The following is a 119302-nucleotide window of genomic DNA, read 5'->3' as shown; positions in this document are numbered from 1 at the left end:
GACGAGCTATTATTTGAACCAGAATGGCGAGATCCATCTAATTTTTCCTGAAAAAATTCTATTGGAACCGGGGTTAACTTCAGGACTGGATGAAAGATTTCTTTTCAGTGGACTGCTTATTTGATCACAATCCTGGAATTTTTTGTTATTTGTACTGTCAGGATATAAAAACACAATTTTGAAGTTATTATTCGAAACAAAACATTGATTTTACTGCTTACGTGCCAAAGAGTACCTATTCTAAAAGCCATAACTTGGGTAACTAATTTAATTGAAGTTATTATTTAAAACACAACATTAATTCTACTGTTTACCAATCAGAGTACCTAATCCGAATGCCATAACTTGGGGGTACTAATTTTCTTCCCAACAAAGTTACAAGAGTTTATGAGGATGACAAAAATATTTTTGCCATGTCATAGTGGTAGATAATGAAAATGACGGCCAGTTCAAGATGACGAATGTTGACACCTTTGAAACGGGAAATAATAGTCCGATCTAAAATTTCTATTCCTCAATTTTTTTTATATTTGCAGCCGTTAGTTCAACCTCCACAAAAAGTATTGTTCTTATTTTGTAAATATTTTTCTTTTGCATTATTTATGTTTGATCAATTATGGGTGGTTCTAGAAAAGATGATATTTATAAAATGAAAACAACAGATTGTGAGGACGTCAAAATAAGAAAAAAATTTTTTATGAAAATCTGTTCGCAAGTTATTCGTTTCTGAGATACACACTGTCAAAGTTGAATTCTTATTTTTATTTTTCATGAATAAATTACAAAACAATCGTTATATCCAGGATAAATTTGATATGTGAGGGTATTTTCCAATAACAAAATCAAATTTGATGCTAGTTTGTATCTTTCGTGGGCATGGTGCCACCTACATGTCCTTTTAGTCATTTGAAATGTCATAACTTTTCTTATACGTACTTGTATCACGTTTTCCAGTGAAAAAATTGTGTCTGAAAGATGTTCTCGTTAGAGGTCGCTACGAGCAACATAATTGATGCCTTCGAATTATTTCTGTGGGGATATCGGTAAAGATATGACAATACAACTGTCTTATTTCAATCAATGGTTTTCTATATTCAACTCTTGAATGTAGTCTACAAATGATTCTTGCTTTTATAACAAAGTTTTTTCGGACCACTCTGTATCTCAGAAACGAATAACTTTTTTCTATTTCGACGTCAGCAACATGCTCCTGAATTTTCTACACGTACTAAAGAAATACCCTGTATATAAAAAACCACTAGAAATATTTTTCTAAAAATTTGTGCAGGAGAGTTAAACGAGGAGCATGTTTCAGCATTTGTTCCTTATCAATTTTTTCCAAAAATGGCTTCTGATAATTCAGATATATCTTATAACCATCGGGGATAATTTTCATCTATTTTAGTTTTTTCAAATTCCTACAAAAAACCTTTAATTTAGATATGAGGTATAAACTCCCCCCGTTTTTCACCGTATGAGAAAACATGAGGTTGCGATTTCAAAATAACAGGTAACGCAATTTTCGAAATATCAGTTTCTTATATATTCTTATATATTTTAAGATTCAAGGAACTTCAGAAACATTTTAGCAATTTTTGACCTGACCCTCTTCATTTTCAAATAAAGGGCTGTATCTGTCAATATAAAAAAATTGAATAACTGGCAACTGGAGCCCTTTAGACATATGATGTTTCGATCGAAGTTAAATTGAAATTCATCGTAAATTCTAAAATTCAATAAAAAACAGGAAATTTTACTTAAAAAAAAAAACAAATTTGGGGTCCACTTCTTATATAGTAATTCCTAAGTCGTAGACAATTGAAACGGGCTCCTCGGAAAACTCCCGTATACACATACAGCTCAACTCGCAAAAAAATATATTCTTCTTCCAAGTATGTTGGTACGTGCACACAGCTTGATAATTTTCACTTATATTCATATTGTCGTGAATGTAAAATTTAGCAAGTATCGGTTGCTATGTAGAGGTTGGCGAGTCCGCCTTTAAAGCGGAAGGCCGGGGTTCAAATCCCCGCCGGACCACCGTGCTGGGATTCACACGTTAAAAAGTAAGGCGTCGTTAATTCATTGCTCGTACAAATTTCGCCTTTTGAGGGTTGTCGTTCATCAGCTGGTTAACGGAACGAACAATTTTTAAATATGACACTTGTTATTTGACTGAAAAAGCATTCAATTCTCATTGTTCAAATGTAAGGTTACATTTTTTTATTACGAATCGTTATTATATCACTTATTTTGCATTTTCCTTGTAATGGAACATATCAATGAAAGTAAATAATGATTTCATTATCCACTAGTGATCAATGGATATCGTAATGCTTGAAGAAACACGTGCATTATGAATATTTTATACAATAGTCGTGGACAAACTATAAATTCCAATTGAATTGAAAAAATTCGATGAGCTTCCGTGAAGTATCATATTTTTGGTATAATACTTGCTACTTTCTAGATTCATATCATCAAATCGATATACCGAATTTGAAACATCCATTCAAAATAAAAACGAAATAAAAACGGTTCTCAGAGTTTCGCGCAAAAATAGATAACACGTGTTCAGGCAATTGCTGAATCCGTAGGAATAGTGAAACTATATAAAAAATAAATAGTCAATACTAACCTCATCCTTTTCTTTTCCTAATATGATTTTTTTCGCTAAACTAACACATAGTTTACCTTTGGAACCACCAGTACTTCATATAACTTTTTTTCCTAAAAGTCTTCGTAACCAAGTTACGGGCCCCCGAAGTTACAAAATGAAAAATGTTTTTCTTTGATAACTTTTCAAGTGAATATTCAAAATCATCCAAATTTTGGTAATTGACTAAACAAATGAATTCCGTCGATGAGCTTTCATGCAGGAGTCAGTTGTTTTGCTACAAAGTCAGGAACGGACTACCCCCGATGGTCCACACCCCAAAACTTTGAAATGACAGATATTTTCCAATATTTTTCAACAAAATGAGGTTACTTGGACAATTTTATGAATAAAAGTACTCGTGTGGAAAGTCGATCGGAGCAACGAGTCTTGATAAAAATGTAGTTCTACTCGACGACATCAAACCCGCTCGTCCACCATTATTTGAAATGAATAATTATCAAAGCAGAAATAATAATTATAATTTTAATTCAACAACATTTATAACAGGAATAATACAAAGTATGCTAAAATGAAGTCGTAAACAAAAAGTACAGTACCTATATGGAAGTTTAAGTCACAATTGTGATAGCAGATATTTTTTCAAAAGAAATATCAAGTTCTGTAGATTCGTGGTGTTTTAAAACTAACAAGCTACTCTACTATGAAATATCGAATTCATTCCATATTTTGTATGTACATAATACGTGTGGAATAATCACGTTTCGTGTTGATCAGTTATCTGAATCTCATGAAACTCAACATTCGAATGTTTCAAATTCTTCTTCACAGCTAAACTGTTGAGGAGTTTCACTGATAATTATAATTTTATGGGAGAAATTCTTTAACACGAATCTAAATTTAGCTGAAAAAACGCACATCGGAAAAAATATTTACTATACTAATAAAAAGCAAACGAATGAACTACAAAAACGGCTGCACATAATCAGGTGAAAAATATCCAGGGAATAATTATGTTCCATTTCTTTCACAGATGTTGACAAAAAAACCTTTTAGAAAGTTTTGATAAAAAATGAGAAACTGGAATGCGATTTTGTTTTGTTGAGTGGTGCGTTGTCATATGACTATCATTGTATTGTCAATATTCTATAGGATATTTTGAATTTTTTTGATATGGCCGAACAGTTTACATTCAATGAATATGCAGATATGCATGTATTTTATGGACGAGCATTTTGTAATGCTGCAGAAGCTCGTCGTCTGTATTCCGAGCATTTTCCCAATCGAACGGTACCGTCAAGAGAAACATTCGAGCGTGTCGATCGCAGTTTGAGGGAGACAGGTATGTAATAATTGATAATTAATTTGAGCACGTTGTTTTATTTCGATATTATTGTAGGTACAGTTTTGCCAAAACGAGGTGGTGAGGGCGCTCCTAGGACTGTACGTACCGTTGTATTGGAGGAAAATATTTTGGAAGCCGTCGCTGATGATCCTTCAATGAGCATCAGAAATCTATCAGAACAGTTCCATACATCCAAGTCCACTATTCATAGAATAATTAGGGAACAACTGCTCCACCCATTTCACATCCAGAAGGTACATGCCATGACACCTCAAGATTTTCCAGCACGACTGGAATATGCCAATTAGTTCATGGATAGGCAAAGAGAGGATATGACTTTTATTAATCGAGTTTTATTCACTGATGAAGCAGGTTTCAGTAGAGATGGAGTTATCAACTCTCATAATCTCCATATATGGGCCGAAGAAAATCCCCATGGGATATTGCAAACCAAACACCAACGGAAATTCAACGTGAATGTTTGGGCTGGTATCATAGGAAACCATCTTATAGGACCATTCGTTCTACAGGACCGATTGAATGGAGAACGTTATTTGGAGTTCATTCAGAACGATTTGAATGGACTTTTGGAACATGATCCATTGCAAACCCGAAGAGATATGTGGTTTATGCATGATGGCGCTCCTCCTCATTTTAGTTTGATTGTGCGTGACCATCTGAACCATATTTTCTACAATAGATGGATTGGTAGAGGTGGGCCATATTCATGGCCATCGCGGTCTCCGGATTTAAATCCATTGGATTTCTTTCTGTGGGGGCATCTAAAAAGCCTTGTTTACGCTACACCTATTCACACAAGAGATGCATTGTTGAATAGAATAACATTACATTGTGAAGCCATACGAAACGACCCTGGAATGCTATTTCAAGTACAGAGAGGGTGTCTTCGCAGACTAAGAAAATGTATAGAGAGAGAAGGTGGTCATATCGAGCAGTTTCTGTAGCGGATTTTTCATCCCTGATAAATGTTGTTGAATTAACGTTATCATCATTATTTCTGCTTTGATAATTATTCATTTCAAATAATGGTGGACGAGCGGGTTTGATGTCGTCGAGTGAAACTACATTTTTATCAAGACTCGTTGCTCCGATCGACTTTCCACACGAGTACTTTTATTCATAAAATTGTCCAAGTAACCTTAATTTGTTGAAAAATATTGAAAAATATCTGTCATTTCAAAGTTTTGGGGTGTGGACCATCGGGGGTAGTCCGTTCCTGACTTTGTAGCAAAACAACTGACTCCTGCATGAAAGCTCATCGAAGGAATTCATTTGTTTAGTCAATTACCAAAATTTGGATGATTTTGAATATTCACTTGAAAAGTTATCAAAGAAAAACATTTTTCATTTTGTAACTTCGAGGGCCCGTTACTTGGTAACGAAGGATTTTAGGAAAAAAAGTTATATGAAGTATTGGTGATATTTTGACCCCATCTATACATTCTCGAGAGGAAAAGAGGAAGTCCAGGGACACCCTTATATATATATATATATATATATATATATATATATATATATATATATATATATATATATATATATATATATATATTCATTCATATATATCACACGTCAAAAGGTAAGACCTCGTTAATCCTTAGCTCGCACAAGTTTCGACTTCTGAGGCTTGTCGTTCGTAGGGGTGTGACAGCTGGTTAACGGATAACAGAATCATAAAATATTTTTTTCTCTGATATGAAATTTGTATTTCCTCTTTGTTGGAAATAGGTCTAGGATTATATGTAAAATGTGTACGAGATAGAGTTGACATAGGTGTAGGTTTATTTGTAGGTTTAGGAGAATTTTTGGGGTCACATACGTTTTTAGGTTTACCGAAAACTTGGGCATTGGTATGGTATCGTTGCTATTGTCTGGGATTTGTCGCGGTTGAATATTTATTGGTTCACCAGGGAAAGTTTGTCTGATATTTCAAGGTTCATAAGAATTTTGTGTCTGTGTCATTTGTTGTTGATCTACATTATGCATATAGTTTGGTCGGTTATAAACATTTTGATTAGGTTGGTAGAAATTGTTATTTTTATTGTTGAATGTGTCTCTGTTTGTGTGATTATTTGTTCGTGATCTGTTTCTATTTTCACTTTGTGACGAATTTATTCTTTGTTCGTTATGGAAGTACCTATAAACAACTTCATCAGCTTGTGCTAATTTTTGAGGGTTTCTAATGTCGAGTAAAAGTCTAAGTTTATCGTCTTTTCATCGTTCGATGGAGAAAATCACGAGTTAGTGTATGTCTGTCAATTCTATCTCCGTAATGTTCTCTTAGAGCTGTGCGAACTAAAGGCCAGGTGATCAGGTCTACACATTAGGAAATTAAAAACGTCATCTCTTAATTTTGAGCAAATTGCATTAAATGTAAAATAATTTAAATCATTGTCATTTGTATGACCGTAGTTATTGAAAAATTTATCACATCTAATGGAGCTTCCTAAGTATCTACCGAAAATATAGGTAGAAAATCTTCGATACCTTTTGCCGCTTGAATGGTGGTTTTTTGGATATTCACTTGTCCTGCGTGTTTCTTGAAAGATTTGACAATTCTCCCGTTTTGAAAATATTGAAGTAATTTCAAACTTCGGTATTATGTGAATAGAGCGTTTTAAGAAATTATTTTCGCCATGAAAAGTCACTATTATGCTATGAAATGGTTCGGTATTATTTAGAGAAGATACGATTTTATACGAAAAGTTTTCGAGTAATAATCAAAATTCAACACTTTTGCAAATATATAAGGTAAATACAGGAAAGCGAAGGAAACTCAACACTTATTGGAAGAAAGTAGTCTGGTAATTATTGAAAATAATATTGTATTCAAAGGAGGATATTCAAAATTGTTTGATTGTTTTATATTGAATTATAACATAACATAACATATATAAGGGAACATACTCTAAACAAATTGAATACAAACTCCAAGAAGAACTTAAAAAAAATCACTTGGGTCTTTTTTGCAAAAATGAATTTTGAAAATTCATTCATCTTCCACTTGAAAATTCAAGTTTGTATTGTAACCTTCTACGTCTTTCTCGATTATTCTATCACCTATAAGGTTGAGATAAAACGGATGGTCCGTAGAAGGAATCAAATGCATCGCCATAATCGTATTTCGTTTTTGTAAATATTCTTCTTTCTTATTTCTTTCGAAATCTTCATTTCTTTCATTTTCAGGCAGTTAATCTTTGTATTTTCGCAGCTTATTTTTCTATTTGTTACTTGCTTTTCTAGTATTTCCGTGCTTACAAAGTCTTCACTCTTCATAGAAATTACTTTGATTGGATTTTTTTTCGGCAGTTTTCCATTACCTCCACGTAGTCTTGGAGAGAGAATAATTTGGGCAGTTTCTTGATGGCACATTACTACGTTGCCAAAATCGCTATCGTTTGGCAAGAAACTGTGCCCCGAAACTAAAAAACGCAATCTGATGGTTTCTAAATGTGTGAAACGTTCGAGTATGCATTTCAGCATTAGAACCATTTTTATGTAACGGTTTTGGCCGCCGCATGAATCACTCCACAATATAAGATTTTATACTGTTTTCGCAATATTGTTCTCAATGTACATCATCAAACAAGAACCAACTTCTTTTGACCCTCGACCTGCCTGTCCTTCCAGTCACAAGTTGAAATCTGACTTTGATTCCTTTCCCCCATAAATCCCGAGGTTGTAGAGCCACAAAATATAACTTTCGGATGTCAAAGTCCTTTTTTAAAAATTAATTTTATTAACAAAAATTGATGTTAACAGTATGAGAGCAAAATTATAACTGAATTACAAAAGTATTCTTCCCATGAAGATAAGAATGCTTGCACATCAGTTTCCCAGAATCGCGAGATTCTGCTTCAGCATGGTCAGCGGTTCACATGGGAACGGGCGATATAATTCACAACTGTCTTTTATAAAATATTATGTTAGTAGTTAGCCGCGGTAAAGGAAGGGTTATTTCCATGTCATAAGTCAATGTTTCTGTGGCGTCGTTTTCACTTACATTTTTGAGGTTAATGTTCATCGCGTTCCTAGCTTGTTCTGCTTCTTCTAGATGCATATTGTGCTTTAAACTAGCTATCTCTTTCTCATCTCCTTCGGGTGAATTTTTAATTTTGGCGTCATATGCGTCGCACTTGTTACAAGTATCTTTTTTTGGTTTCTTCAATTTTTAATTGAATTCGCTTGAAAAAAAATAAATATAAAATATGAAGCAAAGCTCACTGTGTCCGTATTTTCATTTTTATAAAGTCTATACATTTGTGTAAGTGTTGTTCCTGCAGTCAAAACCTCTTGTTTGTCTTTTTTCCCCTGCAGTAATGAGATATATATCTAGGAAACTTACTGATATGACTAATAACGGCATTTTTTTGGTACATTGACATTTTGTCGTGACCTCCAGATATACCTCGTCGATCAAGTGTTTCTAATGTTCTTTTTTTACGCAGTGCGCTTGGTAGAAATCCTCAACATTTTGATGAACAGTTCTCTACAGATTACGAATTTATTGAGTGAATATACTCTAGAAAATTGTCATTTCTCTGGATTTCTTGCCGCTGTATTTTTCCTCATTGCTTTTGCTTCTTTTACGTATGCACATAAGAATGAAGTCTGAACATTATAGTTCCCTAAATGCCAATAGTGTTCATAAAACTTGTTTCTTTCTTCAACAGAAATTCTCTTATGACACTTAATCACACGTGAACAAAACCAATCAACAAACTCTTTCGGTTCTACTAATTTTCCTTCAGCTGAATAATATTGCTGATTATTGTTTTTACGTATCTTCCTCCGGTTTCTATTTTATTGTTCATATTTTCTTTTCTTTCCTTTTTTCGAATGGCCTTTACGATCAAGGGTGATATTATCAATATTTTCTGTCATTTCTGATGAGCGTATGATATTGTTCTGTTGCATCCGAGAATGCATCATTTGAATGAGGCTCATAATCTCTGTCCTTCACAGAATCATCGGAATCTTCAAACTCTTGTGAAGAATTTCCTTCAATATTACTATTCAAACGTTCAATAGTAGTAGGGCTCTCCTGTTTATAATCTGTTCTATTTTTCATATCAGTAACAGGTTCAGAATTTGTGTCCATGAAAAAATTCTCAACATCTTCAAATTCCTGGAAATCGTTAATTTCAAAATGTTCACTTGAACTTTCAATACTTTTACATTTCTGAAAAGATTCTGCCGTTTCTACACTAGGACATTTTTCAATAGGCTCATTATTGTCATTCGTTACATCCTGTTCTGAGATCTATAAGAACAGAAATTTTCAATAAGGAACCAACTGTGTCACACAAAAGTAGACTTAATAATAGGTATCTGATAAGTAACGGAACTCGCTAATTATATTGAATAACATGCAACTCTCGTTTTCTTCACAGGTTAACAATAAAAGGCTTGGGAATAAGCCAAGTTTTTTTTAATTTGAGGTTAGAATAATATAAAAATCATAAACATTATTCGGGGTTCAATTATTCATTGAACCTTAGGGCAGAGCCTTCGGCTGCACAATAAATGGAGTCAACTTACTAACTGTCTGATCTTGGAAATATCAGGGTTTTTATATGCGAAGGGAAAGTTTATTAACTCATTATCTTCCAAACATTTGGTCTTTTCATGTACTTATCTAAATGATATATGTATGAATTAGTAAACATAATGTAATTATATGACTACAAAACTCATTCATCGTTACCTTATGTACCCAGTTACTATTTCAATACGGTCTCTAACATCCATATTATCTTTTTATCTTAATCCTATACAGTATATATAGAGTTCACTCTCTGTACTTTTCTTCACTTTCATCGCTTGCGGGCCGTCTTCTAATAATTAACAGATTACCATCCGATCCATTCAATACTTGTCGTGACGAGGTGGGCAATGGCTCAGGCAGTGGAATATCTCCTTGTTCCGTACCAGAGACGACGGAGGTGGTCCGGTGGGAGTTCAGTAGAACTCCGGTGAATTCGGCGAAAACACAACCGGAAATGTCGTGGGCATGTCATTTGTTAGTTCCGTATAGACCGCAGACGGGTCTCTGTCTCTCGGTCGATGTCGCTATTCTCGACATCTGTGGGCAAATCCGGTCCATGTCAGTGATCAAGCGGGAACATTTCTAATTTCCCTGCTGAATCCTGGCTGCGGTCCTGTATCTCGCGTTCTAGCTTTCGTCCACCTGTGCTCTGGCCGGCTGTATGAGTTCTATCTGGCGACTGGCTGATGGCGTACTGCATGAATCGGTCTCATCGGGTCTGCGATGATTATTCAATATATCGGGGATCTGGTCGATTTCCATCACCACAAACTTCAGTACTACCTGGAGTATTTCTCTCTTACATTCCGGACTCGCCACGTATTTCAGTGCGTCTAATAAGGCTTCCCTTCTACTTTTAATACTGAGCTTAAGTTTTGACTCCTGCTTATCAAATAGGGATGAATTTTCTAATCGTATGCGTTGATTATCCGTTGAGTTTCATCCTATCAGGGATATGGTTGAAAAAAAAAATATATTTTTTAAGAAGGTATTTTATATGGCATACAAAAACAACACATCTTTAAAAACATTTTATTGGTGAAAAAGCGCGAATAAATTTCTGTCAACGGTACAAAAAAGATAAATATTGCATGCGTTACATTTGGCAAACGTCAATTTACCACATTTTGCAAATCGACATTTTGATCTTGTTTTGTTCTTGCTTCGTGAATACTGATAGGTATATGATAGAAACGGTCGGTCCTGACTTTTCTATCCAGAACAGGTTGTTTCTTTTTCTTTGTTACTGCGAAATCAAAAAAGTGGTAGATTGCACGTATTGTCCATTTTTTGGTACGCCCACGCATTGCATATTTTCCAAATCACTGTCTGGTAAATCAACCCACCCCTTTCTGCATTGTAATCGGCTACAATTGCTGTAGTTTTTGTCATTTTGGAATTCATTAGCCCGCCTCACACACAGACGTTTGTCTGAGGACTTTATCCAACACGGTTTCAGTCTGCGGTCTTTTGCGGATTCGGCATGTGACAGACTTGTGTCACATGCCGAATATGTGTTGTCAAAGATAATAAGCGGTCGGCCTCTCGGTGGATTTCGTTTAGCTTGTCTAGAGGAACGTCTTGGAGTTTTAGAACTGGTACCACCTGGGTTTTCGGGATTTGAGGAAGCATTATGTCTGGTAGAAGTAGGGGTTGTTCACCTATTTCTGTTGCTTGGTTGACATATTCGTCCGTGGGGGTTTTGAACTGTCATTCAAGAGGTACGGTTATCAAGTGTGCTTCCTTGAGAGTGGTTATGTCTGTTGTTCCACACATAGTCTGGATACGGGTGGCATTCTTGAAGATACCAATATAGTGGGCTTCATCTACTTGTTCGATGATATTTGATTCCAGTTGGATTGGTATCAGCTCGCAGTTAAGTGGGTTACTGTCGATGCTCAGGATTTGGAAGATACAATCGCTCGTGGTGGATCCCGGCAGAAGGTTGTTCCAAGGACATCGTGCAGGTCCAGACAGGGCGTTGTGGAATATTGAAAATACACTTCATCCGTTGTCAGATAGGGTGAAGGTGGTATAATGGTGGTTCCATTCAAGGTAGGAATCGAGTGTAGATGGTAAAGGGTAAATATATGTGGAAGTACCAAAGGAAGTTTGATGATAAAGACGATTTTATTATGTCTTTGATATGTACCTATATCGATGATATCATATCATATCATATTATCGAGATGTATTTACGGGGTCTAATTCAAACAACAAATTTTCAAAAGAATAATGTTCTGATAAAAATGTTATCATTGTTTCAAGATCTTTTATTTTCAAAACGCTAGGGTGCGTAGTATGTAATTTTGCAAAAGTTATTGCATTTTCTAGATCTGTTAATATTTGGATTAGAAGGTGTAAATGGCACTTAATTGATCGAATGCTTCTTTTGTTTCAAGGAAATGATTGAAATCAAAAACAAAGGTTGAGAGTTCTGAAGCAATTTTTACTATTCTATTTGCAATTACTTGTTGATTATGTTTCACCGTAGCAGTTGTTTCATTGAAAGTTTCAATTATATGTTTTGAGAGTGAGATCTGATCATTCACCCTAGAAATAATGTTGTCCTGGCTGTTTTGCAATTCTATAATGGCTTGGTCATACTTTTCAGCGTCTTGAGAATCTAGATTACCACTAATACTCTTAATTATACTGCCTAATCCGTTTATAAGGCCTCGTTTTGATATCCTGATGGGTGTAAGTGTATCAAATTTAGCAAATGATAACTGGAGCTGAAAGAATATCGACTGATTGATCGCTTTCAACTCTTGAAAATATGGGTGTGATAGCCCGCTATTGACTGCTTCAAGTAATTTTGAATATTGATTTTGTATAAGGATAAGTTCGTCAGCGATAGGAGTGAGGTCAAAGTAATGAATGATTCGTGCGGTTCCTAATTTGAAGGGTAGGATACCTGGATTTTTATTTAGTGACTGTATTTGAACTTCCTGGCTCATTGTCAGCAATAGGACGAACCTGAAACAATGCTCTTTTGAAAATTGATTTGTGTAGAGTATTTTTAGGTAATTTCAATTTTGCCCTTTGGTCTTTCAAAACTGTTACTCTTTTAAATTTTGAAGCTAATTTGTTACGTGCCTCAGTGCGTTTGTATGCCGGTGTTTTTTCTTTGTAAGTGAGAGGGGGTTCGCGGTTTGCGTTCCGTTTTTCAATTGGTTTTTGTTTCGATTTGTTGAGTTTTTCATTGAGGTGCCTATAGATCTCGGATGTCTTGTTTTTATGAGCTGCCATGTAGGCGCTTTGTACTCGATTTTCAATATTGATATTGAAAGGCTCTGAGGTAGATAGATGCCCAGTTATGACATCAATAGGTTTCATTCCTGTTGCGGAATGTATTGAATGGTTATACCCCATTATTGCATAAGGCATTTGTTCAATTATGTCAAGCTGTTTGTGGGTAGTTTGAAGAATTCTCAAATGCTCAATAATCATGGAATGGAATCGTTCAACGATTTCCTTAGATTCAGGATGATCGGGGGTAACATAATGTGATTTTATGTGGTGCGTGTTTGCAAATTCTTGGATAAGTTCATTTTTTAGTTCAGTTTCGTTATCTGAGCTGAGTGATTCAGGAACACCATGATGATTAATATAAGTGAGTAAGTTATTAGCAACGTCAACAGCGCTAAGGTTGAGAAGGGGGTACGCTTGTCCATATTTGGAGAAAGCGTCAACGATAGTCAAGAATTTTTGATTCTTTACTTGAAATGTGTCCATAAAACTGTTTCGAATGGCTTAGTTGGCGTTGGACTCACTTGGAAAACTTGTTTGGGGGGGATTACGGTCATATTTATTAGATTGACATACAGGACAATTGTTAATGTATGCGCGGGTATCGATTCCTAATTGTGGCCAATAATAAGTTTCTCTTATTCGTTTTTCCGTTTCTACTATGCCTCTATGGTTTGTTTTGCCTTCGTGATGTTTTTGTATTGTTAATTGTTGATCGTCAGCCCGAATAACATCTTTTAGCACTTTTGTACATCTAACTTATTTATACGAGGGTGTTTCGAATGTATTTTTAATTATTTCACAAAATCGGGTTATCATATTTTCGTCTGGCAAATATATTGCGTACGTATTATTTGGATCAAGAAAATCCTTGAGCAGTTTGATAACGTCTTGTTCAAAATTTTGCAATGATAACTAAGCAAATATTCTCTTTTTATTTTCAAAAATTTCTTTAATTTTCGGTTCTGTTGGTAAATAGAACACGAGATCAATATGGAGTTGGTGGTCAAAATTATTCAAGGGTTGTTCCGAGATTGGAATGGTGAGTACAGGGCCTTCGGCGTTGGAGTGGACGGTTTCACAGTTATTATTGTCAGATATGTTCACATTGGGTATTTCATCACTGACACCTGTGTTAGTGACTTCGTTGATAAGGTCTTCAACATCAGTTCGGGCTATGTTATTACTGCTAAGATGATTTCCGTCGTTGTTGGCTCCATTGTTTGTACTCACATCTATGATGGGAGGTACAATAGGAGAGTCCGTAAAATTGATCGAATCAAGTGACGATGGGGTTTCAAAATATGATGAGGGGGGATTTTCGTCACTATCGACGTCATTTAGATTGGGATTTTCATACATCTGAGGGATGATTGATTCCTCATCTCTTGATCGATTTGGTCTAATAGGAGTGTTATTGGAGATATCCAAAATATCTAAAATTTCACGATGGTCTCCGTTGGAATCATCTGTAAAATTTTGTAATTCGTTTGTATGTTTTTCCACTCTGGATAGTGCGTCCGCGTTGGTGTTCGACTTTCCCTTAGATGACTTAGATGATTTCATAATCGAACTTCTCTAGTTTGAGGCGCCATCTCACTAAGCGTGAGTTGTGTTCTTTGAGTGACATCAGCCATTGTAGGGGCTTATGATCCGTGAAAATTTTAAATTTTCTGCCATACAAGTATGGTCTAAAATATTTTGTAGCCCACACGATTGCTAAGAGCTCCTTCTCGATAGTAGAATAATTTTGTTCAGACTCATTGAGTGTTCTAGGCGCATATGCGACTGGTTTGTCAGAACTAATTGGTCCTTGTGAAAGGACGGCTCCTAAGGCAAAGTTGCTTGCATCAGTCGTTAAATTAAATGGCTGTTCGAAGTTTGGGTATGTCAGGATTAGTTCATTGGTAAGCAATGTTTTGCAATGTTCGAAACATTGTATGAACTGAGAATTGTGGACGATTTTTGCACCTTTCTTCAGGCACATTGTGAGAGGTTTCGTCAATTTGGCGAAGTCTTTTATAAATCTCCGGTAATACCCTAAAAACCCTTTTATTTGTTTTGTTGTAGTTATGACGTTATGACGTGTCCCAGATAGGCGGTTTCCTTTTTGAGATATTCTGATTTATCCATCTGAACTTTGAAGTTTGCTTTCTTCAAGCATTTAAGTATTTCAGAGAGGTTGTCTATGTGCTCCTGGAGTGATGTTGAGAACACGATAATATAATCTAGGTAAACTAGACAAATTTTGTTAACGTAATCTCTGAGGATGTTGTCCATACAGCGCTGAAACGTTGCTGTACTGTTCTTGAGACCCATTGGCATCCTCAAGTGATAGTTATGTGAAGAGATTTTGCAGACTATCCAAGGAAATGCAGTGCTTGCAGATTCCCACCCCGGATCCAGAAACGATTATCATCATAACTTTTTACTCATTCATTTTGCAGATCTCGATGTGAGAAGTTCTCTAGAAATTTTATATTGTAATTTTGAGAAAAATAAATTGTTTTTAAACACGGTTTTCGACTTCAAAGTTACTTAACTGGTGCAGTCGCTGTAGGATTATTTCGCAGTTCGTTTTCGCGAAGTTCAGGCATCGGGCCGATTCCGAAAATTGAACGTGAGTTTCAACTCTTTGGCGTTTACTACCTACCTCTGGAGTTCACACGAGGAAGCAGAAGAATCACATCAAAAAAAGCAGCTCTGAAGTACAAGTAAGTACCGAGTTCCTTTTTTACCCATTTCCCTGAATAGGAGAACATTAGATTTAGGCAAACATATATAAGTATTTTTTCTTGATTCTCAAATCCAATCCTGAATAGGATATTACATTGCATAATAACGTAAAATTTTGATGAATCTTGATTCAGAAATTGAAAATTTAATAAATAACTTTAATACTACTGTGGTTTTAGAAGGAACAATGCCTAACAGAAACCCAGAACAGATTACCGTTAGTATGCTTAGATTATATGTAGATATGATTACGCCATACGATGGCAATCAAAACGGATTAAGTCAGTTCATTTCAAATTGTGATTTTCTAAATTCAACTTATTCAAATTCAACAGATCCTATTTTCAAGCAGTATTTACTGAAGGTCATTCAATCAAAATTAATTGGTAGAGCCAATCTCTTAGTAGGAAGTAGAATAGAGTAAAATAACTGGGCCTTAATTGAAGAGGCGCTCATTCAATGATTTAGAGATAAGTGAAGTTTGGAGTGTCTAGAACAAGACCTTCTTGTAGCCAGACCTTTCAAAAACGAACAACCATTAGATTTTGCAAAAAGACTACAAGTTCTTCGTAGTCATTTGATCCAAAGAATAAATTCTTATAGCATTCAAGAAATGGATGAAGCAACAAAAATTATTTATAGGCGGCAATATCAAGTTATGTCATTGAGAACTCTTATAATAAATCTCCCGGCACCTTTACAACAAACAGTTAGATTTAAAAATCCGTACAGTATTGAAACTGCTATTAGTTATATGATAGAAGAAGAAAACTTTTTCTATACACAAAATAATTTTAGACAACTCAGTAACCAAAACAATTTACCGAAAAATACCCCAGATCGTCCTAGACAGCAAACAACCTATTTGCAAAACCCCATTTCCAATACACAGCAATATTCTCGAACATTCCAATCAAATCAATCAAACCCCCCAATACAGCGGTACACGCAGACAGTCCCTAACCACCAAATTCCACCTAGTTTTCAGAATTTTCAAAATAACCCAAACAGATTTCCTAGTAAACCCATACCGATTCAACCTAGACCCACTGTCACAAAATATCCGACAAATAGACAAGTATTCGGTCCCCCCAGAAATGTATTTAAGCCCACCGGACACGTTCCGAATTATAATCCAGAACCAATGTCAACAACTTCAAGGAATACATATAAAACTTCCAACATTCCCAAATTTAATCAATTTAGACCCACGGGCCCTCAAAATTTCCAATCTGAGGAACTTTACCAAATTGACAGTAAAGAAACCTCACCCGAAAATGATGACTATCTTGACGCAACTAATCAAATTGCCCAAAACGAAAATATATACTTCGGTAATACCGAAGGCTATGATTACGAATATCCAACACACAATGATAATATCGAAGAAAAAGATACTGGACCCTCTCAACCGAACCCGGATAAAAATTTTTGGTCAACATCTCAAACCGATCCCCCTGTATAAACGAGATTTTCTTGGATGCCCACTCAACCGACCTACCGTTCATTGAAATTAAAAATCCGCATATCAAATTACTAATAGACACCGGTAGTATGAACTCTATATTGAATCCAGCCATTGCAGAAAAATATTTTCCAGAATTTATATACCAAAATCCAACGAAAATCAAAACAGCTATCGATGAGAAAGAATCCTTATTTAGAGCCGAAATACCGGCCTTTCTTGAATTTAAATCTTCCGATAAAATGAATTACATATTATTTCAATTTCATAATCAATTTGATGGGTTACTTGGCCTTAACGATATTCGAAATTTAAAATTTTCTATTGATTTTAAAAGAAACCGACTTATTAATGAAAATCTATGCATTCCAATTTTTTATAAGTTGAATAGACAACATTTCACAATCTCAGTGGATTCGCATGAAATCGCGGCTATTAAAATTCCTGTTAATTTCTATGAGGGCGATGACATTATACCCGAGATGAAACTTGACACTCTTTATTCACCGAAAACCTCATTTACTGCGAAACACGGATTTGCAAAGACAGAAATTATAAACAACACTGATACACGAGTTACCGTAGTGATAAAAACACCTATTGAAGTAATTCCTTTACAGGGTGTCTCAAAGAAAAATTTGAATTTTTTCACGTTGAAAATTTTTTGCCTGAAAATTCAAAAATCACCTCAAAACAAAATATAGAACATCTAACTAGGGTCGATCACTTGAATTTAGAAGAAAAACAAGCAATTATTAGGCTACGTAAAGAATACACTGATATTTTTCATAAAAGCAATGAGAAACTTTCCTTTACAAATCAAGTTAAACATGAAATTAAAACAACGGACGAAGTCCCGGTCCATTCGAAATCATATCGGTCCCCCTCTATTCATAAAGAAGAGGTGCAGAAGCAAATTTCAAGAATGCTAGTAGACGGAATAATACGACCCAGTCAGAGCCCATGGAGTAGTCCAATTTGGGTAGTCCCGAAGAAGACAAACGCAAGTGGTAAACAAAAGTGGCGAATTGTGGTAGACTACAGGAAAGTGAATGAAAAAACTATTGAAGACCGGTATCCCTTACCTAACATTAATGACATTCTGGACAAACTTGGACGTTGCCAATATTTTTCCACACTAGATTTGGCATCTGGCTTTCACCAGATTGAAATGGACCCCAACTCAGTTTCGAAAACTGCTTTCAGCGTTGAGCAAGGTCACTACGAGTATCTGCGCATGCCTTTTGGTTTGAGGAACGCCCCATCTACATTTCAACGTGTGATGGATGACGTCCTAAGAAATCTTTAAGGAAAAGTCTGCTTAGTTTACATGGACGACATTATTATTTTCAGTTCCAGCCTCGAAGAACATATCGCAAACCTCAAACTAGTGTTCCAACGTCTCAGAGAAACCAAACTGAAGATTCAGCTCGATAAATCTGAATTTCTCCGCAAGGATGTGGAATCCCTTGGACATGTAATCACTCCAAATGGAATAAAATCGATTCCGAAGAAAATAAAAGCCATAAAAAATTCAAAACTGCAAAAGAAATTAAATCCTTTCTCGGACTTTTAGGCTACTACAGGAGATTTATCAAAAACTTTGCCAAAATCACTGAACCATCCACACAATGTTTGAAAAAAGGTGAAAAAATCGAATACAATCCTGAATTTTTAGAAACCTTCGAACTTTGCAAAAATATCTTGACTAATGACCCAATACTTCAGTACCCAGATTTTTCCAAACCATTTGATCTTACGACCGACGCATCAAACTTCGCAATTGGAGCAGTCTTAAGCCAAGGAAAAATCGGAAACGACCTACCAATAGCTTACGCCTCAAGAACACTCAACCCATCTGAGATAAATTACAGCACAATTGAAAAGGAACTTTTAGCTATTGTTTGGGCTGCCAAATACTTCCGCCCATACCTATTTGGAAGAAAATTCAACATTATAAGCGACCATAAACCACTCAAATGGTTGTTTAGTCTTAAAGATCCCAATTCAAAACTTATTCGCTGGAGGCTCAAGTTGGAAGAGTACGATTATGACATCCATTATAAAAGTGGCAAACAAAACACAAATGCTGATGCTCTTTCACGTGTTGAAATAAATGCTATTGGGAACGAATCCATTATTTGCAATCCAGGTGACATCGATGAAGAAATTGAAAATTATATACGGGATGCTTTATTAGGAATAGACCCGAATGAAATTCCACCACCAATCGAGAACAATACTAATAGTCAACCCTTAGACGAGAGACCCAACAAGAAGAAATACAAGAGATCCCCGAAAACCCCGTTGAGCAGGAGGTTACCACTGACGAAACGGTCCATTCAAATACAGAGAATCCTGTTCTTGAAATACCGTATACAGAAAGTGTCACAAATTCATATAATAATCAAATAATAATAAGAAAGATCGAATCTAAAGCTTTCTTCATGATAAAAAGCAAACCTTTCATTTCAAAATCTCGATTGACATTAAACTTCACCAAAAACCTCGAGAAAGAAATTATTGACACCTTCAAAAATTATATTGACCCGAAAAAATTTTTCTGTATTTATGTCAAAGAATCAATCGAACATTTTATTCCAACGCTTGTGAGAACACTTCAAAATACATTTAAAAATAATTCCCATCATTTGGTTATTTCAAAGAAATTCGTCAAAGACCTAACAAACTCAGATGAGATAAAAAGAAATTTGAAATACCACCATGAGAGTAAATCTTGTCACCGCGGCATAAACGAAACATTCCAAGCATTAAGAAATAAATATTATTGGCCGAATATGAAAACGGATATCATCCGGTATATAAATGCTTGTGATATCTGCCAACAAGCCAAATATGATAGACACACTCCGAAAATAAAATACTCCATCACTCTCACACCCACTAAACCCTTCGAAATAATACATATTGATGTATTTCAGATTCTACAGACGAAATTTCTAACAATCTTCGATTCCTTCTCTAAGTACGGATAAGCATACATCTTAAATAGCGTCAACACCGTGAACGTAATAGAAGAACTATACCTCTTCATCACTCATTTTGGCGTACCATGTTCCATTACTTGTGATAGTGGAACCGAATTCAAATCAGAACTCTTTATGGAATTTTGCAAACTTCACAAAATTCAACTTCATGTTACTACCCCACGCAATTCGAACAGTAATAGCCCTGTTGAAAGATTTCACCTATCTCTTCTTGAAAATACTCGCGTCCTGAAACTACAACATCCCAACACACCCATAAAACAACTAGTCCAACTAGCGATTATAGGGTACAATTCGTCAATCCATTCCGTGACAAAATACTCCCCTTACGATGTAGTCTTGGGTAATACAAAATCACTAGACCCTTTTGACTTAACGGACGAACACATAATCAATAACTTCATAAATGACAGGAAAAGTAGGTTGGTTACCCTTTACGAGAACATCTAGAAACGTTGTCAAAATAATAAAGAACGTGTCATCAATAAAAGAAACGAGACTCGCGAAGACCCTGTAGTGTTGTGCAAAACCGCGAAGCTGCTCGTAACAAAGCCAAACCTAGACACATTAAAAAACGAGTTTCTAAAGACTTAGGACTCAAAATTAAAACAACAGAAGCAATAATTCATAAATCGAAAATAAGATAACCACCTATTCACTCTCGACGTTCTTTAGAACTAGGAAAATCGAGAATCATTCAAACAAAACATACATTTTTACATTATATTGAAACCCCTCTCTTAGAAATGCAACTCAGAAATATTGAATTTTTCTACGAGAGACTAATAATATCGATCAATAATAAAACTGCATTGGAAAAGAACTAGATCATTCTGAATGATTCGTTTAATCAAGCTAAATATTTCCTAACCACTACAAAAACTAAATTGAGTAATATAATTTCAAGTAATCGCAAAAAACGCGGACTAATTAATGGTCTAGGCATAGCAAGTAAATGGCTTTTTGGAACGTTAGACCATGATGACGAAATCAAATACGATTCACAAATTGAAACACTATTTGAAAATCAAAATTATCTCAATCATCAAATTAAACTACAGACTTCTCTTAATCAAAAACTGATCAAAAACTACAATGAAACCATAACCGAACTTCACGATAATCAAATCCTATTGAGAGATGAACTCAACCAACTAAGAGAAGAGCTCAATAACCGAACTAATAATTTATATTCATATTTTGCATCCTTGGGGGCCTTTAGCCAAATAATAGAAAATTGCCAAAGTTTGATAACATTTCTTGACAATTTAGAAAATGCTATTATGTTTGCCAACTTAGGTTATCTCCATCCTTCAGTAATTCCACTTAACGATTTAGTAAGTGCTATCGAACACATGGCCAATATCTATGGTCATACAAAGATCCTCAAAACTCAAAATGCATACCTTTATTACCAGCTGGCAGGAACTCAAGTAAAAATTGAGAAATACAAAATTATTTTTGCAATACATATACCAATTTGCCTAGAAGACGACTTCCGAACCTATAATCTTATTAGTTTACCATACCAAAATACAATCATCACCCCCTATAAACCTTTCCTCATACTCGGTACCGAATATCACCAGTTTGAAGATAAACCATGCCCTCAAATAGATGGTGTGTTCCTGTGCCAACATCATGACGAAATATAATCGACACCTGTATTATTGCTCTGATGAAGGACAAAAAACCCATTTGCCTGACGAATGAAGCCATTCTGAATCACCCCATAATAGAAGAAATCAATGACCAATTTCTCCTTATCCTGCCATCCAGTGAATCCGTTATAGCCCAAGCGGATTGCGAGAAAAGAAATGTACACAGAATCGAAACAAATATTCTTCTGAAAATTCCAGATGGCTGCAGTGTCGTTGTGAAAAACTTCACCTATAGAAACGAAAAAGAAACTATTTTGGGAAACCCACTTATTCTTCCGAAACTGAGATGGAATATGGCTTCCAAATCTAATGGTGACCAACACGAAAATAAGCCGTTGATACTGAAGTCAATCAATTTCCAATCCATACGAGAACTTCAAACAGAAGCCAAGCTACTCCAAACGCCATACCTTAACCAATTAATACACCCAGCAATTTGGAATATACCCAATGTAACTATATGTGTTCTACTCCTTACCGGATTCGCCATACTTTGATTTTGGATGAAAAAGAAAAATGGCCATCGCAATACCAACCGACAGAAGGATCCTAAAGAAAACAACCCTTTATCCGTATTGTTTTCTTCTGAGGAGGAAGGAGTTATGTGAAGAGATTTTGCAGACTATCCAAGGAAATGCAGTGCTTGCAGATTCCCACCCCGGATCCAGAAACGATTATCATCATAACTTTTTACTCATTCATTTTGCAGATCTCGATGTGAGAAGTTCTCTAGAAATTTTATATTGTAATTTTGAGAAAAATGAATTGTTTTTAAAAACGGTTTTCGACTTCAAAGTTACTTAACTTGCTCATAGTGACCTCCTTCAACATTGAAGGATGTCTTCTCAATGTCAGAGGGATTCATTTGAATCTGGTGGAAACCAGATGCCAAATCAAGTGTTTTGAAGTACATAGACTTACCTAGTTTATCTAAAACATCTGTGATGTTAGATTGGATACTTGTCATCGATCGTCTTCTCATTGAGCTTACGATATAATCGATGACTATTCGCCATTTTTTCTTCCCAGATGCATCTTCCTTTTTGGGCACTATCCAAATAGGAGACGACCAAGGGGACTTGCTGGGTCGTATTATATTCTGGTCCAACATTTTACGAATTTGGGATTGAACTTCCTGTTTATGGATGAAAGGATAACGGTATGACTTCGTATAAACCGGAATTTCATCCTTAGTTTTTATTTCGTGTTTTATTTCAGTTGTCGCAGTTAATGGTTCACCTTCTCTGTAGAAGATGTCTGAGAATTGTCTACACAGTGTTAGTAATTGACGTTTCTCTTCAGAATTAAGGTGGTCTGTCCGTATTATGTTTTGAATGTCACATTTAGGTACACCCTGTAAGTTTTCAGAGAAGTGAATTTCTAAGTTATTTTTTCAGTCATGTTCGCTTATGGCGGGGAACTCTGGAAGCTGATATGTATTATCGTTTTTAAGGCTTGGTATACAAGCCGCTTGCTTTCGAAGTTTTCACACAAGTTTGGCAGTAAGTCCCGAGAATTGTATGAAAATTGTTATGGCTTGTTGTATTTTGCACACTTTTTTACGAAGACATAGTGTGTCTTATGTAAAAGCTACTACCGTTGACAGAGAAAATCCAGTTGGACATGACACTGAGAATGGGAAATTGCGTTCGCCAGGTGTAGAATTGCCAAGACTAATAAAAACAAGTACTGTAATTATTTTAATGGTAAAGAAAAAGTTGAATGGTAGCTACCGGGAAAGCATGATAGCTACCGGGAAAGCATAAGTTTTTATATGTAAAATTAATTACATTTTTATGTACCTCTCGATGTTTCTATGTATTATTTGATTAATGTATTAATAAATGTACTTACCTCCATCGATTCCTGTGTATTTTCATTAAAAATGTTTTCATTCTCATTTTGATTTGCATTTTCCAATACATCTTCGAATTCTCATCTTCAACTATTGTTTCAACTGAATTTGGACTCGCCAGTTCCTCTAAATTCTCACTTTGGATACTTTGCATGGAAATTTCGTGATCAGTTGTGAAGATTAATAGATCAAAGTACCATAATTTAGGCTCTTATATGTTGTCTCTTTCTGGCCCTGTAGACTTGGAGCTTATAAATTATTTAGTTCCTTTCTAAGGCACCCCCGTAAATTTTGAAGTTTTTTAGAAACAAAATTCCGGTCCGCACCAGGATACACGATTTTTGCAATATTGAATAATAGCTTCATAACCCTTATTCTTTTAATTTTTATTGACATAGTCATTTGACTTTATTTTCCATAAAGCTGGATGACTTTTATACATTTCTATGAACTCAGTTAAAAACTCTTTGCCCATAAAACGAGTGTCTATGCTTTCCGTCATATTTTCTCATAACAAGAATTTAAGCCCGCTTGCTTAACCCGTCACAGAAAAAACTGTAAATGTATGGTACCAAAAAACAACTGTCAACCTCAGTCAAGTCTCTGCATGATAAGACCGCAGCGTGCCTGGCCCGTGCTCAACCACTAACAGAGAGACTGAAACTGTGCTGGATAGATAAAATCCTCAGACAAACCTCTTTGTGTATGGTGGGCCAATGGAGGTAAATATTTTTTGAAGTTGTATTCGAGGATATAGTATTTGTTTTATTTTCACAGAAATATTGTATATCGTTTTTTATTTTTTTTTTTCAGGAAATCATTACACTTGCACAATTTTGGCCAATGGAGCTTTCTTTCTTGAAAATTTATGCAGAGTCGTTTTCATTATTTCTTGATTATGGTAAATTTTTTCGAAAATGAGTTGCATGTAGTTGAATTCTCCGACAATATATAAGTTTTTCTATGAAAAAGTACCACAATGGAGAAAATATATGGAATTCAGCTTCAATTATTTTGTTGAACTGGGATTTCAATACTTTGTTACTTAGTTTCTACAACAAAAATTAACCTTACCTAAAAATAAAACGTTCTTTAACAGAATCAATCTCGCCTCAAAATATAAGCCTTTCAATTTGATATGAATAGATGGGTGCAGAATTTATGGTATACCCTCAGAATATTCCGGGAAGGGAATGTATTGAAAATGAATTTCATAGAGAAATGGCATTTTCATAGAGAAATGTACCCATGTTGACCTCTTGAAACCACCTGGCGATGAATATAATTTCATTAATAAAAATAGTATTATTTGATTTTTATATTGATGGTTCATCAAAACTATTTTCGCAGGACTCAGGTTCAAGGGATACTGTTACACACACAGGTACACCACATTCTAGATTATTTAATTCCGCGAAGTTTTCTTTTAATAAATCCAATATTTTCATTTCCAATTCAATCAATGGTTTCTCATCATCAAGTCCACCCCCCAGTGCGAGATAATGAAGCTCTCATTGCAGCAACCTTTTTTAATGAATATTTTGGATCGGAACAAGACTAAAAATGAAAGTTATATTTAATAAGTTATGAAAAATCTAAATATTTGATACTTTGGTTTACCTCCAGCCATTTTCAGAAGGTTTTGATCCATATCCTATAGCAGGGGTTCCCAAACTTTTTTAGGCACTGTACCCCTTTTTAATACCAAAAACTTTTGAGTACCCCTTCTCAGTAGTAAAAATGAAACTATATTAAAAGCTTCAAAGTTTTCTATTTAGTATAGATTTAACCTGTGTAACTCAATTAGAGATGTTTGAATAAAAACAAAGATATATTGCATACGTAATTTATATTTATACATTTTATTTTGATTGCATTGAAACAAACAAGACAAAATAAAACTATCAAAAAGCGCTTGATTCCAAAACCCAATATTGGGTTTTAGCTTGGTTGAATACAATCCTAAGTCATCTTCAACATTTAATTCATTTCTGTATCTATTTTTAAGAAAAGTTAAACTTGAGAACCCTTTCTCGCATAAATACATGGTGCAAAACCCAACAAGGAATTTAATAGCAGTGTGAGACAGTTCTTTGTGCTCCTTGCCAACACAGATCCAAAAATCTAACAATATAGTACCAGAATATTTGTGAAAGCCACCGTACCTCAGTATGAAGCAACAAGTTTTCATGAAGGCTCCCCATATCCTGGCATAAAATTTTGAAGAAACCAGATTTTTGAGGTTCACAATTTTCACACTCTGATCAAGGACTTCTTCAGGGAGGTGCTTAGCCGCCAAAGCTTCATGGTGAAGGACACAATGAGTGAACTTACCCTCAGCTGAAACTCTTTCAATGTGGCCTACCAGCCCTGTGATGCCACCGCTCATAGCCTTGGCACCATCCAATCACACTGATACTCAGTTTTTCCACTCGAGCTAGTTTTCAGAAAAAAAAGAATCCAACAGTTTGAAAATATCTTCACCTTTTGTAGATTTTTCAAGTATCCTATAAAATAAAAGGTCTTCAAACACTTCATTATGAAATATGCCGCGAACAAAAACAATCAGTTAGCCTAGGCCAGCGACATTCGTGGTTTCATCCAGTTGAATATCAAAGCAAGGGCTACATTGAATTCTTCGAACAAGTTGGTCTTCCGTATCAAACGTCATATCGTTGATTCTTCTCAAAACCATATTATTTGATAATGGAATCGTTTTAATTTTTTTGCCTCTTTTTCTCCAAACATGTAAGAAACAATTTTTACTGCGGCAGGGAGGATGAGATTTTCGCCAACAGTATGGTTTTTTCCAGACTTCGCTGATCAAATGACTAACTTTATATGAAGCTTTTAGAGCCTTTTCATTTTGTTCTATACCAGAAAACTCTTATTATGTTTTTCCTACTTTTAAGGTCTTCCAAAAGACGTTCGAAGTACTGCAACTCCTTCACTAAATTTCCATGTTTACTTTCAAAATGGCATTTAAAAAGAGATGGTTTCATGGAACTATTTCATAAAATTGCCGAACAAACAATGAACTGTGTATTTGGCTCGTCTGAGCTTCCGGTCCAAGTTAAACCTACAGGTCTGAACACTTTTTGTTCAAACACGATTGAGTAACCACGAAATTAACAGACAACACTGACTACTGCACCGTACTAATCGGATGGTGTGTTTACCATAAGAAACACACTGATAATCATTGAAAACATTCAAAAAATGTTTAATGGGTATGAGTATGTTGAACGTTAAAGACGCAGTTTGAATGATGCCGAAACTTTTGGGATATGTCCATCCTGAGATAGCCAAGTGCTTGATATCTTTATCGGTGTAGGTGAGGAAACCTCTGACAGTACTAACAATTCCAACTTCACGAACCGCTTCCAATTTTCTACCATTCTGCTCATAGGTAGCAGATTGAAACATGAAACCACCAGCATTGTTCATGAAGGTCACCCGACCATCTCCTTTGGTCCTCTCAACTTTTCCGCTGATAAATAGCAGGCTATCGTACAAAGTATCTTAGCATCGGTCCAGCACTCGCAATGTGATGTTGTTTATTTCATTTGTATGACAAATGGGTAGATACATAAGGTGATTAGGTGTTTCGTCAATTGCGTAACCAGGATCCACATCAACGGCAAATTCGTATATCATATGAGACGGTGTGTCGTTGTAGAAGGCTCCAAACGTAACGTTGATATCTATGTGTATGGTACGTACTTTAATGATATCCACAGGTAGATCGGATGCGTAATGCAAGTTGGACTTGAGAAGAGTAGACGAAAATCCCAAAATGTGAGCCGAGCTATTTGCAGGTCGGAAATCAATCGAGTGTTTGAAACAAAATATTTCACTTTCCAGCGTAATATTGTTCGGTTTGAGATAGAAAAATTCTTGGGAGTTTTGCTTATACGAACCCAAAGCTGAAAGACCTGCAAATATGGGTATGAGTGGTAGGATTCCTCCAGATTTTGCTTCAAATGGAATAACTCTTGGTGTACGTATCTTTTTACGTCCTCCAGCTTTATGGACGGCCATTTTTGCCGCCTTTAGAGCCGATGCTACGGATTTCTTTACGTCATTCATCGTAGGCTATCAGTTTTTGATTATATTTTGCAAAATGCTCCGTTGAGGATTTGAAGCATTTGGAGCATTTGAAGAAACACAATTTTTACCATTTGAAGATGTTGTTGAAACGGGAAAAGATTATGATGAGATATTTCACGAGTCACGACCATCAATAGAAAATATTTCAGAGGAGAGTATGATGGAGTATCTCGGGCAATATCCACCTATATCACATAAATATGTAATGAAACACTGGGCTAGAGACAATTCCATCGATAAAATATACGGGCCAGTTTATGACGAGTCCTTTTCAAAATGGATCCTCGGTATATCGATTTTGATAAACGTGGAAATATTACAACTGAAGGACTCTCTTTCAAAGGACTATATTATTTAATCTTTCTCAATTAACCTGAAGACTATAATGAAGAGGATAAAGCTTCTTATAAACGTCTTTTAGAGGTGACGCAAGCCCACCTGAATGCCAGAGGATCCATGAAGGAAAGTCAAAAATGGAAATGGTCCGATATAATTAGACCCATGTTCCGTACTCAAACACTTGGTACGGGTAACGATAATCTAGTGAGCAATGATGTTGTTGGTTCTAGCATTGTACACTAGAACGCCATCGACACTCATCGTTGGATATATAATGAGAAGCCCTTCGAATGTGTGTATTGGGACAATCCGAACGAGTTATGTGATAGATTGAAACTACTCACAGCTTCGAAAGAAGCTGGAAATTCTTCTCACGACAATGGAATTACAGCTATATTCAATGAACTCAGAGAAGCCAATATTATAATGTAATAAATAATTTTATTGGAAGGGCCTTTTGTGAAAAAATATTTGTATGCTCAACAAACACACACAATATCTGAAATTGACCACGTGATCTGAAGCTATAAGAGCGCATGCAAACACAGATGGATATTCACTTTTTAGAAAATGTTGTTCGATAGTAATTATGTCAGTGGTTATGATGAACTGTCCGATTGTGCTAGCAGTGATTACGAGTCAACTCTCTTGATCGAGCTTTAGAATCAACTCGACTATTGAGAAGCGGGGTATCTCCGGCGACTCAGCTGGTTGGGCTACTACGATAGTAGCCCAACCAGCACCGAAGAAGTGGCGTTGTTCGACAGCGATGATGATGGTGATATCAATTAAGCTTTGAATATGAATGAGAATGCAGTTCAACTTCATTATGATAATGATGTTGATGCGGCATTGAACAGATATGAAATTGAAACCCAAAGTGAAAATTCGTTGATACTGATGATGTTTCCCATGGATACCATCGAAATTCGATGTGGTCTAAGTCCAACGAGATATTTTAGTGCCTGTGTGATCCTGAATCAAAAATATTCACCTCGACCCATCTCTTTTACCATCTACGAATGGGCCACCCTCATCAATCTCATCAATGGCTTGAAGATTGATTTCTTCATAGGCGACATCGATGGATATCCAGATGAGTTCGAATCTGTCACTGCAAGTTGCAAGTCACTCATTTCATTGAAAGTGACGTCAAACAAGTGGGAATATCCAAAGGTGACGTCGACATGGAACTGTATGAGCAAGATATCAACCTGATTCTACGAACTGACATGAGTGTAGTGTCGGATCGTATTGCCATGTTAGACTCTTTGAATTCTTGTGAATATTATCATAATATATTCAATATGGTAAAGACATGACATGGCTAAGTGGAAATATACAATTTTATCCCATACAGAAATAATGGGTGGATTTTGTCAAGAATCGCATGTAGGCAGTGTGTATGCAAATGCCTTGCGGGAATATTTATTTTATTATAGTGATCAAATATTGTTAGCTTTGATGAATAAATGATACACTGAACTTTGCTTTTTTACTTGGAATCTTTCAAAAATAAAACACATACATATTCTAATAAAAGTATAATGGAATAAAATAAATGCATATATACATTGATTACCATAAGAAAAAATGAATGAATGTGTATAAATTGAAATATATACATGACTAAAAATGAAACACATGAAAGGCAACATAGTTACATTAATGAAAAATGAAGAATAATTACTATTGTAGAAATTTAAAAAAATGGAAGCATGCAACTCAAACAAAAAAATCATTTCATCAAGCTAAAATGTCCCCATGGAAGCGTGTCAAACGAACCTGGGAAAATTTTTCGCTTATCATCGTAAGGACTAAACCCAATTTTACATTGTTCAATGCTGAACACATCATGGGCCTAGGAACGAATTGTTTGCTGGGTTACGTTTCTTTCTTTTTTTCTTTCAAATAATCAACATAATCATCGAACGTGATTTTATTCTTCACAACGCATTTTTTGACCGTTTTGACTTTTTTGTTATGCCAAAATTTTCCAACTCTCGATCCAATCGTTCTTTACTGTAACCTTTCCTTATTAAACGTTTTCTCTCATTTTCAATATCATCATCAGTTATATTCAATTTATAAGTGTACATTTTGGACCGTAGACCGACTTTTTCGTTCATTAGCGGTATCTTATGAACATTATCTGGAATATAGTCAGATGTGTCGAATTTTTCCAAATTTGGTAGAAGTAAGTCACGGTAAACTTTATCACAGGAAATTTCGTATATAAAAGAGTCAGTGTCGGTGTACATCAACTTGCAATTTGAAAATCATACATAACGATTTTGGACGAATCCAGAATAGTAATACCAACATATAGAGGTTCATTAAACATCAATTCAGCCTTTTTCATCTCGACGGCTACAAAGTTCTCATCGAGAGGCAACCAAATTTTTCAAGTCATAACGGCCTTCATATTTTGGCACCAATTTGACGATGCGGTGGTTCCAGATGTTCTCCAACGTTTTGCCAAAAATGGCGTTAATCATTAGTTTTCGCAAGTCCTTTTCGAAAGAACTCGTAGGTGTGGTCCTAAGTCGAGTATTCAAATCGATATAGGGTCGCAGCGAAGCCAATTGTTTAAATTTCAACACTTTATGTATTTTTGTCAATCTGAGTCTGCGTTCGGGAGCCTGTTTCAAATTTCGGTAATTTGTAATGTCGTCATCAAATTTGGTAATTTTGAGATGGGTGGGACGCGGTGTTCTGGGCAAAACGGAAAGTCTTTGTGTAGGTCGTGTAGTGTGTCGGATTACTCTAAATCGACTTGAATAATATACCCGTATTTGTGTCACTTCAATGTTGGTATCGTCCACCCAAGTAAAGTCGTCATACGGTAGAAACTCGCACATGGCTTTCCATACAAGTTATTTACGTCTAGATAAAGTAGGAATTTGGATGGTTTCGTAGGATCATAATTTGGCATATAATTATTGTTAGCTTCAATTTATCTATTAGAGCATACCGATATTCCTCCCCTTATAGCGTTCTCTACAAACATTAGCATATCTACATTCTTCAAGACGCCTTATTTGCAACCGGTATATTTGAGCATACAATCTCACGTGTAGCCCGGCAACGTAAAATACCACGCAGGATCTAGAGAGTACGTTTGTGTGGATAATTCTCAAAAATTTTCGGTCTAAAAGCACGGTCTAATAGAGTCTTGATGACTTTGGGCTTTGGACTTTTGGGCTTTGTAATACAAAGGAAGGTCTCGAGAAGGAACTAGACATCATCAAAAGTGATCTTCAGCGGAATGGATACTCCAAAGCGATGGTAGAAAAGACTTTGGCCAAAAGACAGCAGGAGCCTCGCAAGGAAGAGAAGCCGTCACAACCAGTGCTTGCACTTCCCTACATCAGAGGATTATCGGAGAGGATAAGAAGAATTGGTTCCAAGTACAACATTAGAACCTGTTTCAGATCCGGTAACACTATCCGTAGCAGCCTCACGAAAACCAGGCCCCCAAACGCGGACTGCGATTCCAAGAATTGCATTTACCGGATACCCTGTGAGTGCGGAAAATCCTATATTGGTGAAACTAAGAGGCCATTGAATATTCGCATTGCCGAGCACAAGAAGCACACACAGCGAGGAGAAACCAGCAAATCAGGAATAGCAGACCATGTTTGGACCCGTCAACACAACATCGAGTGGTCCCAAGCTGAGATCTTGCACAGAGAGGAACATTGGTTCAGGAGAAAATTTAAGGAAGCCGCATACATGTTGTCTAACAACGTATTCAGCCAGGCCAGCGTAGATATACGAAACATATGGAAACCCATCATCAAACGAGAAATGACCAACTCCCGCCAAATCGGTCATCTCTCACGAAATCAGTGAAGCGGAAAATGGAAAGTAGAGAAAGTGAAAGTATTTCGACGACCTATAAAATAGTCATCTCTCGGAGGAATCAGTCCAGTCATCACCCGAAGACGATTGTAGATACCAACAATCGAAACGTCGTGAACTAACGTGACTTGGAATCTCTACACTTTTTTATTTTTTTTTTTATTTTTTTATTATTTTCTTTTTTGCATTCCTTTAATTTCTATTTATTCAATTATTATATTTTTACTTGTAGGTTATTTTACTATCATTTCATTTCAGGTTTATTGTTGCTTAATATAATTGTTATTTTCAACTATTCTTTTTTAATTATTCTTTTTTACTTGTTTCAGGGATTTCAAATCATTTTTAATAATAGACAATGGAAGTCCGAACTAGTGAAATAGATGTTTTGAATCAGAAGCAAATTTACATGACAGTTCAGTTTATGTTTGATTAATCGTAAAGGTGCCACAATATAAAAAGACTTTTCATTAACTTTGTTCAATTCTAAAGCATAAACATTGATGTAAATATTATTCAACTTTTCAAATTTATAAATTTCGTGTAGAGGCATGGGTACGTCAAGATCTTGTATTTTCAGCACTGTACTGAAATGAGTTTATGAGGAAGTTCGTGTTACTTTTCCTTTAGCTGGAAAAAGAGCACTTACTATGCTCCAGTAGAATTTCGTCATCATTTCGTACATTAATGCAGGCCTGTCTTTACGAATTTATTCAGGTAACCTGATGAAGGAAGAGCCGCTTCCCACCTCATATTTATTTATCGCTACCTCTAATGATATAATTTTATATAAAGCCCATCCGATGTCTTTTTCCTGAAATTCGCTCGATTTGTTCATAATTGAATCAACAACGTTTATTTTGAACCACTTTCCCAAATCCGTTCCTGCATCTATGATGCTATCAGGTGTACTGAAATACTTGCGATCAACTATCTCAGATTCGTTTGATTTTTTCAAAAAATCACCAAAAAGTGTACAATCAATCTTTAGGCAAGGATATTTCTTTTAAAAATTTGGAAATTTTATTTTGTAGCAGCCTAAATGAGTCTTCAAAAAATTGTTTATGTCCTTATGTCTCAAATTCAAAATAAGTCCTGTTCGAATTCTAGATTCAAAAATAGAATTTACTAATATCCACTTCACTGAACGCTTCAAGCCAGAACCAGCATGATCTTTATCCATTTTTTTTTCAATGCTTGCGTGCATTTTTGAGTAATAATAAATTTCAATACGAAACTGGCCAATTGTTAGGAATAGTTATTTTTAATTTCTATAATGGTCGCATCAATTTTACTTAACATATTTCTGAAATTCTCCATTTTTCAAATAAATGTAACTCACCGAAAGGGCTGTTGTGATGTAGTGTGACGAGGTGTGAAGCGTGAAGCTGTTATAGACTGCTGTTGTGATGGAGCCTGGGCTGATAATGCTGCTACGGTGTACAACTTGCTAACAGATGTCTTGAGGTGCGTTGGAGGGACAAACAATCGTCTGAAATCAAGAGAAAATACTATTAATTTTGAGAAAATATGAGAAGGATTTATTTTTAATTTAAATAGTTTTTTATGAATAACTCATCCTCACGATCTCAAATGAAACATCTGGATTCGTTTTTACAATTTCCAAGAATCCTCTGAATATCACCGAATTGGTAGGAATACGACTCGATTCTCAAATTCCAATATAACGATTTCTTTGGTTCTCACAATTTCGGCTTTTAATATTTCATGAGACTTTTCCGACCAGATCCTGCAGCTTCACAACAGACTTGGCGGCGTTCTTTTCTGAAATAGAAAATAAGTTTAGAGTATTGAAAGGAAAAATAAAGATATTTCTTAGTCAACTATATTATATATTTCGTTAACAAACACGTTGAATTTATAAACGTTCAAACTAATTATACATTTGAGGTAGGTAATTCTTGGAAAACCGGTATAGAATGTTGAAATTTATTTTAGAAATTAATACATAAACTTTTGAATTGAAAAGAATAGTTGAATATACGCACAAACTATAAATAGAGATATACAAATTACTGTGGGCACAATTGACTGCACAAACTGCTGTAATGAAACTGAGGCTCGCTGTTAATATTTTTAATGAATATCTAGTTCCACTCCCTGTATGACGTTCATATAAGACATTTTTCCCGATGAGCACAAACCGTTTTTGTTTATCAATTTGGCCTTTAATCGTATTGCGGTCAATTGATTAGCAAACAATCATTTGTTAGCAAGTTATTCATTTTATTAAATGAAATTTATGAATATTTCACAGAGTTTTATTCAACTGTAGAAGAAAACTGAACAACATATTTTTATTAAATCAGTGAGAGCAATAAAAAAATTCCGTGCAGAAGAACCATTTTGTTGAGGATGAATTCACCGCAATGGATAAATTGTTGGGTTTTTTCTGACAACGTTTTCTTTGTCTTCATAACATTTGTTATCTTTGGAGAGTTCTCGCAGTTGTCCGCCGAAATCTGCGAGGAGTTGTCTGTACTTTTCAGAAGACATTTCAAAAATGATAATTTGAAGAGAAAATGCCTTACTGATCAAATTAGTTTAGAAGGGGGAGAGCGGCGCTTCTTGTTTTGTAAAAAATGAACACAATAATTGTGGGGTATATGTCGTCATTGGTGTGTCACCACTAATTTTAAAAATTGTCAGCTATTGTTTTTTTTTTCTCTTACTGACGAACGGTCAACGATGTACATTTGAGATACCCTGTATACATCTCGATCAGGTCTTGAACAGGTCTCGAACAGGTCTCCAACAAGTCTTGAACAGGTATTGATCTGCTTAGCAGTTTGAGGCGTTAGTCTCACCCTCTTGTCATCACCCCAAAGTAGTAACCTAGGCCCATTTGCCACTTCTTCGGCTACCAATTCTTATATACACCAACAGGGTTGCTCAAGAAGTTACGTCATTCCATTGTCTTCTCTCCCTCCTTCTCACCGTTTATTAAGGCATTTCTGGCACTTCTCTCTCTCTCCCTTCGTCATCGACGACCACACCCTTCTGATCATTGATGATCTACAAGAACTAACAGGGGTGCACAAGAACTTACGTCATTCCATTGTTCTCGAAGGTACATTTGAGCCTTTTTATTGCAACTCTCCATGTATCTACGTTATCCCTACAGCTAAGGGTGGAGAGAGTGCAGTGGTTAGATAACCAGCAATTATTCAAAACTTGCATCTTTTTCTTTGAGGCATCCGTTACATCTTTCCTATCTTTGAAACAGCAATTATGTAAACAAACTGCGACCTCCAAGGTCACGTACAATAATTATTCCAATCAAAACCTTGAAAATGCAACAAAATTAAAAATTATGTTAACAAATCGCGACCCCTAACATGACGTTGATTTCCAAGACGCCATAATCGGCTCTCTCTCACATTGAATTACATATCTCTGCCCCCATACGAACGTAGTTCTTCTACTACCTCCTTAAGACAAATTCCGACCACAACCGATCATTTCTCCGTGAGAGAGTAAGAATAACAATGTACTATCGTTTCGATTTACGTCTCGTCTCACCGATACGATACGAGCAATTGTTAGCATTCAACCCCTAGATTGATGTCTAAATCTGGATACCGCAATAATGGTGTGTCCTTTGGCCACCGCTTAGGATGTTCCTTCTCCAACGTTGCAACCCTTTCTTCTAATGCTTTATATTTTTGTGTCATTGCAGTAGTAGCGTCGGATATTTTTATTTCGATATCACTTTTCAGATTGATGTATTTGTCAGCCAATGCTCTTCTCCCTTCAGCTATCTTATCTATCTTGACGAGCTCCACGTTCTTCATTACCTATTGTAGATTGTATTGCAGCTTGGAGAGCCAGGAGGGTGAGCTCATTAGTTTATTGATTTTTTTTCTTCGAGATATGATACAGTTACACCATCACAAATCTCCATTGGTTCTCCTGTATAAAATTGCTTTTCAATTCTTGATGATGTTGTCTTTTTGTCTGTTGAATGCCGATTTTCCCAAGATAAAGCAGCTCTTAAGGAATATTTCAAATTGGAACATCTATTATAAATTTTTCCTCTTTCCCGTTATATAATATTCCTAAAATATTCCCATTGAACGAAACACGATTCTTCAGTTTCTTATAATGAACATACCAGCTTTTCTGTAGGAAATCTCTCAAGAATTTCCTTTTCTAATATATAACTCGTAGCCAAACTCAAGTGAATGAGTTTGTCTTCATAAAATCCAACAATTAATGAAACAAGAAGGTACCTTTGTTGATCATGAAGTTGACCCGAATTTTTTACATAATATTCACACAGGGCGAGTCCTTTCGGTTATTCGTTCAATATTATGCTCATTGATATATAGTTATCATCAGGACTATTTGATCTTTCATAAGGTGAGGATGTATGTCGCTATTTCTTCAAACTTCTGAATTGTGATCGAACATGATTAATATTTCCATATCAAAATTCTTCAACAAACTCTCTATGTGATGGCGCTTTGTTAATATTGTAATATTTTGTGCTGAAAGATAAACGAATATGAAAAATAGCTAAATGAGCACCTTAATCCTAATATTTAGGGTCACAGTATAAGCAACGTTTGGATTATTTGTGACGTCAAATTCAGTATCAATCAAAATTTCAACCCCAATATAAAAAAAATAACTGCTAGTCCAAAGAAGTCTCGGAATACGAAATACCTCAATGTATCAACGGTTGTTGAACCATCTAAATTCGCGACCTAGTCCACAAATGCGACACAATGTTCCTAAGTATATACAATTATTAAAGTACCAAACTTCGAAACTAGTAGAAACCGAAAAATATGTTTAGTCCGAATAAATTTACAAGTGCCGAAATATTTTAAAGTATCCACAAAGTATCAAAACTCGGGAAAATAATACAAATCGAAAAGTATTTTCAAGTCCTAAGAAATTTCAAAGTGCCGAAATATTCCAAAGTATCAACAATTGTTAAAGTGTCAAAAATTCGGGAAAATAATACAAATCGAAAAGTATTTTCAAGTCCTAAGAAGTTTCAAAGTGCCAAAATATTTCAAAGTATCAACAATTGTTAAAGTGTCAAACTTCGGGAAAGTAATGCAAGTCCCTTGTATGACAATTCTTTCAATTTACAATTTCTAAATACTTTAAACGGAACAATGATCCACTAAGGGTCTCAAAACGCCAAAATGTTAAAAAAAATGACTATTTTTCCGATATGGTCAAAGTCGGTTCAGTTGAAAATAATAATTCAATACCAGGAGTAAACATCAGTAATGGTACTTTACTGGGCCACAAAGTCCATATTTTGTGCCCTGCACTAGAACCCTGTGAAATTCATACACTTTCACGAATAGTTGAGAGAAAAATGAAAAGAAATCGATATGATTCTCACTTAATTAAGTTTTTTAAGGAAACCTATCTATAAGGAAGCAAAAAAACGACTAACCTAGAATAACGTTTTGTTTTATATACAAAATATCATAATACCTTCAAGAAGAGCAGAATTCTCTCTCCTCACGGCTTTGACAACAAATAAGTCCGCTAAGGTGAATCAAATGGTCAATACTTATCCAAGCCTTTAACAAATGAGTGATGGTGACGCTACTAATACCCAAAATGTAGGAAAATAGACTCATGTGATATGCAAAATGATCCCAGCTAAACTGGACGCGCAGTCACCTCAACCAAAAATTTTCGTCACTAAAACTATACGATTCAAATGCCGACAACTTGCCCAAAGTTATACAGGCGAAGTGAAATCCTGGAATCCAATTCCAGAAGGTATAATACAAAATTATCATCAGCACTTCAACACCTGTTGCATACCAAAATCACGTTTTTTCGTCGAGAGAGGCCAAACTTTTATTTTTTCACTCTCGAAATGTCCCCCCACCAGTCCAATCTAGGTTGGCGTGTACGCCCACCACCTTATTAATTTAACCTGAGAAACTGCCCACGCCATCCAGCAGTGACTAGATTACTCACCTATTTAGCGAAAACAGTATGCTAGCAACGCAACCCTTCATTCAGGCAGAAACTAAAGGGTGTTCTACACTAGGGTAATTTACGGTCATGAAGACAATTGCAGATTGTAAATATAAAATGGGTGATTCGTCCTAATGCGAAAAATAATAGTAACATATTGATATAATATAGTAATTGAATCGGCAAATACACTATTAATAAAAAATATATCCGCAAGTGTAGGAATAGATATATTCAAATTAGAAAATAAAAGGAAATATCATATTATGTTTTTTTATTTATAATGCTACTTAATATGTTAATGATATATGAACTGAACTTCTGGCCTTCTAATTATTTATCAACTCTCAACCTCTTCATCACATCATGAAGTCATCAGCTTCGGAATCCCAAGAGGTGAGCTATAGCTAATAGTGAGCCTTGTAAATTCTCAAATACATTTCTATCTCTGGTCGCAATGGAAGTGGGATATTTTTTTAGTTTGACAGTATTGCCACCACAACTTGTATGTTGTACCATACTGACTGACTATGTTTTGACTTAAGGGTACTAGCATCGTTCCTATGGAATTTTCAGGCACTCCCTTTCTACGAAATGCTTCATAGATAGTTTGGCTGCTATCAGGATAAGGTCCCGATAGAGTGGATGATTCTCACCGCAAAGATTTGAGTTGGGTCCAAACTGAAGAGGAGTGCTTACTATTTGTTTTGAAAATAACGGAAACCAGGGTTGTGATGACAAGAGAGGAACTATTATTATCCCTTCTGCCTTGTCATTCATTATTTTTTGTAGAACTCTTGGTGACTGCAAAAATCGGGGAAATGCATAAAAATATATGCTTCCCCAGTGTACAGAAGCGTCAATATTTTCTGACTCTGGATCCTTCAACCACTAAATATATCGTTAGCATTTATCGTTGTTCACTGAAGCAAATATATCGATTTCTGGTTGTCCAAAGTATCCTGAAATATTATCGAAAATATTTTGATATAGAGCCCACTCTGTTTCGGACCGTAGTTAACGGGATGCCCGATCAGCTTGAATATCCCTTGGAGAAAGATATACGCTGGCAACACCTTGATCAGGCGAGTTCTTTCCATTATTTCTATTGCTTTACTTATATCAATATCACACCTTTTGTTGTTAGTCAATTATCCTGTTTATTGGTTACATTTGAATGCTGCTTTTTGGCTGTGAAGCCTTATCTACCAGTGATTCTGGAAGAAAGAATACAACTAACTAAATATCACAACTCTGAAATTATATTTACTTACCACTTACTAGTTTATATATATATATATATATATATATATATATATATGTTTTCAGGATCGTCTGGTAGTATTTTTAAGATTTCGTCCGGCAACGTTGGCAAGATAATGTCATTATGAATGACAAGTTCATCTCGTTCTAGGCTGTGACCTCCCGACACCTTATCTGGTATTACTGAAATGTTACACACATTTTCGTGTTGTCTGTTATCTTCAGTGTTAGTCAGTCGCTACACACAGCAACGCTGAAAGATCTAACCCCGCACGAGTTACAGGTGAACGTTGGCTGTCATTACTCGATTGAGAACATACGTCAAAAACTACATGCTTCAGAGACTGTATGCGATTACGATAATTATGGCGTGAATGATACACCCGATAAGATATCATTGATGGTGATCTGGACCTATGTTTCAATTCGGCTTCTATCCTTTCAAGTCTTTCCAGTAATGCAGCGGAATCAACACGACTCCTCTTTTTGTTCCCTTCGTCTGAAGACGCTGACGAAGTTCGTCTTCTCCTACGTTTTTTGTTTCTCTAGCGATTAATTCGCGATGTAGGTATATACAATGAAAAATCCACTGATGAGGGTTTTTTATTGATGATTTCTCATTCACCTACATCATTGAAATACCTAAATGATACAGGTTTCGACTATGTTTTGTTTATAATTTGAGTCTCACCTATATAGCTTTTCGTATTTCTTAGATTAATATCATTTAAATCTACTGTTCTGTTCCTAAATGTCAAAACATAGTATTTACCACTTTTATTTCTGAATTTAGCGAGTGTGACAACGAGAGAATAAAACGAACCTTACACACGAAGCACAATAAACATAATGAAAACATTTATACGCGCTATGTGACGGGCCGGCTGGAGGGACAGGACCGTATTTTGCCTTTCTTTGAACCTTGTGCTGTGAAGTGGAAGAAAACATATTACATACTTATGAATATTGAGGACTGGATATGAAATATAATAGCTATTTACATTTTGACTCACACAAATCGAATCAATAATAAGCGGTATAATGGCGGCGCATGCATTTCAAGACAATGGCACGTGAATAAACAGGAGTATTCTAATAAGGGATTAATATCCTTTACTTACCTATAAATCTTGATAAAAGTGATTCCAAACTCCAATTGCTTAACAATTGCTCCATAATTATTCACAAAACACTCGCCACTCGACAAATTCGATATACCCCTGATACCTATGAACCTGTTCAATCTCATAAACCTAATGAAAATAAAATATTTGTAAGAATGTAGGAAGCAGGTTCGGATCGTCTTCGACATCGCTTCACCGCTTAGGTTGATATGCAAGTTTATGAATTTTAGTTTATAACAGCTTATGCTTGAAATAAGTAAAAGAATATTGTATCAAGTATAATTTATTTACTTTAAGGAACAAAAAAATTTGAATGAATGTTATGCAAGTCATGCGCATATTTAAAACAAAGTAAAAACTACTCTAAAAAAATGTTTCATATAAATTGGTTCAAGATTAGGACTTGAAGAAATGACATTGAATCAAATTCATTTATTTCTTTCATATAACCTGTTTATTCTACTTGAATCAAATTTAAAAATTATTGAAATAAGTAGAACGGGAATAGAAATTTAATAACAGATGATTTTTGAGCGAAGTTTGTCACGTTATTAAATTATAAGTTTATTATTTTCTATCGTGAAAATGCACTTATTTTTATTTTTGGATAAGTAAGACTTGGCGTACTGCTGGAAAAAAAGGACAAGGTATGTAATCCATAACAGAGTACCTATTTTACTTCAGCACGTGGTCTTCTTTCAGGTATAATAAAACCCTAACCTTCTTCAATAGCGTTTTTGTTATGAAAAAAAATACCGTCATTTTGAATTTCCGAAAGAAGTTTCATTCTCTCTTTTGACTTCATAGGCAAATTCAATATTTTCACTACCTCGTGTTCTTCTTTATGATGACTGTATAAATGCCGAGGAAGTTTTTATATGAATGTTTTTACAGTACATGCAAAAAATGTCTGGTCACATCTTCTGGTATTTGAATTAGTCACTGTTGCCACCATACATACTTCTGCCGAAACTGAACTATTATTGTTTAGTTCAATATTATTCAATAGTGTACGGAAACATATTTGGTTCAGCTTTCCATCAGAAGATTTAGAGTTCTTATCAAAAATGATTGTGTAGGAGGCAATATTTTTGGAATTCTCATCTTCGTTTCTTGCCATAAAGACATTAGGATTTGTTTGAAGGGTCACATCACTAGTAACTGATTGCGGTGAACAGTTATCAAACATGTATGTACTAATTATATCCAGAACTTTGGGGTTTTTACCGGGTTCAACTTACGAATGTGTCTTATTACGGAATGAATCACCATCTGTATCACCACTGTAGCTATTACTTGGTCTATACTCTGATCCTGAATCAATGAAGGGTTCTTCTTCTGAAAAGCTATAAACATTTTATATTATGTTTCACTTTCGCAACGACTTCTCATTGGTGTCTTTCAAAAATGAATCATTTTGATCCGCGTTCGTTATGTTTAATTCTGTCTGTGAAATATTCGTTATATTCTGAAGTGGTGTTATTTTTTTTTGGTAAAAGAGCATCTATATGAGTCAGTCTGCTGACTTCATACTCACTACGATGGTATACATTCATATTTTGATTGCTTGTAGGAACTTGTTTTGGTAATGATATACCACTTGTCATGATTTCGAAAGTTGAATCTGCTCAATTACCTATATCATTGGATAAATCACTTATATTTTCCATTCCTTATTTTATTATGAATGATTGATCGATTTGCCTAAATATGGAAATGTGGGAAATAATGAAATTTGTTAAATTCATGGAATTCAAGTTTTGTTCCACTTCTGTTTTTTTTTTGTTTTTAATTACCATTATAATTTAAAAATTTACCTATATATTTATATATGTTTGTGTGTGTATATGTAATATGTGTTTGTATTTATGTGCTGTATATTTGACTGATATTTGATATTGAAATAATTTATTCAATCATTATTTTAAATTTTATCCCTGTTATAAATATTCTTGTTTCTTGGGATTAATGAAGACTATTATTATTATTTCCGAATCTAAGGTTTTTGTTTGAAGGTGGTTGACAATGTTTCGTGGTGTATTTCATCAGTTCGGACTTCCATTATCTAATATAATCCGCTTCATTGGTTTTAGCGGGAGATGACCGTTTGGCGGGAGTTGGTCGTTTTTGGCTTGATAAGAGGTTTCCATATGTTACGTATCTCTACGCCAGCTTGACTAAATGCGTTGTTGGACAACATATACGCGGCTTCCTTGAATTTTCTCCTAAACCAGTGTTCCTCTTTGTGGATGATTTCAGCTTGAGCTCACTTGATATTATGTTGATAAGTTCAAACATGCTCTGCTATTCCGGATTTGCTGGTTTCTCCTTGTTGTGTGTGTTTCTTGTGCTCAGCAATGCGAACTTTCAATGGCCTCTTAGTTTCACCGATGTATGATTCTCTGCACTCGTAGGGTATCCGGTAAATGCAATTATTGGAATCGCAGTCCGCGTTTGGTGGCCTGGTTTTTGTGAGGCTGCTACGGATAGTGTTCCCAGATCTGAAGCAGGTCCTGATGTTATACTTGGACCCAATCCTTCTTGCAGGTTTTGCTTGCTTCTAAGGTTTTTGTCCGAGCGATTGTTAGATGAAGAAGTAGTTGAATCGATAATAGATGTTATTGTGTAGGATGGAACTGCAGGGTCTTCGCAAATTATTAGATCTGGCTAATGAAGGACTGCGTTTGTTTTCACCTGATTCTATGGAATGTAAAATAGTCGTGGGGAGTCATATATTCCTGGAGTATACCCTTAACCAGTTGAAGCAATTCTAGATGTTTCCGCTTGACAGACTTTTCGAGTTTCCAATTCTCTTTGGCAAAATGTGTGTTTCGTGGAGATTGTAAACTTATCGCTTTTTCTTCACTGTCAAAAAGTGGGCACAATTGGTGATTCAACAGTCGGTTCAGATAGCAGTTGTATTCTTCTTTGTGCTCCTTTTTTCCAAGTTCTGGAAAAAAATGTGGATTTCTGACTGTTCGTTATTTTAAATAATTTACTACCCTCTGGAGAATATGCAATCTTCCACATGTTTCCTTTTCCTGGTGTTTCTACCCATAGCTTCCCTCTAGAGCTTCTTTCACGGTTTGTTCATGTGAAAACGATGAAAAACAATGATCGACAATTGTTTCTTTCCTCTTACTTCCCCTCACATATATGACTACGGAATACCATCGTCCATCTCCTGTCCATTTGGCTTCATATTCATCACATCCCTTTTGTCTGAGCCTTGATGGGGGGCATGCAAACCATATTTTGTCTTCTGTGAATTGAACCAATGTCCATGAATCACAACGTTTCCTAGATATCAGCTGAGAACATATCTAACAATGGAATCTAAATGAACATAACGAGTGAGCTACGATTTGATGTATGAGTATCGAGTATGTTGCACTCAAAGGACATTGAAATTGAACAAACCTCTGTTTTCGGAGTATCAAGATACGTACATAAAGGAAAATTCTGTATAGTTTAGCGACTATCGGCATTGTGAAAACCGAGGGCGAGAAGGTAGGAAGTGGATATTTCATGCTTTAAGTACCTGGACAACCTTCTGCAATGACAATTGTCACAGTGACAGTTTTAAATTGCAACAAACGCTACACCATAACATGTAAAGACTATTCCAATGGCTTTAGAGGTTTTATTATTCTTGTTCAACATCTCTTCTCAAGTGGATCGGTGGAATTCAATATATTCTTAAAAAAATGTTATCCACAATTCTCGATTCGAGTTTAAAAAGAAAAATGTTTTTGTTAACGCCTATACTGATGAACCTAAAAAGTATTTAGTCTAATCAACATGTAGAAAAACGTGAAAAAGAGAAATGAAGCTCCTAAAAATATGAGCGATAGCTCATTGGATTGGTAATGTCCAATAGAAAAATGTATTTTAAGGGTTTTACCTCACGTAAAATAATTCGATTTTTATTAACAAATGAAGATGAAAAGAAGTATTTAGTTTTTTTGTTAATAACTCAAGACCTGTATATATCTGAGGTATTTTGAGAAAAGATCCTTCAAGGGAATCAAATTTTCAATAGAACTGTCTCAACTTCCGGAACACTATTACCATTATTTATAACTTCAATTTAACGCTAAAAAAGTGCTCCACGAGACCATTACAGCACGGGCGCACCAATAGAGTATATCACAAAAAAAATGTATCTACTATCAAATGTTGTTTTAAAAATTTGAATAATATATGGTATCATGTGGACACTAGAAAGAATTAGTCCTCGTTGGAAAAACATTTCTAAGCCAATTATTCAAAAAGTTATACTGTTGTTAATTAACAATTTTTTTCCAGTCTCTGTTTATATAAATAACGACGTAAAAGTTTAAATATTTGACCTAAAAATATTTGGCTTCCTGGAGCCCTTCTAATGTACAGTGTGACCCATTTAAAATGGAACCACCCCTGTAGAATGTGCTTTTTTCAATCAATCTCATTTTTTTTTATTGAAATATTAAGCATGAAAAACTGTATCTTGACACTAACTTTCACAATTTTAGTTTCATTTCCAAGGCACTCTATGGTTTTTTTTGTTTGTCAAAAACGGCAAAAGTTTATTAGGCAATTTTTGTTTTCAAATTTGACTACACCACTGGATTCGTAGTCGTTATAAATCAAAACTGTCAAATTTTCATTAAAAAATATTTGTTAACAACGAAGTTACAACAACTTCAATTTTGGAAACAAAGTATTTGTTTGTAATTTTTATTCAGATTATAGACATATTTGAGATCTGACAACACTGTCATCACCAAGTAGAACACCAGTGAATTTGTACAGTGAAAATCCGAAGTCAACAGCTCAATGCGTTCTACAGTTATAACTCCTGAAAATATGGTAATGTGAGAGATTTGTGGTACAAGCGTTTTGTAATAAAAATCTGACTACGCCACTGGATTTGTGGATAATATTCCCTTAAAATCATTCATTTGAGTGTAGGTTACGAGAAGTGAAAATTAAAATAAAAATTGAATAATTGAATAACAGAAAATTAAAAGTTCATTTTCAAGTTACGCAGTAGTAGACCAAGTTCAGAATCTCATGTCATGGGATCTCCCAATTGCGCTTTTACCAAATCTTGATAGAATCTTGAAGTATGAATGGTCATACTTGTAAGCTTTTTGGAAGTTTCCCAATAATAAATAATAGTACTTTTGTAACAGCGCACCTGGAAAATCACATTTTATGAGATTCTGAACTTACTCTACCTTCTTCTATAGCTGATGAAAACAAAATGTATACAAACAAGTTTCAAAGTATTTATTCAACAATTAATTGCCATTAAGAAAAAACTGATACTGAAATAAACATTGATTTAAAACTAAACATTCAAATTTTTGTGGCTTCTACCAAACCTCCATTAAGTTCAATACATTTATCGTATCTCTTCCGAATATTGTTTACACTATTTCTTATTTGTTGAACTGTAATTTCGGCACAAGCTTGTCGTATCCTTTGCATGAGTTCAGCTCGGTTCGTTGGTCTTGTTCTGTATACTTTTCGTGTCAGAATACCCCACAGAAAAAAGTCTAATATTGTTAGATCAGGCGATCTAGGTGGCCATTCAATTAAGTCACTACCTCGTCCTATCCAATGATTTGGAAACTGGTTATTTAGCCACTCTTTAACAATCCTCGAATTGTGCACGGAACAGCCGTCGAGCTGAAAATATAAATTTACTTGTTCCGCAAGAGGCATTTCATCTATTTCGTCCGATAATTGGTTATTTAGAAATTCCAAAAAATTTTGCCCGTTTATGTTTCCATCAAAAAAATATGGACCTATTATTCTATTTTGTACTATACCACACCAAACGTTAACTTTTTCGGAATATTGACTTTTACAATTTATGATCCAGTGCGGATTTTCCGTAGCCCAACACCGAGCATTTTGCGATGAAACTACCCCATTGGTGCTGAAAGAAGCTTCATCACTAAACATTATGCAGTTTAAAAAATTTCTTGTATTCAGGTACTCGCCTTGTGCCCACAAACAAAATTCCATACGTTTCACTTCATCACCTGCCTTTAAAGAGTGAAGAAATTTAGGTTTAAATGCTCTCATTTTGTTTTGTTTAAGACATCGTCGAATAGTCTCTCTCGGTAAGTTTAAATCCAAACTGGCGACTCGTAAACTTATGTTTGGGTGGTTTCTAAAATAATCTAAAACAGCACCTTCGTTTAAATTTCTTCTTCGGTGATTATTTTTTAAAATATGTTTGCTGACTGCACCGGTTTCTTTAAATGTTTTGTTAATTTTACTGACGGTGCTTCTGTCAATGGGAAGTCGATTTGGATGTCTGTGATTAAATATCCTAGCTGCTTCTCTTTCACTATGATAATTGTCCCCAGAAATTCTCACAATTTCAATTCTTTCTTCTAATGATAATTGCAAAGCCATTATTAAATGCACGTAACTAACAACTATTATTTTATTTATGATTAACTGTCAAAATCACAGCCTACTGTTGATTTATTATAAAACCTTTGCATAATGAGTTCAGCTTCCTCAAATTATTGATATCTCCTCTAAAAGATTGTTTTAGCTGAGTTATGAAGAATTTACAGGGAACAATTTTTGTCCTGCTCTCTGTTTTATTATTGAATAAATGATTTCCATGCTTTAAATCAATTTGATTTTAGCGGCTATGCGGAAGAATGTACTAAGTACTGCATAACTTGAAAATGAATTTTTAATTTTCTGTTATTCTAGAATACACTTCTCGTAACCTACACTCAAATGAATGATTTTAAGGGAATATTATCCACAAATCCAGTGGCGTAGTCAGATTTTTATTACAAAACGCTTGCACCACAAATCTCTCACATTACCATATTTTCAGGAGTTATAACTGTAGAACGCATTGAGCTGTTGACTTCGGATTTTCACTGTACAAATTCACTGGTGTTCTACTTGGTGATGACAGTGTTGTCAGATCTCAAATATGTCTATAATCTGAATAAAAATTACAAACAAATACTTTGTTTCCAAAATTGAAGTTGTTGTAACTTCGTTGTTAACAAATATTTTTTAATGAAAATTTGACAGTTTTGATTTATAACGACTACGAATCCAGTGGTGTAGTCAAATTTGAAAACAAAAATTGCCTAATAAACTTTTGCCGTTTTTGACAAACATTAGATGAAATAAAACATTTCTCTGACAAATGACAATTCCATTACTCCTTTCTTCGTCTTTCTCGACCCCCTTTCTATCTGGTGCACTTCTCAGCCATACCTTTATGGCACCGTCCACTTCGACTGCTGTCATTTCCCGTGCCACGGGATTTTTCCTCACCACAGCTGTAAAATATATATAACTATTATATACCATGTATTTTTATTTTTTAAATTGTCGAGGGTTTATGAAAATGTTCTGATGAAAAAATCTGTTAACATCACAAATTCTTCTCAAATTTCAAATGATTTATCAAATATTTTTCAAAATTGTAAGTATCAAACATTAGTTTTTATCCATAAAATAAATTTGAATAAATCTGCTCCTTATTTTAAAAACATTTTGAAAAAATTTAATGAAAAACATTGTTATTTTACTAGGGGACAAAATAATTATATTCTAAATCTAAATAACTTAAAATCAACACAATAAGATTCAATTTTTTCCAAAGGGGTGTTCAGTATAACAAATTATCAAACGAAATAAAAATGAAAAATCTTAATTCTTTCGAATTTATTTTGAAAAAAAAACATTTTTTTGAACGGAGCTGAACTAATTTTTCCAAGAAAATATTATTTAATGCTGTATTTCTCACCGTTGTCATTTGAACATGTTTGGTTTTTATTTATATTCAGATAGTTATGAAAGTTTGTTAAATATAGTTTTAGAGCTAAATAAAGTTATTTTATTCTATTCTAATTTATGGAAACTGAGATGGATTATGGCTTATATACCTACTATCATTTTCAGAGTATTCTCATTCTCTTTGAAACTCAGTTTTTGGTTTCTCCCTGACCAATTCATATTCAAAGCCAGATCATGGCTTATTAATTTCGAAAGTAGTCTTCTAACAGTATCAAACCCATCTCTGCCTCCGACAACGGAAAGGGATGAACACTGAAAATATAAACAAAAGAAATTACTAATAAACTATTTCTGAGAAAGCAATTTTTTTGTTAAGTGTATACCTTTCCCATATACAAAATATGAATTCAAAGAATTATTATTTATTAATGAAAATGGTAAAACTTCAAATCTGTAGGTTTTACAATTTGTAGGTAGATAAGTTAGATCATTCTTTAACTCTGTATCAAATTCTATGAGTTGTTCTTGTGATGATAATGACATCTTTTGAAGAAGCACATCATCATTTTCCATTGGATCACTCTCTTTGGAAGTGTGTACTATCTGGCTGAGATATTGGACATCTTTGGTAAGAACCTCAACTTTGGTTGATACTTGCCTAACTAAAGCTGTAACGAATAAAGGAAAACATAAATAATTGTTAACAATAATTGCATACCTAAACATACTTGTTTAGCACACTCAAAACGAAAAAACAGTCTAGGATATGATACACCCCAATGCTAGTGAGGTTTTGAACTTAAAACTTTTAATACATTTTTCTTTTTGAGAGTGTGTTGTAACAGGGTTCTCAATTCTAGCTATATACCATTTGTTGAATTTTGACAAATATGTTATTTTAACAAATGATTAGGCTAAAATTAAGGGTCACAGTGTAGCACACTCTCAAAACAAGGCAGCTAATGAGATCATTAGACAGAAAATTCTATACTGGAAGATAATTTCTCACTAATCAGTCCTTACCACTTACTGCAACCCCAAGAAAATATTTATGTACACATACACACTTGCACACACAAAAATACATACATATCTATTTTTGCCCAATTTTTATCACTTACTCTCAATCCTCCTAACAGAGTCGTATATGTTCTTGAAAGTATACACTGGTTCTGAAGTTAACTCAAGTGCTTCTTGAAGGCTGCTTCTTTTCAGATTGCTTGTAGATGGGGTAATATCAATATTTGTCCGATGTAAATTTAACTTTGGAACACTTGGAATATTATGCTCATCGTCAGAAGAAATAGTTGATGGTGATTTTGATGGACAAGACAATGATTGCTTTTGCCGATCACTTGTATATTTGGGATTACCACATTCTGATTCCGAACTATCATATCTACTATTTCTTTTTGTTTTTCTTTTTCCTAATCCATCTTCCTCTGATGAATGGGCAGAAGATATGCTCGATTCATTTTCTAACAGTTTCAACCTTGATATAGCTTTTTTGTAGTCATCTGTAATGATGCTGTGATGAACTTTAAACTTTAAAAAATTATTTCTAAATGAATGAATATTAACATTGTTATATTTTTTCTTTTATATATATTACATATTTTCTTTATATTTGTTTTTAAACGAAAAAAGCTCATCAAAACCTATTAATTTATTTACTTATTCAACAGGTAATTGCTACTTGATATTGAGAGAGAGAGAGACAGAGAAATACGTTTATTGTCTAAGAAAACAGGTTCTTGTAAATAAACGTTTTTGAACTATGTTAAAATAGTATAAAAGTATTTGCTATCGTATCCATGTAAAATAAAATGTCAAACACATTACTTAGTACAGAGCAAATAAATGCTATACAAATTAAAATTTTCTTTAAAAATATACGTTATATTATAGCAAGATACTATAAGTAAATCCTTTAATTTATAAAATTAGCGGTCATTGTAAAATTCATCGAAAGCATAATAAATAGACTTTATCAATTCATCACTTAATTTTTTCCTGAAAATAGTCAAAGAATAAAACTTTAGGTGAAAATATAAATCCTAATGGCGAAGGACTATTTGAAATATATAAAAATAATTCAGAAGAGTTTGAAGAAAACCATGTAGTCAAAAACGAAACTATAATAAATAAAAGCCCCCTGTCCTCTCTAGAAGAAAAGAAAGGTTATACTCACTTGTTTTGAATTTTATGTTGACTTCACAAAGTCGGCACTGGGAATCTTTTGAATTCAGTACTATTTTGTTTTTAACAGCCTTTGCCATTTCAACATTTGATTTCATGTTCTGGGGCCACAAGCATCGAACATGATTAACAATATCGATGGTTAACCATGTATATGGGACAACAGCAATTGGTGTTTGACCATTCGCCTGCTCATCGGGAAATTCTACTATAAAATAGTCTCAGAAAAAATTTTTGTTTATGATTTATAAAATACATAAGTAGGTAGTTGAGTTGAATATACCTAAGCATGGAGGAAAACTTCTAGTTCCAAATCGCCAGATGAATATATATTCATGTAAATTGAAAAACACAGAAAAGTGGAAAGAACAAGAGACAATAATTTAAAATTTGTTAAAGAAAAACTTTCATTTTGATAAATTCAATTATCTTACAAAAAAATTAATTCTAAGGACATAACTTCAAAATTCACAATAGATGAGTTAGTGGAGAAAAAATCGTTTTGTTGTCACACTCTAATATAACTCCTTTGCATAAAATATCATGAGCGCTGAACTCTGTGAACCTGTCGTCGTTACATTCAATTTCTAAAAGAGAAATAACAGTTGAATCAGCTGGGTAGTCAACAAAAGGTTTCATAATTTCATATTTTCTTCCAATAATAATTACTTCATTACTTCTGATTTGTATAAAGTAACAACAATGCATGATCTGACCTCCCTTAAGCATGACTATATTATTGTAAGTTTTACTGGATAATACAAACTTTCCATCAAAATACAGCTGTCGGTATAAACCATATTTCTCGTATTTACTGACAAGAGTATGAGATTTGTTAAACTCGGTGTGTTTAACTAACTTTCCAAGAACATGGATCCCAGTCTCCTTGATATTCATGCGCGTACTGCTATCACCTTCTTTTTCATGAATCCTACGAACCACTTGTTGAAGAGGTAAGTTTGGCTTCCTCAACATTTTCTTTAATGTTTGAAGGTGGTTCTCAAAAGGAAAGCAGCCAATTTTATCTAGACTGCCATATTTTTTTGTCTCCTCAGCAAGGTGTATCAAAGCATGACTATTGTATATGCAAAAGTCTCCACCATAAATATGTGAGGCATGCCTTACAAAGATTCTTAAGAGAGAATTTGCATATTCATTATGCTGAGAGTTCAAATTTTCATTAAGTAATATTGTTATGGCAAATTTCAAGAGCATAAAATTTGCATATACATGAGGGGGTAGAATATTTTTCAATAAAATGGGACCGATATAAAGGAGAAACTGACGGAACTCAGTTGCCTTCCATCACTCCAACTCTCTAATTGACCTAGGTTTTTGGTTAAATCCACTTGGCCAGTAGTTTTGTAATGATTTTAAACCATTTTCCAATCTGATTAAAGAGTCTCCAGTAATTCGATATAATCTGCTACCGTCTCTCCATAAAAATAACAGCTTTCTCATTACCCCTAAGCAGACACAATGCATATAATCTAGAGGAAATGATGTGACCATGCTAATTTCAAGATGTTCTAAAGGACTAATACCTTTATGATGTTCTTCATCTAATCGCAAATTAAAACTGTTGTCAGTTCTACAAAGTGCTGATAAATCTTTGAATAACATTTTTCGATTCACATAAACGCCTCTAACTTCACACTTGTCACAACCTTGATATCCATTATGTGCCTTTGTATTTATGATGAATGCACGAGCAGGAGTATCACAACAGAAAGCCCGAATATTAATTTTTACAATTTTGTCATTACAAATAAAACCTGATGCTTTCAAATGAAGGAGTTCTTCTATAAATTTCTGAAAAAAATCATGTAATATAGGTTTTTCGCTACCACAAAATATGGCCACAGTAAAAACAGGTGATGAGGGAAGGTTAGATATTTTACATAATATGGGCCAAAAAGATGATTTTGTACTTTTATGCAGTGGTAGCCCATCAACACCAAAATCCAAGATTACATTATCGTATTCAGAGAAATTCAACATGGCTTTTTGCAATTTTTTTTTAATGAAAGCACATAATTTCAAGTTCAGTAATGGAAAGGCCACAAAATTTCCTTTTCAATGATGTATCACACTCATTATTTTTGTCATAACTGCAAGAGTAATTTACTGCCATAACTTCAGCAGAGCTATTATTCAGACCAGGAGCTGGTGGTAAATGACGTTCTTCCATTTTACACTGCATCCCTTTCAAAAGCTTGATAATTAACTCTAAAATATAAAAAATAGGCGGGTTGCTGGCCGCCCCGAGAGTGCTCTACATAAAAAAGCGCTTTTCTTTCTGTGGAAAAAAATTAAAGGGGACTTCCGTGTTTTCAAATTGCATGCCGATGTAAAGAATTGAAGTTTCAGTAACAAAAATTCTCTGGAAAAATTGGCATGCGCCCCCCCCCCATGAAAGAAAAGTCACATAAATTTGCAAAGTCAAAATATGCTTTATTGTCTGAAGATTCATATCTTATTGACAAAGCTTGGTTAAAATAATTAAATAAAAAAACAAACAAACAGAATTACACATATTAGCTATCGCTACATAGTCATATGAAACTATAAACTTTAAAATAATATACAATTTCAAGTAGATACCGAATATTTGTATATGTAACAAAATACGATATACAAAGATAACAGTAACAGTTTGTAGACATAGACATACTTTATTTGACTACGTTCATGTAAATTACATTTGTAGCAAGTCATGGAGTCAGTCAGAAACACTGAATATATATCATGAAACATCGAACTCAATAAAACATCAATAATTTAAAAACGATTGTAGATTAAAAAAAAAACTAAATATCTGAACATTCTCATGCGAATGGGGGGGTGTCTAAATATTCTGCAATAGTGTAGAAACTTGAGGTGATGAGGAACTGTTTCACCTTTCGATTGAAACAATTGGGGGACAAAAATTTAACTTCCCTAGGCAAGTGATTATAGAGAATTATATTGGGAGAGTTATTCATAGCTTTATTCAATCTATATCTATATCTAATTTGATCTGCATGTCGAGTGTGGTAGTCATGGAAATTTGAGTTCAGTGAGTAATTATGTTTATTTTTATGGATTTCTAATAGCTGTTGATATATATATATATATATATATATATATATATATATATATATATATATATATATATATATATATATAAATCAAAAGTGAAACAATTAGTGGACACAACACTCCAAAAGTGGGGCAAACCGCGGACACGTGTTTCTGGCTATTGGCCTCATCAGCGCGGTGCAGCCAAGTGTAAAGATGGGCAACACTTGTTTGCCGTAAGCAGGAAACAACACATACGCACGGAGTCAACAACAGAAGCCAACCGCACATTAGTGGTTCCAGTTAGAATACCTAGAATTCCCAGGCGCTGATGAGGCCAATAGTCAGAAACACGTGTCCGCGGTTTGCCCCACTTTTGGAGTGTTGTGTCCACTAATTGTTTTATTTTTGATTTTTATATCATATCCACTCTCTTTGTATATATATATATATATATATATATATATATATATATATATATATATATATATATATATATATATATATATATATATCAACAAATACTAAGTATTTACTTAGTACTTACTTACAATACTTTAGGAAAATATCCAGTAATAATGTATTTTAAAAATTCCCAATATTGATTACAATCAATCAATCAATCATGCTTTATTGTCCAAAAAATCTTATTGACGAAGCTAGTCAAACTTTATGAAGTCAACAATGTAAAAGTTTAAAAAAAATATTAGAATTATGATATAGAGTGAACAATCATTATAGGGTTAAAAATGTACATATACGAATACACATAAATAAAATAATATATATACCATTACAGATGATAAATAAATAAATCATTACAGATATGTGAGCATCTGAAATACTAAGAGGTAAAATACATCATCGTAATATTCCTTTAAGTCATAGTACGCTTTTTGCAGAAGTACTCCTTTAACTAACTTTCTCAATTTTTTAAAATTTGCTATTGCTCTATAGCACATTGGAAGGTGATTGTATATTTTTTTGCTCTCATATATCAAAGAAAATTTTGTAATTGCTGATTTTGGGATTGGCAAGGGTAAATTGCGACTTTCTCTCGTGTGGTAACGTCTGTCAGTATTTCTAAAAAGAACAAACAAGGTACAGATACAATTTTCTGACTGATGAAAAGTGGTTTGCAGTGGTCTTGTGATTTTCCCTACATATGTATCTGACAGCCCCCTTTTCTGTAGAACGAATACTGAATTTAATAGTTGCTGATTACAAAAGTCCCAAAAGGCAATTCCATATTGCAAGTGCGACTCTATCAAGGAAAAATACACAGTTCTGGCTGAGGATTGATTGAGTTCGTTAGAAACAACTCGAACTGCATAGCAGCCAGATACTATTTTCTGCATAAATTTGTTATATGCTCATCAAATTTCAATTTATCATCTATAAATACCCCAAAAATTTGGTGTGAGTTTTGTTGACTATAGCGTGATTTTCTATAGGTTAGTCATCAAAATTGAGTTTGAAGCAAACTATGTTTGTTTTATTTGTGTTGAAACATAAGGAGTTTGAATCGCACCACTGTTTAACTCTATAGAGTATTGATGTCTCTGAGATTATCTTCATTTGTCCCACACCAAAGGATCGTGGTGTCATCCGCAAAAAGTGTGAACTTTCCTTTAATGAATTATTACCAGATCATTCAAATAAAGTAAGAAAAGGATAGGATCCAGAACCGAACTTTGTGATACACCTGATGAATTATTCTCAATAGGCGGTGTGTTTCCTTGGAGTTTTACTAACTGCTCCATGCCTGTTAGTTAACTGTAAAGTCAGTTATATGACAATCCTCTATAACCATAGCACTGAAGTTTAAATAATAGTGTTAAATGGTTCACGCAGTCGACCGCTTTTGAGAAATCACAGAATACTGCCTCAATAAATTCTTCATTATTCAAACCAATATATACATCTTTCAGAAAAGAGAATCCACATTGAGATTCGCATAGTATGTTATTATTACAGTGTTTTTTGCAAGTTTCGTCATCAGTGCCTTTATTTTGCAAAATCTTGGTGCGCATGCCAAATTACCTACTATTAATTAATTATACAAATGACGTATTTCTCTAATGGCAGTTTGGAATCACGGAAAACCATATATACTGGAAAACCAGTATTACAATTTTGTTTTTGTTACTTAAAATTCAAATCTTTATATCAGCATGCAATTTGAAAACATGGAAGTCCCCTTTAATTTTTTTCAGTTTTTCTTAACCCTTTGAGCCCTTTCGGCCGCTGCTGATTGCGTGTCATCAATTATTAGCGATTAGATTTGTTAGAGCTTCTGTATATTACAACGGCAGACAGTATAATATCGCGGAAAAGCACGAAAATGCTCCACAAAAAGAAAATCACTTTTCCTCATGAATTATAAAGCCTTAAAAAAGCATGCGATAAAAAATTGGAGAACGTCATATGTCTTCAGCTCCTGGTCTAATTGAGGAAGGCGCTTCCTCAGTGTTTTAAATGATGAATTTAAAACGTTTACGAATTCTTATCTCCCCCCCTGGTGGCCACGACGTTCTTCGAACATCACAGAGTTGTCGATAATTCACACCGAAAGTCTGAATCACAGTAGTTTTTATTTTAGGTTTGAAATTCTTACTCCAAATGTTTTCAATTAATTTTCAATATTTTCACAAATGAATAACGAAATTAAAAATGTTGAATAATCTTTCTGAGATAATAAAACTTGTACATTTCTGTAACGTTTCTCAACGATGCAATACGAATCACTTACATAGACATTTTTCGCGGGTAATAGGTTATGTGGGGTTATGTTACTCTCAGCCAGTAATGTAATTAGCTCTCAAAAATTTGTGTTTCAGCGAATCCCAGGATACAAGGTGGCTGACCTAATAATGGACACTCTTAAGAAAGTTTTGTGTTTAGGCATTTATGAAAAATACGTAATCTACAGTAAGTGAAGTGATGATTTGCATGTATATGTTATTTTCATACAGAATACGACTGAAGAGATTGAAATACATAAATAATAAAACTGAATTAGTTATCGATTTTTTATTGAAAAATATACATATGTGCCAGTAATGGACCCAGAGGCATGACAAGTGGAACCCTAAATGAGCCAGTAATGGACACTGTGCATAAAAAGTAAATTTAAACAAATTACTTCATTTCAGGGACATCAAAACAACCTCTATTATTTTTCAGTTGTGGTTCTTTAATGGTAAGTATAATATCCTCTTTGAAATAATATAGCACATCTTCTTTTACAGGCCATTTCCAGGAATTAATACCTGCACTTTCCATAGTTTGCACTTCTGCGCCATCATAATCATGTTTAAGGATTACACCTGTAAAATAAAGTGAGTAACTTATATAATAACACTTGGTTACTATTATTACCTGGATAATATTTATCTTCATATTTAATTATAACATACTGCCCATCTGCCAAAATGAGATTTTCTGGTTCACTGAAATCAAGGTCTTCATCTGCATAGGAAATTTCCATGTTTGAATCAGAAGTGTCTTCTTTTTCGTTAACATCATTTCTATGGGAACTTTTTGCTTTTTTCCTCTGCGTAACATTTTCTTTCTTGTTTATTTCCTTTTCATAAAATTCTCTATATTTTTCACTGGACACAACAGCTGGAAATATTTTTCGTTTTTGTTTAGGGGTTTTTATATCCTCTGATTTTCTGGGGATAACTAGGCATTTCTTAAACGGTGTGGGTACATTGAAGCCTTCATCTTCTTTGTCCTCATAATACAAAATATTTCTTTTTTCAGGGGTCTTCCAGTTAGGACATGTAGATGGACCGGCAACAGGAGAAATATTCGCAATTATGTTGACGTTGTTTTCATTATTTTGAATAAGTTCATTCATACTTGCTGTTTGCACTTCTGATTGGTTTTCTGCCTCACTTTTCATTGTCGCCCAGATATTGTACAGTTTGAGGCATGATATGTCACCACACCAGTCTTCCTTTTTTCATATGTCTTCAGAAATTTCCCAAGATCATCATTTTCAATTTTATTTTCTAATATTTTGAGAAATGAATCTGTAGTTTTTTGAATCGTATTGTTAACATTTTGTTTTTCATCAAAATTTACAGAAAATTTTCGGTTAGGTATACATTTTGTATAATCTACATTATTTTTATTGAAAGGAAATAGTCCACTTTTTCTGAATCCATTTTTTATTGTTTTTTCCGAAGCATATTTATCAAAAACCAATTTGAGGATCGTGCCAAAATTATAGCGTGTTAGTTCTCTTGGAAAGTTTTCAAATTTCCAGTTCCTTACTTCTGTTGACCAACCAGATTTCAGGGGTCTGAAAACAGAAACATCAGCTGGTTGCATTATGTGTGTTGTGTTCGGAAAAAGGGATATCAAAATGATACCATTTTCGTCACGTAACTGACTAACTTCTTTGGTTAAGTGGGATCGATGACCATCAACAAATAAAATCACAGGTTTTTTAATCTTTTTGACTTTCAGGTAGGGTAAAAAATGATTTGAAATATATTCATAAAATACCTCTGCTGTCATCCAGCCAGAATCAGATCTGCCTAAACCCCAGTTTTCTGGAACTGATTCAGCTATGGCATGAGGAACTCTTTTATAAGGAAAAATTATCATTGGAGGAACACATTTACTATCTGCTGAAAAAGTGGCCATTACAGTTAATTGTTCTTTGCAGGACCCAAAACTTTTCCACTCTTAGGGCACAAAGAAAAACCTGCCTCATCCCCATTAAAAATTCGGCTGGAATCATTTAGTATACATTCATAGTTTTCTTCTCTCAAGTAGCTAGAAATTTCGTCAAACCAGGATTCAATTCTGTCCTGAGTTACAACAGCACGTGCCGTACTGACTGACTCAGCATATTTTTGTCTAATATTAGGGTGACGCTTGAGAAATCCTTCAAACCAGGAACGTCCAGGTGTTTTATTGAGTAAATATTTTGTTTCTCGTCCTGTTTCTTCGATTATTTTTTTAAGTGACAGAATAAGATTTTGCTTGTGAACTGGAAAACTTTTTCTAGCCATTGTTAGTAACCAGTTTTCAATAACTTTTTCTTCTTTTTCAGATAACTCTGTTGCTGGACCCATTTTTCTATGAGATAAAGTAAGCAAAGCCATTTTCCGTGTAAGTGTCGAGCGGGGAACATTAAACTCCCGGGAGGCAGATTTTTTACTTGTGCCATTTTTTACTGCTTCTATCGCTTTTTTCAGGTTTTCTTCAGTGTAGGAAAAGAAAATTCGTGAAACCTCTTTTTGTTTAGTTTTTGGCATTATCTAAAAATTGATTTCAACTATAACGTGTTTAAAATAATATTCAGCATAAATAAACTCAAAATAAACATTGTTACCAAGTTTTTCATGAATATCTACGTAAAATATATGGTGACCATCAAAGGTGACCAATACTAAAATATAGTGGTTTAGAAATAGTCACCCCTATGATCAAAACTGACTCTCCAAGTTATAATGTGTGTTAGTAGTGGTCACCCCCTTACCAAAACTCAAAACATGTTTTAAATACAAATATTTTCATATTCACATAACCTATCTATATTTTCTTACATTTGGAACTCACCTGGCTTGAAAAGATATAGTTGAATTCTCTTGGAACTGAAAAGTAGCACAGAGTAACAGGTAAAGAAACACAAATCAGCCAGCTGTTTATCATCCACCATTCAACAATATTATCTGATATTTGACAGACGCGTGAAGTTGGTCACATAATTTGGAAGTGGATATTGGCCAAAGTTCTATGGAACATCCAGCCAAGAACAGAGTTGTAATATATGTGGTATATTTCTTATTTTTGCAAGTTTTATGAAAAAAGTGTCCATTACTGGTACAGTGTCCATTACTGGGTCAGTTACCCTACATGATATATTTCATTTGTGATTTCAATATTTTAATATTTCAATGAAGAACTTACCTTTTTGATGAGTTCCAAATCACTTCGAACCCTTGAACTTACCTTTTTGATGAGTTCCAAATCACTTCGAACCGTTGAACGCAATAACACAAAACTGATTTACCTACTTACTTACTGATATCATTTTCCGATATTAGGCAACGAAGAGATCTCGTATGAGTTGGGTTATCTGAAGAATCCATAAGGAAAACGTGAGGGACAAGTCCTAGCAAAAAAGTTGAAAGGTGAAAAAGATATGAAATCAAGCAAATGTGTGTGTCTGTCTGTTTGTTTTTCTGTTAAACCCATCAACCAAGGGAGAGGAAAATGAATTTATAATTAGGTACTTGGAATTTTCAGAAGTTGGAGTTGATATTTTGGCTCTCATCATGACACCCATCATTTGTAGTAAATGAAGAGTGATTTTGAATTTTATATCGATCTGGGTTGGAATTATTTTCTTTTTTTGATTCTTGGGGGATGAAATGAAAACGAATCTGTTTCAGTGGTGAAATAATTACAGATTATCCGCTACTAATGCTCTTGATTATTGATTCATCTGTAGCAACGTTTGAGCTATCTGGCTTGAACGGAAATATATTTGATATATCCATCCCTTCAACTACATTGGAAATATCTGTGAACTTGTCAGATGATTCATTGGGTTATTGTTCGATGAAATTAACCTGATCTTCGGAGACTATGTTAGGGATGCTGCTCAGAATTATTGTGTCCAGAGAGAAACTGATATTCGGCGTGACACTAGTTTCTTGAATTGATCCAAAATTCTCTATAGTATTCTTGGAAACGATTCCTTATTTGAAACAGGCAACTGAATATCATTCGATCCTTCGAATTCACGTTCAGCAGCAGAAATAAGATTTGTTAAAAATATTGTTTTCATCGCGGAGTGAAATATTTACGACCGATGTCTGTGACAACCTTCCTTTTATGTTATTTTATTTTTCTCAAAATCCGGGAAAATATACGTAGGAATCAACCATCTCAAAGTTGTTTTCACAGGATGTGGAAGTTGTGTCTGAAGAATTTGTATTTTCATTTCGTTTGAAATCTTCTTCAGCATACACTTCAAACGTCTTTGTAGATTCGTTATCCATTTTGAAATCTGAAATATACAGAATAACCATTTGAACTGTCCATTCAGTCCTCGAGCTTTCAAAAGCTACGCTAACTATCTATCTCTACACCTCTTTTGAACAATATTTTCGTCATCAATTGCTTCTTATAAGTATAATTTTCCTTTGGGATTGTTTTTTATATGAGCTTTCTGCTAAAAGAGTACTAGCTCGGCTAGTACAGTGCGAACAGTGTTCGGATCATAGCCCATTCAGTAACGAAAATTATTGTTATTATTATTATCCATATTATCATTTTTATTGCATATCATCAATGAATTGAACCGATGATGGTTGTTCAGTAACGAAACGTCTGAACTGATTTTATCGTACTTTCTCGCGATAAGAAAAAAGTTGCCGTGAACGTTGAAAGGGAAATACATTTTATTACAACTTTGACGATGTGCGATATTGATGTGCGTGCTGGAATTCGCGAAATACCTATGATTTAAGAAAATATTGAACTATCGACATTACAGTTTTGTTCGAACAGGAGAAGTGGCCTAAAATTTTTCAGATATATGGAAATATTCCCGGAATGATATAAAATAGAAGCTGACTAATGACCGTCAAGTCAATTTAATTTATTTTATGTTCTGCATATCACGAAAAAAAAATGCAGTGATATCGGAGAATATTGTGAATGCCGACGAAATGAAGGTAGGAGTTGCTGTTCTTTTCAATTTTTTGCAGGCTGTATCCCTCAGGCAATAACTGCCGAGGCAGAGAGTTCCAATAACTATGCCGTTCGTTGCATAAACGAGCTCTGAAAAAGTAAAGTTCGCAAAGGGATATGAAGATTGAGCTCGCTAGGTCAGTCTCGATTGGACCTCTGATGTTGGAACGATTCATGATATTTCAAAAGAGTATTGTCAATGAAAATATCTATAAAATACAGATCGTCAACTTTTTTGGAGTGTTCCAAAAAAGTAAGCGTGTTTTAGAGATGGGACCAAAAGAACCGAACTGGTTTTTCGGAACAGGTATCAGTCAACTGTTCAGTGAACCTGTTCTTTTCAATGAACTGAACTTGTTCAGACGGTGAGTGGATATTCCAAAGACGCTTGCGCAGGTTGGTGCTGGAACTGGATGACGGAACCGCTCTGTGGCCTGTGCTCTCGGCTGCACTGGACACTAACATGCAGAGACTTGTTGTCGGTCACAGTCGCTGAGTGAAGCGTTAACCAAGCGAAGGCCGGGAACGGAAAAACTATATACACTAATAGCAGATACGGATGAACAGTGACAACTGTCAATCGCTTTGTATTGCCATTAGCACGCAAATAAGCTCAGATTTGATGGAATGAAAAAATGAAACATTAATTATAGGAGCAACATAAGTGTTTGTCCAATATATTTAAGACTCGATACATATTTGAAAATTAAAACAAAACCGAACAAAAATATCACAGTCAAAAATGAATATTATTTGCTTGACATAAATCATAGGAACTGAATATCTTATTTATAATTTATATAAATGAAAACTTAAAATATCTCTGAATCAAAACAAACTGTAATAAACATAATTATCAGTTGAATTGGCTATTGTAATTCAAGAACAATAATTGTTCAAGTTTTTGTGAGCTCAGTCTGTTGCGACGCTCATTAAGAATGTTGCCAGCTTTTGAAAAAAAATTCTCGCAGGGTACTGAGGTGACTACTGCGCAACATTTCAGTTAGATAAATGATTCATACTTGGGTATAAATGTTCATTGTCTTTGCACCACTGGAGCGTATCTCTTTTCCTATCAATGATATTGTCTTCCACGTACCGCTGAACTCCATAGCTCTGGAGGAAATGATCTTGAAGTCGTCTTACTGCTCTGTTCAGCTGCAATCTCATCTACTGATTTCCATATCGAGAGAGTCGGTTTGGTTGCATCTGAGCTCGTGCTTTTAGGCTCGTTATATTTGTTTTCATGAACACCTCTTTTGTTAGATTCTTGAATTTCATCAGGTCGGACTTCCATTGTCTGATATTATATAAAATGATTTGAAATCCCTGAAATAACTTAATAAAAGAAGAATTGACAAATTACAGAAGAAGAATAAAAATGAATAGCTGTAAAAACAATTATATTAAGCAAAAAACCTGAAATGAATCAATAGTGAAATAGGTTTTTTGCTTAATATAACTGTTTTTTCAGCTTTTTATTTTTACTCTTCTTCTTTAATTTTTTAATACTTTTTATATAATATCAGACAATGGAAGTCCGAACTAATGAAATTCATCATGAAACATTGTCAATCACCTTCAAACAAATTGTTAGATTAGTCTTCTTGTTTTGTGATTAAATCTGCTAAAGATGCCATAACATTTTTACGAACCCGCTCTTCGCATCCTGATTTTTGAAGAAATGCGTTTTATACTGTGGATCCAAGAGAGTACGCATTGTCAAAGTATTGCTGTACTCAACGTTGCCCACTCTTTCTATGAGCCCATTTTCCAATTTTTTAATGAAAGTTTTTGCGATTGGTGACATGGTTGTATCTTTCAGTAATTCATGGCAGATATCGATAAGATCGCCAGTTATTACAATAACTAATGAAGCAGTTATGTATTGTTGACTACTCACTGCTCTGGTGGTTTCTTCAAATGGTTTCAATATTATTTTCAATTCTTTAAAAATTTGCCATTCGTTCAAACTCAACTGCCGCACCTCTGTGTCGAGAATAGCAACTGTCGATCGAACTACTTCCTCTAACTCGATGAACCTATCAATGATATAAAATGTGGGATTCCATCTTGTAACCACATCTTGGATCAATTTAATTAGTGCCACTCCTTCATGCTCTTGGAGTTTAATCAGTTTACTCGTGGACTTTGAACTTCTCTTGAAATGTGATACTACTGTTTTCACTGTATCAATTGTCGTTTTTACGGCAACTAGTGCGTTCTGGAGCATATAATGTTGACGTAAAAACGTTATGATCTGTATCTGTAGAGTAGGGAGTGTGAGTGTAGACCCACAGTACTTAGACCACATGTGACCCATGACGTTATGATTGTAAATATGATTTTTTTTTGTAATGTGTATTTTATTTTTATACAAATTAAGTTCTTTTAGATTCTGTAACCGAATGATATACTTAATGGATAGACCTATTATAAGATTTTTTTATATTCTTGTTCCTGATGAATAAACATTCGAATTTCATCATTACACTGTTTTTTTTCTCAAGATCGGGGAGAAAGCATATTGAAAATACTTGATGGATATGATAGATATAGTAGAAACTTTATTTGAGAAAATTTGTTCATTCAAAACATTTACATGTTTGGGACTTCACCTGTGTTGATATTTCGGCTCGCTCTCATCTCAATTCAACTTCGCAAACATCTGGTGGGGCCGCTGAATATGCTGAGAAAATGAAACAGCGGAAATACATTTGTCTGGAAGATCGATATATTTTCTATCCAATTGCCATTGAAACATTTGGTAGCTTTGGTTCCTTTGCTTCCGATTTTTTCAGAGATATAGGTCGAAAACTAATTACAGTAACAGGCGATTCTAGAGCCAGATCATTTCTTATACAACGAATCAGCATTGCAATTCAGAGAGGAAATGCTGCATCAATCATTGGCACCATTTCTCCTTCTCAAAGTCTTGATGAAATTTTCTTTAGCCCACTGGTATGATACTACGGATTTCTCCCCAGCTTCTTCTGTTAAAAATTATCTAAACGTTAATGAGAGTAAATCAGACTTCAGTTCTAAAAAAATTGTAGAAGAAGACTCAACAGGCATACTAAACACTAGCAGTTTCAACATCATAAAAGGACAAATGCAGAAGAGAAAAAATGTTCAAATCCAGGAAAATTTTGCAGTGATTCAACAAACAGCCGAATCTCCACCTTTTGTCAACCACCCGCACACTATGATCTTCCCGACGATGAACTACCATCATTCGCCTATGTCTGAACCCGTCAACAATTTTGACGAAATCGCTACTGACCAGGATGCCGAAAACGTGTTCAACGACAATTCTCCTTATGCCCCTTCAAGCTCTCCGGAAGGTCCCACCAGTTTGTAGATCCAGACCGTTATGGGTTGGGCATGTTTCTATCTACATATATGATCGACGGTAGGGCAGTGAACTTGCAGCCAAGGGGTCTGCTCAATCAAAACAATCACTGTTATGTCAACTCTATTTTGCAAGCCCTGATCGCATGTCCACCACTCTACAACTCACTAAACAGTCTGAGTAAAAACATCTCTTCGAACGAGAGAATTGTTCTATCATTCACGATGTGATACCTTTGTAGGTTCAGAGCACGGTTCCCAACTTAGGGGTTTTCCCCCCAGATTTAGGGGGTAAATGAGTGGGATGGGATTTTTTTAGGGGTTTTATATGTTTAGGGGTATTGTTAGGGGTTTCCTGATTATAATAGAACTATTCAATCCAATAACAGTCATTCAAATATTTTATCTTTTACCTATGGAAAGACTTCGGACTGGATGACATCTAGTGTAATTATATTAAACTACTCTCCAATGACTAGTATCCCTTCCTACTTCCTAACTTTCTTTGGGGTCTGTGTAGTCTGTGACAGGTGATCGGAGATTTCAAGGTTATGTTCAAAGAGTAAGCCGTTTGTTGGTTTGTTATGTTTTATGTTATTGCTTGTGTGTTTCAACTACGCAATTACCTACAATTGTTAATTTTATTTCATTATCGTACTTCGGTGTCAAAAAGCAATTTATTAATGATGTCCAAAGAAACTAAAAATAAAAAGACGTACACTCAAAAGTACACGAAGGTTTGGGAAACAGATTCAAAATTAAAAGGTAAGTAAATTTCATTGCCTAGTTGTAATATATGAATGATCAAGATAGACTTAGATTATAGATTCGATTAGTATTCATGACATGATTTTTTACCATAGAATCATGCAATTATCGGCGCCGTCAAATTGCAGCAGAGACCGGTATTTTTTATTTTATTTAGGTTTGAAATAAACAATTAATGCAGGCTTTCTGGAATGGATTGGACAGGTGATAAGGGATGTTGATGGTTTTTCTATTTTCGAGTATTTTTAAAGTTGATTTGGTGTCTGGTGTTTCATAAAAATATTCATATACCTACAATTATAAAAAAATATTGAAAAAATGTGTGGTGTTGGTTTTGCCATGTTTAAATGTTTACCAATTTGCGGTGATGTGTATATGTACTGAAGTGATATTATGTCGTTATTTCCAATTTATGTTTTCATTGCAGGATGGCTTGCACCTGATGTTACAAATGACACATTGGCGACGTGTAAATATTGCCATGTTGTGTTGAAAGCCCACAAAAAAGATTTGGTTAGTCACGCTAAAACTGAAAAGCATGAAAAAGCCGTAGCCTGGGACAGATCAGCAAAGGGATGTAAATCTATATCTGAAATATATAAACCAGTTTTGCCAGAAAGTACAAAAATCGCCGAATTGAAAATCGCTGCCTTTATCGCCGAACACTGATCTTTGTTAACAGTAGATCATTTAATTAATATACTTCCTCAGCTGGATCCTTCATCAGAAGCTCTGAAAAACATAAAACTTCATCGCACTAAGTGTTCAATGTTAATAAAAAATGTGCTTGCTCCATTAATGCGTGAAGCTTTAATTGAAGAGATAGGAAATTATCCATATTCAATAATTATCGACGAGAGCACTGATCTCTCGACTCAGAAAGTCTTATGTATTATGCTATGATTTTTTTCACATACGACAAAGCAAGTTGTGACAACTTTTTATAGAATAATTAAGATAATAGAATGTGATGCAAAAAGTTTACATCAAGCAATTATAAATCAACTTAAAAAGGATGGATTAAAAATTGAAAATATGATCGGAATTGGTGTTGATGGAGCAAATATTATGGTTGGAAAACATAATTCAGTGACTGCCTTATTAAAAAGAGATCTGCCTGATTTAATTGTTGTAAAATGTGTCAGCCATTCTTTGCATTTATGCGCGGAAAAAGCGGCTGAATCATTACCACGCCAATTAGAATTTCTTGTAAGAGAAACTCATAATTGGTTTTCATACAGTCCTAAACGTTTGGACTACTATAAAACTTTATATGAATCCATGAATTACAATAAGGACCCCAAAAAAATCCCAGGACTCAGCGGAACTCGCTGGCTGGCTCGCTACCAAGCTGTTAATACTATATTGGAGCAGTGGGATGAATTAAAGCTGCTCTTTTCGATTGCCAAATCTGATGATAAATGTTACATGGCAGAACAGGTTTATGATATCATGCGGAGAACACCTTTCAAAGCTTTGTTGATTTTTTTAAGGAATGAATTAAAAAATGTGACTCAATTAAATTTACTTTTTCAAAGTGACAATGTTGAGCCTACCAAATTATTTGAGGATCTGTTGTTACTATACAAAAACTTGCTGAGACGACTTGTTGTACCTTCCCAATTGGAAAAATTGGTAGACTCTGAGCTTGTAGAATTCAATTTTCGGGAACACCTAATGCATACAGCTTCAATATACTTTGGTTTTGATTTTCAAACTGTATCCCAGGAATTGGAAGAAAAAGACTTGTTGGATGTCAGGGAAAGATGCAAGAACTTTTTAATTTGTTTTGCTGAGCAAATTCAGAAAAGGCTTCCGGATAATTTATCAATGTTGAAAACAGTTGCTGATTTGCATCCAAAGGTTGCTACTTCTCAAGTCAAACCCAATTTAAAACAAATATTGAGTCACATTCATCGTACTCATATCTATGGCAACAAAAATGACATCGAGTTTGAGTGGCAACAATTGAGTAATAAAACATGGACTAATACTTGTACTTCAGCTGGTTTATATTACGAAGTATATAACGATTTGGACGCAGCTGGATGTAAACGTTTTGAAAATATCGGAAAATTCGGATTAGCGTTTGTTACGATTCCCATTTCAAACGCAACTGTTGAACGTGCTTTCTCCATCTATAATATAATAAAAAATAAGCTACGGAATAGATTATCGATTGAAATGTTGCAAAGTATAATGATGGTTCGTTTCACATTAATTCGGAATGGTGGATCATGCTCTACTTTTAATCCATCTTCAAAAATGTTACGCTTATGTAATGTCAATATATATGATTTTAAAAATGTGGACTCTTCAGAAGACATTGATGTAATTTATAACGTTTTAGATAATTTATAAATAAAGAAAATTAAGAAATATTACTGCATATTACTCTTATTTTATATAGTATTTTCATATTTATATATTATTTTTATTAAATATATTTTTAGGGGAATTTTTGAATAATTGAGGCAATTTTAGGGGTTTTTGACTTAGGTTTAGGGATAAATATTTTTGAGAGTTGGTAACACTGGTTCAGAGACACGGCGAAAGGTGGCTGTCAGAATAGGGACGTGGGCACCGGGCTCTCTCGCTGGGCTCAACAGTCGGTGCAACGGGTTGAGAGTCTTGAAATAAACTAAGAGTTATACGTTGATACTAGTTATTAATGCCTAAACCCCATCGATAACTAAACATGGTGGCAGCGGTATAAGTGATATCGAACAAATTTTTGAAATAGAAGGAAATACAAGCTCTGTGGTACCAATGGTTTCGGTTTCTAACCTCTCGATGCACGTGGCACCTCCAGAGAAGTTCACCTTCTCAACTCCGGCGTTGTGGATACAGTGGAAGAAACGTTTCCAACGATATATATCAGTTTCGGGCCTATCATCCAAATCTGATAAGGAGAAAATTGATATTCTCATGTATGTGATGGGTGAAGAAAGCGAAGAAGTGTCGCTGACTTTTGCGACACAACCAACTACATACGAAGATACGCTCAAAGCATTCGAAGGTTATTTTATACCTCGCCGAAATGTAATCTTTGAGAGATATAAATTCAATCCTAGCACTCAAAAACCAGGAGAAAGCATTGACGCTTTTATTACATCTCTGCATACTCTTGCAGAACACTGCGACTATGATGTTCTCAAGGATCAACTCATAAGAGATCGTATTGTAGTAGGGATGATAGATACGAAGACTTCTGAGCGGATGCAGTTACAGGCTAATCTGACACTGGCTGATGCTATCATCGGTGCTAAACAGTCTGAAATCCAGGGCCAACAGAATAGTATTCTGAGGCATGAAGGAATGATTCATGCAGTCGCTAATCGTTTACCTCGAAAAAGTCAATCAAATCATCAAGGATCTGCGTCAAAGGATTATTCACAACCTCACACCTCTTCCACAGCTGGAGCTTGTGAAAACTGTGGACTCAAACCTCATTCACATCAGGATTTCCTGCCAGAAATTCCGTGTGCAGAAAATGCTCTTCTAAAGGTCATTGGGAAAAAGTTTGCAGAATGAGAAGTCTGAAACCCAGAAGAATGGTTCGAAATGTTAATGCAGATTTAGAAAACAATGGTGAAGACGAATCCAGGGAATATGAAGCAGCAGGTATTTCAGAACATTTTTAGGGACTATGTCCTTGCATAGTGGTCTTTCTAACCGAACTCATAATGAAATCACTCAAACTTTAGGAAAGATTTATGTGAATGAAAAAAATCAGTGGATGGTGAATTTGGAGATAATTGATTTTGATACTAAAGTTTCCTTTCTAATTGATACTGGAGCTGATATTATATGTTACCCTTTTCATTTATTGAAAGAATCAATGCTCAAAAATATCATAAATTGTAATGATTGTATATTTGGACTTGATGGTAAAAATTTAAATGTGTATGGTAAACTCTTTTTCTCTAAAATGCGCAGATACTAGGTAAACTCACCAAGGGGATGCTTTCATTATGAAAGATTTAAAAGTCCCAATATTTGGGAGGCCAGTTATTCTTGATTTAGATATTTTGCATTTCAAAGCTGGTAATCTAATGACTATAGTTGATGAATCTAGGGATAGTTCAAAAGTTAATATTGCTCAAGAATATCCCAAAGTATATGAGGAATTGGGTAATTTCAAGGATGAAATTGAAGTCCAAGAGTTGTTCCTATTCCACTACTTAGTAAATCAGGAAATGAACTAGACAGACTTATTAAATTAGGTATCATTGAGGAAGTAGAAGAACACACAGCCTGGGTTTCACCTATAGTGGTAGTTCCGAAGGGTGACTCGGTGAGAATTTGTGGTGATTATACACAACTCAACAAGAATGTTCTTCGTTTACACTTTCCAATTATAAAAGTTGAAACCTCTTTCGCCAGATTACAAGGCTCCAAATTTTTTTCAAAGCTTGATGCAAACTCTGGATTTACTCAAATTAGACTTTCAAAGAAATCTCAGCCTCTTACTACTTTCATAACTCCATTTGGGCATTTTATGTTTCGCAGACTTCCGTTTGGAATTTCCAGCGCCCCTGAATATTTCAGTATGAAATTTTCAAAAATTCTCCATAACATTAATAATATCATTATTCATATAGATGACATATTAATACATGCACCAACCATAGAACAACATGATGATATAGTGCGTGAAGTTCTTTCTCGTCTTGTAACTGCGGGCATAACTCTAAACGAATCAAAATGCATCATTGGCGTACAGAAACTGAATTTTCTAGGACATGTTATTTCGAAAGAGGGTATTGCTATTGATCCATCACGAGTGGAAGCTATTTCAAATTTTCCTATTCCTACTAATAAAACAGAAGTGTGGCAAGTACTTGGAATGATCAATTTTGCAGCTCGTTTTGTGCCAAATAAATCATCCTTACTTGAACCTCTTACCATGTTGTTGAAAAATGATGTATTCTCATGGGGAAAGTTACAGCAGGAATCATTAGATAAATTAAAATATTTATTATCTAATGTACCCACTCTTGCGTTTTTCGATCCATGTAAGCAGGTCATTGTTAGTGCAGATGCCTCCTCTTATGGATTGGGTACTGCACTGATGCAACTAAATGAGAAGAATGAAAGAGAATTAGTTGCCTATGGCTCACGTATTCTCACATCCACTGAAAGCCGTTATGCGCAAATTGAACGAGAAGCTCTGGCGCTAACCTGGGCTTGTGAGAAGTTTGAAGAATATCTAATCGGTTTGGATTTTGTGCTGGAAACAGATCATATACCATTGATACAGATTTTGCAATCAAAAAACGTAGATGATCTAACACCTCGTCTACAAAGGTTTCGTATCAGGCTAATGAGATATCAATACTCAGTTTTATATACTCCAGGAAAGAACTTGGTTGTGGCTGACACACTGTCGAGGAACCCCATGAAAACTTTACCTGAAACTGAAGAATTAGCTTCTGAAATAGAAGCACATGTTCAATTGATAGTGAAAAATTTTCCAGTTAAAGACCATTTTCTCTCAAAAATTATACATGAGCAATCTAGTGATCCCATATGTAAAAAATTGAAAGAATATTCAATTACAGGGTGGCCAGAAAAAAAAGATGTTTCTTTCGAGTTACTCGCCTATTTTCAGTACAGACATGACATAAACTTTTGTGAAAATCTCTTACTGAAAGGTTCTAGAATAATTATACCTGTAAATTTACAGTTACAAGTTTTGAACTTCATTCATTGTGGACACCAGGACATAGTCAAGTGTCGAGAATGTTCAAAAATGTCTGTATGGTGGCTTGGTTTGTCTACCCAAATAGAAACACTTGTTAGAAATTGTCCCAGTTGTGTTGAAGAACGCACCAATATTAAGGAAACTTTCATGAGGGATACAATTCCAACTAGACCTTGGCAGAGAATTGCAATAGATCTCTTCAAATGCAAAGATTGGTTTCTCATAATTACAGATTATTACTCAAGATTTTTTGAGATTTTTCAGTTGTCAAGAAAAGATTATTATTTTAAAAGTGAAGGAAGTATTTTCAAGGTATGGCATACCTTCATCAGTAAGGACTGATAATGGTCCTCAGTTTCAAGGAGAATTTGGCAAGTTTTCTCGTGACTATAATTTTAAACACATTACTAGTAGCCCTTACTATGCTCGATCCAATGGTTGTGTGGAAGCTGCAGTTAAAGTAGCAAAGAACTTGATTAAAAAGAATGATGACATTCATTTAGCCCTTATGTCTTACCGATCCACCCCTCTTGATTGTGGTTTCAGTCCAGCTGAATTATTGATGAATAGGAAAATAATAAGAAAGAAAAACAGTCTGAGAATTATAACAATAGACATACTAAGGATCTATCAGGTTTAGGAATTGGTGAAACTGTTTGGGTTACTGATTTAAGAACGTATGGCAAAATTATTGAAAAGTGTGAAGAACCTCGATCATATCTTATAGAAACACAAAATGATACCTATCCTCGTAATCGATGGTTTCTAATTCAAGCTCCGTATGCTAGTCAATTCAATACAAGAAAATTTAATGGAAATCCTGATGTACCCCAAGCAAATGTGCCGTTTTTTGAAACAGTTTGTTCACCTACCTTCCTACTTTTTGACGAAAGACGGGAGAGTAGATAAAAATTCCAAGAATGACCAAAAAGTTTCAATCAACACTGGCATTCCATTCGGTTCGACGTGGATTTATAAAATGTTGCATAACATGCGGACTGACTGGATCGATGATAGACAACAAGATGCAGAAGATTTTCTAGGTTTTCTTTTGAATGGACTCAATGATGAAATGTTTGAGCTAAATGAGTTGGTAAAATATTATATTGAAGATGAAAAACCTCTCGTTGACACTGCTTTGAGCAATGATTCAAATAATTTATGGAACATAACAGAATAGAAAAATAAAGGACATTCAACCAGAAGGATCGACTTCACCAATACACTGATAAGTGACATCTTTGGGGGCCAACTAAAGTCGAGCATTCATCGCAACGTGGACCACATTACTGAGAATACCCAGCCTTTCCTCACCCTGCCACTCAACATTGAAAAAGTGAAGACCATCAGAGAAGCGCTTAAGTTACTTGTCTCCAAGAACATTTTAGAGGAAGTGACTTCGTCGAAAACAAACGAGAAGGTCGAAGCTTGGGAGCAAATTACGCTCTGCAAACTTCCCGTTATCCTTATTTTGCATCTGAAGTTTTTCAAATACAGCAACTACCGTTCCACGTAGATTATCAAAACTTTTGATTTTGAATTGGACTTGAAGTTTGATTCGACTTTGATATCGTCGGAAACACAGTCTCCAACAGAGAGACAATACAAGCTATTCGTTTACCACGAAGGCAAAAATGTCAACATTGGACACTACGTGACCGATGCCTTCCACGTCGGCTACAATTGCTAGATTAGGTACGACGATTCTTCGGTCAACACCGTGCAAAATGAAGACGTATTGAAACCTCAGGGAACGCGAGTTCCTTATTTGCTGTTCTACAGAAAAAGCGATATGATCGTATCTAAATAAGGTTGCTACTTTTACGTAGAGTTCAGCGTCTGGAATCTTACGGAATTTCTCTTTTTAGTTTTTATTGAATTTGATATTTTGGTTTTGATTAATTATTTTATTCTTTCATTAGTGATAGTTATTGTTCAATTTTTAATGAAAAAAAAATAAATAAAAAAAATATTTACTTCAAATCTACATAAGCAGTCTTTTTTTGATTCATTGCATTGGTACATATAAAATAACTGAAAGCGACTTCTGACCTTCATAAGTACTTGAACAAAATGAAAAATTAATTGGTTTTCATATTTCCTTTATCTTTCCAGTAGTGATTGTTTCAGTTGCTGCTGCTATTCGATAGTTTTTCTTCATCTCCTCTCTTTCAAATATTTCTTGATCAAACCTTATTTTTTTCCATATCAAGTCTCCCTCCCTCCTCTCCTTTATTTCAAGTTTTTGGCGTTGTTGCTCTAAGTTGATTTTTTGTCTTCAAACTCAATTTCTCTTCTTCTAAATGTAACTGACTGGATTTTAACATTTCCTCCCTTGCCTCCTTAGTCTGTGAATATTCTAATGCACTTCTCCTTAATGACCCACTTACATTGTTCTTATTCTTTTGGGACCTGTAATAGGTTTTTGCATGAATTGAATAATAGTTGGTACTTATACTATCACTTTTACTCTCTGGCGTTTATTTACCTAATATTATTTTCTCATTATGAGGCATTTTAGGTAATGGCTCAGGTATTGGTGAAAGTTCTTCCCCAGAGTTCATTATAGGAGATTTTTGTGCAGTTGCCTCCAGAGGCTCAATTTTTAAATGGTTAGATGTCTGATCATTTTAAATCTGTACACCATTTCCTAGTATAGGAATAACTAAAAAAACAGATAATGTATTCCATGAAGTCATAAACATATTTCGATATAACTGTCCAGTATCTTGAATAATCATAATTTGATCATAAACCAACTTTATTTTGAAATTAAAAATTATTTTATTAGTGTCTGAAATGAAATACAAAATAATAAACCTTAAAATAAGTTTCAAAACTGCAATCAAATGTTGCACTTACAAAAATAATCATGATCAAGATTATTTTCAGGCTTTTATTTCAAACTCTGAGTTCTGCCACACTCATCTCTTCCTGTTCTTCTTAGTTTCTGAATTCATTTTTCTTAGTTTCTGAATTCATTTTTCTTAGTTTCTGAATTCATTTTTCTTTGATAAGTTTTTTTTGTTATAGGCTTTACATTTGCGTTATTACAAAGATCGCTTACTTCTTGTAGAAGCTGGTCTCTTTCGCTACATATTTCTTCCACTCCAGACCTAGACATCAAAAATATGAATAGGTATATGAGAAGAAATAATACTGATATGAGTATACAATAACGTATGTAAATTATTTATATAGGTACCTACATTATTTGGTTTCCTTTGTCCCTTTTCAGCCATATTTCTAACATACGGAACAAGTGATCTTTTAAAGTTCTTATTAAAAACTTTCTTCTTGTTATCATTTGCATGTTGGTTTGAATTGTTTTCCACTTTTTAGGGCCTCCCAAAGGGTTTGAGCTAATGAATTCTTTGAGGAGAACCAAGTCGTCCTCTGGCCCAAACCTTAACCTTTAAGGTTCTTTTTCAGACATTTTAATAATTTACTATTATTCAAAAATCAAAAAAAAATTAAGCAGTCGTACGTTTTTATGTGAAGTACACAAGAACAACACTAACATAACCTTCAACTTTTGAATAAGAATTCTGCACCAACTCAGTAGTTGGTGCAGAATTTTTGTCCTTACTTGAAGTATAAAACGTATAGAATGTGCAGCTGTTGGGTTGTCTATTATTTACCTGGGCGAACTACTGGTTTGTCAGGTATAAACAGGTATATCGATAAATATTACTGGAGTTTTTTCCCAACACCAAATCGTTATTTTCAACACCTCGACACGTGTTTCGATCACCAAGTGATCATCTTCAAAGAGGAAGATTAAAACTTTAATCTTCCTCTTGGTGTTGGGAAAACACTCCAGTAATATTCATTACTACACCAAAGGTTCCAAACAGTGCATCATTAGGTATATCAATGCCAGTTACTTTCACTAGATTAGATAATAAAAAAATTGTATATCATCATAAGCCCTGTTTCATTGCGAACACGTTGATATAGGGTTGTCTCCAGAAAATTCGGTCCTATTAGGAGTTTGCGAACTTTAAAGATTTGAATTTCAATGCGTGTGGAAATGTGTGAGAGAGAGATCCGAGGTAAGTATACTGTGTAATAATAAAGGACCCAACATCGTAGTCGCCTCGAATATTAGAAAGTGGGCATGCTCGGAATGTAAACTATAGAGGGTAGAGGTACCTCTACCACCCTACAAATAGTAAACAGTGCGCGTTACCTTGTAGTAGCTAATGACTTAATATTATATTGCTTTGAAAACACGTGTTATTCTGTATCGTTGTGATAAAAAATGGTTAAAAAGTGTTTTTTGTGTGGCTCGGACGATTCTTCAAGTGATTTTACTGATGAAACTTTTAAAAATTGTTCTTTAAAGCTAGCTTTTCGTGAAAAAAAAACTTTGAATATAATGAAGCTGAACTAACCAAAGCAGTACTCGATTTTGTTGGTTACCACACCACGTGTTACAAAAAAAAACTGTTTTAGGAAATAAATACAATAAAGAATTTGAAATTTTTTGTACAAAGTATTCAGTAAGTATATAATATATGATTCTTTTAATTATTATCTGATATAATTGAAAATAGCACAATCTGAACGTTCGTTGAATTTGTTTCCATCAAACAAATTATTTGAACAACTATTTTTCTGAAGGACCTTTCACCTGTTTTTTTTTCAGTTTCTACCTTCTTTCAATTTTTATTAATTTGAAAAAAAATTTCACGAAGAAAATTAATCCAAAAAAATATTATTGGTGATATAGAATAAATAATATTTATTTTTCGTTAATATAATTTTTGTATTTATGCTGTTCCGTAATGAAATTTTTCAAACTGAATACAAGATGTTCAGTCTATCTTCTTAACTATTTTTTAATTTAAATTTTCGGCTGTCCACTTTGTGGATAGCCGAACGATTGGATAAGATTCGTGAATGAATGGGCGGAGAATGTTGTCAGTAACGAATGAAAGGACAAAAGAAGATAGCTGCGGCGTACAGCGGAGGCAGAAACTGGGAAAGAAAAGGATGAGTGCCCTGCAAGGCCGACAAGGCAGGCTGGGCGATGGGATAATAAAATTAGGGGTAGACAGGTTATTAGGATTATTAGTATTGTTTAAGGGAGTCTGGGGAGCAGAGAGCTGAATTAGTTATGTTAGAATTATTATTTATTTTGTTAATATTATTAGTATTTGTATTAGTAGTTCAAGGATCATTATTTTTATTATTGTATATGTATATTGGAATATTGTAATGTTGGATTAATCAATAAAGAAAAAGGGTCTTCTACCCCGCTGGTTCGTCCTCCCGCATTGTCGTCGCTCTGTGACGGGGATGCGAGAGGGGGGTGAGTCAAGAGGAGTAGGGGTTCCCTTGGTATTGGTAGCGGTAGATAGAGGGAAGATGCTCAATTGAAAGGCTGTCGGCCAGGACAAGGAGCAAAGGCAAATTCATGTCCACTTTGTTTCTCTTGAATTTTTTCCAGAAATAGTTCAAAAATTTCAAAGTAAGTAATTGATTTTTTCATTATTCACGTTATCATATTTTGAGATCACAAAAAGTTGTCTATCATAGATATATTATCACGGTTATTAGTAAATATATATATATACACATATATATATATATATATATATATATATATATATATATATATATATATATATATATATGTATTTATTTAATTAATGCTATATTGTTTTATATTTTAGTATTATATTAAATATATTTGATTATTATGTAATTGAATAATTATTTTTTTGCAACTCAAATGTCAGTTGCTCCAAAATAACGCACACTGTTAACTATTTGGAGGGTGGTAGAGATACCTCTACCCTCTATAGTTTACATACCGAGCGTGCGCACTTTCTAATATTCAAGGTCCCATTCGAGGCGACTACGATGTTGGGTCCTTTATTACTACACAGTATACTTACCTCGCATCCTCTGTCACACATTTCCACGCGCATTGAAATACTTTAAAGTTCGCAAACCCCTAATACGACTGAATTTTCTGGAGACAACCCTATATCAACGTGTTCGCAATGAAACAGCGCTTATGATAATATAATTTTTTTTTATTATCTAATCTAGTGAAAGTAACTGGCATGGATATACCTGTTTATACCTGACAAACCAGTAGTTCGCGCAGGTAAATAATAGATAACCCAACGGCTGCACATTCTATACGTTTTATACTTCAAGTAAGGACAAAAATTTTCTCATTATCTTGATGTTGCAAAATTTATTCAAAAATCATTTTTCAAAAAATAATTAAAAATAGTCTGTCCAGGATTTTTTTAGCGAACCAATTTTTAACATATTTTCTAATGTACTAAATTCATTGTAAAATATATTTCATTTTATTATCAGATCGGTGAAGGTCGATCTTCTACTATAAGAAATGATATATTTCCATAAATGTCGAAAAACAAATCAAATTGAATAAAGGATGTTTCTTCCAATAGTCTTGTATTCTTTTGAGTTTTATAGAGCCCTCATGCAGTACCAGACCTACAAAGGTTAGTAATTCTTCTTTGTCAAGTGCTTTCCATTAGGTAATTCTAGAGTTTAGTGTAGCCCCTTCCTTGCCCCTTTCAGTGACGATCAAACTCAGTATTTTGCCATTCAATAGTAGTCGAAAGTATTCAATAGGCTGATTACCTTCAGGAGTAAGTACTAGTAGTTGTGTTTTTTTGTAAATTGAAACTCATTCATTTCGCCGGGCCCGTCGGACCACTTTGGTTCCGAAACGTCCACTTGTGCAGCTAATGCAACGTCCTCTTGTTCCGGCCCTGCAACGTCTTCTTGTGCCGCCCCTGCGACGTCCTCTTGTACCGACCCTGCAACGTCTTCCTGTACCGTCGCTATCACTTGATCAAATACAAGAAGTTCATCATGAATAATGTAAATATTATAAGAATATGTTCTATTTATTTTACCGGTGTTATCTAAATCGACGTCCTCCCATTCAGAATCGGATTCTATTTCAAAATTATCATCACTCGATTCAATTAAATCCTAATCGTTATCATAATCACTGTCTTCCAATGCAGCTGATAGGTCTTGTTCTGTAATTCTTTTTGGGTTTTTAGGCGTTACTTCAGGTTTCTTACAGTTAGAGGGACCTGGCGCACTTCTATCCATCTTAATCTAGTAATAAATAGTGGAATTCAAAACTGCACAATTTTTTTTATAATTTCTGACCTTTACTACCAAACTGATAAATACGCGCACCTTTCACTCCAGTGCAAACGTTACAGTGGCCTGTTTCGTGAAGATAAATCTCGTCTATATATCTTATATATCTACAAGAACGTCGACTCCGTTCGACGTTCCATTTGGGTTCTTGTAGATATATAAGAAGCAGATCATGTATAGGCAAATTCAGATAATTGCGATATTCTAAGAATAGTTCAATATTCAGTAATTATATTTTGTCAGAGCCCCCGTAAGGGCTACTGGCGCCTGTGTGCAAAAAGGATTTTGACGCCCCTTATGGCATTTTGGATCATATTTTTTTAATTATTTTCTTGAAGGTAGGTAGGTAGGTGCGTGCTTGAAATAAAGCAAAAAAACTGGGTAAAGATACGTTGTTTATAAATACTAGAAAATAACCCAAAACTAAAAATCACATTTCTTTCAGGAACAAATAACATATATACAGTGCATTTCTTTAATGTATCCCCGCTTTTATTTTTTGAAGGAGTCAACTCAAAAAATTGAAATTTGGGATTATGAAATTAATGCATGAATAATTTATTTTGAAGTGAAATTGACAGGAGACAGCGCCATCTGGGAAAAAAATTAAATGTAAAGAGTGGTCTTGTGACACATCATTTCGAAGCTCCTGATTAATACTTCACAACCCTAGAATATGAAGTCAATATCTTCATCTACTACAAAATAGCGCAACATTTAATAATTTCCTGAAGATCAACGCATTAATATCGATATTTAAATCTGTTTTAAAAAAAAATCTGTTTTTCCGTTTACCAGCTGTTGCACCCCTACGAACGACAACCCTCATGAGTCGAAACTTGTGCGAGCTAAGGATTAACGAGGTCTTACCTTTTAACGTGTGATTCCTAACACGTTAACAGATTAATATTTCTACAAATATTCCTTTTTATCAGACATATGGCAATTGCAACAACCCAATAAGGTTTGTTAACGACAAAAAATGTCAGTACGATAATGAAAATCATTGTTCATTTAGTTTTCGGTTTTACTAGTAGAAAGGTACCACGTCAACAGTCTCTGAAATGGTCAATTTTCGTCCATTGGAAGAAAAAACTGAAGCGATTTTTAGTTACGGTGCGACGCGTAAATTTCACGAGACCGAAATGATTTTCAATGAACGTTTTCCGAATCGTCCAATCTGGAAACCCTCAAGTTCCAGTGAATACGATATGGTTTCAGCAGGATGGACATTACCAAGTTAATGTCCGACAATACCTCGATACAACACTTCACAATCGGTGGATAGGGAGGCGAGGATCAATTGAATGGCCTGTGCGATCACCTGATCTTTCATCATCAGATTTCTTTTTATAGGGATATGCAAAGAGCAATGTGTACAAAACTAAACCTTCAGATTTGAATGACTTAAAAGAATGAATGTCGCTTGCGATTAGATTGATCACGCCTGATATGTTGAATAACGTTAGAAGACAGTTTTATTTGAGTTTAGGATGTTGCCAAGACGTTCGCAGTGAAACTTTTGAACATCTACTTCGTTAACATCCATAGTTCTTTTTCGTATTCTACATTTCATTACGTTTTGCATTACATTTTAGTTTTTGAGTGTATTTTATCGAATTTTGGTAGCCACATGATATTAATTTATTTTATCCCAACTAATGCAATGAACTTGAAATCGATAACATATTTGAATAGAGCATGGAAACTGTTATTCGAAGGGGCTTGAAGGTAGGGGTGGCATTTTTACGTTGAAAAATGTTGAATTATAATTTACGTTTGACGTGTTTCGGGATTTTTTTGAAATATGTACAGTAACCGAAATAATGAATTTATTCCATTTGGCTTTTACACACTGCATATAATAGAAGTATATGTATAATAGATTATAAACTTATAAATACAAACTTATAAACTTTTCAAAAATGATACACGATCCTCACTGTTCCCGGTTTATTTCAAGACTGTCTATTATTCACTTATTAGTTATACAACTCGATATCGACGATGCTGGTGAATCACATAGCGAGTCATTGCAGTTGCCTTTGTTCCCTTGAACAGTCGTATCGCCAGTAAATTTCCTCCAGATTTAACAGTCGGCCACGCTACACTTGTCCGCGTCCTCGCGATCCAATCACCTGAGAAATAACAACAATTTAGTAATAAGTGGTGGCACGAATGCACATTTAAATCAACATAGGTGGTCTGCTCTGGATACTCGCTTAGCTGAAAGTAAACCCCACACGACTAGTAAAACACAAGGGGTTGATGAATCAACACAAGTGAAGGAAACAAATAATAACAACAACCACAGCATGTAACATATCCGTCAGACATGCTCACCCAGGAGGAGTCCCAGTTAACATACGTTGTTAACTAGGTCCCCTCACTCTCCGTAACTAAGCGCTTATTCGTTGTCAGATTCTTCTCGTCAGAATCTGAACTGACTTGTACATTGAAGGCCTTCATCATATCAAGTGAAACAACCCCGTGATATTTTCTCTGTGATCGAGAAGATCCGTCAGGGTCTTTCACTACGTATCGATCGTGGTCCAATGCTTCAACAACAACGTAGGGCCCACTATATTTGGGAAGTAATTTCTTACTTCTTCCACTATTATTTGTTCGTATCGTTCGGATCAGCACTCGATCTCCAATTTTAAAGTTCCTACCAGCTAAACGACGCGCGTCGAATTTTGTCTTTTGGCATTGTTGCCCCTTATCAATTCGAGCTTTTGCGTTTGCTCTGGTTTCGTCTAAGTTACAATCTCCTTGGGGTTCTAGAGCTATTTCGTTGTCTAGAACCGCGTTTTTTATTCCTCGCGGATTATAACCGAAGAATAATTTATATGGCGTCTTGCCCGTCGCTGAATTCTTCGTTGAATTCAGTCCCCATTTTATTTTTGAGACGTTCATATCCCATCTTTCCTCATCTTCCGTTGATGTGGAAAGTGAAGATAGAATCGTTCTATTATATCGTTCCACCTGACCATTTGCTCTGGGAGTTGCGGTAGCATTCAGGACGTGTTTGATATTGAGTTCTCCGCAGTACTTTTCAAATGCCTTGCTTGTAAAACAGCTTCCTCTGTCGCTTATTATCCTTCTTGGTACTCCAAAGTTCTCTACTATACTTTTCAAAAACGATATGAGTGGTTGAGTCTTGGTGGATGGCACAGCCTTCATGAACACGAATTTTGTAAAGGAGTCCACTATCACAACGAGATATTGATTCCCTCTCTTCGACTTTACAAAAGGGCCTAAGTGGTCGACGTGTAACGTATCGAATGGTACTGCCACTTTTTCAATAGGATGCAGGTATCCGGGCTGTCTTCCCCCAGGTTCCTTGTTGTATATGCATGGCAAACAGGCGTCTGTGAATTTCTTGACATACCTTCTCATTCCAGGAAACCAATATAACTGGGATATCGCTGATAGGGTCTTTTCGAACGATAAGTGTCCCACTCCGTCATGGAAATGCAATACAACTTGCCGTCTCGCAGCTCTTGGTACAACCCACTTCTTGCCATCGGGTAACTTTCTATACAACCGACTTTTTTCGATACAATAGTCTTTGTGAATTTGTTGTTCCTCGTAGTCTGCGGGCAGCTTGTTCAACACTTCAATTAAATATTTGCATCTGTCGTCCATCATCTGTGCATGTAATACCCAGTCTTCGTTGGTAATATTTACTTCATTCACGATAACACCGAAATTTTGATAATGAATTTGACCTATTGGATTCCTACTCAGTGCATCGGCATGTGACATTCTTGATCCGGGACGATATTCTATCTCAAATGTGTACTCTTGTATCGCCAGCCACCATCTTCCAATTCTAGGTACAAGATCTCTTTTACAGAATGTCGTTCTTACGGCGTTGCAATCTGTAACTATTTTGAACGTAATCCCTATCAAATAGATGCGGAAATTTTTCAGAACGCTAACAACGGCAATGGTTTCCAGTTCATATGAGTGATACCGTTGTTCCTCCTTGCTTGTCTGCCTGGAATAGTACATGACTGGTCGCAGTTTCCCATCGTGTTCTTGTAGAAGGATCCCTCCGAGCCCCCATTTCGATGCGTCCGTATGGACTTCCGTCCTTAGCTTTGGGTCGTAAATAGCCAGTAATGGTCTGGTGATGAGTTTTTCCTTAAGGGTCTCGAACGCTCTAATTTGATCTGATCCCCAAGAGAATACTACGTCCTTTTTTGTTAACATGGTTAACGGTCTGGCTATACTTGCGAAGTTTTGGATATATTTTCTGAAGTATCCTGCCAAACCTGAAAATTGTTTTACCGTTTTGATGTCCGTGGGGCATGGATACTTCTATACAGCTTCGATTTTTCTTCTTCCAGGTTGAACGCCCATTTGACAAATTTCGTGTCCAAGGTATTCAACTTTTTCTAGAAGAAATTGGCACTTAGTGAGTCTCAATGTTAATCTTGCGGATTTCAGGGCATCGAATATCTTCTCCAGACTGAGGAGGCCCGATTCAAAATCGTTGGAAGGAATCAGTATATCGTCCATGTAAACGATAAGATTGCCGTAGCGTAGATTTCCTAAAACCGTATTGACGGTACGTTGAAATACTGCTGGAGCATTGCACAAGCCGAAGGGGACCCTGAAGTACTCATAATCGCCATCAGGTGTTATGAAAGCAGTTTTTTCCACTGATGACTCTTCTATAGCTATCTGATGATAGCCGGATGCTAAATCCAAGCTAGTAAAGAACTTACACCCCTTGAGTTTTTCTAGGAAATCATTTGTGTGTGGGAGAGGGAACCTATCTTTGACGGTTTTCGAATTAAGTGCTCTGTAATCCACACACATTCGATGTTCACCATTTTTCTTTTTAACAAGCAATATAGGGCTAGAATATGGTGACTGCGATTCGCGAATTATTTCGTTTTCCAACAAATCGTCCACTATCTTCTTTACCTGTTCACGCTCCGAATGCGAAAGCCGGTATGGACGATAGACCACTGGCTTGTTGTCGGTGAGGTGTATGGACATTTTGAGTAGATCCGTTTTTCCTAATTCCCCGGTATGTTGGGCAAAGCAACATCTGAACCTATTTATTAAATCAAGCAAACGTTTTGCCTGCTCTGACGTGAGATTTTCATTATAAATCAAATCGGTTTGTCTAAACAGTTTTTGGTCATTTATCACCACTGAATTATTATCAATTGCAAAACAGGATTTATCTTCGAAACACTGTACACTTCGTACTAAAATATGTTTCGTACTCACCTCAATTTCTCGTTGAGAGATGTTCGTGAGGGACACAAAGCCATCTTCGCCTTGTGTGATGCATTCTCCTATATAATGCTCTCGATTTGGCACTGATCGTAGGCCACCCGGAACGTAGACTTCTCCATTCACGGAATTTCGTGACGTAACAGCGATCATTGCAGTAGTCTTAGGTGGGACGACGACGGTCTCCTTGGCCCATAATGGTATTTTCCTCGGGGCTGACTGAAGCACCTTGTTTATGTCGTCGCTCGAAGAGAGTATTCGCACTTTTCCCTCTGCCACTATCATTACAACATGTGGCAAGCTTAGGAAAGGTTGACCCACCATAACAGACACCTCTTGAGCTGCATTTGGTACTACAAAAGCTTTTACGTTAGCCTCTGCATTGTCTAATTCTATGGTGAACTCTGTCTCCCCTAAAACAGAAACTTTTGATGCACCGTACCCTGTTATCGTTACAGAGCTGGCATTAATCTTTAGTTTTAGTTCGCGCGCTTGTTCCTCTCCAATCAGCATAGCACCACAACCAGTGTCGACGTAAGCCTTGGACGGCATCCCGTTTATTCTGCAGTCGAAGAAGTATTCGTCGTTGTGACATTGTTTCTTGAACTCCGCGATCTGTATTTTGAAATGTCGCCTGCAATCCTTCTCTAAGTGACCCAATCGCTTGCATTTGGAACACTCCAGTTTAGGTTTAGGACAATTGTTCGAGAAGTGCCCAGGTTGTTTGCAATTGTAACACCGCTGTTCTTTCGTGTTACTCCTGAACTTCTTAAACGGGCTTCTAGCTTTTCGTCGGTCATCTGAGTGGAGTCGCTTCCTAGACGGTACGGGATTTGAGGTAGGGTGAGGAGAGTATGAAAAATCAGCCTCTTGGTTAAGAGACGAAAGAAATTCTGCGTAGAGAGCATCGGATGTTTCATAGCGTCCAGCTCTCGCTCCAACTTGGATTGTTGGATTGTTAATTCCATCAATAAGACACAAAACTGCATGTTTTGGTTTGATTTCGCAAGCGTTAATCATATCCATCTTATCGAAATAGTACTCTTCCCATCCTTCCGAAGGCAACTTCCGTCGGTTGAGGAGTTTCCTAAGAGACGTCGCGTAATCTTGGTGCTCTGGAAACGATTTCAGAAGTAGAGTTTTCCATTCATTCCAGCTCAACTCGTACGAGCTCAAGTTGTCGTACCATTTTCGAGCTAATCCACTTAGGCGGCTCTGCATGTGGAATATTTTCGTGTGCTCGTTCCAACAATTCACTCTTCCCAATTGTTCTATCTTCTCGATCCACTTGGTAGAACTCAGGTTAGGATTTCCTGGTTTGAATTCTGGGATACACTCTGGTTTGACAAAAACCTTACTGGTGCTCGGTCTTGACGAAACTTCATATTCGATGAGCCTTTCTACCAGTGATTCTAACCGTTGCACATTATCGCGAGGGAGTGGTGGCGTAGAGCTTCTAATAGTGGAGCGAACAGTCGAATCTACAACGTGTACTGCAGATCGTACACGCGAGTCACTGCGTTGTAGACGACGGTTTCCATTATGTTTGCGTCCATCGTCATCGCTAGAACTTTCGCTTGAACTCCGAGAACCAGATCTCAGTCTATACGTTGACTGAAAACCCTTCGTAGAACCACTAAACACTAATCAATATATTGTAAATCCAATATGTGAACTGATGATTAAACTCGGAAAAATAACACTCAGTCTATACATTGACTGAAAACTTTCCCACTAATAACGAGTAAATAATATAGTTAATAACAACGATACCTAACGCTATGATTATCGCTACCACGAAGAACTGCAAATATACACACGTCCGGCTAATTGTTACGTTAATTAGACCTTAAGATTTTGGCAACAATCATCGTAGACGAGCCTTAGTTTAGTTTTGTACTCACAGTTCCACACACTCAGGTGATTAATTTATACGTTAATTAGACCTTTAGAGTTTGGCAACAATCATCGTAGACGAGCCTAAATTAGTTCAAGTAGTGTACTTACAGTTCCACACACTCTGGTGAACAAAAATAACACAACCGTATGACTAATTTATACGTTAATTAGTAGCACAAAATCATTGATGAACCACGAACACTATGCACTCGGTAGAAGAGAGTTCTATCCCACCGCTGCTCTATAAACTTATAAATACAAACTTATAAACTTTTCAAAAATGATACACGATCCTCACTGTTCCCGGTTTATTTCAAGACTGTCTATTATTCACTTATTAGTTATACAACTCGATATCGACGATGCTGGTGAATCACATAGCGAGTCATTGCAGTTGCCTTTGTTCCCTTGAACAGTCGTATCGCCAGTAAATTTCCTCCAGATTTAACAAGATATTTCGTTCATATAGGTGAGTCGGAAAGTAGATTCAAATAACAGGGTGATAATTGAAAATACTTTGAATACTTCTTACTCATATATACGTGACAGGAAACAAAACATATGCACAGAGTCACCAACAGGAACCAATCGCACATTTGTGGAGTGTTATGTCCACTAATTGTTTCATTTTTGGTTTATATCATACACATATATCATATATATATATATATATATATATATATATATATATATATATATATAAGTCACCGGTAGACAGCTGTTTCAGCCTATTGGGCATCGTCAGTACCGGGCAGGCGGTCCTCGATTGAAGACAAAATGTGAAAAACCAGAAAAGTACTTGATAAAAATAGCTGCGTAAACGCAAGTGAAACATAAGTGGAACCACCTATTGGGGTGACACCCAAGTCAACTTGACAAGTTTTTATGTCAGTGTTGGTGGTTTGACCAATCAACCGACAACTGCGGTAGCAGAAATTTGGAAAGCTAACCTGAAATGCCATCGGAAAACAAATCCATATGTTTCTAGAAATGATATGATATCGACAAAGGTTAATGCAGTCAAGCTGCTGAAAAATAATTCCACGAAAATCAAAAGATAATACTTTCTGATCATTCCCATATTGATTTCAATTCAAGAGCCACCGGTAGACAGCTGTTTCAGCCTATTGGGTATCATCAGTACCTATACATGTACAACTTTCTCGTCAATTCAATGTTCAATTTATTGTTTTTCGCTTATTTTTACTGCCCTGAAGAAGCTTCACATTAGAAGCGAAAGCTTCTATTTTGGACTGATTTTTGGACTGAGAGACCCTGTTAATCTATTTTACCGTACATTTCTCCAGTCGCTAAGATATTGAGTGAGATGGTATTATCAATGCCATCTCACAATTTTTTTTGATTTATCTTGGACCCGGATGACACGCAGGTTGCTATAGCTGCTCCCGTGACGAAGTTGGGAGTTAGTCCTTGTAATCACAAGGTCTTCCAACGATGACACGAAATCGCAGTTGATGATGAATCCGCTTGCTTTGTTTGACCCCTTTCTTGCAACCAAGTGTTGTCTATCCTTTACACTTGGCTGTACCGTACTGACGAAGGCTAAATAGCCAGAAACACGTGTCTGCGGTTTGCCCACATTCCTACGAGTGCATTGTCCAATAACCTTTTTCCATTGATAATACCATCTCACTCAATATCTTTTTTGATATATATATATATATATATATATATATATATATATATATATATATATATATATATATATATATATATATATATATATATGTGTGTGTGTGGGTGCGTGCGTGCGTGTGTGTTTCGTCCTATTTGTGGCAACTTGTGTGTGTACTATCCTTAATTATAACACCTCCAAAAATTGTGGCATCTTACATGCGTAGCCACAATTTCTGTGAGAGTTTTCCATGCTCATTTTATGAAGTATTCATATTTTCTTTCAATTTTGAGCAACTTATACGTTGTAATTACAAAATTATGAACAAATTCAATTGAATTCTGAGTATTGTGAAATTTTAATGAATTTAACTATAAATGTGTGTGAGTTGCCACTGATGATGATGTAGCATGTTGCGTACATATCCCCAATTATGGCATCTTGGGCGTGGTAGTACTCTAGCGCCCTCTATAATGAGAAATGCACTGTTGCCGAAAAACCGACAATATGTTTACCTAATACATGTTTGGTGTTTGATTAGTTCATGAGTTGCCATAGTAAAGTGTGCATTATGAACACGCGATCTCGAAGACTGATAGCTTTAGCTAAAATAAATAATGAAATTGAAGTTGATACTTGGACGGAGAACAATTTGATTTTTCTTCCTAAACATGAATCAACACAAGGCACTACCACTACCACCACAACAAATTGCTGCAATTCAAGGTAAGTGAGACTGAGAAAAAAATAATTTAAATTATACTAGATATTTTCTTTTAACGTGGGGTTTCATGTAAGAAATTACATTTTGCCAAAATTTTGTGTTCAAAAGATCAGTTTGTGACAATAGTTTGTGATCAATTTCGTTTTCCAAAGTATAAGTTTTTTGTCAATTTCAAATTGGCATAGATTTGGGGATTTTACTGTTCAAACAATTATTACGTTCCTATAATCATTAAAAAGACTAAGTAGGTTGCTAGGTATAAAATAGAAGTGAAAGTTGAAATATTGAACTATGAATGGCCATAGTGGAAAATTAATGGCTTTCTTTCAGATTTCTCGTTTATGAAAAATTTTTATATTGTGAATGTGAATGTCAATTCATTGAAAATTATGATCATGATGTCATTCGACGTTTAATGTCACCTAGAAACTTTTTGAGGGAATTACAAATAATTTACTGAAAAAATAGTTTCGTTTTTGGTGAATATTTGAGAATCTATTATACAGGCCGTTTCTTTTTTTATGTGGTAACATTGCTATATTCTGAATAGTAACAGATACCAGACGAAAAAATGGGAAAAAAGGTAACTGTCATCGGAAACAATACAATGGTCGAAGAAAATTTTTTTCGCTTTTTTCGAATGGAATTGTTATTTCGGAGAATATCAAAAAAATTATAAGAAGAATGTTATTGTATTTGAAGTGTACCATGACGATCTAATAATAAATATTCGATAATACGTTTCGTGTCAATGTGGCCGCCATCAACTTTTTTCTTCAAATACGGACCTGTCTTTTTCATTACAGATATTGATAAAGCGATGAATGTACTTTCCAAAGGTATACCACATTTGATATTTTTATAGCATTTCATGTGAAATAACCACTATCATCAGTGACAACAATCAAACAGAAAAACAATTCATTTTATCATGAACTTTACAGAAAAATGAAACCAATACGGAAAATCAAAGGTTCATGGCAATTTCTGACAAATTCTCTGGCAATTTTCTAGCAGAATAGGTGTGATACTAATACATGCATCTTTTATTTTTTGTTTGTGATGGTCGATATCTGTACTTGGTGTTGAAAAAACTTTATCCTTCATGTATCCCCAGACGAAAAACTCTAAAGGAATAAAATCCGGATATCGAGCTGGCCAGTTAATTGGTCTGTTGTTTCCAATCCATTTTTTTAGGAATATTGCATCTAAATGCTTCCTTACTATTGCTGCATCATGAAAATATGCTGTTGAAAATATTGTATTCCATGGCGAATATTCAGTGGCAATTCATCTAAGTAGCCATCGAATTCATTGAATAGAAAATGAAGATACATTTCACTATTCAAATGATCATCCTTGTAATACCTAGCGAAAGCTATGTATGGTAATATAAATTCTAAATTCGGGAAGAGACAGATTTCTTCAATTCAGATTATTTTTAAACGCCGTAACTGTCTCTCAAAAAACGTTAAATTATGGCCAAGGGACCGAGAGTGTTAAGATAAACACTATTCATCGGCTTGCAAAGATGACCAGTCAAAGAGATAATTATCACGTAACTCGATAAGGCATATACATTTCCCATGAATTGAAAGTTTTGAGAACTCATCGAAAGATGTTTTTAAGGACCTACGTCGTACGGGGGCAACGATGAAGAAATAACGGTTTGAGAAACGCGAGGGGCGAGAGACTCGTGATTTGATTTTGCTGGCTTTTTGAAAGGAGAAAAGAGCGAGGGTTCTGGGAGCTCTTCGCTTAAGGTAGCGGTCGGGGAGTGGTGCGAAAGTCTTTGTTTTATGAAGTAGGTCTGCGTTAATTTTGAGGAGGTTCGAAAACTTGGGAGTTTGAAGCGTTCTCTTGACGGTCAATCAAGGGCGGTATATTTTGTTTTGGGAGATAGTTTTCCTGGGTGGAATCTAATTTTTTTTATTCTTGAAAACAGGCAGTTAGCGTGATTTTCGTTAGTCTTTTATTCTGAAGGGAAAATCGAGCAGTGTAGTGCAAAAGTTTTAAAATAGGGGACGAGCAGGAAAAAGGCAGCGGTGAGTTAATTATACATGTTGTGTACTAACCATTCTATGATTTTGGAAAGGAGTTAGCTATAATAAATTTGTATACAGAGTGGACCTAATAATTGCATTATAGATATTTAGCGGTCAGAAATCATCGGCCAAGTTAGAGTATTTCGTCACTCTCGTATATTATAGTAATAATTTCCGGCGAAGGCACGAATATTGAGTTTAATTTTTTTTTTGAGATTTATTTATGGTTATTATTTTTTTATTTTTTTAATATTTTTATTTATTATTGAATATAGTTTCTTCTGAAGGTTTTAAGCAGGCTTTTATTTCAAAATCTACCATAGTAACCTCGTGGAAGGGAGTGTCTGCGAATTTTTTTTTTCAAGATCTTTTCTCTCTGCAACTAAAGACCTCCTCCTAGTGCAGGAGGCGGAATTCAAGCCTCATTCGGACTTGCCTGACATCCAAAATTTGATGTGGAGAAATTCGCATCTGGTGACAGTAGCTGCCAAATTTTATTTGAATTAACCAAACACGGAAATAGCGAAAGGGTTACCAAGGCTTGATAGACAGTTAATGACGTATTATTTATTGGTGACCCAGCTATAAAATCGTAGATGTTTCAGTGGGATACGTATATATAATAATAATAGTAAAACCGTGCCGGATTTACTACATCCTAAAAGAAAGGGCCAAAGATGTTTGTTCCTACAATTCCCAACCAAACATTCATTCCGAATTTTTCTTGGAAATTGATTTCTCCATGTGAACGTTCATTTGTATTATTCCATCTATAATGGATATTTCTATTGAACCAACCATTGTTGGTAAATTTTGACTCGTCCATCCATATTAGTTTTTTACAAATATTTCGTAATCCTTCCGTAATCCATTTCATTGAAGTGATGAATTCTGCTTATCCTGTAACATTCATATTTGTCCTTTTTCAAAATAGTTCCGGTGGATTTTACAGAAATCTTCATTTCGAGGGCAATTTCTTGTAAAGAACGTTCTGGATTAGCATGATTTCTGTAACTGGCCAATCCTACATTAAAAAAAAAGTGTTCACTGTGTAAATTTTTATGTGGTATTATTTGCTCAGCCATAATATTCATTTAATTCCTCAAACTTCCAGAAACCACACATTTTCTTGTTTTATTTTTGTCAAATGCACCATAGTCCCTTAAATTTCTTTCTAATCGTCTAAACATTTGGATGTTCGGAATACGACGATACGGGTATAGCTCAACAAATATATTCTTTGCCAAAAGAGGATTACTATTTGATTTTGCATAACTAAATAGCATATCAGTCCTTTCATCATTTCAATACATCTTTGATATGTTCAGTTTGACAGTTCTCAACAAATATCAACAACGCATTCAATTTTCTGCCATAGAAACCAATCAAAGCCTACGTGTGGTGAATGAATTGAGATGCCATTTGATCATACCAAATTATACAACAATCGAGTTTTGACCCAAAAACTGATATTTTCGTTACTTCCAGGATTGAGAATTATGAAAATGTAACGAATCATAATTGATTAGGGAGAAATAAGCCTTCAAAGCCTACAAAAATTCACAAAACGAAAAAGTACGAATTTCCATTGTGTTACGGTACCTACCTGTCGAATTTATTGGGTTGTTTGAGTTATATTTTGATGAAATCGAAACAATTCACACAAAAAATAACGACAGGAACGTAATTTAAAATTGTTGTCACTGATGATGGTAGTTATTTCAAATGAAATGCTATAAAAATATCAAATGTGATAAACCCGTGGATTGTGAATTCATCGCTTTATCAATATGTGTAATAAAAAAAGACAGGTCCGTATTAAAAAAAGAAAGTTGATGGTGGTCATGTTGACACGAAACGTTTTATCGAAAATTTATTATCACATCGTCATGGTAAACTTCGAATACAAAAACATTTTTGTTTTCCATTTTATGGTATTCTCCGAAATAACAATTCCATTCGAAAAAATCAAAAAACAGCAGTTTTGTTTTTCCCCGTATATCTCGAGAAAGGTGAGAGTCCCCGTATATCTCGAGAAAGGTGAGAGTCCCCGTAAATTTTCTTCGACCATTGTATTGTTCCCGGTGACAGTTACATTTTTCCCATTTAATCGTCTTCGTATCTGTTACGGTTTAGAATATAGCAATGTTACCACATGATAAAAGAAACGGCCTGTAGATATGGCAACTAGAAGTAATCTGAAAAAGCAGGAAAGGCCCCTGCAAAATCTTTATGGAATTTGGGGGTCGATGGATTTTTTTTGAATTGTTGATATGATGTAGTCCATGTAATTCTCAACCAATCTTATCATTTCACCAACCCCAAAAAATGAACAGTTTTGCCGCTAGGGTCCATTAAAATCACCCCTTCCTCAGAAAAGAATATTGATTTTCGAAACCAGGAACGACATTTTCACCTATTTCATTGTAAATGATGTTGCATATGATTATGCTCTTTGATAAAAAATATTCTTCACCCCCTTCTTTCCCCACCACCTATTATGAAATGCAGGAAAATGATATCTGGATTACTTTGGAATGCATAGTCGGATATTTGGATATGCTTGAATTAGGGAAATAGCACTTTTCATATGATTATTCCCCCTTTTTCCGAGGGGTACCTATAAAACAAAAAAATCGGTGGATTTTTCAGAATTTTCAATATGATGCAGTTCATGTTATTGTGAATAGAAATTGATTAGGTGATGAACCCAGAACATGAACAGTTTTGTAGACTGAAGGCGTTAAAATCACCCCTTGCTCAGAATAGATGATTAATTTTCGAAAACAGGAATAACTTTTTCATCCGTTCCATTGTAGTTAATGTTGCATTTCACCCCCCCCTTCCTTCACTTATTATGAAACGCAAAAAAAATATATCTGGATTATTCTGAAATGCATCGTCGGATATTTGAATATGCTCCAATTAGGGAAACAGCATTTTTTCATGATTTCTTCTCCCCCGAGAAAAACAAAACAAAAAAATTCGCTGATTTTTTTGAATTTTCAATATGGTGCAGTTCATGTTATTGTGAATAGAAATTAACTTGGTGATAAACCCCAAAAATAGATAGTTTTGATGCTAAAGGGCGTTGAAGTCATATCTTGCTCAGAATGCATCGTCGGATATTTGAATATGCTCCAATTAGGGAAACAGCATTTTTTCATGATTTTTTCTCCCCCGAGAAAAACAAAACAAAAAAATTCGCTGATTTTTTTTGAATTTTCAATATGGTGCAGTTCATGTTATTGTGAATAGAAATTAACTTGGCGATAAACCCCAAAAATAGATAGTTTTGATGCTAAAGGGCGTTGAAGTCATATCTTGCTCAGAATAGACTATTTATTATAGGCGAGAACGATATTTGTACTCATTTTGTTGCCCTCAGAAACAAGCATATTCAAATATCCAACGATGCTTCACAGAATAATCCGGATATCATTATTTGTGTTCCATAAAAGGTGGTAGGGGAAGAGGGGGGGTTAATATATTTTTATAAAAGAGCACAATCTTATGCAATATTATCTACAATGATACAGGTGAAAATGTTTCCGGTGTAATTTTTCTATAGATATTCTTGTTCATTCATGGTTCTAGATAATAGTTATCCATGTTTTAGTCCATATCCATATTTTAGAGGCGAAAAAGCCCTGTATGGCTAAATGTAAGGCATCGTCAGGTGTAGTTGACGTGCAAAAACCCTCATATGGGAAGGTTGTCGTGGGTATCAAGGTGGGAATCTTGCAACTTGACTATCCGACTACCTCATCAACAGAGCATATACTTTGTGCCTGCCCCGCTGGGGACCGAATCAGGTCTTTAGAGTTCGGCAGAGCCGTACCCTTACCATCTGAGCTGAAAGACCACTCACAATACAAACTAATCGGCTTCGTTAGGAAGCTGGGTTTTCTTGGCCGAGTGTGAATAGGTGTGAGCCACAATAAACCCTTGCGGGTTGCGGTGGAGGGTCGAATAGACCTACTCACTTTGAACCTAACCTAACCTATCCATATTTTGGGTTTCTTGATATTTATATTCAGCCAGTTGAAATGATTTAACTTCATTCTTATTTCATTTTGATTTTACTGAAGTGTCTGATTCGATCAATGAGAGCAGATAATACTTCTTTAGGAACAATCAAAATTATAAATTTTGTTTGGATAATTTAGAGTGGTATAACTTTTTATTTAGAAAATTCTTGCTATTTCAACATATTGTTTTGGCTATCTACTTCATAAAAAATGAGTGATGGAACTTAAAAGAATGAGAAATAGAAAAATATTAATACTATATATTAATACCAATAATTCTTTCATCATAATTAAGGATATCATAAAAACATTTATTTAAATATATTGTTTTTATTGAGACTATTCAACTCACAAACTTATTTTTTCAAAACTGTTGTTACTTTATTTTTATTAATAATACTTATTTATTTTAAATCTATTTTCAGGGTTTGAGTTGGTGAATAGTTACTACTCTGAAGCAAAAACTTCTGGCAGTGACTCTGATGATAATTCAAGCAGCGATAAGGAAAAACGTAATAAAAACGAGAGATTCGCTAGTAATTTACCTGCAAAAAACATTAAAATTTTGCAAGACGTTACAATACGCATGGAAAACGAGCATATACCAACAAACTATGTTATAGATGGTAATAAAACTGATAAAAGTTATGTCATGCGTAAATATTTTGAAACGAAAGAAAATGAATTGATGAATCCCCTAAACTTGGATGAAGGAATTGATGTTCCTGATTGTTCTCATACAGATGACAAAAATACAACTGATACAAAACGAAAAGTGAGCAATGAAACTTCGAAAATAAGTAATAGTTCATCAGAAAATGTATATAGAAAAAGTAATATACTAAATGAAGTTAAATAAACCCAGCGGGTAAAAATAACGGCAAGAGAATAAGGAACAAAACTCATGTTTGTTACTTTTGTGAAAAAATTCTCATTAATATGGCAAGACACTTTAAATTAGTCCACTCAAAAGAGACAGAAGTAAGCAAATACTTGATTTACCCTAAAAAATCCAAAGAGCGACGCGATGGTTTCAAGGAGATTATTCGAGTTGGTGACTTCTACCATAATTGTAATATTTTAGCTACAAATAAAGGCGAACTAATTTTAATCCGTCGTCCAACAGAAAATGAAATAAACTTTATTGAAGTGAAAGATTATGGTCCTTGCCCTAACTGTTTGGGATTTTTATTGAAAAAACACATATGGCATCATCTTAAATTTATTTGTAAAGAAAAATTACCATTAGTAGATTCCAATTCCAAGCACGTTATTGCGGAAAGCAATGCCATAATGGCTGATATTTATGGTTTTGGATTTACAAAAGATTTTACTGATGCCATTCTATCAACGTTCAAATCAGATGATGTTGGTAGCATCTGTCAATCTGATATACTTATTATGAAATTTGGTGCAATGCAGTTCGAAAAATTTGGTAAAACACAAAATGAATTAATTCGTCAAACAATGCGGCAGTTGGCGCGATTAACAATAGCTTTGCAATAAATATCAAAAAACTCCTCTCTATCATTGAGCGACTTTTTAGTACCAGAGAAATTTGATTTCATTATTCAGGCCACAAAAAGTATCAGTATGAGTCCATATAGTGATGAAACATGTCGACCAGACTTCCATACTCCAAGTTTAGCTTTGAAATTGGGATATGCAGTGAAAAAGTGTATTTCAATAGAAAGAGGAACTGCACTCAGGTCTGGGAACATGAAAAGAAATCGATCGTTGCTCTCTTTCCTTCATTTAATGAATATGGAATGGACAATACGTATTTCCTCCATTGCATTATCAACTCTTCATCGCAGAAAAATCAATGCTACAGAATTGTTACCATTAACAAATGACTTGGTAAAAGTAAGCAAATATATCGATGAAAGTATTTTAACTACCAAGCTTGAACTTGAAGGAAATCGATCTAATGCCACATGGACAAAATTAGCTACATTGGTTTTGGCAAGAATCATTCTTTTTAATAAACGAAGATCTGGCGAAGCGGCTCGAATGAAAATGAGTGACTATATTTCTAGACCATCGTGGAAAGAACAAAATACTGAAGAAATTAAATTGTCATTAACGCCTATAGAACAAAAGTTAGCAGAACATTTGGTTATAGTCGAAAGAGAAGGAAAACGAGGGCGAAAAGTACCTGTTATTCTTTCTTCTATCTTGAAAGAATGTATAGATATTTTAATTAGACACAGAGATGAATGTAAAATATCATTTCATAATAAATGTTTTCGCTCGATCAAATAATTCAGTAAATTATCTTCGAGGACATGATTGTTTGAAAAAAATTTGTGAGGAAGTAGACTTAGAAAATCCATCCATTATAACAGGTACAAAACTAAGAAAGTATATAGCAACTGTTTGTCAATTATTCAATATGACCGGGGCATGATATTAAAGTACACCGAAATTTTTATAGAATGCAGGAAAGTGCCATAGAGTTAACTAAAGTCAGCCGCCTATTACTGGCCGTAGACAATGGCGAAGTAAATAGATTCGTTGGTAAAAATATTGGCGAAATCGACATAAAAGGTATGCAAAATTCTTATATTTTTATCATCCAAACTTTATTCTGACAGTTCACTATAGTAGGTTTTACAAAAATCACAACAAGTGTTCCGCTATAGAATAGTTTCCTCAAGCATTATTCATGCTTGAGAAAGCGAAATACGTGTCGCAGTTTTTGTAAAACCGTTCATAGTGAAAATCGTAAAATAAACTGTTTTAGTAGGGTACTTAATTAAAATATCGCAACTTTAATATGCTATAAAAATGCTTTTTTGAGAAATTTTATAAATTTTCTAACAAATTTAAACAGGATCAATAGCAATATCTCTCTTTCCTTAGAATAGGTTAATTGATGAAGTTTTATAATGAACATATGTTACATTTGATACAAGATACTGTCGAAATGCAGAAAAACTAAATTAGGTAATATAAAAATATGTTCCAGAACAAAATATTTTTTATTTCAGATCTTCCAGGGTTAGAAGATGATGAAAAAGAAACTGATGATAACGAAGTGAAAGAAAATGAATCTGATAGACAGATAGTAAAAGAACCAGATGATAGAATTCAAGAAAAAAAAGATTATGTTTTCAAAAAAACAAAAGGTATTTCAACCTCATCAAAAGTGTTCTCAAAATTAATATTTTATACCTTTGCTAAAAATCATTAAATTAAACCTGTATTAGGGTTCAAACTACCTTGGTATAAGTTTATAGGCCAAAAAATATTGAATGGAATACTCAGTATTTAGGTGTCATTTAGCTGCAGACTTGAATTTTGACTTCAACTCATACATTATCATTAGTTTCAGCAAAGATGAAAGCTCATGTTGCTCATAAAGTTTGGAGTCAAGAAGAAAAAGAAGCTGTTGTAGAATTTTTTCGAATGAATATTAAAAAATCTATCGTACCAGGAAAATCACAGTGTGTAAAATGTATAGAGGAGCATCCTGTGCTGAAATCCCGAGATTGGAAGAAAATTAAATATTTTATCAAAAACCAAATACAAAAAAATAAATGTTCAAAGAGAAATTAGTAAAAAAAATTAAGATTATTTTAAAATTTTTGTACTTTGATTCCTGTTCATAACCTTTGACATCATTTGAATTCTCTAAAAATATGGAACGGATTATAAAACATTTTTACAAACTGAAATATAAAATGTAACAAGTCTCAACCTTTGCATATTTATTGACCTGTTAAGAAACATCTAAATCGTTTTCAATCGTATTGATAAAGGATGGTAATTTAATGTGTTTTACTACTGAAAAACACCTTAATGTGAGATTTTCACGAAACAGCTTCAAAAACCACAACACATGTCTCACTATACGTTATCTGTTTCAGGCATGTATTATATGGTAGTAAACTACACCTAGTAATATCAATAGCAGTCGTACACTCTGGTCTCAACTATTTTTTAGGTTTTGTTATTATCTTAAAGTTTTTCGCATAACTTCTACATATCAGTTACATTACAACGTTCTATGTTACATTGCATCATATGTAACAGTGACATTTATGTTATTTTGATGTTATAGCAAAATATCAGGGTAGGATACGTAACAATTTTACATGACACAAAATGTTAAAATGGTTCAATGTATCTGTGATTCTACATATTGAATAATATCGTTGATCCGATAGATTACTGAAACATGTACCACAGCTATGCTTTTTTTAAGTACATAATTTTAGCACTTGAAGGGCCAATTTTTGAAATTGTGAGAATGTATTCTAGAGAAGGTGACATCATTTTCAAACATAATTCAAACCTGCCAATTATTATCATTTCACCTAGAAAAGAAATGTGTCAAATTTTTCTACTCAGTGCAGAAATTATTATTTGACTACAATTATAAAAAAAAATTATAATAGTTTTAAACTGATTATTATATAGCAATAATTGAAAATTTCAAAATTATCAAAAAATGTATACTTTTCGTGTGAAAGTATTTCAACAATAACATACCACTTTTTGAAGAAATGATAATACTAACTTTTACATGAAGAGCTTCTAGTCTTGTAGGTGATTATTTTGAATTCGAACAGTCATTGAACTCAGCATTAAGGAGCCCTTTTGCGTTATTGAAGACGAATTGCCTATTTTTTCTCATGAAAATCCCTGTTATTCGTACTTAATGAAAAGATGTCAGTGATTCAACATTGTTCAGAACTGATTTTCTTTTCATACCAAGATATCATATCAGGATATAACTGTTAATAACAAACATAATTATGTCACTTCCCATATCTTTTTTTTCCGTAGAAGACCGATATGTGAAAGGAAAAAAATTAATAACGAATGGAAGAATCATGAAATAATAATGAGCTTGCTGATTACATAACTTACCATAACAACGTACCTATTAGCGAATAAAAAATGTTACCCCAGGACATCCAATTATGGTTGTTTTACTCCCTTGCAAGATTAAAATATTTCACTTTAGTCTAAATTAAAATATTAGTAACAGTATAAGAGTTGACACCTTTGAAAGCCTATGGATCAAGTTATTTATCATTGAGCCTTTGGCAGGTTGTTGATTATTCAGCAATATAACGGTAGTTCAGCCAAATAGAGTTTTTGTTTGATAAAAGTAATAATTATGTTCGTCAATAATTTTCAAATATTCTTTGAAATATTTTGGTATTGATTTTTTCCTTGCTTCACGATATGTGGTATATGTGAGCAATAAATATTTCTAGTATTTTGAAATAACTAAATGAGTTTGAATGTTAGACTTCCATTGTCTAATATGTTGTTAACAGATTCGAAATCTGTCTACAAAAAATTATGAAAATTAGTAATTACAATAGCTCAAATAATAATTACATATAGCAATAAAACGTGATATGGAAATTCAATAAAATCAAAACGTTACAATAATAATAATAGCTGAAAATTAAAAGATTTCAAATCGAGTTACTTCACGACGTTTCGATTGTTAGTATGCACAATTGTCTTCGAGTGATGACTGAACTATTCCTTCGAGAGATGATTATTTATACGTCATTCGAGCGCCTTTCACTTTCACCGCTCATGGGTTTAGTGGGGAGTTGGACGTTTAGTGAAAGTTGATTGTTCCACTTCATTAGAAGTTTCCATACGTTGCGTATCTCGACGCAAGCTTGGCTGAATGTATCGACAACATATATGCAGCTTCTTTCAACTTTCTCCTGTACCAATGTTTTTTACTGTGAATGACTACGGCTTCGGACCACTTGATGTTGTGTTGATGAGTCCAAACATGCTCTGATATTTCCGCTTTGCTGGTTTCTCTTCATTGTGTGTTTCTCTTGTGTTCGGCAAAGCGTTCTTTCAATGACCTCTTGATTTCACCGATATAGCGATATAGGATTTGCCGCACTCACAGGATTTCCGATAGGTGCAATTCTTGGAGTCACAATCTGCGTTTGGTGGCCTAGTTTTTGTGAGGTTGCTACGGATGGTGTTTCCGGATCTGAAGTTGTTCTTGGACCCAATTCTCCTTATCCTTTCCGCCAATACTCTGATGTAGGGAATGGCAAGCACCGGTTGTGACGGCTTCTCTTACTTGTGAATCTCTTGCTGCCACCTAGCCAACGTTTGTTTCATCATTTTCATCATCACTCTGGAGTAACCATTCCGTTCTAAATCTTTTTTGATGATGTCTAGTTCTTTCTCGAGACCATCCTTTGCATTGCAGAGTCCGAAAACACGATTCATTAGAGTCCTTATGATTCCTCTCTTGGTAGATTGATGGTGGTTGGATTTGTGATTCACATACTGTAACCATGTGGGTGGGTTTCCGATATACAGATGTTTCCTACTTGTCGGTCCCCTTTACTAATACGTCCAAGGATGGCAATTCGTTATGAAGTTCTTTTTCCATTGTGAAGGCGATGGAAGGTTTCACGCTGTTGATATGTTTCAGAAAGATGTTTATTTCTGTATTTCCATGGTTCCATACTATGAAGGTGTCGTCAATTCGAGTCCTTAACCACTCCATATATATGTTGGCTATGACTGGTGAAAGTGACTATACCTCATGCCTCATCTTGGATAGATAATTTGTTCCACAGTTAAGAATAGCAGTTCCGTACACAGCATCCCAGCAGTTTCATGATTACTTCTGAAGGCAAGTTTGTTCTACCTTCCAGGTTCCCATCTTCGGATAGCTTCCTCTGTATAAATTTGTTTATAATACGAAATACGTCATCTTATATCCACAGAATTCAAAAACTCAGTAAATAGGAAAAGCAAATATTTAAATTAATACTTTATGAATAAAAGATTCACCTAGATGGGGATGATTAGTTGAAAATTCCACCTATAACAAACACTTCCACAAGATAATTCACGTTGATTACGAGTAAGACATCACTGAAATTCTCGACTTGAATCGCTTGAAACAAGTTTCTAGAATTGACACGGAAGATGTCTTCAGATTTCAAAAAAAGTTGGGGGCACCTTGAAATATTCACTGGTCATATAGTTTTTCAATTTTCAAAATACAGCATGGAAGTTAACAGAAATGGCAACATCGCTATTAACACACTTACAAGATAATAATATTTATGGTAACTCAAGTACACACTTTTCAGGTGTAGCAATAATAGTGGCAACAATGAAACACTTTTCTATTCACATAATATTTGTGGCGACAGATGCCCTAAGTATATAATCGTCATATCTTCATATATAGTGGGTGTAAATAAGTATTTCTTATAGGCACACATTTAGGTCGATAGACGGCATAAATATAGAAAAATAATTAAGATATGCCACAATTGGGGATATTGCATGCGTTGCCATTAATATTGCGGCACGTGTGTGTGCGCGTGTGTGCGTGCGTGCGTGCGTGTGTGCGCGTAGGGCACCCAATCATTAAGGGGTCATCCTATCGATTATAAATATCCTTGTGGGGTGATCCAGAATTATGGGATCATTTTCAAGACCTCACAGTTCTAAACCATTTTTAACGTATTCTACGAGGTCCGCTGATTCGAATGGTACCTACTTTGGGGGTAGGTCCCATAAACATAGTTACAGTCAGTGTTAGAAGTCGAGTGTGATCAACCGAATGTATCACACTCTGTGGGGTCCTGTCATGTGGTTACACAGTGCTGCCCTCTGCGACGTATCTATGTATTTCAGACTCGTATTGTTCAATTCAATATTATATATTATGTCTTATTTTGAGGCTGAAGTGTGTGAACACTAAATGAATGGTAATCATTGAGAGGCCTCAATGAATTTTTCTATTATTACTATCTACATTACTATTGCTGGCTTTTTGTTGTTTTTATCCGATTATTGAATAACTGCGTTAATAATCAACACCAAACAACGTATTGATGATTTCACAAATAAAATGAACGTAAAAAAGTCTTTAGAAACAAGCTTCTGTTCACAAAATAGTGAATTAAAAAGTTATTATTTCTGGTTCAATGGCGTTTCACAACTCAAGCTTTTGAGAAAAAAATTTTTTTTTATAATGTTGTTTTTTTTCCATACAATGCCTTCTATTTTTTAGTTTTCAGTTTAGTTTAGTTTATGAATGAAAGCTTGTTTTTCAAATTATTTTTTCACTTATATATCATTTTATACTTTTCGGCGTTAGAATTTCTCAAATTACCGGTCTCAATAGGTGCGTCAAGTAGCCAGAAGTGGCATGCATATATTTGCTATTCCTTACCATCCAGCTAACCAGCACGTACCCAACCCTATCAGATACATACAGGGCAAACGACGAAAATTATTCGTCTTTCCGGTGTTATTCACAATATTTCCGTATTTTCACAATTTTCTTTTCATGATTTTTCAAAAATTTCTTCGAGAATGAAGGGGTTTTGAGTACTCTTCCCCCAATCGATATGTTTTCGCATTGTCACCGAAGTTACAGAATAATATGTGTACCCAATTTCAGCGCAATTAGCTTGGGGAACTGGTCTAAAAATTAGTTACAAGGTTTGAACATATACTACCCCATACCCGCAAGTTGAATAAACGTCTATGAATAATAATGATAATAAATAATGACAAAATAAAACAAAATATATTTTACTTAGAAATCAATAAAAAAGAACTTTATGTCAAAATACCCCTTACTATGTAGGCAGGAATGAATGAAAGTTTTCTATATAGTAATGAAATATGATGCAGTTGGTAATTTGCAGAGCAGATCAGAATATTTTTGTTAACGAATTATGACTAAAACATTCTGAAAAAGGCTGGTGTAGTTGGTTTTGATACATAACATTCGAATTTGAGGTTTTTCATTATGGAAATAGAGTACTTATTGTTCGAATTGTTGAAAAGTTACGAATGACTTGAAATATCGGTAAAAATATAGGTCACTTTACGTGAACTACCAAAAATTTCGGAAATTATATACCACTAGCCGTAGTCTTGATTCAATCGACTTTGCCGAGTCCAGTATCCACGAGTAGGAGTAGGAATTTTCCTGGTATTATGGTTGAAAATTTAGGTACTTTGAGATTTTGAACTATTAATTACAATCGCCCATTAATTTTCATAGAATTAAAATACAAGTTTTTTGACCCAGAAAAAACGAAGACGGTTTTGTTGGATGGTTAAAAAAAGCCGAAATATTGCAGAAATATCTAGGTTTAGTTGAATGAATCATCTCATGCGCTAGAAATCGCACGTTAAAAAGTTAAACCTTGTTAATCCTTGGCTCGCACAAGTTTCGACTTCTGAGGACTGTCGTTCGTAGGGGGGCGACAGCCAGTTAACTGAAAAAACAGTTTTAAACAAACAAAAGCAATAATCGCGGGGATTGTATCATATACAGTATCATATACTCTCCGTGTCGTGATGGAAAATGATCTTCAGATTCTGTAATCCGAGAAAATACCTTTTCTTGATAGGTAGATCAATTGTCGTAAGTGTATTTCAATAACTTTTTCTTGTTTCGTTACCATAGCTATTCTGATTCACGAGGCGTAGATCTGACCCATCTTTGAATACTCCTCCCATAATACAGCTTTCAAATATATATACTAAAACGTTCAGATTCGTTTAAAAACACAATTTGCCTTGGCGGTGATCTACGCTCACAAACTGTCTTACCTGTCTGGAACACAGCAAAAATGTAAGGATGCGTTTCTATTTTGAAACAATTCAATTCTAAAACATATATTATCCTATATTCAAAACATTAGAATTATAAAACAACAACAAATATTAATTGCCGCTCCGGGGCGACTTCATCGATTGCAGTGGCGCATTTGTTTTTTCAGCTGCAAAAAAACACAGAAAAATCTGCAGCACCACATCATCTGAAGATCTTAATCTGCCAATGTCCTCCCTCTCTTGAAACAAAATGTAGGGTGTCTCCAGAGGCTCCAATGAACTTAAGATATTGCCAGAATATTTAGTGAGACGACTATCGTAAAACTCAAATCAGCCCGTTTCGTCTTTGACCAATGCGTAATAATGACCAGATTCAACTCCAGAACCACAGTGAATAATGACTGCATGAAGTGGTCTGCTTCAATAGTGGTCTGCTAGATTGAAGTGTTTATCTACTTCGAACCTTCGTAACAGTTTGGTGTTTTCGACCGAGGTTGAGTCATGTTATATCCCTATATTTTCATATAGTTCTTTGGAAGTATAAAATTCATTTAGCATCACATCCATTCGACCAAAAATTTTATAGTGTCGACATATTTCTTAATTAGTTTGAACATTTTCTGGATTGTAGGGTAATGAATAACAGTTTTGTATTCCATGGTTGTGATAACTACCTATAGCAGAGGAGCCCACGATGCAAAATGGGGATTTACTCGAGCGTCATAGAGACCTATTAAGTTGCAAAGCTTAGATGATGAGAAGAAAAAAATGTTGTATAATATATACCTTTTCATCGGTGGTGGAAGCTGCTATAGATTATTAAATATGTAAAAAAAACTGTTGCATGGATATACTCGAGCGCGTCAGATATTGATAGCATCAATGTTCTACGTATTTTCAATAATGTTGGTATGTTAATCTGATCCTTTGCATGGTGTGGGTGGTTATACGTAAGGGTTGAAATTGAAAAAAAAAATTAAATTAATCGAGCGCGTCAGATTTCCTAAGGGGGTGTTAAGTGCACCAAAAAAAAGCTCTCATTCAATAATTTGACGCAAACTCGCGGCCGTTATTATAATGTGCAAAAAAAAATCGTCATTTTGAAATACTCAAGCGCGTCAGATTAAGATATATATGGTTCATCTTTATGTTTTAGACGTGCTGTCTCATAATCTGACGATTATCTAGAGGGATTCGCCTAATCTGACAAAAAAATATTTTAAAATTTTTATTTTCAAATCATTGAATCTAATTATTTGAAAAGCTCAGCATGCAAATAAATAAGTGTATGTTTTTCAAGTAGAATACTTGTATTTATAAAAAAAATAATTAAAAAAAAATGCTCAGAAAAATTAATTTTTTTTAATCAATTGATTAATCAATGAAGAAAAGAGAAATGGAACTTTCTGTTTTTTACCACTTTTATCTGTAACTAACATTACTGCAGTTACTTATACATTATATAAGTTTGAAAATGTCCTTATAAGACGAAACTGCAGTAACGTTAGTTACAAATGAAAGTGGTAAAGAACATAGAAAGTGTTAGTTACAAATAAAAGTGGTAAAAAACAGAAAGTTTCATTTCTCATTTCTTAATTATGATTTCCTACCACGTAGTAACGGCTACATCCATCAAAATTGAATAATTAATCATCATCTTCATCTTCATCACGAACGAGTCTTTGTGATCAGCTGTGATGGCGTCATGGCAACCGAATTCAGAGTGGGGACGAAGTGAGAGAGTAATAGATAGAGAAAAAGTGAAAGAGGAATAGAAACTCGGAGAAGGAAATATAGGTATCACATAGCTGCACGCATTAAATTTTCTCGACGAATTTTTGCTATTTCGGCTTGCGAAAATCGTCAGATTATATATTTTTCGATATCCTTGAGTTATTTTCTTCAATATAAAAAAAAATTAGCTACGCTCGAGAATGTGGAGATGACCTTTTTTTTTACAACTTTGCTGCCCTCCCCTTTCTTTACGTCACTCTCAAATTGTCAGATTACTGGAATATACACTTTTTAGAAGGTAATTAACTCACCCTACCTTAATCTGACGCGCTCAAGAATTTCTGATGATCAATTTTTTTTACTAATCTGATCCTTTATCCTTCACGGGCGGCCTTATATATGGAGCTCATATTTGGTGGAGGTACTTAACCGGATACAAGGTGTCGCCCTGTATATTAATCTGCCGCGCTTCAGTAAATCCGGAAATCCCCGCTTGGGCTCCTCTATTACTATGGTAGAGTTTTTTTTATGAATCGACTTCAAACTTCATCTAATTGGTACATATGATGTTGACACTATTTTTGAAGTACGTATTATAATTTAGGAGAGGTAAACTTAATCAAACGATATCTTGGAAATTACATTTTCCACTACTTTCTTGATTTGCTTCATATTTCTCTTGTCTGAATACCTACTCTTAGACTATTTGGGTAAGCATATGTGGAAACAATCAATTCCTTCATTTCCAGTATCTTGAAATATTCGCTTTTATCCACGTGATGTAATTGAGGGCAGTTTATAAAATAGTCCTAACCATTTGCCCGCCCTTAATTTCTCAAAACTGATTTATTATTCATTATTGAAAACGTGATTCAACAGGTGTAAATTCAAACGCTCCCGTGAGCGTGAACTAGCCGACATGGTTTTCCGCATGTTCTTCTGCGTCTGATCGTTTGAATTCGGTAGTTTAGTTTGGCGTATTCAATAATTTTCAAATCGATAAATTGATGAAATAAAAAATGGAAAATTGCATACGAGTTAGGTACAAGAGAATGCAATATTTGGGAATATATTTTTTTCTGAAAATGACTGGAAAGGCTCATTATAAAGATCAATACGACTTCCAAATATGAACTTTCAAAATTAGCGCCCTTTCTAGCATTCTCGACTAATTCACACCTAATGGGGTCTTCAATAAGGAGAATTCGTATTTCCACTAAATCTAACCTAACGGGATCACTGTTGGTCAGTTTTTTGCAGGCATAACATCGTTATTTACAAAAGGTATTATTCAATTGTGAACGAACAAATTGTGAACAAGTGAAATATGTTTTTTCCGAAAGGCTCTTATGTTGCAGTTCTTAGTGAAAATGGTAAGTATAGTTAAATACATAGGTATATAAATTTTACAGTTTTACAGCACATGTCCATGGAGCCTGTTTCCACTAAGAAAAGTTTATATACAAACAATTCCAATATTGAACAAATTATTAGAATTTTCCTTCATCGTTATATTATCTACAAAATTCATTTAACAATTGAAAAATCCTTGGTAATATTTGAAATGAACATTTCGATGAATATTGGAAATTTAATGATTTTTGCTGCCTCGAGGTGAGATATTTGGGATCAGTGAGGTTAGTAAAGTATCTCTTCATAACGTTTGATTTGGACAAATAACTAATCTGTCTATTAGGTAAACTGTAAGGTGGAAATAATAGTAGTGCCGTATTATTAGTTTTAGGGTGCACAAGCGAGTCTAGGACAGAGAAAAAGAATTTTCAGTCGTTCTTATTGGGTTGTACAACTAGTGACTGACATCACTGACTATTTTTCTGTCTTATAGCATAGGAATATTCCATAAAAATTTTTACGGAATACCATTGTCAGTATTTGAAAAAAATTTAGAATGAGTCAAGCTGAACGCTCAGGACTCTCGTGGCCAAATAGTAGGTAGTTTTTTTTCAGTAAACGGTCTGGGGCAATATATGTATATCGATCTGAACTATATTTTGAAAATAATGATTTTTATACAAGGTATTTGAATAGAGCGTGATATATCAAAGTTATATTTTTTCAATAGCACACCGGCTATTTTCTTGAATTTTCGACTTCTTTGAGTCAATCGAATTCCTTTAACCTAGCTACTGTGGCTTGAGCAGACGAGCAGTAATATACAGAGTGTTTTATATTATCAGGTGTACTCACCTTATATTTGAACTCGAATAACAAAATACAGAGTGTTCCATTTGAATAAAATATAACACGCTCTTTTCTAATACATTGTATAAAACTCTAGTAGAGTTCCTAACAAAGAAGGTTAGTAATATTGCTGGAATAAAACCGACCCGGACACCCGGAAAACATATTCTAAACATGTGGTGTTTTTTCTCACCCGATTTTGATTGTCATATTCAAAAATATTGTTGGAGTGAAACTGGCCTCAAAAGCTCAGAAGAATTATTCTGAACATGTGACTCCTCTTCTCAAGCGATTTCGAGTGTCATACCAATATATGAAATTAGTAGAGCTCCTAATGAGGGAGTTGAGATTTATTGCTGGAGTAAAAGTGACCCTGGACGCCCGGAGAAATGATTCTGAATATGTGGTTTGTTTTCTCAAGCTATTCTGATTGTCATACTGGTAATACTCTGAAGATAAATAGGCACTCATATTTTTCAGGAAATTCAGGAGAGTACTTCCATAATAGCAAACGATATTCGTTTCGTTGAGATATTTCGAAGTTATGAATGACAAATTTAGGCAAAATGTGGAATTTTATTTCGTATTTTCTTCTCTGAAATTTGAATAGAAGTAGAAGAAGTCAGGGCGAAACTTTCAAACATTTGATTTGAATTTGATTTTTCAATTTATGACATATTTTTCAAAAATAACTTCTTCATTCCTAATGAATATTTTCTAATTTACTGAAACAACATATAACTCTAGCTGTCTTATCTCATGAATAATTTTTAAATCTGACAGACAGAGCACTTTTGCGGATGCCAAGAATGATTTGACTGATCACTAGAGCCTTCAATAGCCATCAAATAGATTTTAATGCCCTTCTGTTCGATAATATATTGATAACATTATGTACCGCCATTTTGTTTCCAATGAATATTTTTATCTAAAGTTTTGCTATTTTGTATGAAATTAGAAGATAATTGAAATAAGGTACTCATTTCGGTTCAAAATTAAAAAAGTCCTACTTTTGGAAATTGACAGGGGGGATTACTTCATAGAAACATTGTATATACACACGATAACTCATCAAGGAATCATTGCTATTCTTCAACTTCGATGCCGAAGAGAGGGTGTCGCGATGCCTATAATACAAACTTTCCAAATTGTACTTTTTCCAATTTCAACGACCTCTATGGTAGTGATGGAGATCAAGAGAGTGTGATTTATTTTCTGAAAATCAAAAGAGTTACTATGGTGGAAAATAGTGGAAAAAGACCGTCAAAATTAAATATGACTCGACCTCATGTAATATATCAATGAGCGTTCGACTTGCAACCTGTCTCATATCTTAATATATCTCTTCGATTAAGACTTGATATTGTCCACACCATTATTCCATATCATTGAACTTGCTTCTATCTCTCTCTCTCTCTCTCTCTATATATATATATATATATATATATATATATATATATATATATATATATATATATATATAAAACTAAACTTGGGAATTTCTTTGGGTGAACAGCAGAACGGAAGTGTACTCTTATAACACAAGTTATTCCAATATTTCGATAAAATTTATTATCATCTTCAGGGAAAAGCTACAAATGTTTTATGGTGATAATACAATATGAAAAAGTTTTTTTATTTTAATAATGATATAAAAATTTTTTATACAACTTACTGTTAGTGAGGTTGGCCGTGTCGAAAAGAATGTTATATCTAAACAATTGAAACATGTCAATACAATAAAATAGTCATCAAGTTAAAAGAGGTAGACACCTCACTGGATACAAAGAAGAATAATGAATTAAAACTTTTAATAAAAATCGTTATTTGTTTTAAAATTATGGGAATACCGGTAAACGCCATGTGCATTCAGAAACAAGAGAGAGAGGCACAAGACAGTTGACATTTTGACAATGACAGTTGTCATGTCATTATATTATAAAGGTGTGTTAGTTTGTAAATGGTAACAATCTGGAATACAAAGGGAACTGATTATGGAACAAGTGTGATCAGAGACATCTGCTGTTCTGTAAGTAAATAAATAAGAGAAAATCCACAAAATCAAATATATTAATTAATTAACAAAATCCTCAGTGGTCTTGAGGAATGGAATGAAGAAAATATTTAATCAAAATAAAACCCTGCCTTAGGGAGGTTGGAAGTTTTGTTGAAACAATATCAAATATTATGAATTTATATTGGAGAAGAGAACCCAGAATTATTGTTCATTTGGAAATTATGTAAATTTTTATCAATGTCTAATAAGAAGGCATAGATTCCACTGAGATGATCAATGTCAGACCTTTTATTAAGGCAGTTATCTGATTGTAATATGAAAGACATTTCCAAAAACAATCTTTTAGATGTATTTCTTTCAGTTGATAAAATTTTTGCTGAATTAAAGTTCATGTTATGACCTTCTTTGTAAACATGATTGCTGAGAGCACATCTCTCAGGATGTAATCTACTGTCACTCTTATGTGACGAGATTCTGTCTTTTAGTAATCTTGACGTTTGACCAATATATTCACTACTACAATTTAGACAAGGAATGGAATAAATTAGATTAGACTGAAGGTTGATGGGAGTTTTATCTTTAAGTTTAGAAAATAGTTTATTAATGGTGAAAATGGTTCTAAAGGCTATTTTTACATTTAAATTTTTGAAAATTCTGCATAGCTTTGGTGTCATATCGCTTATGTATGGTAAAGAGGAGAATAATATAGGAACTGGAGGTGGATCAGTCCCAATTGTGACATTGTCAGACACTGAAGGATTTTCATCCAACTGGTTATTATTATTGACTTGCACGTCCCTGGTAGACGTGCTAAATAAGATCTTCTTAAGTAGAGGATCTGGGTAGGAATTGTTAATGAATAATTGGAAAAGTATATTTAAATTTTTTTTATGAAAAGAGGGATCGGAAATCTGCAGAATGCGATTCTTCATTTGTTTGACCAAATTAATTTTCGTTGACTGCTTGTGGTATGACCAATAGTTCAAGAACCTCCCAGAACTGATAGGTTTGCGATACCAATCTATGCGTAGAGTGTTATCTGGTGTTCTGATAACTTTTGTATCAAGGAAGGGAACCCATTGTTCGTTGTTCTCAGTTTCGATGGTAAACTGTATGTGAGGGTCATAACTGTTGAAGATGTCCACAATCTCAGAACTTCCGTTCTGGTGTTCACCCAAAGAAATTCCCAAGTTTAGTTTTATATATATATATATATATATATATATATATATATATATATATATATATATATATATATATATATAAAATTAACTCATTTTTACAGAACACTTCTGGGTAGCATGCTGTTCGGAGAATATTACCGAGAAAGCTTCCACAAAGAAAAAAATACGATGGCTGGAAAGATCCAAAGTTAATGAAACAGGAACAATTTATGTTCCAGGGCAAGAAGATACAATATATTTCGAAAGTATCATATGCAGCATGAAAGTAGTTCTGAATGAAATTATTTTGAAGGAGGGCACCTGTCAAAATCGAATGGAAGAAATGAAGGTTAATCCAGAAAATATTAAGGAAAATTGTGATATCAATAACCCAAAATATATGGTTGAACCGCACTCAGGTAATTCAGGCAACAAAAGTAGAAATCTGGTGAAAGGATTCATCAAAAATACAAAACCGGTGAGAAATATACCGAAAAAAAAATATTCTTCTGTTGAAAGCGAAGAAGAACCTTTCCAGTCATCTGGCTCAGAATTTCTTCCAGATTATTCCAGCGAAAAAAGCATTCGTACTAATTCTTCTTCTAACAATACCCTTCCTAGTTTTGAACAACTTTAGGAAACTTGTGTACTAGCAACTTCTTCGCCGAAGTACAGTGTAATGAATTTCTCTTCCGTCCATCACCCTCATGTTCTACAAGTTTTCCGATAGTATCAAATTCAGTTTCACCATCTCGCGTTCCGAATACACCTTCTACAATAAATCTGGATGCAATGGTTGTGAAAAAAGGTACGTATCCAACATCATTTTCAAATGGATCATCCAGTGCGTCACAAATAAAACAGGTAAATCAAATACCAGAAACTTCTTCCTCCGACGACACTCAGCAAGAAAATACATCATCTGCAGCTTTTATAAGTCACGCTAAGAAAACAGAAGGTGGAAGAAGAGTTTACGGCAAAAAACATGCGTGTTATTTTTGCGATAAAATTATTGGAAAAATGTCTAGACATTTAGAACTGATACATGGAAATGAAACGGAAGTTGTGAACATTCTGGTGAAAGAGAAAAAATCGAAAGAAAGGCGCCAAATGTTGTTATGTTTACAGCGAGCAGTTGTAATAGTAGTTGTGATAGTAGTCCTATCACAACAGCCAAGTTTTGGCAACGAAAGAAGGTGAATTGATATTGAGCAGACGACCAACAATGCTAATTGACCATAAATCCGAACATTATGGACCCTGTCCGAATTGCTTAGGATTTTTCCACCTAGATAGCTTGTGGCGGCATGTTAAGAGAAATTACCCACTGAAAAATGCAATGCATACATCCAATACAAATATGCGTAGAGATGTGAGAGGCGAAAGATGTGCCTTATTGAGTGCATGGACAGATACAAATTTATCGATAGATTTTTGCAAAAATATTTTAGCTTTCTTCAGAGACGATAGGATATCCATTGTCTGCAAACAGGATCAAACAATTCTGAAGCTGGGTGCTTTGATGTTTGAAAAATTCAGCATGCATCAATATGATCACATTCGTCAAACAATGAGACAGCTAGGAAGACTTTTGATGGAGACAATGTTAATTGACCAAGGGATATCCAGTTTGACAGAAGCATTGCAACCCAAACATTTTGATCTTATTATCCTTGCCATAAGAAAGTTATGCATTAAATCTACTGATAATACGCAAGTATATCAAATACCCTCTCTAGCTCTCAAATAAGGACATAGCTTACGAAAATGTGCTCAGATTATACGAGGTACGGCACTGCGACAAGGAAACCTGCACATTGATAGAGAAATGAAAGCATTTCTTGACATTATGGAATTAGAATGGAAAAATAGGATTTCTTCATCTGCTCTGAAAACGATGGTCAATAGAAAAATGAACTGTGCTCAGATGCTTCCAGTAACTGAAGATATAATGAAGCTTAATTCTTTTTGGATGCACAAATTGAGATGTTTACACAAAAATTCGTCGATCAGATAGAAACGCCAGGAACATGGCAAGGACTGGCTTCCGCTGTACTGGCCAGAATTATTATTTTCAATAAACGAAGATCAGGAGAGGTGGCTCGTATGACTCTCACCCAATATGCATGTCGTCCGGACTGGAAAGATCAAAGTACTTCTGAATTGAAGACATCACTAAGTGATCTAGAAAAAACATTAGCCAATAGACTCACAGTTTTGAAAGTACAAGGGAAATCCAGAAAGAACCCAAAGGTTCCGGTTCTTCTCACTCGTGAGTTGAAAAATGCTATCGATCTCCTACTAGAAAAAAGAGCTGTTTCGGATATTTCTCAACAAAACATCTTTATATTCGCAAGGAGTTACCCATCTCTGGGACATATGAGAGGACACGATTGGCTTAAACGTTATATTGATATGATCGACCTTCAGAAGCCCGATTTGGTAACGAGTACTAAATTACGAAAATATGTAGCTACTACCGTTCAGCTGTTCAATCTGAAGGAAACGGAAACAGACTGGTTGGCGAGGCACCTGGGCCATGATATTCGAATCCATAGAGATTTCTACAGACTGCACGAATCAGCAGTAGAACTCACCAAAGTAAGCCGTATCCTACTCGCGATTGATTCAGGGCAAGCCGTCACTTACGCAGGAAAATCTTTGGAAGAAATCCGCTTGGAGGGTGAGTAAAATAATAAGCCTTCTCCGAAGTACGAGAATTGCTATTTCATCCAATTATACAGTGCTAGTCAAAAGTCCCCTCCTCCCCTCGTATCTTTGGAACGGGTATACTTATAATAATGAAATTTGGAGGGTGGAAATAAACGGATGTAGGCTTCTTAACTGGTCATAACAGGTGACGCAATAGTCATAAATGACGTCACAAGGCCACTGTGACCAAAAATTTTAAATGGGACCCTATGGCAAGTGACAGCTCGTTTGAAAGGTATTGAAAATACCTATTCACTCATACCAATTTTGTTTGGGTTTCGGCTGATTTTGATTGACAAATTGAAGAAATACGAAAATTATTGTTTCGCATTTAATTAATAAAGATTTTAAAGTACGCCTCTGGTTCATTGTCAAAAAGGTTGACGTGTTTGAATTATCTATTTGTCAAAAGTGTTTATACCTTGAAAATTTACCTAAGCTATTGTTTAACGAGACGTTTAAGTGTTTACATAGGCAAAATGGTACGTACTGTAGCCGACAAAGTAGCAGCTATCTTAATAATTGGTGAATGTAGAAACAATTTCCATGCAGCGGAACGACTGTTCAATGAGAGGTACCCCGATCGCCCTATATCGAGGGTTTATTTGAGGGAGCTTCTTCGGAAGTTTGAAGCATCAGGTAGTGTTCAAGATGCCAAACGATCTGGTCGACCAACAATTAGTGATGACAAAAAAATTGACATACTTGGAGAAATGGTAGTGAACCCTACTTCTTCCACAGCCCAAGTTGCGTCTATCTGTGAAGTCAGTCAAAGGACAGTACATAGGGTGTTGGCTAAAAACAAATTTCATCCATACAAATTAAAAATGGTGCACCAACTTTCAGATGATGACCCCGACCGAAGACTAGAATTCTGTGAAACTATGTCCGATAAAATGAACCAACAACCAGGCTACATACAGACAATTTGTTTTAGTGACGAAAGTACTTTCTTTCTCAATGGAAATGTTAACACTTGAAATGTGAGGTATTGGAGTGACACAAATCCTCACATCTTTCGTGAAAAACATACTCAATTTCCAGAAAAAGTAAATGTTTGGGCAGGTATTTTGGGAAACCACATAGTTGGGCCTCTTTTTCTCAATGCTAACTTAACCGGTGAATTGTATCTGGAGATGTTACAAACTGATATTGAGGCGTTAATTCTTGAAATTCTAGAAGATAATCCAGATGAATTCGACAACTTGGAAATAACGTTTCAACAAGATGGTGCTCCTGCACACTATTACGGTGCAGTAAGACGTTACCTAGATGAAGAATATCGTGGTAGATGGATTGGACGACGAGGTTCGATCGAATGGCCAGCTCGGTCACCGGACCTTACACCATTAGATTTTTTTCTATGGGGGTACTTGAAATCTAAGGTTTACGCTACAGCACCTGACAGTATTGCCATTCTGAAACAACGAATTGTTGAAGAATGTAGGGCAATTTCCGCTGACACACTGGGACGAGTACGACAAGAGTTTAGCAATAGATAGATAGATAGATATTTATTGGCTACGTTATATACATGAAATATTTGTAGCAAGTCAAATAGGAACATATTCACACTCGTGTTCTTGAAAAATTCATATAAATATACCCACACACACATATACATACACATATACACACATATATACATGTATATAGAAACATACACTGTCGTAAAACAACTAAAACTAATACTTAAAAAATATACAAGTCATTTCAAAAGTTCGGTAGTTGGCGTACTCATATATTCGTCAATCGAATAAAAACAGTTTTGTATTAATAAATTTTTTATTGTCGCTTTAAAGTTTGCTGGTCCTAGTTTCTTAATTTCAGCTGGTAGTTTATTATATATATCCAAATCGAGCGAATTTTTTTTTTGATATTCCTAGTCTAAACCTCCTATTCAATAGAGAATCGCCATGCCTAGTGTTATAATTATGGTTTGAACTATTTGTGGAAAAAGTGTGGCAATTTTTATGGATCTCTAATAAACATTGAAATATAAATATAGAGGGAACTGTCATAATTCCTAATCTTATAAAATGAGATTTGCATGAATCTCTAGGACCCAATCCTACAATGATTCTGACCGCACGTTTCTGCATCACAAAAATCCTGGAAGTATGGATAGAGTTACCCCAAAGTAAAATTCCATAAGTCAGGTGGCTATGGACAAGAGAAAAGTAGGAAATCATGAGTATATCTGTGCTGACAGATCTTTTCAGTCTTCTCATGAGAAAGAGTTGACAAGCCAGCTTCTTCGAAAGAATATCAATATGATGGGACCATTTAAGTGACTGGTCTAAAGTAATACCTAATAGCTTCACAGACTGATTACTGTTAGATGAAAAATTGGAAGAAAAAATCAATTTCTGTGTTTTTGATTGGTTTTGTGTCAGACCATTCGGTATTAACCATTCATCGATCTTTTCAATCAAGGTTTCATCCTTCTGTTTCAAATTGACAAGATTCGAGTCCGAGAAATAAAATGTAGCATCATCTGCATATAAAAGCCCCTTCACAAACTTAAGGTGATCAAATATATCATTGATATAAATAATGAACAGAAGTGGTCCTAGAACCGATCCTTGAGGTATACCACAAGTGATATCCCTAAATGAAGAGGGTACAGAGTTCAGATGAACTGTTTGACTACGCCTTGTGAGGTAAGATTTGAAAAATGTGTTTGTGACTCCTCTTACACCATAGTATTCAAGTTTGTCAAGTAAAACTTGATGTGATATGCAATCAAATGCCTTGCTCAAGTCACAAAAAGTAGATGCCGTGAACTTCCTTTTTTCAAAAGCATCCACAACATCATTCACCAATCTCGACACAGCATGTATAGTTGAGCGGTTTTTCCTAAATCCATATTGATGTTCATTCAAGTATTTGAATTTTTCAAAGTAGTCTGTTAATCTTTTCTTAGCTATGATTTCAATCACCTTGCCAATAATGGGAATAATCGATATTGGACGATAATTTTCCAACATGTCAATGTCACCTTTTTTGAAAATTGGAATAAGTTTCGTTTTTTTGAAAATATCAGGAAAAAATCCTTGACTGAAACACAAATTGCACAGTATAGCAATGGGTTCAGAGATAATATACACTATTTCTTTCAACATCACACTATTCAGCTCATAAATATCGAAACAATTCGATTTTTTCATGTCATTTATTACCTCTATGACCTCGTTGCGTGTGGTTGGAGCTAAGAAGAATGAATTTGTATTAGCAGGTATTGATTTTAGATAGTTTCTTGCTGAGTGAGTTGTTTGTGGCAGTTGATCAACTAATATTTTGGCAATAGTAGAGAAGTAATTAACAAACTCTTCTGCGTTTAAATTAGGTGATGGATGGGTATTTGAACTTTTTTTTCCTCTTTCTTGGTTAATAATTTTCCATGTATCCCTGGCCCTATTATTCGAATTAAGAATGTAGGTGTCATATTTCAGACGTTTTGCTTCTTCAAGCGAGCAATTATAGTATTTCTTGAATTCTTTGAAGATCTCTTTATCCTGTGTCGAATTACTAGAATCACTTATTACTTTCAATGCATTCAATGTGTTTCGGATTTCTTTCAGTTCCTGATTGAAAAAATTCAATGGTGATTTGCAGTTATTGTTGGCTGTCTTCCTTATTGGAAAATTTTTTGTAACTTGATATTGTAAGGAACTATTTAAATATTGCGATAAGATGTCGACGTCAGTACAAGTATGAAATATATTCATATCCAAGTTTTCGATTGATTCTTTGAATTTGGATAAGTTACGAGTTGTAACTTGACGAAATAAAATTTTTTCAGGACTAACATTGGAAGGTGCAATAATTTTAATATATTGACCTCGGTGATCAGATAAACATGTCTCTAATATCCCAACATCGTACAATGAAGAGTCGAGATTTGTAAGAATGTTGTCAATGCAAGAAGTGGTATCGGTTCTCGGATCAATTCTGGTGTACTCTTTCATAGTTATTTCCAGCCCAAAAGAAGTTGCAAGGTTTCTAATTTCTCTCGAAATACTGTTATCGATTTCAAAGTGTATATTGAAATCGCCCGAAACGATTACTTAATTATATATGTCTGATAGATCCGATAATAACTCTTCAAGTTTACTCATGAACAAATGAACATCTCCACGGGCACAAGATCTGTATAGAGTTATTAAAACGATGTTAAGTTCAGTTAATAATATTCCGCAAAACTCAGCATGAAATCCTACATTATATTTATTTAAATTCAGGCGTTTGAATTTAATGTGTGTTCTCACAAAAATTGCCACACCTCCGTGTAAATTGTATTCTCTACAATATTCCGTTGCTAGATTAAATTGGTCAAATCTTATAGTGGAAAGGGTATTTTCCTGGAGCCAGTGTTCACTCAAGCAGACAATAGAAAACTCATTTTCGCTCAAAAAATGTGAAACCGCATCCATCTTATTAGACAAACATTGAATATTCAGATGTAGTATACACATTTCGGTGTTTATGCAATTTTCACGTGACAGAGGAGACATCACTACTTCACTGCCTGCATCCCGTGCTTTGGGTAAAAAAACTTGCTGATGCATGCTCCTGCTGGCCATATATTAGGATTCATTGCAAGATCATAGTTGGTATGATGAATATTGACCTTGAAGGAAGAGTAGTGACCTGGAAACTTCGGTACAATTGACTCGCATTCTACCTCTGGAAAGTGATTTTTCAACAGAGTAGTCAGTTCGACCAATGTGGTCTCCTTATCCACTCTACTGACGTGCAGTGCTGTAAACTTTGGAGCACCTTTTACCGTGAGCTCCGTGTTTTTCCCGTATATAATTTGTTTTTTTCTGCGTTTGTTTCTATTCTCCACCATTTTCCATCCTCGTTCATCACTCACATTTTTCGTATCAGTGTCTTTGGATGAATTCACGATTTCATTAATTTTCCGCTCACTTTCAATCCTCAGTAACTCGGCTGATAATTGCGGCTTTGTTATTAATTGTTTTTCCTTTGAGGATTCACCTCGGGAATTCTCAGTTTTTGTTGGAATTTCTTTACTAGACTCTGGCTGTGGCCCACCAGACAACTCAGGTTTTTTTCTTGTGGGCATTCCATTATCGTTTTTACTCAATAAAGAAACCTTATCAACTGGATGTATGTCTAGATTAGTGAGTTTTTTTAATAGTTCGATATGGTTGTTTAAAACTGAAATTTTGTTTCTCAGTTCATTTATCATATCATCCTTTTGTTTTATGATATATTTGAATATCCTTGGGTCCAGCTTACCTGCTGCGTCATCCATGGCATCATGGAAATCAGAGTCTGGTGTATCGCACTGTTCGCACTTAAACTCCGAAGGAGGTGAATTTTCGTCAATGTTAGCACATTTGAGGTGTAATGTGATGGAACAAATTACACAATTGACCCCTTTGGCCACTTTTCTATTGCACTTTACACATTTGTTATTTGAATTCAAATGGAGCTCTCTAGACACGTCCGTTCCACTCGCCATATCGCACTGGTATGATAGGATGCATTACTGCCAGGAAGTAGATGGAGCACATTTTGAACACTTATTATAAGAACTGGTTCTTAAATCTTTATTAATTAAATGCGAAACTATAATTTTCGTATTTCTTCAATTTATCAATCAAAATCAGCCGAAACCCATACAAAATTGGTATGACTGAATAGGTATTTTCAATACCTTTCAAACGAGCTGTCACTTGCCATAGGGTCCCATTTAAAATTTTTGGTCACAGTGGCCTTGTGACGTCATTTATCACTATTGCGTCACCTGTTATGACCAGTTGAGAAGCCTACATCCGTTTATTTCCACACTCCAAATTTCATTATTATAAGTATACCCGTTCAAAAGATACGAGGGGGGGGAGGGGACTTTTGACTAGCACTGTATGTATATTAGTAAAAAAATTCTTAATCAATTTCATAAATCGCTACTGCATGCATTTTTGGTAACGTTTCCGTCCTTGACCTAATTAATTATTTTTTTTTGCTCAGATTTACCCGAACCCGAAAACAGTGACAGCGAAAAAGAAGACGACAAATTGGAAGACAACGGAAGAAATGGTATATAATTGATATGTTCCTAGTTCAATTCAATTTATAAACTATTCATATTTCAGAAATCCTAGAAAGTGATATATGCGGGAGACCATGAGACCTTCGAAAAAAAGCAAAACAGGTAAGCTTGAAAGATTTTTATCATACCTAATATGATGAACATATATAACATAACATATATATATATATATATATATATATATATATATATATATATATATATATATATATATATATATATATATATATATATATATATATATATATATATATA

At 34.7% G+C, this 119302-nt stretch overlaps 5 protein-coding genes, 1 long non-coding RNA gene and 1 pseudogene across 7 annotated transcripts; 3 read left to right on the top strand and 4 right to left on the bottom strand.

Moving 5' to 3' along the window:
- Window positions 1–47700: 47700 nt before the first annotated feature.
- On the bottom strand, window positions 47701–50407 carry LOC141479895 (uncharacterized). Of its 2 annotated transcripts, none has more exons than XM_074183935.1 (3): window positions 50155–50405; window positions 49085–49480; window positions 47701–48275 (listed from the first exon to the last, which is right to left on the bottom strand). In XM_074183935.1, the coding sequence occupies exons 1-3, from the start codon at window positions 50258–50260 to the stop codon at window positions 48235–48237; spliced, it is 543 nt and encodes a 180-aa protein (XP_074040036.1). In that variant the 5' UTR covers window positions 50261–50405; the 3' UTR covers window positions 47701–48234. The 2 variants fall into 2 exon arrangements, with proteins under 2 accessions (XP_074040036.1, XP_074040035.1); XM_074183934.1 differs by lacking the exon at window positions 47701–48275 and adding an exon at window positions 48307–48631 and having other exon boundaries at window positions 50155–50407.
- A 5956-nt stretch (window positions 50408–56363) lies between these two features.
- On the bottom strand, window positions 56364–58301 carry LOC141486212 (uncharacterized). Its single transcript, XM_074183939.1, has 2 exons — window positions 56604–58301; window positions 56364–56551 (listed from the first exon to the last, which is right to left on the bottom strand). The coding sequence occupies exons 1-2, from the start codon at window positions 57130–57132 to the stop codon at window positions 56364–56366; spliced, it is 717 nt and encodes a 238-aa protein (XP_074040040.1). The 5' UTR covers window positions 57133–58301.
- Window positions 58302–64837: 6536 nt separating this feature from the next.
- On the top strand, window positions 64838–69018 carry LOC111516400 (uncharacterized). The gene is made up of 2 exons (XM_074183863.1): window positions 64838–65060; window positions 65491–69018. Exon 2 carries the CDS (start codon window positions 67833–67835, stop codon window positions 68595–68597), a length of 765 nt encoding a protein of 254 aa, XP_074039964.1. The 5' UTR covers window positions 64838–65060; window positions 65491–67832; the 3' UTR covers window positions 68598–69018.
- A 248-nt stretch (window positions 69019–69266) lies between these two features.
- Window positions 69267–72615, top strand: LOC141486140 (ubiquitin carboxyl-terminal hydrolase 10-like; annotated as a pseudogene).
- Window positions 72616–72753: 138 nt separating this feature from the next.
- Window positions 72754–73371, bottom strand: LOC141486141 (uncharacterized). The gene is made up of 2 exons (XR_012467666.1): window positions 73259–73371; window positions 72754–73182 (listed from the first exon to the last, which is right to left on the bottom strand). It is a non-coding gene; the product is annotated as an uncharacterized lncRNA (long non-coding RNA).
- Window positions 73372–79819: 6448 nt separating this feature from the next.
- Window positions 79820–85679, bottom strand: LOC111507734 (uncharacterized). Its single transcript, XM_074183867.1, has 2 exons — window positions 83191–85679; window positions 79820–80078 (listed from the first exon to the last, which is right to left on the bottom strand). Exons 1-2 carry the CDS (start codon window positions 84415–84417, stop codon window positions 80046–80048), a joined length of 1260 nt encoding a protein of 419 aa, XP_074039968.1. The 5' UTR covers window positions 84418–85679; the 3' UTR covers window positions 79820–80045.
- A 10124-nt stretch (window positions 85680–95803) lies between these two features.
- LOC141486219 (uncharacterized) lies at window positions 95804–97719 on the top strand. The gene is made up of 2 exons (XM_074183947.1): window positions 95804–96081; window positions 96525–97719. Exons 1-2 carry the CDS (start codon window positions 95970–95972, stop codon window positions 96725–96727), a joined length of 315 nt encoding a protein of 104 aa, XP_074040048.1. The 5' UTR covers window positions 95804–95969; the 3' UTR covers window positions 96728–97719.
- Window positions 97720–119302: the final 21583 nt, after the last annotated feature.

The sequence above is a fragment of the Leptinotarsa decemlineata genome, unplaced genomic scaffold (assembly GCF_025532065.1).
Source record: "Leptinotarsa decemlineata unplaced genomic scaffold, Ldec_3_MD MMD2_tig00026347_RagTag_RagTag, whole genome shotgun sequence".
NCBI classification, from domain to species: Eukaryota; Metazoa; Arthropoda; class Insecta; order Coleoptera; family Chrysomelidae; genus Leptinotarsa; species Leptinotarsa decemlineata.
The sequence above is the reverse complement of the archived record's forward strand: the minus strand, read 5'-3'. Positions and strand labels throughout refer to the sequence as shown.

Excerpts from the sequence above, each read along its gene's own strand:
- LOC141479895 (XM_074183934.1), bottom strand. The coding sequence starts at position 50,260 with ATGAAATCAAATGTTGAAATGGCAAAGGCTGTTAAAAACAAAATAGTA. Across the intron at positions 49,481-50,154 it reads CAACATAAAATTCAAAACAA|ATGACTACAAAAAAGCTATA; the intron begins GTGAGTATAACC and ends GCATCATTACAG. Across the intron at positions 48,632-49,084 it reads CTCTGTTAGGAGGATTGAGA|CTTTAGTTAGGCAAGTATCA; the intron begins GTAAGTGATAAA and ends TATTCGTTACAG.
- LOC141486212 (XM_074183939.1), bottom strand. The coding sequence starts at position 57,132 with ATGAAAAGTGAGGCAGAAAACCAATCAGAAGTGCAAACAGCAAGTATG. Across the intron at positions 56,552-56,603 it reads TGAAGATAAATATTATCCAG|GTGTAATCCTTAAACATGAT; the intron begins GTAATAATAGTA and ends TTTATTTTACAG.
- LOC111516400 (XM_074183863.1), top strand. The coding sequence starts at position 67,833 with ATGGTTTCGGTTTCTAACCTCTCGATGCACGTGGCACCTCCAGAGAAG.
- LOC111507734 (XM_074183867.1), bottom strand. The coding sequence starts at position 84,417 with ATGCAGAGCCGCCTAAGTGGATTAGCTCGAAAATGGTACGACAACTTG. Across the intron at positions 80,079-83,190 it reads TCTCTCAACGAGAAATTGAG|GTGATTGGATCGCGAGGACG; the intron begins GTGAGTACGAAA and ends GTTATTTCTCAG.
- LOC141486219 (XM_074183947.1), top strand. The coding sequence starts at position 95,970 with ATGCAGGAAAGTGCCATAGAGTTAACTAAAGTCAGCCGCCTATTACTG. Across the intron at positions 96,082-96,524 it reads TGGCGAAATCGACATAAAAG|ATCTTCCAGGGTTAGAAGAT; the intron begins GTATGCAAAATT and ends TTTTTATTTCAG.